This window comes from Pituophis catenifer, unplaced genomic scaffold, assembly GCF_029215685.1.
Source record: "Pituophis catenifer annectens isolate HBS135680 unplaced genomic scaffold, rPitCat1.0.hap2 SCAF_6, whole genome shotgun sequence".
NCBI lineage: Eukaryota > Metazoa > Chordata > Lepidosauria > Squamata > Colubridae > Pituophis > Pituophis catenifer.
Window position 1 is genome coordinate 98,891,295 of NW_027256886.1, and position 144,179 is coordinate 99,035,473.

General features: G+C 40.0%; 1 non-coding gene across 1 annotated transcript; it reads left to right on the forward strand.

Moving 5' to 3' along the window:
* Positions 1-64,640: 64,640 nt before the first annotated feature.
* LOC139318962 (U6 spliceosomal RNA) lies at positions 64,641-64,747 on the forward strand. The gene has a single exon (XR_011600603.1). It is a non-coding gene; the product is annotated as a U6 spliceosomal RNA (small nuclear RNA).
* The last annotated feature ends 79,432 nt before the right edge of the window (positions 64,748-144,179 follow it).

Genomic DNA, 144,179 nt, shown 5'->3' on the forward strand with positions numbered 1-144,179 from the left:
TTATAAAATGCAGGCATAGATAATAACATGCAACTGGCATATAGTATTAATTATTATTCTAAAAAATTAAGATATGGACCATGGGTATTGTAATCACAAGCTACAAGCTACAACTTTCAAACCAATATTAAAAATCAGTGTGGAAAATGGCTATTCACTTTATAATATGGAAGAGTGAAGGGAATAAAATGCCACCAACTTTATTTTAGATGTGAAGGAACATTATGTATATGTATATGTATATGTATATGTATATGTATATGTATATGTATATGTATATGTATATGTATATGTATATGTATGTATATAATCTGGGCCTGTTCTGCCCCAGCTACGGGTCCCAAGAAGTGTAGCACACACACACAAGTTCAAAAACTCCATTTAATACAAACAGACCCCTTTTAAAATGTAGGCTTTAACCACAAATGTCCTTATCAGCCTGCTATGAATTACAGAGATTAAACAAAGTCTAACAAGGGTTGGTAATTAGCCCAGAAACCAAGTTGTAACAAAAAAAACTCATTCTCAAAATGCTCTGCGTAGGACCAAAGTTTCCAGCAACGCTTGCTATCTGTGTGCAAACTTAAATAGGCTAAGAGAGTGGCCAATTAACCCCAAGCCTTACTCACGAGGAGACCTCCTCCTGAGTAGCCACTCCTGCCTTTTGGCAGCCCTGCATGCTTGAGCATTGAGAAGAGGCTCCTCCACTTCACTCTCTTCACTTGAAGGAGCCTCTGGAGGTTCTGAAGGCCCTGGCTGAGTCTCTGCCTCTGGCACCACATCCTCTTCAGCCTCCTCACTGTCCGACTCAAGCGCTGGCTGCACAGGCTGTTGGCATTTTTTTTTTGCTTTAATTTATATGCCGCCCTTCTCCGGAGACTCAGGGCGGCTTACAATGCGTTAAGCAATAGCCCTAATACTTTTGTATATTTATACAAAGTCAGCTTATTGCCCCCACAATCTGGGTCCTCATTTTACCTAACTTTGAAAGGATGGAAGGCTGAGTCAACCTTGAGCCTGGTGAGATTTGAACTTGCAGTAATTGCAAGCAGCCGATGTTAATAACAGTGCTTTAGTCCACTGTACTATAGGCTCTTACAGGCATGACACCACACCAACCTTCTCGTCGTCAGGGTCAGCCACAATCTGCGCAGGCTGCTGGCGGGCCACAACAGGGCCCAATTTGTAAATTCTTCAGGAAATGCAAATTTATTTACTGTGCTAATCATGTACTGCCTACGGAATCCTTTGGGACTCTCCAAATTTGATTGTTTGCTTGTAGACCTTTCATTACTCAACTAGGTAGCATCATCAGTGTGAGTGAATGTAGGGTTTACTCCCTGTTTATATAAAGTAGATTATACTGTCAATGTGCTGGGGGTGTAATTTTATCCTTGGTAGTACCTTGATCCAAAGTTCCTTGCTTTGAAACTTCAGAGTTTGAAAGACTGGGAGCAGCATTGAGGTTAATATTAGAGATACACCTGTGGTAAAACTTTGGAAACATTTGAGGACCTTTTGAAGAATTTATGGGAAGACTGGCAACCTATCCTGAGCTATGGGCCATTAAGAAAAGGTTCCATTAAAGAACTTTTAATAAATTGGAAAAATTAAAACAGGATATAATTTGTTTACAGGAAGTTCACATCAAAAGACAACATAAACTTTTTTTGGAATATCCTAAAATGGGGAAACTATACGCCTCGCTTATCCATCAAAGTAAGACAGGCGTTGTGTTGTATATTAAGGAGGTAATAAAGGCCAAACCAATTTTCATGGATAGGAAGGGAGGATACTAATGGTGGAGGTAACAATGAACTATAAACAAATACTTTTAGTGGTGGCATATGAACCAAATGACAACCAAGAAGACTTCTGTGGTAAATTACACAGGAAAATAATAGAATTGGAATATGAAAACATATGCATAGTAGGTGATTTCAGTGCAATTATGGATGTGGACTTGGATTATAAAACTACAAAGATTAATAAGAAAGCTAGGAAAATACTTCCAAAAACCTTTTTCAAAATGGTTGAAGAATTAGGTATTCAAGATGCTTGGTGAGGAAGATTTCCGGAAAAAAGTCAATATATATTTTACTCAAATAGACATATGTCTTGGTCCAGAATTGATACGATGTGGATGTCAGATGACTTATTATCTAATATACAAGAAATAAACATTGAAACAAGCATATGGGTGGATCATAATCCGATGAAAATTATATGGAAGGGACAAAAAAAGAAATTAAAATGGACATTGAATCAAACAATTTTAAATGAAAAATAATTTTTACAGCATATGGAAAAAGAGTTGGTTTTCTTTTTTTAAAGAGAATAGAAAAGAAAAGAAAAGAATTCATTACAAAATGTATGGAACACAGCCAAAGCATATATCAGAGGACTGGCAATAACATATGTGGGAAAGAGAAATAGAAAGAAAAGACAAGTTCAAAAAAAAAAAAAAAAACTAGAGGAGGAGTATAAGAAGTTAGAAACGGAATTGCAAAAAGATCCACAAAAAAAGAACATAAGAAATCAAATGGATTTGAAAAAACATAAATTGAATCTAATAGAAAAGGAGGACTTAGATAAAAAAATTAAGAGATCTAAACAAAACTTTTTTGAAAATGCAAATAAACCAGGAAGATGATTGGCATATAGATTGAAAAAAGAGAAAGAAAAAAAATCAATCTATCAATTAATAGATGATGAAGGGACTGTACATTACCAAAATGATGAGAAAAAGAAAATGTTTCATTTTTACTATGAAAAATTATACAAACAAGATATAATATTAGAAGAAAAAATAAAACAATACTTAGAAAAAGCTGAATTACCTAATACACTAGAAACATTTAAAAAGGCACCAGACGAAAGGATAACAATGATGGAATTGACAGAAGCAATTAAACAACAAAAGAATGGCAAAACACTGGGCCCAGATGGATTACCAGCAGAGCTATATTAAAAGTTACAAGAAGTTCTAAGTAATACAATGCTGGAAGTATTCAATGAACTATTGTTAGAGGCAAAAATGCCAGCTTCGTGGACAGAGGCATATATTATTCCAATTCCGAAAGAAGACTCAGACTTGCAATGGGTAAGAAATTATAGACTGATTTCTCTATTAAATACGGATTATAAAATATTTACCTCAATAATGGCAGAAAGATTAAAGAGATTTTTAAATGAATTTATACATACAGATCCAAATGGTTTCTTACCTAAGAGACAGATCAGAGACAATATGAGCATAATTTTGAATACATTGGAATATTATGAAGCATATCCAGAGAAACAAATGGCGTTGATATTCCTTGATGCACAGAAGGCGTTTGATAATGTGAACTGCTAATTTATGTTGATGCAATTAAAAGTTATGGATTTTGGGGAGAGATTTACTAATATGATAAAGATGATATATTATAAACAATTGGCAAAGGTGATGGTAAATGGAGATATGACGGAAAAGGTTAATATTATGAAAGGAACAAGACAGGGATGTCCTCTATCTCCACTATTATTTGTACTGATACTGGAAGTATTAAATAGAAATATAACACAGAATAAAGAGTTAAAAGTTATGGAAACTGAAAAGGAGGAAAATAAATTACAGGCATTTGCAGACAATTTGGTGATTATTTTAGAAGATCCACAAGAAACAGGGCCAAAATTATTAGAAAGAATAGAAGAATATGGTGAGGTGCCAGGATTGAAAATTAATAAAGAGAAAACTAAGATATTAGTGAAAAACCTTACAGAGAAACAGAAAAGGGAGTTAATGAAGAAGTTAGATATTCAGATTACAAAGAAAGTAAGATACTTAGGGATTCAACTAACAGCAAGATGTGTTACTGTTAAGGAAGATAATTATTATAAACTAATAAAACAAATTGAGACAGATTTGGAGAGATGGAAAAATTTGCAATTATCGTTAATAAGAAGAACAGCAACAATTAAGATGAACATACTACCAAGGCTATTGTTTTTATTCCAAACAATTCCAATAAAATTGGAGAAAAAATATTTTGAAAATTTGAACAAAATAATAGTGAAATTTATATGGCAGGGGAAGAAGGCAAGAATCAAGTTAAAACTGTTACAAGGTGCGATAACCAGAGGAGAAAACTGGGAACTATACTACCAGGCAGCAGTGTTAACATGGATGAAAGAATGGATTGTATTGAGAAATACAAGAATATTGACATTGGAGGGACATGACTTGCAATTGGGTTTGCACACCTTTTTATAGTATGGGGAAAATAAGATACATGGTTACTTTCAAAGACATTATATAGAAAATGCTTTATTAGTAGTATGGGAGGAAATTAGAGAACAACATTACTTGAAGATACCAGTTTGGCTTTTGACAATGGAAGCGCTTATACATCCAAATATGATTAATATGGGAAATACAGTATTGTTAGATATAAGGACATTTTGTCAGAAAAGGGGGAAGTTAAAATGAAACAAGATTTGGAAAAACAGGGGATCAATATGGTGTAGTATACACAACTGCAAATACAATCTAGTTATGAAAAAGATGCAAAATTATATGGTTTTTATATGGGATTGACAGAATTAGATAAGATATTAACAGGAAAAGATGAGGGAGTGATAAGAAAATTGTAGAATTATTTATTGAGTATCAAATTAGAAAAAGAACAAGTTAAAGAAACAATGATAGCATGGGCAAAAAATATTGGATGCACTATAGAGTTAGATAAATGGCAGCAATTATGGGATAGGAATTATAAATTAACAATGTCAACTGCATACAAGAATCTGTACAAGATGTTTTATAGATGGCATTTGTCACCTGAAAGACTGGCAAAAATGTTTAAAAATAAATCAGTTAAATGTTGGAAATGCCATTAGACACCGGGATCGTATTATCATATGTGGTGGACATGTGTAGAAGCAAAAAAATACTGGGCAAGAATTTGTATGTGGTTGGAGAAGATGACGAAGCAGCATATTGATTTAAAACCTGAGATACTCCTGTTGGGGATTTTACCAGGGAATTATAGTAAAGAAAATGTATACTTGATTATTCATGTAATAACTGCGGCTAGAATTGTATTTGCACAGAATTGGAAAGGTGAAGAGATTCCTGTAGATGAAAACATGATTAAGAAAATATTGGAATGTGCAGAAATGAATAGATTAACACTTGCAATTAAGGGAAAGGAAGAATCTGATTATTACAATATATGGGATTTATTTTATCAATGGTTAGAGAATAAATATGAAAGTAATGTATAGTAAAGTTAAATAAGTTAAGAAGAGAAATGTTATGATAATAGATATGTTAAGTATTAAACATTAATATTAAAATAAGAGTAGATATAAGTAATGAATATGGTGGTAAGCTTTAATTGTTATGACACAAAACATTTGTTCCCAGACAACACACTGTTTAATGAATGATGGAATGTTTTGTATTAAAAGAAAATAAAAATTTAAAAGAAGAAGAAGAAGAAGTGGTGGTTCCATTTATCTCTCATTTGTCATGGAGTGATTTTCCCTAAAGTGAAATGCAAAGGAAGTGTAGACTTCACAATTTCACTGTAGTTTTGCACACCTATAATTTGTGAACCACTCCCAAAATTAGAGAAGAATTTTCTCATTTTCTTTCTCCTTTCTCAAACTACCAGCTCATGGGAGGCATCCTAAAAATATGTACCTGGATGACACACAAGGTTACAATCAAAACCTAACAGCTCATCAGGTAATAAAAAGGAACATTTCAATAATGATCAGCATAAAATAGCTGAAATGCAGATGGCTGATTGATGTCCATAGTCTGCTTAATGATTTCATTGAAACAGCTACCTATAATCATAGGATTTCAAAGATTTTCAATTGCCAAGCTGTGTAACATTTCACACTGTCAGATTTATTATTAGTCAGACTTACAAGGCTTCAAATTATTTCAATGGCTAGGGGGAAGAACCCAGATGATATTTTATCAGGCTTGAAGATAAAAATATTACCTGCAAACAGATCTAACAATTTCATTTCAATGGTACCCATGAGTGGATATTCATTGAAATTGGTATTTAGCAGACAAATGAAGCTTGGAAAAGTCTCACAAAAGTTCAACGGAGACTCAGTTATCTCAGAATCTGTTAAGAAAGGTCCAGATTTTTTTTAAATTTAATTTAATTTATTATTTTATTTTATAAATGTCCTTCATTTGAGATAAGGTGGAACTTTTTTGACCTTATGAACAAGATGGCATCTTCCTAAAAAGAGAATTCAAGAGCCTTAGATGATTTTAAGTAGCTAGTTTCAGCACTTTAGTGTTCACAGAGAATCTAAATGTCACAGTATAAGATTAAGATTAAATTGCCCCAAAACAATACATCTAATTTCTTCTTGACCAATGAATGAACTTCACACATTGGCTTAGTAAAACCACAAGAGATTTTAGGAATACAGATAGGCAAATAAAGAGTCCTTAGAAAAGAACTGTCAAGTCTCATAATCCCAATAAGGACCTTTAAAGACTTAGAAAGTTTAGAAAGTTGCATTTGTGGGTTGGCTAAGATTCACCTTCACTCTCTGACTCAGGCTAATATCCTCTGTAGTTGAATTGCATGGAAATGATAATTCCTGCTCTATGTGGTTAGACAATTCTGCTTTTTACACTATGTCAACTAAGCTAATATGATCCAGCTTTAAAAGTTTTCTTACTTTTGATGTTGTGTTTAAGACCTGCTGATAATGGGAATTCTTGGAAACCTCACAGATATACCCATGAAATTTTATTTTCAATAGATATAGAACTGTTTGCTATTCAATTTTTCAACTTCCCAATGTGGCCTACCATCATGGAATTCATTGGTGATATCATATACTAGAAATAGCTAGACCCAATCCAGTTTAAGCTTTGAGTTTAGGCAAGATCCTCCATGTGCTTCTACCTTCTCAGATACAAGTAAACCATAGGCTATTTAGCAATTACATTGAAATGGTTACCTATAATCATTGAGAAAATATTTAGCTCCCTTTCTGCTTTTTTAGTTCTGGAGATAAATTGGCATGCTCAGCTTTTTAAAAAAAAAAAAATGGTGAAGCAGTAAGAGAAGGACAACAAAGGAGTTCAGCACTAAGATCTATTGAAAGTGCTTAGCATCTTAACCTTTATAAAAGATGGTCATTGTGGGAGGAAACATGGTAGCGCCTTTAAGTACCTAAAAGCAGTACCTATAACGAAGTCAGAACTTATTCTCTCACATTTCAGAGTTCAGGACACAAACTTCCAAAAAGCTGATTCTAACCAAAAGTTAGAGAAACCTCCTAACAATGGGAACAGTTTGACCCTGTCACCAATGACCCAGATGAGTAGCGGGCTTCCTTTTTTCTACTCAAGCAGTAGAGACTAAGTAGCTTGAGTTTCTACTCAAGCAGAAACTAGCCAAGGATGCTTTAAGTGGGACCTCTACTCTTAGCAGTCCTTTCCTTGTTCTTACTGGCTGAACTGGATGCATCTTTCACATACCCTGAATACCTCTGGGCAGAATGAGGAATGCTTAGGATTCATCGGTAACTCTCATAATTTTTTTTTCTGTGAAGCAGAAGTGGTGAAAGGATTTGTGGGTGATTATTATTATTATTATTATTATTATTATTATTATTATTTAGACTTCTATACCGCTTCATAGTGCTTTACAGCTCTCTCTAAGCGGTTTACAAAATCAGCATATAGCATATTGCATATTAGCATATTGCATTAGCATTAGACTATTGCCCTCAACAATCTGGGTCTTCATTTTACCCACCTTGGAAGGATGGAAGGCTGAGTCAACCTTGAGCCAGTGAGATTTGATCTGCTGATCTGCTGAACTAGAAGTCAGCTGAAGTAGCTGCAGTACTGCACTCTAACCACTGCGCCACCTCAGATTATGACTGTCACCCCAGGAATATCCAGCTGGAAGCTCCTTTGATGTCCCTATGAAGTTGCCTACTGAAGTGGTATCTATTCATCTACTTGCAGTTGCCTCTTTTGAACTGCTGGGTTTGCAGGAGCTGGAGCAAGTGCCAGGAGCTCACCCTTCCCTGTGGTAGAAACAGGTCTCAAACACGGGCCTGCCAATGGGCAGCCCAGCGTTCTAATCTCATGAGCCATCGCAATACTCTCTCATCCCTGAAGATATAAAATGATCAGACTTGCATGGGGATATGACATGTTAACATTTTTCTCGATCTTAGTGTCTATCTCGGCTATGGCTGAATACTAGAATTTGTAGCATCTCTGTCTTGCATGCAAATACAATTGGTTACCTCAGGACAAACTCTGGAGCTCTGGTCTGCATGCTAATGCTTAAATTCCTGGGATTTACAAAAAAATTCTATTTTGAGTAAAGGATGTAAGATAAAAAAGAGGGAAATAAAATTAAAATTATTATGGTATTCTCTCTGCTCAAGTTATTTGAAGATTCCCCAAAGTCAAAGGTTTAATAATGTATGTATTAAACATTAATGGACAGTGTTAATGCTTCATGTAGTAGTAAATTGTACGTTTCTTTAAAAATGCATAATTTAAAGAGGCTTTTGTGTTGGATGTTAATGAACAAGATTATCCTCCGAATTGCCAAAGAGAGCCTAATGTCTGCTAAGAGCTCTTGCCTTAATTTACCAAAAATAATTGTTGATTTCTCTATTCTAGATTAATGTGACAATTATTCCCGATCATTTAATTCTTGGCTACCAAAAACTGAGATGACACTTGGCTCTGAGTTCTGTGACAAATTGCATCATTCAGAAAAAAAGAGAAACTGTTTTGTTATAGGGATAGTGAAACAAACATTTCATATCCAATTAAGTTAACAGCCATAAATAGCTTTTTCCCTTTCCTGGTATAATGCTGGCTGAGAGGCTACATATATATTCAGTTGTTGACTGCCTAAAGTAATCCAACAGCAGTTTGTGCTACATTCTCTTTTAATGTGATTTGATGTCTCTGAGAAATTGCTAGGTTATGCCCACTTATGTTTTTCATGTAAAGTTTTATTTCCAACCCCTAAGTGGATATACAGATAATGAAATCCCCATTTTTTTTTTTTAAAAAAAAGTGTCATATGGGGCAGCGGATTGGGATATAAATAATTGTCCTGGGCTATCAGAGGGGATTCCTCTCCATTGGGAATCAAAATGTGGCTTAAAAAATGCTTTGACTTTGCTTTGGACAACTCACATAATTGCAATTAAAAGAACGGTCGGAGAACACTGACAGCTGGTGTGGTAAGACGTTATTTCATGAAACATGTTTATTCTTCAGCATACCCATAGCAACTATAATGCATCCTTTTGACAATGCATGTACGAAGCCTGGTATATTGTATAAACATTGTTATTATTGTTATGGTTGGTCACACACAATTAGCCAGATGTTTAGACTGGATATAGTGTTTTCATCCACCTATCAAGTCCTTCCCAAGGACCTGAGATAGGCAGTTGTTGTTGCTTAATAATATCAAAGGTATTGTTACAGGAAGAAAGTTGTTCCACATAAAGCTGCCTTTTGCAGTTGACTGATGGTGATTTTGTCAATGCCCTTGTTGCTCAAGCAGCGCTCCGGTTGTTTTGGGATTGCATCCAAGGTACCTATCACTATGGGTACTTCATTTTCCTTTGTCACGGTAATTCCACTTCTATTTGCAGGTCTTTGTGTTTTGAGATTTTTCCCCAGTTCTTTCTCTTCTGCTCTTGCCAGGAATTGCAATGTCACCTCTCCAGATCTTCTTCACTGTCCTTCAGATACTCTTCCCTAGAGCAGGAATATGCAAAGCTGATTCTCAGCCATCAGTTGTTGTATGGCAGATCTCAAGATGAACAATGATGTTGCAATGATCCCGTCTTTAGTAAGACTGGATCAGAAGGCTGGAAAATTGTCAGAGTACAATACATGGGCAGGGGCTGACAATTGCTATGTGGTTCACCAATTCTAAGATGGGAAGACACCTGGCCCATAGAATCATCAAGAGTTGGACACAGCTGAATGGATATCATCATCATCATCATCATCATCATCATCATCATCATCATCATCGAGTCTTACCCCAGATAGAACAAATTGAGAGACATAACAAATATCTCTTGAAATAAGCCATTTGATAGAAACCCTCCTGTCCTTTTCACAGGTACCTTGATCAATACAGCATCGAGCAGTATTAAATGATACCTCTGCTGAAGGTACATTTAATATCACATTAATTCTTTGCTTTAGTGATGTTTTCTTTGAGTTGAGTTCAAGTGATTTCATGAAGTTGACCCATACTGTAGCTGTTCAAGGAGGTGTGTTAATAAAAAAGAAGTGGTGTTCCCCAACTCATTTCTTTCTTTCTTTCTTTCTTTCTTTCTTTCTTTCTTTCTTTCTTTCTTTCTTTCTTTCTTTCTTCGAGAAAAGTGTTACCCCACCCTTCCTTTAGCTCCTGAGATTCAATTCTGTAGAGAAAGATTGACTCTAAGGCTCTCCCTTTTTTTGCCCAGATAAAGCAAGCTGAAATGGAATTGACAAACTTAAGTCAATTTCCCTATTTTCCCTTGGCAGTAAAGGAATCAGTGTTGCTTTGCTGTTTTTCTGCTTCTTTCCTTCTCTTGTAGGTAGAGTGAAAATGTAGAGATGTTTAGTACTGGAGGTTCTGCAACAGCTCAAAGGTAGCATTGCTTTTTGTTTCTTCTAAGCCAAGGGTAATTAAGATAACCACAGGCTACCTTCTGGCTGCTTCTGAGCACTATGGGAGTGTAGATCAGGGTTTTATAGAAGTCCCAGTGCTTCCCGCTGCCACCCACCATTTGTATGTCAACTGTATCATCTAAGGTCTCTCGAAGTGAACTCACTATGGATACTCCCTAGGCAGTGCAACAAAAGGGACCAGATTCCAAGGGTGAACAAAAAAAACCTGTCCTCAGAAATTCACCTTTGATTTTTTTTAGTAACTGGATGGGTTCAGGAGTTCCTGATTCAGGTTGCTTATGAAATGTAAGGAGCATTTCAGTCAGACTTCCTGGTCTCTTCTCCTAACAGCCCACTGCATTTTTCCCACTGGAAAAGCCACACGTATAGTTGGCTGTGGACAGGTCATCAACTCCTGTGTTTCTTTGATGCCACTTTCAGTTCTGAGATGAGGAAAATCAATGTGATATCAATGTACATAAATACGATGGGGGAAAATATAACCATGTTGCCTTGTTCTGGCTTGTATCTCGCTTGACCTGTCCCTCCCCTGTGTTGTCTGATTTAAATTATTTTCACTTCTCTCATCATCTTCATCATCATCATTATCATCATAACCTCACAACAAGAAATTTTATTTTCCCCATACTCTGGGGGGTTTTGTGTGTGTGTGTGTTTTTTTTGGGGGGGAGGGATTAACACTTCTTGATGTTTCTTCTCCTGATAAGGGGGAGGACTAAATTCCAGGAATAATTAGAATTATTGTGATGTACAGCATGATAGCCCATGGGACAGCAACCAATATAGCCTTTCAAGCCAGAAAATATGTCTAATCAATATTTCCTTATGTATTAGAACTGTGTAGTGCAGAGAAGTATTAGGAGATATATAATTGTATAGTTCACAATTTCTCAGTAACTTTGCCTCTACAAAAATTCTTTTCTTAAAAGAGAAATCAGCTTATTATTGGAGATGCCTAGAACTCCCATGAGAGATTTTGCAACATTGAACAAAACGCTTTTCCATCTTACAAAAATTCATCAGAGGCTTTATTTTGGGAAGAATCTCCAAATTCATTATACTCACCCTTGCTATAAACCCATCTGAAGAGATTGCTTATCTTATCAAGACTTAGTCCTTCTGAACTAATTTCAGAAAACCTTGGATATTTTATCTAGAGAAGAACCTCTTATTAAGAACCTCTGTCTTGTTCATTATGAATCCTCAGGAGAAGTACCTCCTTTCAAGATTATTTTTTGAAATTATACTCATATCCCTCTACATGATTTTGCAAATGTGCCTTTGTCAAAATTTAAATTACCATATTTTTCAGACTATAAGACACACCTAGGTTTAGAGAAGGAAAACAAGAAAAAAAAGTTTTTGGCCTCCGTGCGTCCCATTTTTGCCCTCCCCAGTGTCCAGAAGCACTTTACAGCCCAAAACTGGGCCTGTTTTTGGCCTCCGAAACCCTCCACGCATCCTGTTTTCAGCCTCCCCATCAGGGAGGGCAAAAACAGGACCTGCAGAGTGCTTCTGGACACCGGGGAGGGTTTGGGAGGCCAAAAATAAGCCCATACTCACCCTATAAGATGCACAGACATTTCCACCCACTATTTTTGGGAGGGAAGTGTGTCTTATAGTCCGAAAAATACAGTATATTTATATAAAGGTAAAGTCATGTCTGACTCTAGAGGGCCGTGTTCATCTCCATTTCTTAGCTGAGGGAGCCATTTTCTGCAGACATGTGATCAGCAAGACTATACATCGAAGGAACGTGGAACACTATTACTTTCCTTCCGAAGTGGTACCTATTTACCTACTTGCATTTTCTTACTTTCAGACTGCTAGGTGGGCAGGAGCTGAGGCGAGGACGGGAGTTCACCCTGTCTTGAGGCACTTGGATCTTGAACCCAAGCTGTTAGCTTTCCAGTGACCAGCTCAGCATATTTCATTTTCATTTCATTTTATTAGATTTCTATACCGCCCTACTCCTGAAGGACTCAGGGCAGTGCACAGCCAAACAATAAAAACACATACAATACAAAATTTAAAAAATAGAATAAAATCAAATTAAATAATTTTGGCCCCGACAAATTTAAAACCCCAAACTTTTAAAACCAATTTAAAATTGAATATATAAAATACTAAAAGATATTTAAAATTTTAAAAATCTTTTATAAAAGAGGGGGAAAATTAGGCAAGGCCGGCCTGGTGAAATAGTAAGGTCTTTAAGGCGCGGCGGAAGGTGCGCAGATCCGGGATCCTCCATATCTCTGGGGGGAGCTCGTTCCAGATAGTAGGTGCCCCCACAGAGAAGGCTCTCCCCCTGGGGGCCGCCAGTCGGCATTGTTTGGCTGACGGCACCCGGAGGAGCCCTCTCTATGGGAGCGTACCGGCTGGTGGGAGGCTATTGGTGGTAGTAGGCGGTCCCGCAAGTACCCGGGTCCTAAGCCATGGAGCGCTTTAAAAGTGGTAACCAGAAAAGACTGGAATATTGAATGCAGAAAGTTTTGATCTTGAATTTGGATGGCATGCTTATTTATTTTACGACAACAAAGTAGATAAAGTATTCAAAAGTCATATACTTAGAGATTCTTTGATGAGAGTTTGGAAGAAGCACCGACTCAAATGGGATTATAAAATACCGTTATGGCTGGATCTTGGTCATACTATGTGGAATACAAATATAATGTCACTCGGGGGGTTTTTATATAAAGAGGTTCTTTTTACAGATGCGGGCAGATGGCAGCTGAAGACATTGCAGACACTGTTGGATGAAGGGATTAATTTAACTTGGTTACAATATAATCAATTACAATTGAGATGGAAAGAGGACCAAAAAACTGGTATTATGTTGCATGAGGAAGAATTGGTTAGACATATAAGAGAGAAAGGTCCAATGCATATCAAAAGGCTTTATAATGTTTTGCTAGAAAGAGATTCAGAAACTGAATTAGTTAAAGACTGTATGATTAAGTGGGCACAGAATTTTGAAGAACCAGTGATGCTGGAAACATGGGAAAAAATTTGGGTTCAGAATGTTAAATTTACACAGTCGCAGAACCTGAGGGAAAACTTTTATAAAATGTTTTATAGATGGCATTTAGATCCTAAAAAGTTGTCATGTATGTACCCTAATGTTCAGCCAAAATGTTGGAGATGCGAATGTTTGGATGCTACGTATTATCATGTTTGGTGGACCTGTAGGAAAGTTAAGGCTTTTTGGATAAAAATATGGTGGGTTATGCAGAATGTTTTGAAGAAAAAAATTCAATTCTCTCCACAATTGTTTTTATTGGGTATAGTTAAGGGTTTTACACGGGGTGAAACAAAACTAATATTGTATATGATAACTGCAGCAAGATTGTTGATAGGTAAATATTGGAAGAATGACGCTTTGCCTACTATCGAGGAATGGACTTTGAAGATGGCTAGTTTTGCAGAGATGGCGAAGATTTTAGCATACTTAAAGGATTGTTCACAAGAGACTTATGAATGGGAATGGAAAAGGTGGATAGAATATGTTCAGAACAAATACCAAACTAGAAAGTATCAAATAGCTTTTATTTGAAAATAATGTACTAGAAATATCTTAATGTAAAGAGAAAAAGAGGAAAAATTATATAGGGGGAAGGATGGGTTCAGGTTTATATATCAGTGTTATTAGTTATGAGTACATAATAGGGAAGTCTGGGGGGGGGAGGATTAGGGAGGGTTAGGGAGGACGGGAAGTTTGGGGAGGGAGGTGGGGGGGTGAAAAAAAAAGGGTTGAAAATGTAATTGTAAAACTTTTGCAATAAAAAAAAAGAATGGCCCCTTAAAAAAAAAAAAAAAAAAAAAGTGGTAACCAGAATATTTAACCACTGAGCCATCATGCTCCTGATATTTTAATAGCCTATTTACTATTATTGTTATTATTTAATCTTCCATTTGATTTACAGTCTGGGACTGGTAAAAACTTAACAGTTCAAGTCCTAACTAAGGACCTAAGAATTATTAAGGTAACATCTGAGTATATAGTCAGGTTTTTTGTTTTTTTTTGTGAAGTCAGGATATTCAGGTCAGATCAGTTCAAAATTTCCAGGTACCTAGGCAGCCCTTTGGGTATCGCTCCAAGGGCTCCTATTACTATTGATACAACCCTTGGTTTATTCCTCCAGAATTGCTCAACTTCAACTTGCAGATCACTGTATTTCATTATTTTTTCTAGCTGTTTCTCTTCAATTCATGCATCAACTGGTATTGCAATATAAATGAACCAGAATATTATTATTATCTCTTTTATTCATTAAACATGAAACTCATTGAACAGTTCATTGAACATTTACCAATGTTATTGACTGGCGCTGATGGTTGATATGGGTTGCTGCCAGCATCCTAGGTATCGAACAAAATGTAAGTATCTTCTTAAAATGTATGATGTTTTGAGTAGCACAGTTTTTTTCAGTTCTGCTGGTGTTATTGCAGGAAGCTGCAATTTGTTGATGTATTTTGCAAAACTCTTGGACATGGTGCCAAGTGCCCCAATGACAATGGGTATCACTCTCACATGTTTCATCCATAATCGCATAGTTTCGATGGCCAGGTTGCAATATTTCATGATTTTTTTCTAGTTCTTTTTCTTTGACTCTGATTAGTTTCCATCCATTGCTTCTAAAATGATCAAAGGCCTGGAGACTAAACCATATGAAAACCCATATAATTTAATAAATAAATAAATATCCCATATGGGTTTGGCTAGTCTAAAGAAAAAAAGAATGAGGGATGACATGATAGCAGTATTTCAGTATTTGAGGGGCTGCCACAACTTATTCTCCAAAGCACCAGAGGGGGCAGGACAAGAAGCAACGGATGGAAACTAACCAAGGAGAGAAATAACTTAGAACTAAGGAGAAGCTTCCTAACAGTGAGGACAATTGATCAGTGGAACAGAAGTTGCCTTCAGAAATCACTGGAGGGTTTTAAGAAGAGACTGGACAGCCTCTTTTCTAAAATGGTATAGGGTCTTGAGCATGGGGCTGGACTAGAAGTTCTCTAAGGTCTATTCTATTCTATTCTATTCTATTCTATTCTATTCTATTCTATTCTATTCTATTCTATTCTATTCTATTCTATTTTTAAAAATAATTTTTATTGAGTTTTTAAGTTTTAAAAACAAAGTAAAGAAAAATACAACAAAAAACAAAAATACATTAAAAACACGTAACAAACATAACGTTACATCATATATTATATTACAGCTTACTGTATCGACATGGATATGTATTCTCTATTCTTATTCAATCTTTCATCTACGTAGTTATATTTACATAGCAGAATGTATGAAATAGCTATCTGAGTCTCCCAGAGAGCAACACAGAGTTGCAGTTTGTCAACAGAAAAAAAGCCCTGAAGCTTGTGAATGAGATTTCACACAACCAGAGCTGCAAAACAACTTAGTTTACGTAGGTAAAACCTGGCTAGAAAGAATATGCACATAAAAGCCTACGAAAAAGAAAAAGACACATTATACCTTTACAGGGGGAATATCTGAGAAGTGGGTGTGGCTCACCGACGAAGCCTTATAAGGCAGAAATAGCTATCTGAGTCTCCCAGAGAGCAACACAGAGTTGCAGTTTGTCAACGGAAAAAAAGCCCTGAAGCTTGTGAATGAGATTTCACACAACCAGAGCTGCAAAACAACTTAGTTTACGTAGGTAAAACCTGGCTAGAAAGAATATGCACATAAAAGCCTACGAAAAAGAAAAAGACATATATATGTATATATATATATGTGTGTGTATATATATATACACACGCACACACACACATTATATATACATTATACACTATTTACAAAACCATCATTATCCGGTTGACACTGTTCAGCAATTTACACTTCCTAGTTTTAACCTGGTTAAATTAACATTCTGAATTGTTATTTTGATTTCTTTTTTCTAACCAATCATATAGTTTATTCCATACTCTATAATATCCCGACTCTTCCCTCTCCTTAATTTTCAGTGTCATCTTATCCATTTCTGCACATTGTAGAATTTTTCGAATTACTGTTTCCTCTCCTGGTACATTATTTTGTTTCCATCCCTGTGCAACAGTAATCCTAGCTGCCATTAATATATGAAGTATTAGATATTGTAAAGATTTGTCTATTTTGGGGTTAATTATTCCTAATAAATAGAGTTCTGGTTTAAATTCCATTTTTAATTTGGTAATTTCCTCCAGCCAATTTTTAATTTTATGCCAAAAATTGTTTATCTTTGGGCACATCCACCACATATGGTAGTATGTGCCTAATTTGTAACCACATCTCCAACAATTAGGTGATAGATTTGGGAATATTTTGGCCAATCTCGCTGGTGCCAAGTGCCATCTATGGAACATTTTATACAAATTTTCTTTATAGGCTACTGCCATTGTTAATTTATAGTTTCTCTCCCACAATTTGTCCCACTTTTCTAATTCTATATTGTGCCCGAGGTTTTTTGCCCAACAGATCATTGTTTCTTTTACTGTTTTGTCTTCCATTTTGTATTTTAATAAGAAATTGTAAATTTTTGTGATCATTTTCCCCCTGATCCTAATAAAATTTTATTTATATCCAATTGTTCTCTGTATATGCCATATTGCTCCTGATCTTTTTTGAATCTCGTTTTTATTTGTAAATATGGCCATCATTTCATATTTAATCCTTGTCGTTTCAAATCTTGAATTGATTTTAATTCCCCTTTCTCATCAAGTAGTTCTGCATATCTTATCATTTTGCTCAAGTCCGTGGTGTTTGGGTGTAATATTGCTTCCATAGTGGAGAGCCAGATTGGGACTTTTGTATAATGATCCTTCTTAACTTTCTCCCAGACTTGTAAAAGGGCATTTCTTAATAAGTGTCTTTGGAAATATGTATGATATTTATTTTTCCCGTCCCAGAGAAAACTGTGCCAGCCAATCTGGAGATCATGACCTTCTATTGTTAGTACTCATTTGTTTTGTAGCTGAATCCATTCTTTAAGCCATGTCAATAGCCTGATAATAGAGCTCCCAATTTGGGAGACTAATTCTACTAGCTTGCAATATTTTAAATTTGATGCAAGGTTTCTTCCCTGACCAGATGAATTTTGATGTAATTTTATTTAATTGTTCGAAGAAATTTTTCTCTACTTTGATTGGTATAGTTTGAAACAAGTATAGCAGTCTGGATAGTATATTCATCTTTATCGTTGAAATTCTACCAATCAACGATATTTGCAATTTGGACCAAATTTCTAGATCCTTTTGGATTTTTTGTAGCAGTATATCATAATTATCTTTTTTTATCGTGGTGCATCTTGCTGATATCTGTATTCCTAGATATTTATTTTTTTTAACTCTTGAAATCCCCAATTTCTCCTCCAATTTCTCATTCTGTTTATTTGTTAAGTTTTTGGTCAACATTTTAGTTTTGTCCTTGTTTATTTTGAACCCTGCCACTTTACCAAATTGGTTTATATCTTCCAATAGTAATTGTCCAGATTCTAAGGGTTCCTCAATAATGAATATCAAGTCATCGGCAAATGCTTGGACTTTACATTCCTGCGATTTAATTTTTAATCCTTTTATGTCTGAATTTTCTCTAATTTTTTTTTTAATTTGATTTATATGCCGCCCTTCTCCGGAGACTCAGGGCGGCTTACAATGCGTTAAGCAATAGCCTTCATACTTTTGTATATTTATACAAAGTCAGTTTATTGCCCCCACAAACCGGGTCCTCATTTAACCTACCTTAGAAAGGATGGAAGGCTGAGTCAACCTTGAGCCTGGTAAGATTCGAACCTGCAGTAATTGCAGGCAGCTGTGTTAATAACAGGGTGCTTTAGACCACTGTACTACCAAGGCTCTCTAATAATTTGTGATATTAGTATTTCTGTAGATAGAATGAATAATGGGGACAGAGGGCCCCCCTGTCATACTCTTTTTTCTACATTGAAACTTTCCGTATATTCACAATTTATAATTATTTTTGCTCTCTGGGTTGAATAAATTGCTCTGATCATTTCTATAAAGTTTTTCCCCCAATTCATTTCTATTAGTTTGTTAATCATAAAGTCCCAATTCAGGTTATCAAAAGCTTTCTGCACGTCTAAGAATATCAGAACTACTTGTTTGTCTCAGTGAGCTTCATAACATTCAAGTGCATTTATTATAGTTCTCATGTTGTTTCTGATGTATCTGTTGGGCAAGAAATCATTTTGGTCTGATTTAATAATTTTGTTTAGTATAATTTTAATCCTCTCTGCTATTATGGCCATAAATATCTTATAATCAGCATTTAACAACGAGATTGGCCTATAGTTCTGAATCTTCTGTTTTTCGGTGTTTCTTTTGGGGATGCGTGTTATTAGGGCTTCTGTCCAGGATTTTGGTATCTTCGCATTTCTAATACTTCATTGTATGTTTGCAATAACAAACATTTATCTAGTAATTATAATTATCTAGTAATTCTTGGAATTCCTTATAAAATTCAGCTGGGATTCCGTCTGGGCCTGGCGTTTTGTTATTTTTTTGTTTTTATATTGCTGTTTTCAACTCAGATGTTGTTATCTTCCCATTTAATATTTCTTTAGTTAAAACTGATATGATTGGATGGCTCCTTTCTCTCCAATATCTCTTAATGTCGCTCTCTTCTATTTTTTCTTGTCTGTACAGGGCTTGGAAGTAGTTTATCGCTATGGTTTTTATTTTGTCTTTCTGGAAATGTACTGTCCCTTCTTCATCTTCTAAATTTTGTATTAATTTCTTTTCCTTTTCTTTTTTCAATTTATGAGCCAGCCATCTACCCAGTTTGTTAGTGTTTTTGAAGTAAATTTGTCTAACTGCTCTAATCTTTTGTGCCACTTCTTCCTTTGTAATTAAATTTAATTTGTGTTTGGTTATTTCTTTCTATTCTATGATTTCCTGATTTAAAGTTTGTTCTTGTAATTTAAGTTCTAATTTTTCCAGTTTTTCCTGCAGGTCTATATATTGTTTCTTTTTGCTTTTATTTCTTCCAGTTGTGTATGCTATGGATAAACCCCTCGCATATGCTTTTAGTGTATCCCATAGGTTTTGCATAGTCGTTTCTTCGTTCCAATTTTCTTTTAAAAATAATTCTAATTCTTTTTTTGCATATTGAATATAGTTTTTTTCTTTTATCACCCTCTGATTTATGGTCCACCTCCCTCTCTTCTTTACTTCTCCTTTCCATTTAATTGTTATCGGACTATGGTCTGCCCAGATATTCTTTGTAATTTCTATTTCTGATATTCCTTTTGCTGTTTCTGGATCCATCCACGCCATATCTATTCTGGACCACGATTGATGGGGATTGGAGAGGAAGGTATACTGAATCTTTTGTGGATTATTTTCGCTCCATGTATCTTTTAAGTTAAGTTCTTGGGCCATGTCAAAAAATACCGTTGGAAGGGTTTTCCTATCATAATTCTTTTTTGTCCCTGTTTCATAGTCTTTTTTGGGGGGGATCTACAACTCCATTAACATCTCCTAATATACAAATGTTATCTAATTGTAGTGTAACTAATTGTTTATATAATTTGCTATAATATTCTTTCTTCCTTATGTTTGGTGCATATCTAATTGCAATGACCACTCTTTTTTGTTTTATATACATTTCTATCAATAGTGTCCTTCCCTCTTTATCTGCAAATAATTGTTTAGGTTTTAGCCATTCCTTTATATATGCTGCTATTCCCTATTTTTTCCTAATGATGTAAATAATTTTCCCAGTTTAGGGGCTTCCAAAATATGACTTTTGATGAAATATACTTCATCAATATTATTTTGAATTTCATGTTTATTCATTTGTAGCAACTCTGCCAGTATTTCTGTCATGAGGTTACAGAGATCTTCTTCTTTGCTTTCTTTTACATTCTGAAATCTTAGGTAGAAAGAAGATCTTTCTAAATGGATTATCATCTCTTCAAGCTCTCTATTTGCTGCTGTTAATTTCTCCTCCATGTCTTCCAACTTCTTTTCGGTTCATTCTGTCCTTGCCTCTATTGTTTTAATTTTTTGCTTGTTTTTTGCTATTGTTTCTTGAATCTTTTCCATTCTGTCATCCAATTTTTTTATATCTCACTTTACGTCACCCACTTCTCCTTTCATTTCTTTGTGATTATTGTTCATGGACTCCTGTGTTTTCATCATTACTTCCTGTATCATGTTTAATGCTGTTTGTTTTTTTTTTTTTTTTAAATATACTTTATTGAGTTTTCCAATATTTAAAAAGACAAAATACAATCTCAATCTTGATCCGGGGTACGATGTTTACACATTTCATAAGTCAAATATTGGATGGATTCCATCCATAACTATCACTATACATTATATTATACAATACTATATAATTCTCTACATTTCTATACAATCAAGTCCATTTCTGGTGTTTAAGCAACTATAGCCTATTATCATACTTTTATCCTATTCTTTAACCAATTATACCAAATTCCCCATACTTCATAGTGCTTAGAATTTTCTTCATTTTTTAGCTCGTTTGTCAGTTTAGCCATCTCTGCGCACTCTAAGATTTTATTTATTAATGTTTCCTCAGAGGGGGTAGATTTAGATTTCCAAAGTTTCGCAAAGGCTATTCTAGCCGCAGTAATAATTTGAATTGCCAAATGGGTTTTATTATTGTTGAGACCATCTTCCGTCATACCTAAGAGAAAGAATTCCGGGGCCAGGACTATCTCCTGTCCCATTATTTCAGAGAGCCAGAGTCGGATCTTTAACCAAAACTTTTTGGTCTCAGGACAAGTCCACCAAAGATGATAAAAGGTGCCGACCGTTTTTCCACATTTCCAGCATAAAGCAGAAGAGTTTGGGAATATTTTAGCCAGCCTGTCCGGGGCTAGATACCACCTATGCAACATTTTGTAGTGGTTTTCCCTGAATGTTACCGATTTTGTTATTTTGAGATTCCTATTCCATGCTGTCTCCCAGTCATTGAAATTAAGGCCATATCCTAAGTTTTTCTCCCAAATACTTAACTGTTTTTTAGCTATCATCTCCGCTCTATCCTCATCTAATATAAAGTTATAAATTTTGGATAGCATTTTCTTATCTGGACCCCAAATAATTTTATCAAAATATCCATATTTCATTTCAATACCCCTTCTATCTCTATCTTCTTGAAATCTAGACTTAATTTGGAGATAGTTCCACCAATCCAGATTGAACCCCTGGTCCCTCAATGCTTCCAAAGGTTTGAGCTTCCCTTCTTCGTCCAAGATATCCTTATATGTGCCCACTTTATAGTTTCCTCTCCTATTTGGGACCACTAGAGCTTCCATAATCAACAACCAGCTAGGAACCTTGGTATATATCTTCTGTCTAATTTCTAGCCACGTACAAATCAATGTCTCTCTTATTTTATGTTTATGAAAATACATTTTCCTCCTATCCTTTATATCCCAGAGGTAAGCATGCCATCCTTCATGGAGGTCATGTCCTTCTAGTGTCAGAGTTCTCCCTTCTTGTAATTTAATCCACTCCTTTATCCAAATTATTTTTGCCGCCTTTTGGTATAATTCCCAATCAGGGAGCCCGAACCCTCCCAAATTTCTTTTTCCTTGAAGTGTCTTAAGAGAGATCCTTGATTTCTTACCCTCCCACAAGAAATTCCTGATATATTTATTCAAATCCAGAAAGAATTTTTTATCCAGTGATACCGGTATGTTTTGAAATAAAAATAAAAATTTCGGTAAAATATTCATTTTGATCGCCGCAATTTTCCCGGTCAGGGACAATTTAAATCTCCTCCACCTATCGAGGTCTTGATTGATTTTCTGCAATAGGGGAATATAATTATCATCTTTTAATGAAGATAGTCTTGCGGTAATCCATATTCCCAAATATTTTATTTTCTTAACTACCTGGAGGCCTAGTAGATCTTTTAATTCTTTCATTTGAAGGTTTGTCATATTTTTCACGATTATTTTAGTTTTGTTCTTATTAAGTTTAAGGCCCGCGACTTCTCCATAGTTCTGGACTTCCTGCATTAATTTTAAGCCGGTGTCTAATGGGTCTTCAATTATAAAGGCGACGTCGTCCGCAAAAGCCTGGGTTTTAAATGATTCCTTCCTAATCTTTAAGCCTTTGATATCTTCATTTGCTCTAATCTTTCTAAGTAGGACCTCTAGTGCTAGAATGTAAAGTAAGGGGGATAGGGGACATCCCTGCCTGACTCCTCTTTGGATCTGAAATGTCCGAGTTCTGTCTCCATTCACTAGTATGTTTGCCCTTTGATTATGATAGATATTCTCTATCATCCTCCTAAAGTTAGTCCCAAATCCCATTAGATCTATTTGATTTATCATGAAGGTCCAATTTAAATTGTCAAATGCCTTTTGGGCATCAACAAACATTAAAGCCATCTGCTTTTCAGAGTGTTGTTCATAGTATTCAATAGTATTTAAGACTGTTCTCAAGTTGTCTCTAATCTGTCTCCCAGGGAGAAAACCATTTTGATCCTTGTGTATCCATCGGTTTAGAATTTTCTTAAATCTCTCCGCAATTATAGTCATAAATAATTTATAATCTGCGTTAAGCAGTGAGATGGGTCTATAGTTGGAAATCTGTTTCGGGTCGGCACCTTCTTTCAGAATGATCGTCAGGTAGGCTTCCCTCCAGGAGTCTGGGATTGTTATACCAGCAATAACATCATTTAAAATTTCTAGCAGTTCCAATTTCAGGGCATCATCAAATTTTTGATATAGTTCCCCAGGGAGACCATCAGGGCCTGGGGTTTTATTCTTCTTTATTTTAGATAAGGCAGATCTTAACTCCTCTATGGTGATCTTTTCATTTAACATTTCCTTTTCTTCTTCCGAAATTTGAGGGAGGTTGGCTTCCAACAAATACTGTTCTACCTTATTTAACTCAATTCCTTCGTTTTTGTAAAGACACTCATAAAATTTTCTTATACTTTCTAATTTATCTTCTTCCTTTGTCAACAAGATGCCCTGCGGGTCTTCTAAAGCTAATATTTGGTTTTTTTCCTTCTCTTTTTTTAATTTATACGCCAACCATCTCCCCGACTTGTTAGCATTCTCGAAACAATAATGCTTAGATCTTCTTATTTTTTGAGCCATCTCCTCCTGGTCCAATAAATTCAATTGGTGTCTCAACATCAACCACTGTTGTTTCGTCGCCTCGTCTCCCGGTCGTTGCTGTAATTCGGCCTCAGTTTGTAATAATTTTTGAGTAAGTTCTTCTCTACTCTTTCTTTTTTCCTTATTTTTAAAGGCAGTATATGAGATAGCTATTCCCCTGACATACGCCTTCATAGTGTCCCACACAATTTCTTTGGCTGTCTCTCGATTCCCATTTTCTAAGAAGAAGCGTTTGATTTCTTCATTCAATTTTAGTGTAAACTCTTTTTCGTTTAAGAGATTGGTCCTTAAACTCCATCTCTGTTGTATTTTCTTCATATCGTGGGACCAACTGATTTCTAGGAGGTTATGATCTGCCCAAGTATTAGAGCCCATATTAACTTTCTTTATTTCTAACGCCAATTTTCTGGTAGCCCAAACCATATCGATTCGGGACCAGGAGTTCTGTGGGATGGAATAAAATGTAAATTGTCTGTCCTGGGGATGTAAGGTACGCCACATGTCAATTAAATTTATCTCATCTACTAAGTCAAAGAAAGTCTTTGGTAGGGGAGATCTTTTATTCTTTTTTGTTATATCGCTCTTATAATCAAGCTTTGGATCCACAATTCCATTAAAGTCCCCTAGCATACAAATTTCAAGATGTGCCCAATTTGCCAACTGTTCCTGCAATTTCCTGTAGAATTTCCCTTGCTTTTTATTCGGTGCATAAACCCCTACCAATAACAGCCTAGCATTGCCTCTCGTTATTTCAACTATAAGTATTCTCCCTTTTTCCATAATTTTTTCCTCCCGGGCTATGTTATACAAGATGTCCCTAACTTTTTTCCTAGCAAAACGCACATGGACCTCCCTGGGGAGTCTGTTCCTTCTTACGTAATTCGTCTGGACTCTGTACACCTCGTCAATCTCACGAATTATTTCCTGCTTATCTTGCTGCAGAGTTTCTGCAATCAATTCCGCCATCTTATCACCTAAGTCCTCCTCTTTTTCCTCCGAGATGTTCTGGAAACGCAAGTAAAACGAGGCCTTATCCATCTCAAGTTGGATCAGCGCGTCTTCTGTTTCTTTGTTTTGTGCCGACAAGGTTTGGTCCACTGTGTCCAGTTTTTTCTCGTTTTTTTCAATTCTTTGTTCTACTTTTAAAATGTTTATTCATTTGTAGCGACTCTGCCAGTATTTCTGTCATGAGGTTACAGAGATCTTCTTCTTTGCTTTCTTTTACATTCTGAAATCTTAGGTAGAAAGAAGATCTTTCTAAATGGATTATCATCTCTTCAAGCTCTCTATTTGCTGCTGTTAATTTCTCCTCCATGTCTTCCAACTTCTTTTCGGTTCATTCTGTCCTTGCCTCTATTGTTTTAATTTTTTGCTTGTTTTTTGCTATTGTTTCTTGAATCTTTTCCATTCTGTCATCCAATTTTTTTATATCTCGCTTTATGTCACCCACTTCTCCTTTCATTTCTTTGTGATTATTGTTCATGGACTCCTGTGTTTTCATCATTACTTCCTGTATCATGTTTAATGCTGTTTGTATGTTTTGTAGTATTGGAATTGATCCTAGTTTCTCAGTATTTGGCATGTCCATTATTAATTTTTGTCCTGCTGGAGAGGCTGTCACTGGGGTTGCCTTCTTTACCATTTTTGTAACTGTGGATGTGTTTGACATTTTAAGTACTTGAAAAAAATTGTTCCACCGAACCATAAAGAATTTAATCCTATGTTGTAAGAAGATCTACCTAGATCACGGCCCCAGTTTTATCTCTCCAAAAGTTATACTAAGTAAAATGCAAATTTAATCTGATCAGCTGTAAATTTTATTTTCTATCCATCATTAATATACCGATCAACTATTATATACAGCAATATTTTTACTTATTAGTGTTAAACATATAATATCTTAAATTAATGTACAATTTCTTCCAATTCAACGTATATAATAGGCAAAGAAGTAAAACCAAATCTATAATCAATATATGAAAGAGTAAATGTTTTATAACTAAGTATAGTTATATAGATAGGAGGAAGGAAAGCAATTAATATGTTAGAATATATTTGATAGAAATATGTAAATGTATAAATATATAAAATATATAGAAGATAGGCAATTAATTATAATTAAGTCCAGTTCCAAAGTTATCACCCAGATAGTTAAAAAAGGAGGTTGCTGCTTTTTGTTTCTCCAAGATGAAAATGGCTGTTATCAATAGATTGCACAGTCACTGTCCCTTCTCCACAGCTTCTTTGTCTCTTTCTTTTTTCCTTTCCAAGTAAAATCTGTTTTCATCTGCTCTCAGCATAAATCTCACAATACTGTCTCTATCGCATCAAATCTTCCAGTCTTTAAACACGGCAGTTTTTCAGATCACCATTCACAATACACAAAACACTTTCACTCTCAGTCCATTCAATACTTTTCTCTTTTTGCTTACTTTTTTCTTTCCAGCTCCCACAGCTTAGGCACCACTTTTCACACTTTGGAGGCTCATTCAGTCACTTCTTGACAGATTTCTTCAATTTAGGGAAGTAGTACGGTGTTCTATTTGCTTAAACTTTTTTTTTTTATTGCAAAAGTTTTACAATTACATTTTCACCCCTTTTTCCCCCCCTCAACCCACCCCAACCTTCCCAACCTCCCTAACCCTCCCTAGCCCTCCCCTCCCATACTTCCACACAGTATGCTCATATCAAGTAAAAAAAAAACCCCTTTGTATAAAACTTATATAAAACTTGAACCCCTCCCTCCCCCTTATAATTTTCTTTTTTATCTTCATTACATTAACATATTGTCAGTGTTCCAAATTAGGCTCTCTTCCAGTGCTGACATAACAAGATGAACTTTTACCTAGTTTTGTATGCACAGATAGTGTTTCCTGGGAGACGAGGGTGGGGGCTACATTCCTGTGAAAAGAACGTGCCGGGAGGTAGAGATGGATCTGCATGATGGCCAATGGGACATTGGGGTTGGAGAGCGGAAGAGGAGGGGGTTGGAAGGAGGGGCCAGTTGGGCTGCAATTAGAATCAGGAATGTCGGCTATTTCTGTTCTTAATAAAAAGTGATTTATTAGAGACTCTGCGCTTGATAATGGAACTTATTTAAGACAGAACCGAAACCTGACAGACAATTAGAATCAGGAATGTCGGCTATTTCTGTTCTTAATAAAAAGTGATTTATTAGAGACTCTGCGCTTGATAATGGAACTTATTTAAGACAGAACCGAAACCTGACAGACAGCCCAACTCTCCTCCAAATCCAGGCTGGCTGAGTTTAAATCATCCCATTCCCTCCCAGACATCTGGGCAGACGGACTATGGCTGAAGAAAAGCTCTCGGAGGAAAGCCTGCTTCAAGAAACGGGAGGAGCAGAAGCGGTCGTGATTCCAGCCAACTTGGAAAATACAAAGGTAAAAGATAAAGAAAAACCCCTAAGTGAATTGGGAAGGGCGAGCTGGGGATGGGAATGGTAGCGAAGCCCAGACAAGGCAGCACCTCCCCACCCCAGGATGAGAGACGAGGCAGAGGACTATCAACACCAAGGCTGGCCCTCCAGAGCTCAGCACAGAGAGGAGAGGGCAGAGAGGGAGGAGCCACCCCAGTTCAGAGGGAAGTTCGATGGTGACCCAGACAACCTCGCCCAATTCCTCGATTCAGCTGAGATATACATAGAGCGGTTCGGACACCTCTACCCTTTCCCCAGAGCCCTAGTGAATGCCATCTCGGAAGGGCTGGAGGGAGAAGCAAAGAGGTGGTCAGCATCACTCTACAAATACAGGGCCCCCCAGCTACAAAATGCGGATGGGTTCTTGCAACTATTGAGAGCCCGTTATGAGGAGGAGGAGGAGGACCCCTATGTGGAAGACGAGCTCAGAAACCTAATGCAGAGGGGGAAGCCTATCAGAGAGCATATCCGTGAATTCAGGAGAGTCATTGGGACACTGCCTCCCCTACCAGAGCGATTGCTGGTGTATTTTTTTAGAACAAGCCTAGATAAAAGAATTTCCCAAGTGACTGCCTATCGTGACATCCCAAACCGACTCGCTGAATGGTTCCGGGTAGCGATAAAAGTCGACAGAGGGCTGCGGGCGAGTGACATGTCAAAACCACCAGAGGAAAAGGAGAGAGGCCAACCAGACCAGGGGCCACTCAACAGACGAGAAACCCCAACATCACAGCCCTCCTACAGACCAACTGCCCCATGGAGCCCACTGAAATGCTACAGATGTGGAGGAAGCGGCCACATAGCAGCAAGATGTGGAACGCCTAGACCGGGACCAGCTCCACCGCCCAAAGCACGACCGGAACGAGGGCCCAAGCGCATCACCCACGTACCGCGGGAAGCTCCCCAAATCCCTGAGTTTTTCGCTCATCTGACCGAAACCAGAGGAATCCCAGAGGAGGGAGATCAGTCCCCCGAACCCTATGACACAGAAGACGAAGGCGAGGATGACCCGATGGTGAGTGGACCCGTCCATCCTTTTCTTTTCCCCATACGCCTAACAGCCCCCAAAACAGGGGCCCAAGAGACTTTCCAAGCCCTAATAGACTTGGGTAGCACACGGTGCCTAATCAACCTACCCACAGTTCTAAAATTGGGAATCCGAGCTAAACAGCTCAAACAACCAATTCGCTTTGAGCAAGTTGATGGGTCCCTAGTGGGAGGAACGTACGCCACACACTTGACTGAACCCGTGAGACTAGAACTCGCAGATCACTGGGAGACGATCCGCTTCATAATAGCCCCCAAGATGACAGAACCAGTCATATTGGGACTCTCTTTTTTTTTTATATATAAAAAAGTTTTTATTTTCTGATCAAACAAGTATACAATATAAACAATCATTCAAACTATCATCAGAAAAAAAGAAAAAAAATCAATTTGGTAAACTCAATCTTCAACCCCTCCTCACCACCCCCCACCCCCGACTTCCCAGAACAAAAACAGGGCATAGATTTCACCAAACATTCGCTAAAATAAACTAGCTAACTGCAAGATTTAATAACTCCCAAGACCCCTTAACTCCCCTTTTACAATTTCATCAACCTCCCTTTATATAAACACAAAGTAACATGTAATCCAATAACTCTAAGAATTTTAAAACCATTAACAAATCTTAAACATTCAAACCTAAAAACATTTTTCCCCCTCCTACTTTTCTCAAAGTTCAGATATTTTGAAATCTCATAACAAAAAATAAACCTTAGATATTCACTAATTAAATTTCTACATTTTTATAATTAACCATTAGTACATTAACTAGAAAACCAAAAAAGATTAATCAACCATTAATACATCATATTTAAAAATCAATATTCAACTTTATACTTTTTCCCCCTCAGTAGTTATAACACCTAAAACATAATCAATTTAAACCATGAGTAGAACAACTGCAAAGCCAAAAAAAAAAATTAATCTTCCATTCTTGCTTTCTTATTTTGAAATCTCATAACAAAAAATAAACCTTAGATATTCACTAATTAAATTTCTACATTTTTTAAGTTTCTAAATTTCCCCCCTTCATTATTCCTCCCTCCAACTTTTAAAATTTGAAAGATAATCAACAACATAATTAACCATTAATACATAAACTAAAAAACCAAAAATGATTAATCAACCATTAGTACATCATATTTAAAAATCAGTATTTAACTTTATACTTTTTCCCCCCTCAGTAGTTATAATACCTACAACATAATCATTTTTAACCATGAGTAGAACAACTACAAAGCCAAAAGAAAAGGTTAATCTTCCATTCTTGCTTTCTTTTTATATTTTTTCCAATCTTTCTGCATCCCTCCTACTTCTATTTTGAGGAGGTTTTTCATTTTAATTTGAGGTTGATATAACTGCAAAGATTGTCCCCTTTTTAAGAAAGTTTCCTCTGATTTAGAGCCCCCAAATCGCCTCTTCATGCTTATATAAATCAGTTCATTCCTTCGTCTGTAAAACCAAAGTTTGTCAAAAGTTTGTGAAGAAAAGTTCAATTGTTTCTTTTCTATTAAATGTATAGATGCCACTGACAAGTCTCCTTCATCTTCTGAAACTTCGAAAGTCTGGTCATTTACTACTTTTTTCCAAACCAAGTCATAATTTTGAAAGTTTCTATCAATTTTTCCGAAAAGAGCAGAGAGTAAGCTCGAAAATTCTTGAGAAAATTCTTCCACCCTCTCTGCTGCAATATCTCCTGAGTTGTCATCATGCTCCATAGTTGTTTTGGTTTCCTCAGTCATTTCTGTTGTTATCCCTTTAAGAATTGCTATTTGGTTACTTATAGCTGCAGTATGATTATTCATGGCTTCTTTTATAAATTCTGTAAGTTCTGCATCAAAACCCTTACAACTCTGTAAATCAGACAACTGTTTCGTTTCTGACACCTCCAAATAGCATCCAGCGCTTTCAAGATCTCCTTTCTTAGAAGCCATTTTATTTTAAAGAAATTTTCTTTCTTCCCACAACCATAAAATCATAAAGTCAGAGCCATCCTTTTGAGCAGCATTCAGCAATTTCTTTATAAACAATCTTTTCCCAAACAGCTCTTCAAAATCTATTCCAGCAACTTAAAGCCAGTCTCTGAGCACGAGTCTATTAGCAAAAACTTTTTCTAACTTTCCCTTTTAAAATCGCAACAAAGAAACGCCATCTTAACTTCCAGCTCAGAAAATCCAATTAGAAACATTGTATCCCCGGAGTTAAGTGTTATACTTGCAAAAAGCTTGTCCTCCTGCTTCTGTTCCGCCTGCTTTTTTGAAATCATTTAATCTTCTGTTTGACAGCAGAAATTGGACGCAACGCCTAGCTCTGTAAAAAAAAAACAGAGTCCCCCCGGATCCGGAGCTTCAGTGGGCTGAACGGGGAGCTCTCACCCTCCTAACCCCTGGAATTAATCCAGGAGTTTTCAGGGAGCTCTACCCTCACCCACCTGCTCTCCTCCCCTTCTTTTCCCGAAGGGGAGATTTTCAAGCCGTTTGACAGCTGATTAACGCTGTCAGAACGGCTCAACGGAATCACGGGGGCAGCGGTCTAAAAAGACCGTCAATGGCGCTGCGGAGCCAACCCGGAAGTCCTCATATTGGGACTCTCATGGCTCGACAAATGGGGCCCAATCATTTGGTGGCAAGAGGGAACCCGCAGGCTGAGAATAGCAAAGGGGCCCCAACTCCTGCCGCCCCGACCAGAAGAATTCCCTCCCACGCTGAAACCCCAAAGCAGCCCTCCACTACAGAAGAAAACACCACCAACACAAGGGTCCCTCCCAGAAGGTGCAGCAAAGCAATTGGCAGCCACACCCACCACCGCTTGTAACGCAAACCAGATCCCAAGGGAGTACCAAGACCTTGCAGGGGTATTCAGCGAGGCCGAGTGTGACATTCTGCCCCCCCACCGCGAGACCGATTGTGCCATCAAGATTATCCCAGGAGCGAAACTACCCAAACCAAAAATGTATGCCATGACACCCCGAGAAATGCAGGAAATGCGGGACTACATAGACAAAAACTTACAAAGGGGATTTATTGAGCCAGTGAAACCAAGGGTAGCGGCGCCGGTCATGTTTAAAGAGAAAAAAGACGGCTCCATGAGACTGGTGGTCGACTTTCAAAGTATCAATGCTGTTTGCGTACACAACTTGTACCCCCTCCCCCTCATGAAAGACATGTTAGCCCACCTAGCTAAAGGGAAGGTTTTCACCAAACTAGACCTTCGAGAAGCTTATTACCGAGTACGCATAAAGGCAGGAGATGAATGGAAAACAGCATTCAACTCCCCCCTGGGTAGTTTCCAGTTTAAAGTAATGCCTTTTGGATTGCAAGGAGCCCCGGCAGTATTCATGCAGTTAATAAACGAAGTCTTACATGAACACCTTTACAAAGGGGTCCTCGTCTACCTGGATGATATTCTTATCTACACGGAGACCATAGACGAACACATACCCCTCGTCCGCCAAGTACTGAAAAAACTGCTACGGGCAAACCTATATGTCAAACTGCCAAAATGCGATTTCCACCAATCACGGCTAGACTACCTGGGCTACCGAGTATCAAATGAGGGGATAGAGATGGACCCAGCCAAGGTCCAATCAGTTCTACAATGGCAGCCCCCTCGCACCCGCAGACAACTGCAAAGTTTTCTAGGCTTTGCGAATTTCTACAGACAATTCATCCCCTCGTTCGCGAAGATTGCCAAACCTTTGATGGACCTCCTAAAGACAGGAAGCCCAGCGATGAAACCTCACCCGGGACAACCCCTACAGTGGGACCTGACCTGCCAACAGGCATTTGAGATGCTAAAAGGACTGTTAGCGAAAGAACCTGTCTTAAAACACCCGGATCCGGAACAGCCTTTTGTCATCCAAGCAGACGCAAGTGATGTGGCAGTAGGAGCCGTGTTACTCCAAAAGAACAACCAAGGTGATCTACAACCCTGCGCCTACACCTCCCGCAAACTCACCGATACGGAGAGGCGATGGGCGGCATGGGAGAAGGAAGCGTTTGCAGTAAGGTGGGCCTTGTTGACCTGGCGGCACCTTCTAGAGGGAGGCCAGAAACCATTTGAAGTCTGGACTGATCATAAAAACCTAGAGGCTCTAAAAACCCCACGAAAACTGTCGCCCAGGCAAGTGCGGTGGGCACAATACTTCAATCGTTTCAATTTCGAGCTTAAGCACATCCCAGGAGGGAGAAATTTCCTGGCTGATGCCCTCTCCCAGATGCCCCAATACAACAGTGAGCGGGAGCAGGTAGTGAATGCCATCATCCCCTCCACCCAAGCTGCGGCCCAAGTGATCACCAGACGGCAACGACGTGACCAGCAAGGCCAACTTGCAAGTGACTTAACTGCAAAATTAAAAAATGAAACGCTGACCGACCCCTGGTATCGGGACAATCAACATCTCTTGACAAAAAGAGATGAACTAGCATGGAGGGGGACAAAGCTCTATGTCCCACAGAGTTTACGCATCCTGATTCTCAAGAGGAGCCACGACGTTAAACCAGCAGGACACTTCGGGTTCCTAAAGACTCTGCACCTAGTACGAAGGCAGTTCTGGTGGCCACACATGAGAAAGGACATAGACAGTTATGTAAAAAGCTGCACCATTTGTGCCACGATGAAGACAAGGCCAGGGTGCCCGCCTGGATTGTTGCAACCAGTAGCTGAGCCAACAAGACCATGGGAGGAGATTGCAATGGACTTTATAGTAGACCTACCGAGGAGCAGTGGAAATACAGTGATCTGGACTGTAATAGACTTATTCTCCAAACAGGCACACTTCATTCCTTGTAGTGGACTGCCTTCAGCCCATCAGTTATCCAAACTGTTCCTGAAACACATTTACCGCCTACATGGAGTCCCCAGGAGAATCATTTCCGACAGAGGGGTCCAGTTCACAGCAAAGTTCTGGAGGGAGTTTCTACGATCCATAGGTTCATCCCAAGGGCTCAGCTCAGCATTTCACCCGAGCACCAATGGGGGGACAGAAAGACTGAACGCTATGATAGAACAGTATTTAAGATGCTACGTCGACTACCAGCAGTCCAATTGGGGAGACCTCCTATCTTTTGCGGAGGTTGCATATAATAATGCTGTCCACAGCAGCACGGGGCTAACCCCGTTCAAAATAGTGAGTGGCATGGATTTTGTTCCCATGCCAGAATACCCGAGGGAGCCCCCTTCCTCAGTCAGCTTGACCGACTGGATGGCAATGTTGAGACAAACTTGGGAAAATGTTAAGAGGGCGCTGGCAAAGGCGGCTCAATCTTATAAGGACCAAGCAGACAAGCACCGAACTCCCCAAAGACCATTTCAGCTGGGAGAGAAAGTTTACCTCTCCACCAAGTACTTGAGACTTAGACTCCCGAGCAGGAAATTGGGCCCAAAATTCATAGGACCATTTCCTATAATAAAAATAATCAACCCCGTTACAGTGCAATTGCAGTTGCCACGGCTTTTGGGGAAAATTCACCCCGTTTTTCACAGTAGCCTTCTAAAACCTGTAGTGGGGTCTACTTTAAGGCCAACTCCACGTGAACCCCCTGGGCCCCTGGTTGTTGGGGGCCAAACGCACTACGAGGTGCAGCAGATTCTTGATTCAAGATGGCACAGGGGGCGCCTCCAATACTTAATTAAATGGAAGGGTTACCCATTGTCAGAGGCTTCCTGGGTGAAGAGCGCAAACATCCAAGCTGATCGCCTTATAGCAAAATTCCATGCAGACCACCCGGGAAAGCCGGGAGGGGGGGTGCACAGCTGGGGAGGGGCTGATGAGACTAATCTTGTTGTGTTTTTCCTATGGGATAGGTGATGTCGCAGAAGTGAAGGGAGAGGGGCCGGATGTCAGCGTTCCAAATTAGGCTCTCTTCCAGTGCTGACATAACAAGATGAACTTTTACCTAGTTTTGTATGCACAGATAGTGTTTCCTGGGAGACGAGGGTGGGGGCTACATTCCTGTGAAAAGAACGTGCCGGGAGGTAGAGATGGATCTGCATGATGGCCAATGGGACATTGGGGTTGGAGAGCGGAAGAGGAGGGGGTTGGAAGGAGGGGCCAGTTGGGCTGCAATTAGAATCAGGAATGTCAGCTATTTCTGTTCTTAATAAAAAGTGATTTATTAGAGACTCTGCGCTTGATAATGGAACTTATTTAAGACAGAACCGAAACCTGACACATATTTCTATCTTGATATATCATTTTCAAATGAAAGCTATTTGATACTTCCTAGTTTGGTATTTGTTCTGAACATAATCTATCCACTTTTTCCATTCCCGTTCATAAGTCTCTTGTGAACAATCTTTTAGATATGCTGAAATCTTCGCCATCTCTGCAAAACTGGCCATCTTCATAGTCCATTCCTCGATGGTGGGCAAAGCTTCATTTTTCCAGTATTTACCTATCAATAATCTTGCTGCTGTTATCATATACAATATCAACTTTGTTTCACCCAATGTGAAACCCTTAACTATACCCAATAAAAACAGTTGTGGAGAGAATTGAATTTTTTTCTTTAAAACATTCTGCATGACCCACCAAATTTTTATCCAAAAAGCCTTAACTTTCCTACAAGTCCACCAAACATGATAATATGTAGCATCTAAACAGTCACATCTCCAACATTTTGGCTGAACATTAGGGTACATACACGACAATTTTTTGGGGTCTAAGTGCCATCTATAAAACATTTTATAAAAGTTTTCCCTCAGATTCTGCGACTGTGTAAATTTTACATTCTGAACCCAAATTTTTTCCCATGTTTCCAACATCACTGGTTCTTCAAAATTTTGTGCCCACTTAATCATACAATCTTTAACTAATTCAGTTTCTGAATCCCTTTCTAACAAAACATTATAAAGCCTTTTAATATGCATTGGACCTTTCTCTTTTATATGTCTAACCAATTCTTCCTCATGCAACATAATACCAGTTTTTTGGTCCTCTTTCCATCTCAATTGTAATTGATTATATTGTAGCCAAGTTAAATTAATCCCTTCAGCCAACAGTGTCTGTAGTGTTTTCAGCTGCCATCTGCCCGCATCTGTAAAAAGAACCTCTTTGTATAAAAACCCCCCGAGTGACATTATATTTGTATTCCACAAAGTATGACCAAGATCCAGCCATAGCGGTAATTTATAATCCCATTTGAGTCGGTGCTTCTTCCAAACTCTCATCAAAGAGTCTCTTAGTATATGGCTTTTAAATACTTTATCCACTTTGTTATCATAAAATAAGTAAGCATGCCATCCAAATTCAAGATCAAAACTTTCTATATTCAATATTCCAGTCTTTTTCCTTCCAAACCAATCACTTGTTAAAGTTAAAGCTGCTGCATCATAATATAACTGTAGGTTTGGAAGTTTAAGACCTCCCCTTTCTGGAACATCTTGCATAATTTTCAATTTCACTCTCGGTTTTTTCTCGTTCCAGACAAACTTATTCACTCCAGTTTGCCAGACTTTCAGTTGTTTATCACTTTTAAGCACCGGAATCATTTGAAACAAAAAAAGAAATCTTGGCAAAATGTTCATCTTAACTGCTGCTATTCTTCCAAGTAGGGACAGCTGCAGTTTTTTCCAAGTCTCCATATCTTTCTGCAACTCTCGCCACAACACCTCATAATTATTTTGAAACAATTTTGTGTTTGATTCTGCAACCTGAACTCCTAGATATTTTACCTTTGGTACAATCTCAAAACCTGCCCTCCTCTCAAGCTCGTGTTTACGATCTTGTGTCATATTTTTAACTATCATCTTAGTTTTTTTTTTTATTCAATCTAAAACCTGAAACTTTACCATAGTCTTGTATAATGTCCTTCATCAGGATTATTGATTCCATTGGCTGTGTTAGGGTGACAACCAGATCATCTGCAAATGCTTTTATTCTGTAATCCTCTTGCCTTATCATTATACCTTTCAAGATATTAGAGTCCCGTATCGTATTTAACAAAACTTCTAGTGTTAAAATAAATAAAAGTGGGGACAACGGACATCCCTGTCTTGTTCCTTTTTCAATTTTAAACTCTGTTGTCAAACTTCCATTAATAATAACCTGTGCCTTTTGCTCTTGATAAATTGCTGAGATCGCCTGTATAAATTGATCCCCAAAGTCCATCTTTTTTAAAGTTTTTAGTAGAAAATTCCAGTCCACCCTATCAAAGGCCTTCTCTGCATCCAAGAAAACCAGCACTGCAGGAATCTGTTTATTCTTCTCAAGGTATTCCAATAAATCTATTACTTGCCTTACGTTATCCTTCATGTATCTACCCTCGATAAATCCCGCTTGATCATCATGAATCACCTTTTGGATTACTGGCATCAACCTGTTGGCTAATACTTTTGCATAAATTTTATAATCAGTATTCAGAAGAGATATTGGTCTGTAATTCTCCAGTCTTTTAGGACCTGCTTGCTCTTTTGGTATCAAAGATATATAAGCTGTTGTCCATGATGGGGGTATTTTACCCCCTTGTTGAATATTACAAAATAGATCTCTAAGTTGTTCCAGCATTTCTGCTTGCAGAGTTTTATAATACACTGCAGTCAAACCATCCGTTCCAGGAGCTTTGGCTGTTTTTAATTGTTTAATTGCTACTATTATCTCCTCCTCTGTTATAGGATAATTCATTCTTTCCTTTTGTTGGTCAGTAATTTTTGTAACTCTTTTATTATCTAAGTATTTTTCTATAAGTCCATTCTGCACATCCTCTTTAGCATATAGTTTAGTGTAATAATCCACAAAAGCTTCTTTGATTAATTTTTGTTGAAAAAGTTCTTTCCCTCCAATATCAATACTATCAATAGTCCGTATACTCTGTTTTTTCCTCAATGTATAGGCCAACCATCTGCCCGGTTTATTGGCATTACAAAATGTATTATGCACAGTCACAAGACCTTAAAGAATTTATAATGGGTGCCCTGAATAATCAGACAGAAATGATGAAAGGATTCTCAGAGGAGTTAAAGAAACTTACAAGTGTGGTGGAGGAAAAACATGATGAAATAAGAGATGACATTGTTTATGCAGTTTCAGGATTGGCTACTCACATGTTAAAAATTGAGGAGAGAGTGCGGGAAATTGATGATGCTAATTTGGAGATTGCAACTAAACTGGGAGAGGTTATGATACAGACAGAGAAAGTGGATGACGAGATGGTTATGTTACAGTACAGGTCAATGGAATTTGCCCTGAGGCTGAGAGGTTTGAAAGAAAAGAGTGGTGAAAATTTAAAAGATGTTTGCTCCAATGCTTTAGCAGAGCTGATTCCAGAGAGGCCAGAAGATGTGGCAATTCAAATGGACAAAATTTACAGGGTCAATTCCTGGCTGGCAAAACAAAAGCAGCTACCAAGAGATGTGGTGATCTACTTTACAACAAGGAGAGTTAGAAATGACATTTTGCAAGCGTCTTATAGAAATAAGATTAAAGTGGAAGGACAAGAGCTGGTGGTCCTGAAAGAGCTTCCTCCTAAAATGTTAAGAGATAGAAAGCAGTTTGGCTTTTTGGTGAATGAACTAAGAAACCAGCAAATTCAGTACAGATGGGATGTCCCATTTGGGATAATAGTGCCATACGCTGGGCAAAGACATCGTTTAAACACAGTTGGAAAAGCAAAAGATTTTTATGCCAATGTTTTAAAGGCTGGAAGGCCACCCTCACCAGGGGGTGCTAGAAAGCAATTGGAAATTACTCAACAAGAGAAAGATGGAGGGCAACCACAAACCTATGCTCAAGTGTTAGCTGGAGGAGCTATTCTGGAAGAAGATCCATTACTGACTGGGGGTCCACCACCAACCTTGGAGTCATTAACGATGATTCAGCTGCCAAAAGATCAACGATTGACAAGGGCTACTTATAAACAACATATGGCACAACAGCCTCAAGATTCAACTCAACAAGCCCAAAAAACGCAAGCAGTGGGAGGAGCTAGGCCGAAGTCTAAAATGGCGGAGGAGGTTCAGCTGATGCTCTCGAAGCTTGGAACACCCAGAGATGGCAAATAAATTTCTATCTTGGAATGTTAACGGTTTAAATTCTCCACAAAAAAGAAAGAAAATATTTCATTATTTGAAGCAATTTCAGAACGATGTTATTTGTTTGCAAGAAACGCATATTAAATCTTCAGATCAAAAGTACTTGATAAATTCGAAATTAGGTACACACTTTGTGGCATCAGCACCAGAAAAGAAAAACGGCCTAGTAATATATGTTAAAAGAGGCTTAGTGGCCAATTTAATTGAGGCTGATACTCAAGGTAGATATATTGCAGTTGAATTAACAACACAGAGTGGGAAGCTGCTTGTAATTGGGGTATATGCACCTAATCAACAACAAGATAAATTTTACAAACTTTTACATACTAAAATACTACAATGGGATTATAGATCCTTATTTTTAATGGGTGATTGGAATGGGGTATTAGATACCCAGAAAGATAAGAAAAGTCTTTCCAAGATCTCAATGCGTGCTAAGTTGCCTAAATCTTTTTTTGATATTTTGGAGGATATGGAGCTTAGAGACATTTGGAGAGAAAGGAACGTATTGGAGAGCGATTTTACTTTTTTCTCAGATAGGCACCAATCTTTTTCAAGGATTGATTTTATATTAACTACAAACGATCTTTTTTCTAGGGTGAAGAGTACGAAGATATGTCCAAGAACTTTAACTGATCATAGCCCGGTTTGGGTGGAACTAGAGCAGGAGAGAGGGGAAAGGAGGTCTTGGAGGCTAAATGAGAATTTATTCAGATATGAAGACAATTTGTGTGAGCTTAAAAAACAAATGAAAGAATTTTTTATTAATAATATGAACAAAGGAACTTCGATGGAGATGGTATGGGATGCGTGTAAGGCTTATATGAGAGGAACATTAATTTTTTTGAATAATAAATATAGATTAAAACAACAAAATAGACGGAAAGAGATAGAGGAGGAAATTAAAAAGAAGGAACAATTGCTTATAATTAATCCGGGAGATAAAAAGGCAAAAGATATGATTAATATTTTAAGAGAGCAATTTAATATGTTAATGGCGGGGCAAGTCGCAACTAGCATACAATATGCCAGACATAATACGTTTTGTAATGCTAATAAACCTGGGAGATGGTTGGCTTACACGATGAGGAAAAAACAGAAATCACGTATTATAGACAAAATAGAATTTAGAGGTAAAGAGATTTATCAACAGAATTTAATAAAAAAGGCTTTTTTGGAGTTTTATACAAAATTATATGCTAAAGAAGCAATTCAAGATGTTGATATTGATAGATATCTAAAGATGGAGATTCCTGAATTAACGTTGGAACAGAGAGATAGATTGAATCAACCTATAACTTCTGAGGAAATTGTTGGAGCAATTAAACAATTAAAAATAGGTAAGGCTCCGGGAACAGATGGACTAACAGCTGTTTATTATAAACATTTACAATCCGAAATGTTAGAACCATTAAAAATTTTATTTAATAAAATACAAGTAGGAGGAGGAGTACCACCTTCTTGGAAAACAGCCTTTGTTTCACTAATTCCAAAGGAGGACCGAAATTCCATTAAGCCGGAGAATTATAGGCCAATTTCACTTCTGAATACTGACTATAAGATTTTTGCTAAAATATTAGCTAATAGACTAATGCCAGTTATGCAACAAATAATTCACAATGATCAATCTGGGTTTATAAAAGGTAGACAAATGAGATATAATGTTAGACAAATTGTAAACTTATTGGAATATTTGGAAAAACATAATCAAGTCCCTGCAGCGTTTATATTCTTGGATGCAGAGAAGGCATTTGATCGTTTGAACTGGCAATTTTTGTTTAAAATAATAGAGAAAATGCACTTTGGGGAATATTTTACACAATCAATTAGAGCGATATACCAACAGCAATCAGCACAAATCATAGTTAATGGAGGTTTAACAGAGGCTTTTAAAATTGAGAAAGGAACAAGACAGGGGTGTCCTCTGTCCCCACTATTATTTATTTTGACTTTGGAGGTATTACTGAATAAGATACGTGATTCACAAAAATTGAAGGGTATTGTAATTAGACAACAAGATTACAGATTAAGAGCCTTTGCAGATGATTTGGTTATTACCTTATCTCAACCTATAGAGTCGGCTCCATATATATTGGATATAATTAATCAATATGGGAAAGTATCAGGATTTAAAGTTAATTCACATAAGACAAAGATGATAGTTAAAAATATGACTACATTTGAAAGAGACAAATTAGCAAGATTAACAGATTTTGAAATAGTTAAAAAGGTTAAATATCTAGGGGTATACATAGCAGCTTCAAATACAAAATTATACAAAAACAATTATGAGGTACTTTGGCAGAAGGTACAGAAGGAGGAAAATTGGAAAAAATTACAGTTGTCTTTATTGGGAAGAATTGCAGCAATTAAAATGAATGTTTTACCTAGATTTTTATTTCTGTTCCAAATGATACCTGTGCTTAAGAAAGATGAAAATTTGAGAGAATGGCAGAAAGGTGTTAATACTTTTATTTGGGCTGGGAAAAAACCCAGAATAAAAATGAAAATTATACAAGATACACGTGAAAGAGGGGGTCTTAAAATGCCTAATTTAAGATTATATTATGAAGCAGCGGTTTTATCACAAATCAGTGATTGGTTTAATTTAACTGAGGGGAGAATTTTGAATTTAGAAGGTTATGATTTGTTATATGGATGGCATGCCTATTTGTTATATGACAAAAAAGTGGATAAAGTATTTAAGGTTCATATATTAAGAAATGCTTTGTTAAGGGTTTGGAAAAAATATCAATATAAGTTAAATTATAAGATACCTTTATGGGCAAATCCTAAACATGCAATAGAAAATATAAGTATAGAACAAAAACAGGAGGTGATTACCTATAAAGAGCTTCTTATTATGGAAAGGGGGGTAATGTACTTGAAATCTTTAGATATACTGAGAGAAGAAGGTATAACTTATACATGGTTTCAGTATGGTCAACTTCAAGCTAGATGGAAGGAAGATCAAAAAATTGGCTTTGTGCAAAATGAGGAGAATCTGGTAAAACAAATTAGAGATCAAAAACAAATGCATATTAAAAGGTTGTATAATGCTTTATTGGAAATAGATTCTGAGACGGAATTGGTTAAAGACTGTATGATTAAATGGGCACAAAATTTTCAAGAGCCAGTAATGATGGAAACTTGGGAAAAGATTTGGATTAGAAATGTGAAATTTACACAAGCACAAAATTTAAGAGAAAATTTTTATAAAATGTTTTATAGATGGCATTTAGATCCTAAAAAATTATCATGTATGTATTCTAATGTGCAAGCTAAATGTTGGAGATGTGACTGTGATGATGCAACTTATTATCATATATGGTGGACTTGTAGAAAAATCAAAGCATTTTGGATAAAGATTTGGTGGGTGATGCAGAATATTCTCAAAAAGAGACTGAAATTTACTCCACAGTTGTTTTTACTGGGTATAACTACGGACTGTACAGTTGCAGAGACTAAATTGATTTTGAACTTGATAACAGCAGCAAGATTGTTGGTAGCACAATACTGGAAGAAGGACTTTTTGCCTACTATTGATGACTGGATATTGAAAGTAACTAATTTAGCTGAAATGGCTAAAATTTCAGCATATCTGAAGGATCACACACAAGAAAGGTACATACAGGACTGGAGAAGATGGATAGATTATATACAAAATAAGTATCAGACCAAAAAATATCAAATAGCTTATGAATGATTTCTTTTATTTGTATAAGCATTATATAAGTGACATTAGAAGTATTATGTTTAAGAAATAGGATTTTATATATGGGGGGTTAAGAATTTTTTTTATAGGGATGTTAGTTTAATGATTGGTTATGCAATTTAGATTATTGTTAAAGATCAATAGAAATACCTTGTGTTCTGCTCTGGGAAGTCGGGGAGGGGGAGGGGGGTTGGGGGGGTTGTGGGGAAAATATGTTTGTTTTTAAAACTTTTTCAATAAAAAAAAAATGTATTATGCTTCGCATATTGTAAGTTTGTTGCAACTTGTTCCGCCATAAGCATTTGAAATTGGTCTTTCAAAAGTTTTATAGCACCACGTATTCTTTCATCTGTTGGATTTTTAATAAGTAGCTGTTCTTTATTCTTTATTTCTGCTTCCAATTCAGATCTTTTCTTTTGTCGAATCAGTCTATGTTTAGAGTTCATATAAATAAGCACCCCTCTCATGTAAGCTTTGCTTGCATCCCACACAATTTCAATTGGGGTACCTTTATTCAAATTTATTTCAAAAAATTCTTTCAAGTGCTTTTTAAGTTCTATTATATTTTTTTCATATCTGAACAGGTTTTCATTTAATCTCCAAGAGCGTCTCTCAGTCTTGCCTATCTCAATTTCTATCCATACTGGGCTATGGTCAGTCAAAGTTCTTGGAAAAATCTTTGTTCTTTTTGTCTTGACAAGTAAATCATCTGACAACAAAATAAAGTCAATCCTAGAGAAGGATCTGTGTCTGTCAGAAAAAAAAGTGTAGTCCAGTTCTTTTGGATTATGTATTCTCCAAATATCTTTTAGTTCCAAGTCTTCTTTCATATCAAAAAAAGTCTGTGGTAATCTGATCCTAGACTTCGCCAAGCTCTTTTTATCTAATTTAGAATCAATTATTCCATTCCAATCTCCCATAATTAAGATAGATCTGTAGTCCCATTGTAGTATTTTAGTATGTAACATTTTATAGAAATGGTCCTGTTGTTGATTGGGAACATAAATTCCAATCAGAAGAATTTGGCCATTTGCTGTAAGCAATTCAATTGCTATAAACCTACCGTCGTCATCTGCTTCTATAACTTTAGCTGTTAATTTTTTATTTACATAAATAACCACACCATTCTTTTTTTGCAAAGTTGAAGATATAAAATGTGTTCCTAATTTGGAATTTATCAAATATTTTTGGTCTTGAGTTGTGATATGCGTTTCTTGTAAACAAATTATATCATTATTAAATTGTTTCAAATATGCAAATAGTTTCTTCCTTTTCTGTGCTGAATTCAACCCATTCACATTCCAGGATAAACACTTAATCATCATCTTTATCTTTCTGGAGCAAAGAGCAGAATAACCGAATATCTTCCGGAATCTTCGGTCTTGCTCCCCCCATGGCTCCAGTCTCTTGTGTAGTAGTCTTAGCTCCCTTTTTATCTTGTCTTTCCTGTTGTTGCTTTTCTTTAAGTTGCTTAGATTTTGCTCAAGTTATACGCTGATCCTTAACTTCAACCATCCGAACCGGGTCCAAGATTGGAGAAGATTCCAACAAAGGCTCATCCAGAAAACCTCCTTCGGCGCCCTGCGTTTCCTCTGGTTCCTGCTTAGACTGTTCTTGCGGTTCTTGTTGAAGTTGCTTCTTATCACTCTCCTTAATCTCCAAAACTGTGGATGTACGTGGAGATGGTGTTCTTTCTTTAAAAATAACAGTGTAAAAATGCTCTGCCTTCTCCACAGTGTTCAAACGATGTCTTTCTCCCTTGTATCTCAAAATTATACCAGTTGGGGCATCGCACCGAAATGGTATCTGTTGATTTTGCAATTCTTTAACAAGAAAGCCAAAATCTTTTCTGGTTTTCAGCATTTTAGGTGGTAGTTCTTTGTAAATTCCAATTTGTGAGCCCCCCACTTGCACAGAAGTATGAAAAGATTTTTGCAGGATATCATTTCTTATTGCTCTATCCGTAAAATATATGACCACATCTCTAGGCAGTTGTCTTTGTCTGGCCACCCAAGAATTCACTCTGTAAATTTTATCTATTTTGTAAAAAACCACATCAGGATTAATTTTTAAAATCACAGCCAGAGCTTCAGCGCAAACCTGTCTCAAATCCTGTCTGTCATCTTCTCTGATTCCTCGAAGCCTTATTGCAAATTCCATTGCCCTGAATTGCATCATAACAATTTCATTTTCGACTCTCTGCATTTTGTCATCAACATCAGAAATTTTATAATCATTGTCTTTCATCTTAACATTGACTTCTGATTTAAATTCTTCCACTTTAGAATCAACTTTAATAATAAATTCTGCAAGGCCAGACGCCACCTCTGATATTTTTTTAGTCACCTTGTTTTGATTCTGTTTCACCATATCTTTAACTTCATTAATTTCCTGCATAATTTCCTGTTGAGACTTTTGAAGTTTATCATCTGTTTCCTGTTGGGATTTTTGAAATTTATCATCCAAAGCTTTAGAAATAAATTCTTTTAAATCTCCCACATCAAAATCTTTTTTCTGAGTCTGTAACTGTTGAGCAGAGGGAAGCTGCGTTTCATGTTTGTGTGTGGGGGATTCCCCCCCCTACTGCCTTCCCTTCCTGCTTCTTTGAGGCCATCCTGCCACGTAAGCTAGTTTTTCTGAAGAGGGAAGTCCGTTTTCCTTTCCCACCTCCACAGAGACTTCTAAAAAAGTCCCCCAGATTTAATCAAATAGGAACTGGAGTAAAACAAAGTCAAGTATTAAAAAGGGAGAAATTTTTCTCTTGTTTCTCTTGTTACAAGCGAAGCAACTTTGTAGCAACTTGGTAACTTTGTAACAAAGCAAGATGACTTCACCAATCCACATTCGCTGACTCGTTAACTCTAATGCTGAGCGCCATATTTTTTCAAGTCACTTTCACTCATTCGCATTTTTTCTTAAATTAAAGAATCAACAAAGTGCTAATACTTGCGATTCCGAGTTTCAGGGTTCAAGTATATTCGCTGCTTGTACAGGTTGGTTCCTTTCACTTTAAATGTTTACTGCTGCCGGCTTGTTCTGCAAAGGCAGAATCGTCCCACGCCGCCCGGAGTCTCAGCAGGTTAGGAGGGAGCCGCGCCTGTTTCCTCCCCAGAATCAATTCCCTGGGGGGTTACAGGGGCTCAACCTGTGCCCTGCTATCTCTCCTCCAACAATCCTTAGGATTTTGAAGTTTTCGAGCCGCTTCTCGATCGCGAAGCGGCTCTACAGGCGGCGGGGCTGGCGGTCCTTCAAAAGGCACCGTCGTCGCCGAAGGCAATCAAACCGGAAGTCTATTTGCTTAAACTTTTACCACCGATACTTCCTGCTGTTTTTCACCCTTTCACTTTCTTGCCATTTACTCAGGCCATCACACCTCTGGACCTAGCCAAAGAAGCGGCTGGTCTCTTCTGCCCCAGATTTCAAGGAATCCACCTTCCATGATGGGGGATCACCCTTCACCCCATCGCCTCTGAGTGTTCCCTTTTCTTTTGCTGTCCTCTACAAGGTCCACCTTTACCGTTGCCGGTCTCCAGATGCAAAAAACCGGGTAAAAAGAGCAGAGTCCTGTCTTCCTACACTGCACCACCGTGACACCACCCCAGAAGCCTCTATTCTATTCTATTCTATTCTATTCTATTCTATTCTATTCTATTCTATTCTATTCTATTCTATTCTATTCTATTCTATTCCATTCCATTCCATTCCATTCCATTCCATTCCATTGTATTCTTGTCCTGCCTTCTGGTGCTTTGGAGAATAGATTTGAAAATGAGATTTTCTTTTATAAATGGTGGAGAAAAAATCTGGAGCAAAAGAAAATGTGAAAGATCTCTATCCTCAACTCTACTCATAACAGCAATTTTTATAGGCTAGGCATGATACAGTGTTATGATCTCACACCTTAATCCAGGGTGTTTACTACATTCAGAGCAAGATGCAGGCCACGAGTTGAAAGCTTTACGTAGTTTCATAAGCATAATCAGCTAAATATTTATTTCATTGATCAAGGAGAGCCAATTGTAAGATAGATAAGAGAGGGAGGTAAGGACAGCTGTGTTTGTTTTCCAAGAAGTTTGGAACTTGTCCTTTTTCAACAAAGGTACTGTAAAAATGGAACTAAATGATCTCCTTTCTTCCTCGCGATGAGAATCAGCTTTAGTTTATTCAGTGTTAATGTTCTACACTTCCTTCAATATCTCACCTCCATGAAAACTGTGGTAAATATGGAAATATATTTAAATACAACAGTAAATCAGAAAGGAATTGAGCGTCTAAATTATTTCTCAAGGTTCCCATCCCTCTAACAGGAACACAGCTTTGGATGTAATTATTTTGTAACGTGGAGTAAGGGGAAAAGATATAAAAAATGTCACTGCTCATGAGAGATTTAAGAACCACACCATATGGTCACATATGTGCATTCCAGGGAAAAGTGGAAAAAAGAGGAAGGTATAAAATGTTGGCAGCAAGAGGGGAAAAATGGATTATGCTTTGCAGATGGCTGCAAAAGTGAAACTTTTAGACTCTGAACATATTGCTTGGAATCTTTCTAATAGTAGCATGCTAGAAATGTTTTGCATGAGTTTTTAAATGCTTTCCCCCCTTCTATTCTTTCCCCCTTTTCCCAAGAGAGAAAAAAAATCTACGAAATGTTTGTGAATGGAGTTCCTTTACAAAGTAGCTAAGGGAGTAGGTGACATTTCTTTTTTTGCAAGAATATTTTCTCTGCACTTTGATCAAATTCCTAGGAGGTGTGTGTATGTGGGGGGAGTTGGATTAGGAAGTCTGGGTTTGCAATGGGAGAAGAGGAGGAGGAGGGGAGGGAGGGAGGAAGGAAGGAAGGAAGGAAAGAAAAGAGGAGGAGGAGGAGGAGAGAGGGAGGGAGAGAGGGAGGAAGGAAGGAAGAAGGAAGGAAGGAAGGAAGGAAGGGAGGGAGGGAGGGAGGGAGGAAGGAAGGGAGGAAGGAGGGAGGGAGGAAGGGAAGGAAGGAAGACAGGAAGGAAGGAAGGAAGGAAGGAAGGATGGAAGGAAGGAAAGAAAGAAAGAAAGGAGGAGGAGGTTATTTGTCTCTCCTGTCCTCCAGATTTTTCCTTCACCATTGTTAAAAAAGTTTCAAATCTCATTTTCAAATCTATTTTCCAAAGCACTAGAAGGCAGAAGAAGAAGCAATGGATAGAAACTAATCAAGGAGAAAACTAAGGAGAAACTTCCTGACAGTGAGGACAATCAAGCATTGGAACAGAAGTTGCCTCCAGAAGTTCTGGGTGCTCCATCACTGGAAGCTTTTAAGAAGAGACTGGGCAGCCATTTGTCTGAAATGGTATAGGGTCTCCTGCTTGGGTAGTAGGTTGGACTAGAAGACCTCCAATCTGTTCTTTCTGTTGTGATGCAATAAGAGTAAAAGAATGACTAAACACAACTTTATTAGAGCTAGAAAATCAGAACTCTTTAGCACAGTTGTTACCTCAGCAAGCCCAAGTAATTAGAGGGAGAGATTTATGGGAAGGAAATGAAAGGAGAATCATTAGAGATGATGTAAGTGGTTTGCTGCAGCTGATAGTTCCAGACAAGAGATTTGGAAAATTCTAAGCAAAATAAAAACATGAAATGCACTTATAAAGGTAATTAGGGCCCTAACAATGCCTTTAACAAGAAATCTAAGGTAAATTGAATTCCAATCATTTATACAGTCAATGTAACCAGAAGCTAAATAAAAAATAAATTAAGTGGGTATTGCACACAAATTAAAGCAAATCAAATTATTGCACAAATAGAATTGTTGGTTTGCAGCTAGCTTGGGTCACAGATTGAGGGTCAATCTAGAAATCAGTTCTAGCCCTGTCCAAAACGATTGCAGTCTAACCCTGGTTTCAGAAGAAAATAAAATCGTATCTGTGAATGCTAATAATCAGTGAACTGATAGATTAGATCCAGATCAACATGTTTAGAAATTTTATTCATTCGCCCTGGCCTGAACAATTAAAAGGGATTTTAGAGGCAATTTTGCATGATGAAATATTAGCAAAGCAATTCTGGGTTTTATACTATTGGAATCTAGTTTGACACAGAGCCTAGAAACTATTAATGCAGATTCATGATTAAAGATGTAAAATTTTATTTGAATCAAGCTATTCTGAAGAATATTGCGAAGATGAGCACTTAGTTTTCATGACATCAGTACAGAATTAATCTGCTGCTGTATTTTTCTCAGGGGAAGAAGGTTTTCCCCCCTCCTCAGTCCAGGACTTCCTTCTGAATAAAATGGAAATGTTTCTTTCCATCTTATATTACTTGGGTAAGGCTACACATGGATACTGCATCCAGTTTTGGTTGTCACACTATAAAAAGATGTTGAGACTCTAGAAAGAGTGCAGAAAAGAGCAACCAAGATGACTGTGAAGAATGGTTGCATGAGTTGAGTCTGTCTAGTTTAATGAAGAGAAGGACTAGGGGTGACATGAGACCAGTCTTCCAATATCTGCAGGGCTGCCACAAAGAAAAGGTAGTCAAGCTATTCTCCAAAGCACCTGGAGGCAGGACAAGAAGCAATGGATGGAAATTTGTGAAAGAGGGAACCAACCTAGAACTAAGGAGAAATTTCCTGACAGTGACAACAATTAATCTGTGGAACAATTTTCCTCCAGAAGTTATGGGTGCTCCAAAACTGGAAGTTTTTAAAAAGAGATTGGACAACCATTCATCTGAAATGGTATAGGATCTCCTGCCTGAGCAGAGGGTTGGACTAGAAGATCTCCAAGGTCTCTTCCAACTGTATTGTGATCTGGTCCTATCCTATCCTATTCTATATTCCATTCCATTCTATTCTAAACCCATGATGAATTTCTTTGGCTTAAAGATTTGGTGAATCTGGTGACTTGGAAACAGAGGATCTTCTACTGCAGTAGAAAGAAAGAGTCGAGTAATAATGAATAAATTTATGCCTCTGAAGACATAAATGCCTCTGGATAGAAGGTGATTCCATCAATTTCGGCTTCTGTAATTTCAAATTTCAAAATTTATTCTCTTTCTCTTTGATGTCTGCTTGTCCTATTGTGCATGAATTTATTACAAAAAGGATATTTGTGCATTGCATTTAACTGGGCATTAGGAATGTACAGGTACACTTGATGTGCCTAATAAATTGGCATTTTAATATATTCAATTAATAAAATATAGACCTATATGTGTACATGTATAGATAGATAGTGATAGGTAATTAGATAGATAGACAGACAGACAGACAGACAGATGATAGATAGATGATAGATGCTGGAATAGATGCTGGATGGAATGAGAGAGGAGAGAGAGGAGAGTGGGGGAGGGAGGGAGGGAGAATCCAATCCTATTATGAAGGAAATAATACACTACAGAGAGTTGCAAGGATCCACTGCTGTTTTAAGGGTATTATCTGGATCATTGGCTCCTACAGAACATCTCCATGAAGGGTTTTAAAAAAGATTAATATTGCCATCTTCTGTGAGATGTACATCACTACAGCTTAGTTAGACCAGAGGGCTGAAGATGGGGCAGCATCCAATATTCTCCTAGTTTAATTATTTTCAAAGAAAGGAAGATGTTTCATTGGTAAAAGGGTCACTGACGTAACTGAATAAAGATTAATGGATCAAAGATGCTTCATCATTCATAATAAAGTTTTCCCAGATGTGGAAATGCAACATTTAAAAATATTGGCTAAAAAGAAAACAACAAGTAATGATGAACAGGCTGAAGAAACTGTTCCAATACCTGAACAAACTGACCAATCAGAGGAAGAAACCAAGAATACAAGATGAAAATCCTCCTGTGCAACAACTCGAAAGAGCTAAGTGATCTAGCAAAAATGCTGAAAGAAAAGATTGAAAACCACATCAAAGAAAACATAGAAATTAAAAGACTACCTACCATTTGCGAAGTGCATAACAAACAAGTGAAAGTTCTACTAACTGCTGTGAACAGCATTTTAATGTCCATCCCATCCAGCACACCATATGAAACCAACCAGCTAATGTATAGCACAGCCGCCATTATAACTGCACAACTGGGTTATAAAATGCCAAAAAAGAAACCCACTGGAACACCAAAGTGAAAAATTCGACTTGAAAATAAAATAAAAAAACTACAATGGGATCTGAGCAATCTAAAGTACTTGAAAGAAGGAAAACTAAATAACAAAAAGCTGAAAAATAGTTTACACAATAAATACAACCTGGAGGAAAAAACAATAATGGAAATCATGGAAGATCTAAAACAACGTGTAATAGCAACAGCAAAGAAAATTGAAAGATAGGAAGGACAAATTAAACAATATCATGAAAATGTCCAGTTCAGAAAAAACCAACACCTCTTCTACTAGTCTCTTGATGAAAATCGAGTCCAAACTAATGTTCACCCATGTAGAAAAAACATTAAACTTTTGGAAAGAACTGTGGGGAAACCCAGTGGAACACAATAAAACTGCCTCCTGGATCAAAGATTTTCAACAACAAACAACACAAAACAAAATGGAAAATATTGTAATAACAACTGACATGGTTGCAAAAAAAGCAAAGAAGGTCAAGAACTGGAGTGCACCTGGCCTGGACGAACTGGATGGATACTGGCTAAAACACCTGACCAGCCTCCATCATCGCATGGCCACTCAATTTGATCAAATGCTTCAAAATGCAACAGGTGAAGAATGGTTAACAGCTGGTCAAACATACTTGATAATGAAAGATCCAGAAAAGGGCACAGAACCAAGCAACAATCGCCCAATTACTTGTCTGCCAACAACGTTCAAACTTTTTATAAGAATACTGGCAAATTCAGCATTCAATCATCTGATAGAAAACAGTTTATATCCAGTAGAACAAAAAGGAATTATAAAAAATCAAGAGGAACAAAAGGTCAGCTGCTCATTGACAAAATGGTACTAAAAATGCAAATGAAGAAAAACAAATTTAAATATGGCATGGATTGATTACAAGAAGGCATTTGACTCATTGCCCCACAGCTGGATTAACACCTGTCTGGAAAACTTTTGAATCAGCAAAAATATTTGTACATTTTTGAAAGCAAATATGCAAAAATGGAAAACAGTTGTAACATCAATTGGGGAGAACATTGGTGAGGTCAACATCAGACGAGGAAACTTCCAGGAGGACTCACTTTCACCACTACTGTTCAAGATCGCATTAATTCCACTGACAATAATCTTATGAAACACAAAACTGGGATACCAAATCTCAAGCCAACATGGCAAGATAAACCATCTACTATACATGGATGACTTAAAATGTATGTGAAAAGCCCCACTGAACTTGGGGCATCAAAATGAACTTTGGACTTGAAAAATGTGCTATATTATCCATGCAGCAAGGAAAAATGGAAAAAATAGAAGGAATAGAACTATGTTTACTATGGCAAGGAAAATAGGGGACAGAGGACTATTGCAAATCCATCAAACTGTAAAAGAAGAAAAATGAAGTTTGAATGATTACGTGATTATTAGTACAGAAAGTACAGAAAAATTGCTGCAGGCTGTGAAAACGGAGAACATTATAAAAACAACAGAAACAAAGGCAGAATATAAGAATATATAATTTTTATACTGCCCTTTTCCCGAAGGACTCAGGTCGGTGAACAGCCAAGATTAAAATACATACAATATGAAAATTAAAATAATTTAAAACATAATTAAATCAATTTGGCTTCCCCAATTTAAAACCCCTTACCCATAAAATTAACCAGTTAAAAATTTTAAACCAGCCCGGCTTGCTGAAATAGAAAAGTCTTCACAAATGCTTTGTGATGCATTTTTGAATGTTCAGTTGACTGAGTTTCATGTTTAATGAATAAAGTAAATAATAATAATAATAAAAGAAAACCTGATATAATCAAACACTTTTTTTCTTTTTCTTCACTAATCAATATCTTAACAAAAAATAAATAACTTGATATATTGCTATCTTACAAAAGAGCATTACTAATAAAACTGTATACCAAGCTGAAACACAAAGTGACTGGGTCTCCCCCACCCCCCAGAAGTTGTTAATATTTAATTAGTCTTTGGGAATTATTTCATTGGGATCCACTTCAGTGAACTAAAATTCTGCCTCCTGCCTCCTTTGTTAATTATGAATCACTTCCAGCAACTATGAGGATATTAGGTTATCCTTTCTTTCCTTTTACTTTTTACTTCCAAACCTGAGAGAGGGAGAGGGAGAGAGAGAGGGGAGAGGGCGAGGGAGAGGGGGAGGGAGAGGGAGAGGGGGAGGGAAAGAAACACCAAGCAAATACCTGGGCACCACAAACAGAGGTCATCAACAGGTCATTGAATGCTCCTAAGGGCATGCCAATTCTATCTGAGTAATATTTCAATAGAAGCCAGAAAATTTAATGAGAAGTGCAAGGTTACTGTAAGACATGACTGTGCTTGTTTTTAATCATTACTGGATACATTGGCAATATAACAGGCAGCCTGTGATACTGTCACGGTTCTGCCTTGGCATTCTCATAGAAATGAGACGTTGCCTTCCCAGAAGTGTTGTGTAGAGACACACTTAAGAATTGAAGCTATAAAAAGAAGGAAATCAGCTATCCTCACTTTATGTTCCTTAGTTATCTCACTTTCTGACTATAGAGGTGGGGGTCAAAGCTGGTTCCACAATGGCTACATGCCTAAATCGGTCAATCTGCCACCTCTTGACCCACATTCTTTTATCTTAATACCTGCTTGTTGTACAGACAGGGCGTGTAGAATGAATTGCCTGGAGGGAGGGAGGGAGGGAGGGAGGGAGGGAGGGAGAAATAGCAAGAGGCTCACTATCCCAAACCAGGCCAACCTCTTTCCAACTACCATTCAGAATATCAGTTACTTTCAACACTTTCAAACATTTTTATGATGTTTGTGTATCTATATTTTTCTTGACTGTACACCGCCTTGAGTCCTACGGGAGAAAGGCGGTATAGAAATATAATAAATAAATAAATAAAAACACACCATATCATCACCCTAATGTTCAATCTGTAGGCAAATTATATCACAAAAAGACAAGATACAAAATTAATTCAGATTTTCTATGTCCAGGGCAGGTATTTATTTATTTAAAAAGCAATTCTACCCTTTTAATGAACTGGGTTTTCTACATTCTACTCTGGAGTTCCACGTTTTAAAATTACTTGGACTTGATCCTGAATAGCTTCCTTCTTTCTCATAGGATCCTTCTTAAGTATTCTGAGTTCAGGATGTTCTACAAAATGAACCAAGGAAAAATTTCCTGACAGTGGAACGGCTTGCCACCAGAGGTTATGGGTGCTCCATCACTGGAGACATTTAACAAGGGATTGGACTGCCATTTGTTCTGCTTGAATAGAGGGTTGGACTAGAAGACTTCCAAAGTCCCTCCCAACCTTATTATTCTATGTTTTGAGTGTAATATCTTTTGAAGGGATCAATGTTGCCAGCAGAACTCAATGTGAATTGGATAGAATTTTTTTTAAAAAGTTTAAAAAATAGTCAGAATTTGAAGTTCTGCCTGGAGCTGCAATCTCCCCATGGCAACCATCATTTGGAGACATTTGCATATGCTCAGAAGCATTCTCCCTCTTGTCATTCAAATACACATCCCAGGTTTCAGGTGAACTGCAGAAGTCATTCTCTGCCATTATTATGTGCAAGAGGGAACTCAACAGAGTTGGAAGAGGTCTTGGAGGTCTTCTAGTCCAGCCCCATGCTCAAGCAGAAAACCCTGTACCATTTCAGACAAATGGTTATCCAATCTCTTCTTAAAACCCTCCAGTGTTTGAGAACTCAATGAGCATATCGATGGTACTAATAAATATGCACCACCTAGTCCACTTTTTCACCTCTTCTCTCCAAAAATGTCCAAGTGGAGAATGGAAACAGCATCTCCCATCTTAGAATTCATGATTTTAATGAGGTCACAGGTGAGTTAGAAATACTAAACAGTTTGAATCCAGACATTTATTCCACTGTAACTTTCATTTTTCTAACAAAGCGATGGACGCTTCCTTTGGCCCAAGGGAACTCCGTTGAATCCTTCTCACCAGAGCTGTTTCTCGTGCCCTTAGGCAAATTCCTCATCATCTCTTTCCTTTATTAAATTTCAGCAATTTAAATGTAGAAGTGGGCTGCCCAAGAATGTATGAAAATGCAAGCTTGCTCCCTGAAACCAGTGACATCAATAAATCCTTTCATAGAGAGGGTCATAGCATTGACCAAGGCATCTCACTGGAACATGATGAGAATGCAAAGAATTTTCCCTGAGACTTTCAAACAGATACTGGGACTTTGATTTCCTAGCATGTCCTGAGTACAAATTTCGGAAGAGGAAGATATTAGTAATCAATCAGTTTGTGAAAAGGCTAGGAATTACTTGTTCCAAAATTGATGCTCATGTAATTAATTGTTTGTCTCAGTTAAAATGCCAGAATATGGTTCTTGATCCCAAAGAGTTTACAATCCAACAGGAGAAATGAAGGGAGAAGAAAAGGTGCTTCCAAACTCACAACCAGCACTGTTAGTTTATCTGAAAATCTCAAAGCTGTAATTTGATAGGTTGCTGTGGTCAATTTACGGTAGCTATCTTCCCGTGGCCAATTTGCCATAGTCATTTTGCCACAGCCAACCTGGTGCAATCATCTCACTGCAGCCAACTCATCACAGCCAACTCACCATGGGACAATTCTCAATGGCCAACTCGCTATAGGACAATTTCCCATGGACAATTCCAGGTGGGATAACTCAATTTTTGTCAATGGAAATAATGTCAAAGCAACAGTGGCAGATAACATTTATTGCATTGACTTATCCTGGTGGAATTGTCCATGGTGAGTTGTCCCATGGCAAGCAATCCTGTGATGAGTTGACCAAGACAAGATAGCCACAGTGAGATGGCTATGGTGGGTTGAGAGGGCCACACGAGTTGGCCATGGCAAGTTGTCCTAGACTCTCTTGAAGCATCCTCTTTGTGCTTTGTCCATCAGAGGGATAATTTTTTTTATTTTTTTTTTTATTTTTTTTTATTTTTATTTTTTTTTATTTATTTTTATTTATTTTTATTTATTTTTATATGCCGCCCTTCTCCGGAGACTCAGGGTAGCTTACAATGCCTTAAGCAATAGCCTTCATACTTTTGTATATTTTATACAAAGTCAGCTTATTGCCCCCACAAACCGGGTCCTCATTTTACCCACCTTAGAAAGGATGGAAGGCTGAGTCGACCTTGAGCCTGGTGAGAATTGAACTTGCAGTAATTGCAGGCAGCTGGATGTTAAATGCTACCTTAGTAGGAGGCATTAGCCTCCTATGCCACTCAGGCTCCTGAGTGGAATATGCATTTATGACTTGTCAACCCTGACAAAAGGCAAAGTCTGTTTCTGATGGAGGTGGACTCTTGGTGTCTATATGGAGTGGTCCAATAATTTTTTGACAACCACACATAAATGACTTATCATGACCTTCCTCCAAGATATTCTTGATTTCCAGACCATCCTAAAAACTTGAGATATTATGCTGGACAATGATCTTCTGTGTCCAAACAAGATCAGGGTTTTGTTTTGTTTTGTTTTTTGACCTGGACCCCTTCTATTATTTTAAGATATTTCATGCAATACTTGCTGACTTCATAAGAAAAATAACACAAAGCTGCCACCCATCACCAGCTATTGGTAGACTTCTCTATGCAATCAATTTTCTGGCCAACAATACAGAAATGTTTTGTCCTTATTTTCTTTCAGTTTTTCTCCCCTATTCTTTATAAATCTAGATCACTTTATAATCCCTAATGGTGTCCCATAAAATACAAACCAGGTCCCGATGTTTTTAGCATTCTCAACATCTGCAAAGGTCTGCCCAGTGCTGCCAATTTTTGTGCCAACGATGGAAGTTCACTCTATTTGAGAAACTATGGGACTGTCCTGCATGAGTTTAATTTCTTATGATCACCTTTGCGAGATACATTTGGTGGACATGCAAAGGTAGATTTTGTAGAGAAGTTATTTAAAAAAAAACTTTTTTGGAACTTAACCATGGAATCAAGCTAGGACTGCCAATAAAACCTATTGCCCATGGAGAGATATTGAGTGTTCCAGCCCTTCAGAATTACGATAATATCTGCTGCAGAAAGCAAATTGTGGCAGTAACAAGGACGTAAGAGAGTTCAACGAAGTCCACTCTTATTCTCAGGTTCCAAAGGTGACCATCTGTTTCTCTCTCTCATTTACCAGCTAAAACTATCAAACATTATACAATAATTGGAGTCTCCCTGTTTAGCGTATATTTAAAAACTTCCACTATACTCAATGCTTTAGAGAATGGTGCAGCTTCCAATTCATTCCTTGAAGCTGCAAAGTAACATGTATTTATAGCTGTGGCTTAATGCAACAGTTCAGAAACTTTGCTTCTTATTCCCACTGTGCTATTTTTATCTAAAGTTTGGTTGTTTAATTGTTTCAGTAGCTCATTGTCAACCTTCTCCCTTATTATGTCTCTGTTATATCATTGGCTGTATACATTTGGATTACTTTTTCCAGTTCGATTTGTCTTAGGCATTCTCTTTCAAGATAGCTCTATAAGGCACAGAAACAAAGCAATCCTATTAAAAAGGAATACTCCTTTAAAAAAAAAATTGATATATTTACTACCCATTGTAACTTTTTAATCTCCAATCCTGTAAGTCCAGTAATATATGGGTGCATGTCTATATTATTTTATTTGGATAATTTATACGGCTGCTCATATTAACCCTATAACTCTGCTTAGCTAACAAACAATACATTGACAAGCATATAAAAATCAATCTCTATAAAAGCGAAAACCACTCATGCATTAATCACGAAATCTCCAGAACCGTGGGGCCAGCCTGAGGGAGAGAAGGAGAGAGGAGAGGATCTATGGGGCCAGCTTGAGGGAGAGAAGGAGAGAGGAGAGGCTTCTGTGGGGCTAGCCTGAGGGAGAGAAGGGGAGAGGAGAGGCCAATCGTAACTACTCATTAATTTTCAAACTCTAAATGTTGATTTATCAAGCCCGATCACATAGTTTCGTAGCAGAGCATGGGTATTCAGCTAGTATCAGTATAAAATAAAAGTTAAAAATGATGAGAATAATCAACCAATTATAGCCAAGGCAAAATATCTCTCACAGTCCCAGGCATATCAGGTTCCACTAATATCCTGGCCCTTCATGCATGTGAATCTCTCTGTGTGTGGGCAGATGAAAAAAAAATGCACTACAAAAAACCAAAAGGAGGGATTACTCTGTACACAACTTTGTGGTCCTAAATTTTAGGTGAGATACAAGATAGAGAGGTGGACCGTTATCTCCTCTTCATCTGGTGGGGGTGGCTTGGAACCTAATTTCAAGGTTTGATAGATCCATATGATTCATAAATTGGTATCTGTGATTAAGCCAGCATTCACAGAATAACAGTGCTGGAAAAGACTTTGGAGGTTTTCTAGTCCATCTCCCTGCTGAAGCAGGAAACTATACTATTCCAGATGTCGTCTCCAAATGGATGTCGTCTCTTCTTAAAACGCTCCAGTGATGGAGCATCCACAGTTTCTAAAGGCAAGATGTTCTCACTGTCAGGAAATTTCTCCTTAATTCTAGGTTGCTTCTCTCTTTGTTCAGTTTCCATCCATTGCTTCTTGTCTTGCCTTCAGGTGCTTTGGAAAATAAATCAACCCACTCTTCCTTGTGGCAGCCCATCAGATATTGAAACACTGCTATCAGGTCTCCCCTAGTCCTTCTTTTCATTAGACTAGACATACCTAATTCCTGCAATCATTCTTCACATGTTTTAGCCTCCAACCCTCTAATCACCTTTGTTGCTCTTCTCTGCACTCTTTCTAGATTCTCAACATCTTTTTTATATCATGGCAACCAAAACTGGATGCAATAGTTCACACACATTCACATCTCACTGAGGGCTGATAGTGACAAATAGCTTCCCGATCATGTGAACATTCAAATACTTAACCCATAAAACAATTATTATTTTAGAGAGAAGAGCATAAAACAGCAACAAAGATGATTAAAGGCCTGGAGAATGATTGCAGAATTGGGTATGGCCAGTCTAGAGAAATGAAGGACTAGGAGTGACATGATAGCAGTATTCCAGTATTTGAGTGGCTGCCACAAGGAAGAGGAAGTCAACCTATTCTCCAAAGAACTGAAAGCAGGACAAGAAGCAACAGATGGAAACTAATCAAGGAAAGAAAAACCTAGAACTAAGGAGACAAAGGAGGTTTCCTGACAGTGAGAACAATTAATCAGTGCAACAACTTGCCTTCAGAAGTTATGAATACTCCAACGCTGGACATTTTAAAGAAGAGATTAGATAACCATTTATCTGAAATGGTATAAAGTCTTCTGCTTGAGCAAGGGGTTGGACTAGAAGATCTCCAAGGTGCCTTCCAGCTCTGTTATTCTGTTATTATTGCTTTCCATTTCTGTGTTTCCTTCACAGCTTCACAGTAACGCACACACACACACACACAAACACACACACAATCATAGACATAGTTTAGATTTAAATCTAAATATACCGTAGATGTAGACATAGAAAATAGATGATATAGATATACTGTACATATAGATGTAGCTATGTGACTTATTTTTATTAGTTAAACTTTGAAGTGAATGCGGGAGCTCTATCTTTAGCTGGTACACCTGCAGAATAGGATAAAAACCATGCATTTCAATAAGTTCAGAAAAAAAATTCCAGATTTCGTACATCCACAGGAAACAGTGTATGTTGCCTTGAGCAAAAGTGAACATGAATGGAACGGTTCTTCCTAGGGCAAAAATATGAGATGGTTTCAAAGGAAGCCAGGCATAACTTTGAAAGGTTTCCAACACACCTCAGTGCAAATTATTCAATGTGTTCAGGACTTCTTTCTTTCCCATTGGTGTCAGCAGCTTCTGAATTTCCACAAGTTTCATGATCTGCTTATTCTTTTACAATTTTTTTCCCCAGAAATGTATCTTGGCAGCTTGTCTATGTTAAAACTTCCCATGTGTTCCTTGGTTCTTGCCACACATATTTCAGAGTTCTTCTGCTTTACTCTGTTATTCCATCCAGAGATGGCTCAGATGGGGAGAGCCAGAATGAAAAGCTGTGACAACCTTTAAAATATTCAATAGTTTTAGATTTATCGGTTAACATTTTGGATGTGAGAGACAGGACCATGGAGAGTGAACCAGGCCCCCAATGAATGGGTCTTTTTCTGAAGGGTCTGCAAAACCAGTTTTACACTCACAGATGAAATGTTAAATTTCAAACAGCAACAATTTCATGAAACAGGGAAGAAAAGAAAGAATTACCTCTCTCTCTCTCTCTCTCTCATCTATTTATCTATTTTATATGGCTTCTTTTTATGAAAAAGTGACTCTGGGTAGTGTATACTCCCCCCCACACACAAATAATTGTGGTTAAAAGGCAATGTGAGGGCAGCACATATTAACATTAATGGACCAACCTCAACAACTCACCTGTCCCTTGGGTCCTCCAGGTCTGATGGCCTAACCACCTTCAGAGGGATTTCTAGAATGTTAGCATGGAGACAACCTCACTTTTTCGGAAATGATGCTCCCTAAGGCAGATGCCATGACAGAAAAGGGCATTCTCCTAGGTGAGACCAGGTCTTCTTAGCATATGGGAGTACATAACATACCTCTTCTACCAAATCCGATGGGATAAACAGGTGTAATTGCTCCCCCAAGTAACCTGGCCCCATGCCAGTAAGGGCTTTGAAGGTCAAAATCAGCACCTTGAATTGGACCTGGAAGCAAACTAGCAACCAATGCAGCTCAAGGAACAGAGGAACAATAGATGCTATTCTAGAAATGCTACTGCATTTTTTTAAACCAAGAGAAGCTTCCAGATACTCTTCAGCCCCATTTAGAGTGTGACAGAAATCAAGATCATACCAAGCAGAATAGAACATGAATGCAAATCTGAAATACCATAATAAATGCTGAAAAGCTGTTTTGATAAATTGTTACATTACTAAAATATTATAATTTTAATATGAAAATACTAAGTTAGTAATATTGACTAATATTAATATAGTAAATCACTAATATTCTGTTCTAAGATAATAAGCTATTGAATTCTAAAATGCCATTGATCCTATTTCTCAATTTTTGCTTTCCTTCTGCATGATAATGTCTTATCTTATCATGTAATATTGGGATTACTATCTTCAAGAGAGGGAACCAGTTTGGTGTAGTGGATAAGGCACCAGGCTAGCAGCCAGGAGACCATGAGTTCTAGTCCCACTTTAGGAACAAAGCCATATGGGTGATCTTGGACCAATTACTTTCTCTCAACCCTAGAAAGGAGGCAATGGCGAACCACTTCTGGAAAAGGAAAAAAATAAATATTTCAGGGATATGGCTGGTATAACAAAAAGAGTAGGAAAGAATGAAAGCACTTCAGCAGGACTGTGACTGGTATTCCAAGTGGCAATTTCTGAGCAAAACATAAAAAGGAAATCCAATTTTGGTTGACACAACTGAGCAAGATTTTATTAAGATTCTACGCCTGAGGCAAAGAGGCCTTATGCAAATAAATCAGCTTATCCATGCAAGAATGCCTATTACACCCAACAATTGTTTTCTGAAGGGTCATAATCAATATAAAATTTTCACTGTCCACAAATCTTGCATTTCATTTTGCTTTGATATTATTGCTTCTCTATTACCATGACAGCAATCACCTTCAACAGAAGGGCTGGGAACTATGTTCTGGTTTCCATTCTATTAGGAAACAGAAATCATCTCAATAATGTGTGGCTACACCAAATGTCACTGAATGTCTACTTGGATCTGATTCAATGCTCTATAAGTAGTTCAGGATTCCTAGTGATTTTTAAAAATCCACATTTAGCAATCTTAACTTTGCTTTTATTTCCCTCAACATCCAAAGTGGTAAAGGAAGAGGAGGAGGAGGAGGTTATTCATTTCTTCTGTCCTCCTTTCCTATTGGTATCTTATGATTTATCACTTTGTTGCTTGTATGTACACTGAGAGCTTCTGCTCCTGAGACAAATTCCTTGTGTGTCCAATCACACTTGGCCAATAAAGAATATTTTATAGTCTATAAAAGCAGGAAAGGTGGCAGTCAAACTCAGGTCCCAAAAGAAATATAATCTACAATTTAAGAGCAACACAGCAGAACAGCAGAAGCTTTGCTTTTCTTGTGGCCAGCCACTCCAAGTATTATGGAGTCATGAGACCCCTAAATCACATAAATATGTAAATGTGCACTTTTTCTAGGCAAAAAGTCTGCTATCAACAATAAATGACTACCTTTTACTTCATTGGAGGCAAATTTAAGATGTAACTGTGAGACAATTGTCCAATCGATGAACATCCTGGCATCTTCCACTCAATAGGGAGGGAAATAATGTGTGGTGTTGAATTTAGAGGCTTTCCAGTCTGGGAGGGTGAAAAACTGGGTGAGATGTCTCTTTCTGGCTACTCTGTGAAAGACAGTTCTCAAGCAGTCACCAGCAAACAGGGAAGTATCATGTCAGTCTGACACCAAAATGAGAGTCAGTTTCCAGTGGTCTCCTCTGCCCCCAAAAGGTAAATTCTAGCCACAATCAGGTCCCTCAAATGAGCAAAAATTAATCTATTATACTGCAAAAGCAAGAGAAAGCTGTATAAGAATGTCAAGCCATTCATTACCAAGAAGTCATGAACTCAATTGAAAACAGTGATAAAGGTTTCATGTAGTTTTTTCTGCAATTTTTTTTCTGAGCGTTTGTGTCCTTGGACACCAATTCTCACAGTTCCTTACCTAGCTGGCTAAAAGATGGGTGACATCATCATTCATCAAAAACTGGCTCTGCTCTCAACGTTTTATCACTAAGCCATCTGTTCCTTTAATTGAGTTGGAGATAAGAGGAATTCATGAAACCAGCTAACCCCCTTTTTAATAGCTGCTTTTCTCAACCTTGGGTCTTCCAGTTTGCGACTGCAACTGAAATGTCTTCTTAGCATTTTGTCTAAATAATTGATAAATTGATGTCCATATAACTAATTTATTCCCACACATGGCCCTATAATAAGAAAATGCTAAGACACTGTTACATCACATTCCCTTGTGCTACATTATTCTATGAAAGGTCTTGGATAACCATCTCTTTCAAAATAAAATCATCCATTCATCCATCTATTTATGTTTCCATCCTTCTATTCTTCCATTTAGCCTTCCAACCTTCCATCTCTCTATTTATTCTGCCTTCTTCCATCCATTCCATCTTTCTATTCTTCCATCTTTCTAGTTATCCATCCATCTTCATCCATTGATCCTTCCATCCTTCTATTTATACAAGAGCTGAGGTGGCGCAGTGGTCAGAGTGCACTACTGCAGGCTACTTCAGCTGACTGCTAGCTGCAGTTCAGCAGATCGAATCTCACCAGGCTCAAGGTTGACTGAGCCTTCCATCCTTCCGAGGTGGGTAAAATGAGGACCCAGATTGACTCCGGGGGGGGGGGGGGGGGGGCTGAGTCTGCAAACCGCTTAGAGAGGGCTGTAAAAGCACTATGAAGCGGTATATAAGTCTAAGTGCTATTGCTATTAGTATACTTCCATTCCTCAATCCATTGATCCTTCTATCCCATTTACCTTTTCTATTTATTCTAGACTGCTAGAGACAAAATGTCAGGACTAGAACAGTATTAAACAGAGATTCATGTATGGCAATTTTGCAACATTAAAGAATAAATTCATTCAAGTTCCTTATGTTCCCTATGATTTCCAAACAAATAAACTGTATTACTAGGAGTGAACAATTATTATGAACTATCTAAACTAATGAGCTGACAAATACATATGAAACTAGTCATGTATTTTTCTTTTACAAAAAAAGATTTTTAAAAAGTCTATGTAAATATTTAACACAATGTTTTTACATTTCGAGTTGGTGCATGCTGCCTTATCATGATTGCATTTTAAGAGCATTTTAATAATATTTCAAAAGGTTAAAAAGGTAGTTATTCAAACCTTTCAATTTTAGACACTTTTCTCAAGATAATTAAATCATTCATGACAAATTACTTATCTAACAGAACCACAACATAAATCTCCAAATATTCTAATTCCTTTAGGGTTCGTGAAATTGAAATTATTTATTGTACACTCTTGGAATACTTAATTCAAAAGCAGACAGACACACATTCCATTTTCCGAAGATGAGATTTCATGCAAACTTATTGGCATATAACAGAAACAAGTAGTTTGCAACAGCAAATAAGTTCCATGTTCATAAACTGTGAGAAGCACAACTCCTCTTCTATCCAAAGGGCTTCTAAAGGTGGGCATGGAATCCAATTTAATTCTACATTTGCAAATAAATTGCACTGTGCTTAAAGACGTTTACTTACTAGTAAATATATTTAGAAGTCTAAACATAATATATTCTCTAGGAAAGAAATTCATTTCCATATTGTCCTACTCCTAAGTGGAGACACACCTGGTCAAGATAAATCCAGCTTCAGCATCAAATCCAGTTTAAATGCTTTCATTTAACAATGTGAAATAAAGTCAGCCCCTAAATTCATTTACACAGAAATACATTTCTTGAATTTGATGCTCTTACACCTAAGTAAATACAATTAAACTTTCCACAATATACAGTACATTAATGTTGAACCAAAGACTCGAGGTATTGTTTCTAAATAGGGAAAATGTGAAGGTTACAAATTCATGACAAAATTAAGTGTATTTTTGAGACATCAATTCTTGGTAAACATACTTGAACAAAATGGTAGTTATTCAAGAGTAAAGATTACAAATTATGTACCTATTAATTCAAATCAGTGCTTGTCTGTTTGGATCCAATGATCCAGACAAATTTAGCTTCTTCTGTTTTCTATTATTCTGTCTATTCTGTCTGTCTGATTATCTACCTATTTATCCATCCATCCATCCATCCATCCATCCATCCATCCATCCATCTATCATTTGCCACTCATTTCGTGATTCAAGGTGACTCTTTTGTGGTCCACCTGTCTTGCTTGCAGGCAAATTGTATTTCTTGCAGATTAGTCCAGCACAACATTGTTGCTGTATGCCCTAGCTGTTGTTTGCAGATAGTTCTTGCAGCAACTAACTAGGTGTTCTACTGTTTCATTAACTTCTTTGCAGTGTGTGTTCCATCACTGGAGGTTTTTAAGAAGAGATTAGACAGTCCCAAGGTCTCCTGCTTGAGCAGGGGGTTGGACTAGAAGACCTCCAAGGTCCCTTCCAGCTCTTGACTGATTGATTGAGGTAGCATTTGATGTCTGTTGCTCTCTTTTCAGTTATGGCTTTATATATATTTGTTCTTAAGGCTTGGTCTTGTGTATTATTATTATTATTATTATTATTATTATTATTATTATTATTATTATTATTATTAATAATAATATTATATTATTATTAATTAATAATAATAATTAATAATAATAATAATAATAATAATAATAATAATAATAATAATAATAATAATAATAATTTTATTTCCCGAAGGACTCAGGGCGGTGTACAGCCTAATTAAAAATACAAAGACAGAATTTTAGTATATGTGCTCGCTTCGGCAGCACATATACTAAAATTGGAACGATACAGAGAAGATTAGCATGACCCCTGCGCAAGGATGACACGCAAATTCGTGAAGCGTTCCATATTTTTTCTTGGAATGTTAATGGGTTGAATTCAGCACAGAAAAGGAAGAAATTATTTACATATTTGAAACAATTTAATAATGATATAATATGTTTACAAGAAACGCATATCACAACTCAAGATCAAAAATATTTGATAAATCCAAAACTAGGAGCACATTATATATCTTCAACTTCGCAGAAAAAGAATGGTGTGGTTATTTATGTAAATAAAAAATTAACAGCGAAAGTTATAGAAGCAGATCAAGATGGTAGGTTTGTAGCAATTGAATTGCTTACAGCAAATGGACAAATTCTTTTGATTGGAATTTATGCTCCCAACCAACAACAGGACTATTTTTATAAGATGTTACATACTAAAATATTGCAATGGGACTATAGATCTATTTTAATTATGGGAGACTGGAATGGAGTAATTGATTCTAAACTAGATAAAAAGAGCTTGGCAAAGTCTAGAATTAGACTACCACAGACTTTTTTTGATATGAAAGAAGATATGGAATTAAAAGATGTTTGGAGAATACATAATCCAAATGAATTGGACTACACTTTCTTTTCTGATAGACATAGATCCTTTTCTAGGATTGATTTTATTCTGTTGTCAAATGATCTACTTGTTAAGACAAAAAGAACAAAGATTTTTCCAAGAACTTTGACTGACCATAGCCCTGTATGGATAGAAATTGAGATGGATAAGGTTGAGAGACGTTCTTGGAGATTAAATGAGAACTTGTTTAGATATGAAAAAAATACAATAGAACTTAAAAAGCATTTGAAAGAATTTTTTGAAATAAATTTGAATAAAGGTACCCCAATTGAAATTGTTTGGGATGCAAGTAAAGCTTATATGAGAGGGGTACTTATCTATATGAATTCTAAACATAGACTGCTCCGACAAAAGAAAAGATCTGAGTTGGAAATGGAAATAAAGAATAAAGAACAGTTACTTATTAAAAATCCATCAGATGAAAGAATACGAAGTGCTATAAAACTTTTGAAAGATCAATTTCAAATGCTTATGGCGGAACAAGTTGCAACAAGCCTACAATACGCGAAGCATAACACATTTTGCAACGCTAATAAACCGGGCAGATGGTTGGCTTACACATTGAGGAAAAAACAAAGTGCATGGATTATCGATTGTATTGATATTGGAGGGAAAGAAATCTTTCAACAAAAATTAATTAAAGAAGCTTTTGTGGACTATTATACTAAATTATATGCCAAAGAAGAGGTGCAGAATGGACTTATAGAAAAATATTTAAATGATAAGAGAGTTACAAAAATTACCGATCAACAAAAGGAAAGAATGAATTATCCTATAACAGAGGAGGAGATAACAGCAGCAATTAAACAGCTAAAAACAGCCAAAGCTCCTGGCACGGATGGTTTGACTGCAGTGTATTATAAAACTTTACAAGCTGAAATGGTGGGACAACTTAGAGATTTATTTTGCAATATTCAACAAGGGGGTAAAATACCCCCATCTTGGACAACTGCTTATATATCTTTGATACCAAAAGAACAAGTTGGTCCTAAAAAACCAGAGAATTATAGACCAATATCTCTTTTGAATACAGACTATAAAATTTATGCGAAGGTATTAGCCAACAGGTTGATGCCAGTAATCCAAAAGGTGATTCATGAGGACCAAGCGGGATTTATTGAGGGTAGATATATGAAGGACAATGTAAGGCAAGTAATAGACTTATTGGAATATCTTGATAAGAATAAACAGATTCCTGCAGTGCTGGTTTTTTTGGATGCAGAGAAGGCCTTTGATAGAGTGGATTGGAATTTTCTACTAAAGACTTTAAAAAAGATGGGCTTTGGGGACCAATTTATACAGGCGATCTCAGCAATTTATCAAGAGCAAAAAGCACAGATTATTATTAATGGAAGTTTGACGACAGAGTTTAAAATTGAAAAAGGAACAAGACAGGGATGTCCATTGTCCCCACTTTTATTTATTTTAACATTGGAAGTTTTGTTAAATACGATACGGGACTCTAATATCTTGAAAGGTATAATGATAAGGCAAGAGGATTATAGAATAAAGGCATTTGCAGATGATCTGGTTGTTACCCTATCACAACCAATGGAATCAACAATCCTGATGAACGACATTATACAAGACTATGGTAGAGTTTCAGGTTTTAGACTGAATTCAAAAAAGACTAAAATGATAGTTAAAAATATGACACAAGATCGTAAACATGAGCTTGAAAGGAGGGCAGGTTTTGAAATTGTACCTAAGGTAAAATATCTTGGAGTTCAGGTTGCAGAATCAAACATGAAATTGTTTCAAAATAATTATGAGGTGTTGTGGCGAGAGGTTCAGAAGGATATGGAGACTTGGAAAAAGCTGCAACTGTCTCTACTTGGAAGAATAGCAGCAGTTAAGATGAACATTTTGCCAAGATTTCTGTTTTTGTTTCAAATGATTCCGGTGCTTAAAAGTGATAAACAATTGAAAGTCTGGCAGTCTGGTGTGAACAAGTTTGTCTGGAACGAGAAGAAGCCGAGAGTGAAATTGAAAATTATGCAAGATGTTCCAGAAAGAGGAGGTCTTAAACTCCCAAACCTACAGTTATATTATGATGCAGCAGCTTTAACTTTAACAAGTGATTGGTTTGGAAGTAAAAAGACTGGAATATTGAAAGCAGAAAGTTTTGACCTTGAATTTGGATGGCATGCCTACTTATTCTACGATGACAAAGTTGATAAAGTATTTAAAAGTCATATACTTAGAGACTCTTTGATGAGAGTTTGGAAGAAGCACCGACTCAAATGGGATTACAAAATACCGCTATGGCTGGATCTTGGTCATACTTTGTGGAATACAAATATAATGTCACTCGGGGGGTTTTTATACAAAGAGGTTCTTTTTACAGATGCGGGCAGATGGCAGCTGAAGACATTACAGACACTGTTGGATGAAGGGCTTAATCTAACTTGGTTACAATATAATCAATTACAACTGAGATGGAAAGAGGACCAAAAAACTGGTATTATGTTGCATGAGGAAGAATTGGTTAGACATATAAGAGAGAAAGGTCCAATGCATATTAAAAGGCTTTATAATGTTTTGCTAGAAAGAGATTCAGAAACTGAATTAGTTAAAGACTGTATGATTAAGTGGGCACAGAATTTTGAAGAACCAGTGATGCTGGAAACATGGGAAAAAATTTGGGTTCAGAATGTTAAATTTACACAGTCGCAAAACCTGAGAGAAAATTTTTATAAAATGTTTTATAGATGGCATTTAGATCCCAAAAAGTTGTCATGTATGTACCCTAATGTTCAGCCAAAATGTTGGAGATGTGAATGTTTAGATGCCACGTATTATCATGTTTGGTGGACCTGTAGGAAAGTTAAGACTTTTTGGATAAAAATTTGGTGGGTCATGCAGAATGTTTTGAGGAAAAAAATTCAATTTTCTCCACAGTTGTTTTTATTGGGTATAGTTAAGGGTTTTACACGGGGTGAGATAAAACTGATATTGTATATGATAACAGCAGCAAGATTGTTGATAGGTAAATATTGGAAGAATGAAGCTTTACCCACTATCGAGGAATGGACTTTGAAGATGGCCAGTTTTGCTGAGATGGCGAAGATTTCAGCATATTTAAAAGATCGTTCACAAGAGACTTATGAATGGGAATGGAAAAGGTGGATAGAATATGTTCAGAACAAATACCAAACTAGAAAGTATCAAATAGCTTTTATTTGAAAATAATGTATTAGAAATATTTTAATGTATTAGAAATATTTTAATGTAAAGAGATAAAGAGGAAAAATTATACAGGGGGAGGGATGGGTTTAAGCTTGTTTATTAGTGTTATTAGTTATGAGTATATAATAGGGAAGTCTGGGGGGGGAGGGTTAGGGAGGGTTAGGGAGGGTTTGGGGAGGGAGGTGGGGGGGTGAAAAAAGGGGTGAAAATCTAATTGTAAAACTTTTGCAATAAAAAAAAAATACAAAGACAGACAATTTAAAAATAATTAAAATTATTAAATAATAGGCCCAATTTATAAAACCCCAAATTTAAAATCCCATTTAAAACCAATTAAAATCTTTACATTGATAGCTCAGCCTGGCGGAACAACATGGTTTTGAGGGCACAGTGAAACACACGGAGATCAGAGATTTTAAGTATTTCCGGGGGCAGTTCATTCCAAAGTGCAGGGGCTCCCACAGAGAAGGCCCTCCCCCTGGGTGTCGCCAGCTGACATAATTTGGCCGATGGCACCCTGAGGAGACCCTCTCTGTGGGAGCGAACTGGCCGGTGGGAGGCTACTGGTGGCAGAAGACGGTCTCGAAGGTATCCAGGTCCAATGCCATGGAGCCAGAATTGAAGAAGAAAATTGAAAACAGAGATATATTTTAAACCAAATACAGCTAGTTCTCAATTTCAAAGTTACAACAACACTGAAAAAGTGACTTATGACCACTTTTCACACTTACAACCATTGTAGCATCCCTGTGGTCACATGATCAAAATTCAGATGCTTGGCAACTGATGCCTATTTATGATGGTTGTGGTATCCCAGGGTCACATATCCCTTTTGCAGCCTTCTGACAAGCAAAGTCAATTGGGGAAGCCAGGTTCACTTAACAACAGTTTGACTATTTAACAATTTTAACAATTGCAGTGATTCACTTAACAACTGTGCCAAGAAAGGTTGTAAAATGTCGTCCTGTCTCCAACCTTCGCTTTGTTGCAAAGGTTGTTGAGAGTGTGGTTGCACGACAACTGCCTCAGTACCTGGATGAATCGAATTATCTAGATCCATTCTAGTCGGGATTCAGGCCCGGGTACAGCACAGAGACAGCATTGGTCGCATTGGTTGATGATCTCTGGAGGGCTCGGGACAGGGGTTGCTCCTCTCTCCTGGTCCTACTAGACCTCTCAGCGGCTTTTGATACCATCAATCATGATATCATGCTGCACCGGTTGGAAGGGGTGGGGGTGGGGGGCACTGTTCTACAGTGGTTCTCCTCCTTTCTCTCTGACCGGTCGCAGTCTGTGTTGACAGGGGGGCAGAGGTCGACCCCGAGGCCCCTTATATGTGGGGTGCCACAAGGATCGGTCCTCTCGCCCCTTCTATTCAACATTTATGTGAAGCCGCTGGGTGAGATCATCCGTGGTTTTGGGGTGAAGTACCATCAGTACGCTGATGACACCCAGCTGTACATCTCCACCCCAGACCACCCCAATGATGCCCTCAAGGTGATGTCCCGGTGCCTGGAGGCCGTACGGATCTGGATGGGGAGGAACAAACTCAGACTCAACCCATCCAAGACCGAGTGGCTGTGGTTTCCGTCGTCCCGATATAGTCAGTTGGCGCCATCTCTGACTATTGGGGGCGAGTCGTTGGCCCCCACAGATGGGGTTCACAACTTGGGCATCCTCCTGGACTCACGGCTGTCTTTTGAAGAGCATATGACGGCCGTAGCCAGGAGGACTTTTTATCAGGTTCGCCTGATTCACCAGTTGCATCCCTTTCTGGATCGGGACTCGTTACGCACGGTCACTCACACCCTTGTCACCTCACGCCTGGATTATTGTAATGCTCTCTACATGGGGCTCCCCTTGAGAAGCACCCGAAGGCTCCAACTGGTCCAGAATGCGGCCGCGCGGGTGGTAATGGGAGCAATGTGGCGCTCTCATGTAACCCCCTCCTGCGCGAGCTGCACTGGCTCCCAGTGGTCTTCCGGGTGCGCTTCAAGGTTTTGGTTACTATCTTTAGAGCACTCCATGGCTCAGGACCAGGGTACTTACGAGACCGCCTCCTGCCACCAATAGCCTCTCACCGACCAGTTCGCTCCCATAGAGAGGGACTCCTCAGGGTGCCGTTGGCCAAACAATGTCGACTGACGGCCCCCAGGGGGAGAGCCTTTTCTGTGGGGGCACCTACCATCTGGAACGGGCTTCCCCCGGAGTTACGAAACATCCAAGACTTACGCATATTCCGCCGTGCCCTGAAAACATTTCTATTCCAACAAGCTGGTCTGGCCTAACTCTCCCTTTTTAATTGGCTTTTAAACTGGCTTTTAAATTGGGTTTTAAACCTCTTTAGATAAATTTGGATGTTTTTAATCTTTGAGCCTAAATTACTTAATCTGTTTCTTAATAGTTTTTAACTTCTATATGTATTTGTATTTATTATGGCTGTTCACCGCCCTGAGTCCTTCGGGAGTAGGGCGGTATACAAATATGAAAAATAAATAAATAAATAAATAAATAAATAAATAAATAAAATGGGACAAACTCACTTAACAAATGTTTCACTTAGTGACAGAAAATTTGGGCTCAATTTTTGTCATAAGTTGAGGACTATCTGTAAAACTTTCTAAGGCATTCAACATTTTTCAAGGTACATGACAAAGGTGATAGACCAGGGGTGTCAAACTCACATCATCATGGTGGCATCATATGATGTATGAGACATTTTTCCCTTCACTAAACCGAGCGTGGGCGTGGCCAGCATGTGACGCATCCGGCCTGCAGGCCATGAGTTTGACAGCCCTGTGATAGACCATTTGAAAGAGCTGCTGCAACAAGAGAGAGAAAGTTTATGTCCAAAGGATCAGAGATAAAATGTCTCTTTCGGTGACAGTTGCTGAATAAAATGAAAAGAGGCTCCTGGAACTAAAAAAATGAGTAAACATAGAATTGTTTACATGTATAGGTAACATGGTTGAGTTCAGGTTTAGATTGTCAAGTTTCCGAAAGATGCCCTAATTAATTCATGAGCCATGATCCAAACTTCAAAGGAAATATATTCATTTATTAGGAGCACCATTCCGGCAATACTCGGATGCAGTTAGGACTGATCCTACGTAGATTTACGTTCCCCTATGACCCTGTCTCTCCCCTCCTCTCTGGCCATGTCATAAATCACATTCTCCAATTAACCACTTTGGCTGGCTGTGAAACCTAACACCCTCTTCTGATTGCGGTAAGAAAGAATGTATGGAATTCACTTCAGTTCTCCCTCCCTCCTGCTCATGGCAACTTGAAAGCTTTGCAAGTTGACATAGATATGAAATGGAATATAATATGAATTTCATATCATGAATACGATATGAAAGAGAACTTCAATGTTCAAAGACCCATGTCGAATGCAAATTTAAATGTCCAGGTTAAAGACAAGAAAGGTATAGATTTGATCTGGATTGGTGTTTGTCAATGTCCCTGACCTGATTAAAAATTGTCTGGCAAATATGCTCCATGCATTATACATATTTTGGGAGGCATATTGTTCTGAAAAGGTTGTAGGATTCCAACTCTTAATTGCCTGAACTTGTGAAACAAATGGCCAGGGATGGTGAGAATTGTATACCAACATCTGGAAGGTAGTATGTTTTCCATTGCTGTAGTATTTTATGTCTGTTACCAAATGCTGCCAAATTCCAAATATCAATTAAACAAGATACCCAGCTATAAAACCTCAACTGTCAAAACCAAGTATCCACAGATGTCAACTGCAAATATAATCACTCATGTGTGAGAAAACATTGATGCATTTCAAACTTTTAATCTTTAAAATGTATCCATGGCAATTACTCTGTGAATGCCTCTGTTGATTTAGATAGATTTGACCTCTGTACAGAACAGCGCCAACAGTTCAGAAAAGAGGCAGAAGGAGAAAGATTTCCACCAACGAGCAAGCCTTCCCTAATGTCGACAGTTTTCTATTCACAAATGACAAGAATGGACCATAATTAGATATGTATGTCTTTTGAATTAAGGATTTTAATTGTGATAGTAAAATATAATACCAACTGAACCTAAAGAAAGAAAACAGGAAGAAGTAAAAAGTGCAAAGAAAAAGAAATAAAAAAGAATAAGAAGAAAGTGCAAAGTATGAATATGATAAAGGAAGAGAAGGGACTTCCAATCTTCATCACAATAAGTATAAATACATTTAGTGATTGTTTACCCCTCTAGGATAACAAATAATCATTTCTTTATCCCAAATTTCATCTCTTATCTACAGGCAAACCCATAAAGCATCATCTTTTCAGTCCTGGTGCCAATAAAAAATTGTGCTATATTGGGTTTAGTGGTCAGGCAATTTTTGATGAAGTTACATGGATATCCATTTTGGTGGAAGATGTATAGATGATCTGTTTCCTTTTTCTGATGTTTAGGGTTCCTGCAGTATGCTTGTCTAAATAATGTTTTTACACGTAGAACATACAATAATAAAGGAAAGGACTTGGAAGTCTTCTGGTCCAATGTCCTGCTTAAGCAGGAGACCCTATGCCATTTCAGTCAAATGGTTGTCCAGTCTCTTTTTGAAAGCCTCCAGTGATGGAGCACCCACAACTTCTGAAGGCAAGCTATTCCATTGGTTGATAGCTTTCATGGTTAAGAAATTTCTCGGAAGTTCTACATTGCTTCTCTCCTTGATTAGTTTCCACTGATTGTTTCTTTTCACACCTTTTGGTGCTTTGGAAAATAGTTTGACCCTCTTTTCTTTATAGGAGCTCTTCAAATATTGGAACGCTGCTATTGTGTCTCCCCTAGTCCTTCTTTTCATTAGATTAGAGCTACCCGATTCCTCTAACCGTAACATGGTTTCTCTTGTGAGAATTTTGATTGTTACTTTGGTAGCGGAACACTTGGTTGGTGTGTTTTTTTATATGAACTTGTGTTTCTAGTTTACAATTTATCTCTGCTGATGAGGATATTCAAGAAGGATAATGTGTTGCACTTTTTTTTCTTCCCTTCTGAATGTTATACCATTGTAGATGTTGTTGATGGTTTGTTGTGCATTTTCTGCTTGGTGATCTTAGTTTTGTCCCTAGCTGAGGTTATTTGGAGTATTAATTCTACCAATTCAAAAATGGTCATTGCTTTTAGTTAATAAATGGCTAAAATCTAATAGACTGTAAGATCCTTCACATTTCACTTATCCAAACATCCATGGGATTAAACTTCCCAACAAGTAAGAAAATTGTCTGCATTTAAAGACAGAACATTGCTATCTCTTCAAGATGACCAAAACAAATCTAGTTTGAGAATTAATTTCCCAAATTATTTTGTGTATCTCTGCCTCTCCTCTCATTGAACTGTTCCTACCCCAAATAAGTTCTGTTCGTTAAAATTGTCTTTTATTCTAAAAGCAATAGAATGGATGTCAAAAGCACTTTAGAAAATCATCAGCCATCAGGCAGGTTTAGCTATGATCAATGCCGTGATCTATCTAAATATATCACAAGTTAAGGGTATTGCTATTTGGCTTAGAAGATCATTCATCTGGAGGAGAAAGGGTTTATCTCAACATTTTATTGAATAAAGAATTATGCATACTTTTAGATAAAAGCTTCCACGTTCATGTTGATTGCACAGACCAATAATAGTGAACAGGGAGAAATGGTTTAGGATGAAAGATACATCCTGGCTTGTTAGAAAAAGATGACTGTTCTGTTTTTCCAGTCTCATAAGTGTATCATGAACTTGCCAATGTCTAAGGACCTTTTTGCCCTTTTTTGTTGTTGTTTCACAACATACAAGACAATAAAATTCTTGTTTGTAAATCTCCAGTTCTGTTTCATGGGGATTTATGACAACTTGCTGTGGCCAACTCGCCTGTTGTGGTCCGCCAGCAGCCTGCAGCAGAGTCAGCCAGTGAGGAGACTGAGGAGGACCATGGGCCAGTCCTGGAGTCTGGGGCAGGCCCGGATGAGGGCTCTGCGTCGCAGGCAGAGATGGGGCCAGGGCCATCTGGGAGTGATGCATGGACTCCAGAGCCCCCAGAGTTGGACAGCAGAGAGGCAGAGGAGCAGGAGGAGCCTGTTCCTAGTGCACGCATGTACAGAACTGCCAGAAGGCAAGAGCAGCTAAAGCAAAAGGGATGACTCGGGAGTAAGGCCAGGAGATGATTGGCCCCTCCCATAAGGCTTAACAGAGAAACAGAGGCACTTGGGCCTTTTTGCAGGAAAGCAACATTGCTAACTCTGTTTCCAGTCGGCGTCTCTTGTTTGTTTCTGAACTTCGTGGGGCTTTGCCAAGCAAGGCCTTTGGCAGGGTGTCAAAGAAGATAAAGGTTGGTGATTATCCTGAAGGACTTCTTCCGAAGGACTTGTTTTACAACTAATTGGGACTCAGCTGGGAATAAATGTAATTCTCAGCTGTTACAATAAAATAGGTTTATATGGGACTAATTGTGTCTTGTAATGACTCAGTAAGCCTAGATCACAACATCACCACAGGACAACTTGCCATGTGTCATGCCCCCATCAGAGCCTGAATCTGTGGAGGAGGATGAGCAGGAGCTGGAGCTGATGGAGATCGAGGGGGTGGCTTCGCTGGCTTTGGATAAATGTGGGAAGGAGCAGGCTGAGGCAGCCGAGGGCCCTTCAGGATTGGGATAGCTTGTTAGCAGGGAGGAACAGGGGAAGGCTGACCAAGAGAGGGCAAGCAGTGGACATGAGGAGTGACGTAACTCAGGCGATGAGCAAAGACTGCCCCCTCCTGATCCCCAAGCCCGGAGAGTGGAGAGAAGGCAGAAACAGTGCACCCCAACCCAACGACTCGGGAGGAGAGCGCTGTTATAGTCCGTCAGCAGCCTGTGGAGCTGGCAGCAGAGTCGGGCAGCAATGAGGCTGAGGAAGAACATGGGCCAGTCCTGGAGGCTGGGGAAGGCCCGGATGAGGGCTCTGCATCAGAGGCAGAGATGGGGCCAGGGCCATTGGGGAGTGATGTGCGGACTTCGGAGCCTCCAGAGGCTGACAGTAGAGAGGCAGAGGAACAGGAGGAGCCTCTTCCTAGTGCGCATATGAGAAGAGCTGCCAGAAGGCAGGAGCAGCTAAAGCAGAGAGGACAACTCGGGAGTAGTTATTTCTTCTGTTCCTGAACTGTTGCCAAGAAAGCCTTTGGCAGTTTGCCTAATTATCCCAAGGTCAGAGATAAACTAAAGACTGGTGTTTTAAGGACTTTGTTTACATTTCATTTAGAATACACTGAGAATGAGTTAATTCTCAGCTGTTTTAATAAAATCTGTTCGTTTTTTTGGAACTGTTTTGCATTTAATATCAACTACGTGGGCCTGGGTCACAACAAGCAACCGCCCCTCTTCACAAAGCACACCTGGGGATTGAGACTTAAGGAGACGCTATGGGGAGGGGCATTTGTCAGGAACAAACATTGTATTGGTAGAGTTTGGTGTGCTGGTAGAAATATTTGGAGTTTGCAGGACTGCTTGCTTCTTCCTGACTTTGTGGACTCCTTGTTTGTTCCTTGGTTCGTGGACTCATTTCCCTGTTCCCTTGTTTTGCTGGACTGGGTGCAGCCAGAGGCTGACATGTGTGTGTGTGTGTGTGTGTGTGTGTGTGTGTGTGTGTGTGTGTGTGTGAGAGAGAGAGAGAGAGAGAGAGAGAGAGAGAGAGAGAGAGAGAGAGAGAGAATGAATGAGAGAGAGAATGAATGAGAGAGAGCGGGGGGGGAGAGAGAGAGCTTTGCTCTGGGACTTGCCAAGAATGTTGGAGCATTTGGGGAGAAATTTGGAGCATTAAAGGGAAGTTTGAACACTCAGCTGGCTGTGGGACCTTCATTCTTGTCCCGGGTCATCACACCGTGGGACAAGAGTTACATTAATCTCAAAGAAATAGTCAAAGAGAATCATTAAAGAAAGGATGCCAAAGGACAGACAAAATAAAATGTGAATGACAAAGATTAAAATATTTTTTTGAATTGTTTCAAATAATTAAACTGGACTGTTGAATTGCCCTGTGACAAGTTGTCCTATGGGAAGTCGGCCATGGTGAGTTGTCCATGGCAAGTTGAGCATGGTGAGTTGGCTGCAGCAAGTTGTCCCATTCCGGTCTCATGGTCCATCTAATGAAGAGGTTTATGAGAGTGAAGGTTCATTCTCCAACCTTGTGGGTTGGTTTCCGAATGTTTCGTTACCAGCTAGGTAACATCTTCAGCAGAGTTTAGGGGATGTCAGTGTCAGTGACCATTTAGGGTTTATGCAAGTTTAGCAAAGTTTTGTTTAGCTTGATGGCCACAAGTGCACAGTTGCTTCAAAAGAAAATCCTTGGCCCATTTATTACAATTATGCATATCCCAGCTTGCAAATAGCATTCTATTCTATCCGTACAATTTGCAGTGTGCAAACAGTGTACAGACATTCCTTTTGGGCATCTGTTATATTGTTAAATGTAACTATGATGTGTTATATTTAGCAGGACAATCCCCGGTGAGAGAATTATTTCATAAGATTGACTCTGAATCCAGCCAAGTTTCATCTCCGGTCCTTGGCAGTCGTTGGTAATAATGGTCCTCTACGATTCCCTCTAACGCTTTTTGTTAAATGTGAAATGACCCTTAAATATTCATCATGGAGGAACCGATGGTGAAGATGAGAGTATTTGCAGAGACCATCAGATCAACTTGTTCGAACAGGGGAAAAAAACAATACAGGCAGCCCTCGACTTACAACAGTTCATTTAGCGACCATTCAAAATTACAATAACACTGGAAAAAGTGACTTATGACCGTTTTTCACATTTATGACCCTTGCAGCATCCCCCTGGTTATGCGATCAAAATCCAGATGCTTGGAACTGACTCGTATTTATGACATTTGCAATGTCCCGGGGTTATGTGATCCCCTTTTGTGACCTTCTGACCAGCAAAGTAAGGGGGAAGCTAGATTTGCTTAATGACCTTATTACTAACTGCAGTGATTCACTTAACAACTGTGGCAGGAAAGGTTGTAAGTTGAGACAATTAACAAATGACTCACTTAGCAACAGAAATTTGGGGCTCAGTTGTGGTGTAAGTCGAGGACAACCTAAAACTACATTTGTTAGGGACTGGAAACCGTTTATGGACTTTTTACTGAAAACAAAAATCAATAAATTTGAGATTTATGGGTATCATGACAAGAAAGTATAGAATATGAAAAGAAGGAAGCCATGATATAATCTCAGAGAGAGAGAGAGAAATATATTTTAAATATAAAATATGAAATATAAATCTAGTTATAACTGGATGTAAAAAAAATTAGAAGCTACTCAGAGATGGTATTCAACCGGTTCTGACCAGTTCTGGAGAACTGGTAATGGAAATTTTGAGTAGTTGGGAGAACCGGCAAATGCTACCTCTGACTTGTCCCACCCCATCTATTCTCTGCCTCCTGAGTCCCAGCTGATCAAATCCCAGCTGATCAGCTGGGTTTTCTTTTGTTGCCCTGCAACAAAACATGGAACTGGAAAGTAGGTTAGTGGGGTGGGGAGAGAATGGAGATTTTACAGTATCCTTCCCCAGTGGTGAAATCCAATTTTTTTTACTACTGGTTCTGTGGGCATCGCTCGGTGGGCGTGGCAGGGGAAGGATACTGCAAAATCCCCATTCCCACCCCACTCTGGGGTCAGCCAGAGATGGTATTTGCTGGTTCTCTGAACTACTCAAAATTCCCGCTACTGGTTCTCCAGGACCTGTCAGAACCTGCTGGATTTCATCCTTGTCCTTTCACTGGAGTGGGGTGGAAATGGAGATTTCACAGTATCCTTCCCATGGAGTGGGGTGGAAATGGAGATGTCAGCCCTGACATGTTTTTTCATTCCCTTCGGAATCTGACAGTTTGTCAGAGCTCTACATCATGGCTGAAGGTACAGTGTTGGGGTTAGAGAAGAATCTGCAGTGGCAACTGATATAACTGTACTGGAAGTGATACCTGGCCTGGCAGGAGAGTCATCTGGGGATGTCAGACCAAAGGACCACTCAACTGCATGAAGGCCTCCAGTGGATTAGGAGGATCCAGAGGGCAGACAAGGACCTCCAGAGGCCACAGGGGGATGGGGTTTGGACCTGCCGAGGGTTGTGGGCCATAGGGCTCCCCCGCTCATGCCTTCTGGCACCCATTTCGCTCAGTGGCAGGAGCAATGGATTCCGGACAATGATTGGAGCTCCACTGCTGTAGGCAGCCAGACTATTGAAGTGCTGCAGGAGATGTTTGGGGCAGTGGGCTTCTGGGCCCCGGGGCATGCCAGTGGCTGGAGAGACATGGCTGCAGCAGGCCACCTATCCCATGGACCTCAACAAACTAGAGGCGTGACAGGTCTGTTTCGGGAGCCAGTCTGGACTGCCCGTATGACAACCAGGGGAGGCCTGCAGTGGGAACCCAATGACCAAAACAAGGTGTACACCAGGCTGCTCAGTTCCCTGCCAGCTCACGCATGGTGGGAGAGAGCTCTCCAGGCTATGGGCCCTACTCCCCATTCGACCAAAGAGGGCTTCTTGCCAGCCATGACCCTGGAGCATTAGGGCAATGGGACCCACCGGCAGTGCGGGTGATATTTGATGGCAGTCCTGAGAAGGTAGCCCTCTTCTTGGGCCAGGTGTTAAACCACATGGACTGATATGGGCATTTGTACACATCACAGTGGTACATGGTGATGGCAGTGGTGGCAGTAATGCACAGAGAAGCTGCTGACTGGTTAGTGGACCTATATGGGGACAATACTGCCAAGCTAGGGGACATTGGCCTGTTCCTAGCAGCACTTCAGGAAAGGTTCAAGGATACCATCAGAATCCAGCAAGTGGAAGGGGAGTTATTAGCCATTAAGCAACAGCCTGTGACTGAATACATCAAGGAGTTCTGCAGACTAGCTGGCAAGGTTGGCCGGAGCGGTTAATGGTGCACCATTTTAAGGCTGGAATTGACCACATTCTAAGGCAAGCTTGTATGTTCAGAGAACTGCCATCTAAACTGACTGCATGGTTCCAGGCCACGACGGAGTTGGATATAGAATTCAGAGATGACAAACCAAGAAGAGAGTGGGGTACATGGGGACAAAAGCCATTACCTGCTCGTCCTACCAGTTTCTTCTCAAGGGCCCCACTGCCAATGGTGAAGCTCCCTCCCCCCATGGCAACCAGAAAGACCATGCCTGTCTGACCACTTTTGACATGCTTCCAGTGTGGGAAGCTGGGGCACAGGACAATCAAATGCCCAGATATGGGCCCTAAGGTATCCATGGGTCCACAAAGAGGGAAATGGCCAGGAAAAGCATTAAAGATGATCCAGAGATGTCATAGGGGGTGAGCCAGGCAAACCGCACAACCACTGAGTCCACTGGCCTGGGCGACATGCCTGACATCAGTGGAAGTAATGAGGAAGGGGGACTCAGACCCAATGGTATGTACACCCATCAAACCATTCATGATCCCAGCAGTGGTGAAGGCAACCAAGCAATGAAACTGTTCAGCCCTGATATATTTAAGGTGCACTCACTGCTTGATGAGTGCAACTGTCGCTGCCAGCTTGGGGGTACAACTCAGAAGACTGTCAAGCCCGATTCGGTTTGAACAAATGGATGGTTCCTTGTTAGGGGGCCAATTGGCCATGCATGTCACAGATAGGGTGGTATTGGAGATAGGTCCACATCAGGAGGTGCTAAGGTTTGTGGTGGTTCCGAGGATTACAGAAGAGATCATACTGGGGTTGGCATGGCTGGATAAATGGGGCCCAACGATATGGTGGGCAGGTGGTTGCCAGCATCTGCAGATAGGACTTGGGCCTAACCTGCCACCCCATGAGGAGCAACCCCAGAACCCGAGACCAGTTAAGCAAGGGGGGGAATACTGTACCACACATAAAATGAACAGGTGAGGGGGCATTCCCTAGTGTATATGTGGACCTAGTGGAAGTATTTAGTGAACAGGAGTGTGATATCTTACCATCTCACCCTTCCATGGACTGTGTCATGGAAATCCTCCCTGGGGCTAAATTGCCAAAGCCCAAATTTTTCTTTGGGGTATTCTATGACCCCACAGTAAATGACAGGATGAGGGCATATATAGAAAATAACCTAAAAAGGGGTTTTATTCAACCAGCGAGGTCCAGGGTGGTGGCACCCATTTTTTTCTGGGAAAAGAAGGATGGAGGTCTACATCTCTGTGTCAATTTTCGGGGGATCAATGTGGTTTGTGTGGAACATCTGTATCCCCTCCCATTAATGAAGGACATGTTGGCCCGTTTAGCAGAGGGCTTCATGTTCACTAAGTTATATCTCAGGGAGGCATATTACAGAGTACAAATATAAATAATAATTAAATAATTAACTTTATTGTCATTGTACGTATATACACAGTATACCCATACAACGAAATTCACTTAACACCCAAAGACCAGGCCCAACACATATAACAATCCCCAAACACACTCCCACCCACCACAATTCTCCACCCCTAAACCACCCAAACATCCACACAACAGACGAAATAGTACTGTCCAACAGCTCACTGATGGTGGCCTTTTAGTTCATTGTTGAGTGCAATTATAGCTCTGGGATAAAAACTATTCAGAAAACGTGTGGTCTGAGTTTTAATTAATCTTCTGCCAGAAGGCAACAGTCCAAAATATGGGCTGGACCTTTAATTGTCCTTTAGGCAGTTACCAGTTCCGTGTTATGCCCTTTGGGCTTCAGGGAGCGCCGGCTGTGTTCATGCAGCTCATCAATGAGGTGTTGCATGAGCATTTGTACCAAAGGGTACTCGTCTATTTAGATGATATCCTCATATATACCATATATATATACCATATATACCAAGACCATGGAGGAACATATCACACTTAATTAACATATTAACAGATTTGGAAAGGACCTTACAGGTCATCTAGTCCAACCCCCCCGCTCAAGCAGGAGACCCTATATCATTTCTGACAAATGGCAGTCCAATCTTTTCTTGAAAGTCTCAAGTGATGAAGCTCTCACAACTTCCGAAGGCAACTTCTGTTCCATTGGTTAATTGTTCTCACTGTCAAAAAGTTCTTCCTCATTTCTAGGTTGAATCTCTCCTTGGTCAGTTTCCATCCATTATTCCTTGTCTGGCCTTCAGGTGCTTTGGAAAACAGCTTGACCCCCTCCTCTCTGTGGCAGCCCCTCAAGTATTGGAAGATGGCTATCATGTCTCCCCTGGTACTTCTCTTTACTAGACTAGCCATGCCCAGTTCATGTAACCATTCTTCATATGTTTTAGTCTCCAGTCCCCTAATCATCCTGGTTGCTCTCCTCTGCACTTTTTCTAGAGTCTCAACATCTTTTTTATAGTGTGGTGAGCAAAACTGGATGCAGTATCTAGGTGTGGTCTTAACAGGGCTTTATAGAGTGGTATTAGTACCTCACTTGATCTTGATTGTATCCCTCTGTTAATGCAATTTAGGATTGCATTGGCTTTTTTGGCTGCTGCTGCACTCTGATGGCTCATATTTAGCTGGTTGTCCACTAAGACTCCAAGATCCCTCTCACAGTCACTGCTATTAAGCCTGGTTTCCCCCACTGGTGCATCAAGTCCTTAAAAAACTGCTAGCGGCACACCTATATGTTAAATTACTAAGTGTGAGTTTCGCAGGTCACAGTTGGATTACCTCAGCTTCTGCATCTCACCAAAGGGGGTAGAGATGGACCCACTAAAGTGAAGGTAGTGTTGGACTGGCAGGCCCCTAAAACTTGCAAACAGCTACAGAGTTTTTTGGGATTTGCTAATTTTTACCACCAGTTCATCTCATCCTTTGCCCAAGTGGCGCTCCCATTGACTGATTTTCTAAAAACAAAGCAACTCACAAAGAACCCACATCCAGGTTATCCAGTGTTATGGATGATTGCATTTGAGCACTTGAAATCCCTATTTGCTAAAGAGCCAGTGCTCAAACATCCAGAACCAACTAAACCATTTGTGGTCCAAGCAGACACCAGTGACATGGCAGTGGCTGCTGTTCTCCTGCAGAAGAATGAGGAAGAGACCTTACAACAGTGTGTGTATATGTCACAAAAGTTGACTGAGATAGAATGCAATTGGCCCATATGGGAGAAAGAAGCGTTCATGGGCCCTGTTAATGTGGCAGCACTTATTAGAAGGGGGAGAGTTGCCCTTTGAGGTCTGGACGGACCACAAGGATTTGGAGGCTCTCCAAACTCCATGGTGACTGTTGCCAAAACAAGTGAGATGGGCGTTGCATTTCAGATACTTTAACTTTATATTGAATTACAATCCGGGTGGGAAGAACTTTCTGGCGGATGCCCTCTTCTGTAAACTGCAGTACGACAGTAGGCAGGAGGAAGTTGTACAGGCTATACTGCCACCAGTGCAGCCTAAAGCACTAACCATGCAACAGAATCCACCCACACCATGGTTAGACACCCAGATGGATAATATACCCAAGACTATACAAACCGCCCTCCCGACAGATCAGTGGTTCCAGGAGAATAGGCCTCTGTTAACACAGAGAGATGGCTTTACTTGGAAAGGGTCCAAGTTATACGTACCCAGTGCTGTACGGTTGCATGTGCTGCGTCATTGTCATGTCATTCACTCGGCTGGGCATTTTGGGTTCCTTAACCAATTTAACCATTTCCTTAACCATTTAACCAATTGCCAATTTTGGTGGCCTCATATGAGAAAGGACATAGAGGATTACGTGAGGAGTTGTGTCGCATGCACAACCATGAAAACCCGACCAGGGAGACCTCCCAGCCTATTACAACCAGTGGCAGACCCTGTCTGTCCATGGGAACAGATAGCTATGGACTTCATTGTAGATCTACCTGAAAGTAAGGGCAATAAGTTTATGTGGACTATCATAGACCTGTTTTCTAAACAGGCTCATTTTGTAGCATGTACAGGCCTTCCATCTGCTAGGAAGTTAGCCAAACTGTTTAGTATGCATATATATCGACTCCATGGCATACCTAGAAGAATAATTTCTGACTGAGAGGTCCAATTTACTGCCCGGTTCTGGCATCAGTTTGTAGCAATGATAGGTTCATCCCAGGGCCTCAGTTCAGCGTTTCATCCTGCAACCAACAGAGCTGTAGAAAGGACAAACGTGATGGTGGAGCCTACTTACGGTGCTACATTAAATACCAGCAGACCGATTGGGCTGATTTAATCCCATTCATTGAAGTAGCATATAATAATGCCCTGCACAGCAATACAGGGTTTACCCCTTTCCATGTAGCTATGGGGGATGCTCACCGAATGTCCGCAGGTGGCCAACAAGACATGAGTGGATAGCCCTGATGCAGAAAGTATGGACAGTGGTGAAAACCATGCTAAGTCATGCAACCACACAATACCTAACCCAGGCCGACAAAAAACAGTAAACAGTAAAAAACAGTAAAACAGTAAACAGTAAACAATAAAAAACATGTAAAAAACTGGGGCCTAAATACATTGGACCTTTTCCCATTGTGAGGGTTATTAATCCCATCACAGTGCAACTGAAACTTCCCCAGTTACTAGGGAAAATGCATCCGGTCTTCCACTGCAGCTTACACTGGCCGGTCCGACCATCTCGATTAGAGAAGACTCCACACATCCACTTCCACCTGTCACTGTGGGCGGGGAATGGTACTATGAAACAGAAGTTATCCTAGACATCCAATGGCATAGGGGATGGTTACAGTACGTTATCCTCTGGAAGGGATATCCACTGTCGGAAGCCTCGTGGGTTCCCAGTACTGATGTCAGGGCACCTCAGCTAGTTAACAAATCCCACCACAAGCATCCTGCTAAACTGGGGGGGAGGGGGCAAAGCCTCTCCACACCCCACTGACAAAATCTCCATGGTAGAGGGGCCGCATGTCAGCTCCAGCATGCCTGACGGCCCGGAGCTGCCATTCTGGGTGGTGCGGGGGAGAGATTGCATGAACGTGGCGCTCCCATGTGACCCCCCCCCCTCCTGCGCGAGCTGCACTGGCTCCCGGTGGTCTTCCAGGTGCGCTTCAAGGTTTTGATTACTACCTTTAGAGCGCTCCATGGCATCGGACCGGGGTATTTATGAGACCCCCTTCTGCTACCAATAGCCTCCCACCAGCCAGTATGCTCTCACAGAGAGGGGCTCCTCAGGGTGCCGTCGGCCAAACAGTGTCGACTGGCGGCCCCCAGGGGGAGAGCCTTCTCTGTGGGGGCACCTACCATCTGGAACGAGCTCCCCCCAGAGATACGGAGGATCCCAGACCTGCGCACGTTTCGCCGTGCTCTCAAAACTTTTCTATTTCAGCAGGCTGGCCTGGCCTAACTCTCCTCTTTTAAATTTTTTAATTCGTGATTTTATAAATTGGGTGTTTTAATCTGTGTTTCAGCCAAAATATTTAATAATTTTAAGGGATTTTTAATATTTGTATTATCTGTATTTTATCTTGGCTGTTCACCACCCTGAGTCCTTCGGGAGTAGGGCAGTATAGAAATTTGATTAATAAATAAATAAATAAATAAATAAATAAATAAATAAATAAATAAATAAATAAATAAACAAACAAACAAACATGTGCGGAAGCCTGGGAGTGCGCTCATAAACTGAATGTCGGTGGTGGCAGCCAGGGCATTTAAACAAACAGGATCACGCTGCTGTCATTGCCGGACTACCAAACGCAACCACAGATGGGACCGGAGCAGCTGCCCACATTGCAGAGCACCACAGAGAAGCAGGAAAGCCCCCTAACTGTGTGGTGAACCTGGAGCAGCTGACAGCTCTGTGCTGTGTCATGGAGCTCCCCAGCTGAGAAACGGATTCTTTAATCTCCAGGAATCACGTGGTGCTGGACATGTGCGCGGAAGAGCAGGTGGGGTGGCGGGAAAGGTTAAAAAGTGGTGGGAAGCACCAAATGTTAGCTCTGACATCATTGCATAATGTTGGATAGTTCATGCCAGAGGAGATAAACCTGCTTTGCAAACTCACTTTGTGTTTGGCTGTTTTTTCATCCCCTTCAGAACCTGACAGGAGATTATAGTATTCTTCCCCTGGAATGGGGTGGGAATGGAGATTTTGCAGTATCCTTCCCCTGCCACACCCACCAAGCCATGCCAAAAGAACCGGTAGTAAAAAAATTTGAATCCCACCACTGAAGCTACTCCTTTTTTTTCACTTTTTTTCTTTTTCTTTTTTCTCTTTCTTCCCTATTTGGTTGTCACTTTTGTTTGATATTTCTTTACATTCTTTTTTCTTTAAATTTGTATTATACTTACTTTCTAAAACACTTAAATAAAAAAAAAACACTTCCTGTTAAATGAATTATACTACTTTGAAACCCCCCTTCATGATTTACTGCCTTGTCGTGGTGAAGGGGCTTGTGTAGCTCAATGAAGCTATGAGCTATGCCGTCCAGGGACACCCAAGACAGGCAGGTTATAGCAGAGAGCTCTGACAAAACGTGATCCACTGGAGAAGGAAATGGCAATCCACTCCAGTATCTTTGCCATGAAAACCTCATAGACAGTGCCAAAAGGCAAAAAGATATGACGCCAGAAGATGAGCCTCTCAGGTTGGAAGGTGTCCAATATGCTACTGGGGAAGAGCAGAGGGCTAGTGCTACTAGCGCCAGAAAGAGTGAAGCTACTGGGCCAAAGCCAAAAGGATGCTCAGCTGTGGATGCATCTGGTGGTGAAAAGAAAGTCCGATGCTGTAAAGATTTTTTTTCTCTATAGGTACCTGGAATGTAAGATCCATGAATCAAGGCAAGCTGGACATGGTCAAACAAGAGATGACAAGTCTGAACATCGACATCTTAGAAATCAATGAACTAAAATGGACAGGAATGGGTGAATTTAATTCAGATGCCAATCAGGTATACTACTGCGGGCAAGAATCCCTCAAAAGAAATGGAGTAGCCTTCATAGTCAATAAAAGAGTGGGAAAAGCAATACTGGGATACAATTCCCAAAATGATAGAATGATTTCCGTTCGAATCTAAGGCAAACCATTCCATATCATAGTAATCCGAGACTATGCTCCAACCACTGGTGCTGAAGAGGATGAAATTGACCGGTTCTATGAAGCCCTACAGCACCTTATAGAATTAAGACCAAAAAAATAATGTCCTTATCATCATGGGGGATTGGAATGCTAAAGTAGGAAGCCAAAAGATAACCAGAATAACAGGCAAGTTTGGCCTTGGAGTACAAAATGAAGCAGAACACAGGTTGATAGAATTTTGTCAAGAGAATATGATGGTCATAGCAAGCACTCTTTTCCAACAACCCAAGAGATGACTACACATGGACATCACCAGACGGTCAACACAGAAATCAGATTGACTATGTGTTCTGCAGTCAAAGATGGAGAAGCTCTATACAGTTAGTAAAAACAAGACCAGGAGCTGACTGTAGCTCAGATCATGAGCTTCTCATTGCAAAATTTAGGCTTAAATTGAAGAAAGTAGGGAAAAGCACTAGGCCACTCAGGTATGAACTAAATCATATCCCTGATGAATATACAGTAGAGGTGACAAATAGATTTAAAGAATTAGATCTGATAGAAAGAGTGCCTGAAGAACTATGGATGGAGGTTCACAACATTGTACAAGACATAGCAACTAAAACCATCCTAAAGAAAAAGAAAAGCAAGAAAGCAAAATGGTTGTCTGAGGAAGCTTTGCAAATAGCTGGGGAAAGAAGGGAAGCCAAAGGCAAGAGAGAAAGAGAAAGATACACCCAGTTGAATGCAGAATTCCAGAGAATAGCTAGAAGAGATAAGAATGCATTCTTAAATGAACAGTGCAAAGAAATAGAAGAAAACCATAGAATAGGGAGGACCAGAGATCTCTTCAAGAAAATTGGAGATTTGAAGGGAACGTTTCATGCAAAGATGGGAATGATAAAGGACCAAAATGGTGGGGACATAACAGAGGCAGAAAAGATTAAGAAGAGGTGACAAAATTACACATAAGAACTATACAAGAATGAGTTTAACATCCCTGATAACCACGATGGGGTGGTCACTGATCTCGAGCCAGACATCCTAGAATGTGAAGTGAAATGGACCTTAGGAAATCTGAGCAACAACAAAGCTAATAGAGGTGACAGTATTCCAGCTGAGCTATTAAAAATCTTAAAAGACGATGCATTAAAAGTGCTACACTCAATTTGCCAACAAATTTGGAAAACTCAACAGTGGCCACAGGATTGGAAAAGGTCAATTTACATTCCACTTCCAAAGAACAGCAATGCCAAAGAATGTTCAAACTATTGCATCATTGCACTTATTTCATATGCTAGTAAGGTTATGCTTAAAATCCTACAAGCTAGGCTCCAGCAGTATGTTGATCAAGAACTACCAGAAATACAGGCAGGATTTCAAAGAGGCAGAGGATCTAGAGATCAAATTGCCAATATACGCTGGATTATGGAGAAAGCTAGGGAGTTCCAGAAAAACATCTACTTCTGCTTCATTGACTATGCTAAAACCTTTGATTGTGTAGATCACAACAAATTGTGGCAAGTTCTTAAAGGGATGGGAATACCAGACCATCTTATTTGTCTCTTGAGAAACCTATATGTGGGTCAAGAAGCAACAGTGCTTGGTGGTGCAGCAGACTAAAGTGCTGTTAAATAGCACCAGCTGCCTGCAATTACTGCAAGTTCAAATCTCATCAGGCTCAAGGTTGACTCAGCCTTCCATCCTTTCGAGATAGGTAAAATGAGGACCCGGTTTGTGGGGGCAATAAGCTGACTTTGAATAAAAAAGAACACCGCTTAGGGGGGCCGAAAGCCCTACTAAGCAGGTATATACAAAAGTATGAAGGCTATTGCTTAACGCATTGTAAGCCGCCCTGAGTCTCCGGAGAAGGGCGGCATATAAATCAAACCAATAATTAAATAAATAAATAAACAGTGAGAACTGGACACGGAACCACTGATTGGTTCAAAATTGGGAAAGGAGTCAGGCAAAGCTATTACTGTCATCCTGCCTATTTAACTTATATGCAGAGCACAACATGAGAAAGGCGGGGCTAGATGAATCACAAGTTGGAATTAAGATTGCCGGGAGAAATATCAACAACCTCAGATATGCAGATGATACCACTTTAATGGCAGAAAGTGAAGAGGAACTAAAGAGCCTCTTGATGCAGCTGAAGAAGGAGAGTGCAAAAGTTGGCTTGAAACTCAACATTAAGAAAACTAAGATCATGGAATCCAGCCTCTCAATTCCTGGCAAATAGATGGAGAAGAAATGGAGGTAGTGACAGATTTTTTTTTTTTCTGGGCTCCAAGTTCACCGCAGATGGGGACTGCAGCCAAGAAATTAAAAGATGCTTGCTCCTGGAGGGAAGGCTATGGCAAATCTAGACAGCATTCTAAAAAGCAGAGACATCACCCTGCCAACAAAAGTGTGTATAGTCAAGGCAATGGTTTTCCCAGTTGCAATGTATAGCTGTGAAACTTTGACCATAAGAAAGGCTGAGAGCCAAAGAATTGAGGCCTTTGAACTCTGGTGCTGGAGAAGACTCCTGCGAGTGAGTCCCTTGGACTGCAAGGCGATCCAACCTGTCAGTCCTAGAGGAGATCAACCCTGACTGCTCTTTAGAAGGCCAGATCCTGAAGATGAAACTCAAATACTTTGGCCACCTAATGAGAAGGAAGGACTCACTGGAGAAGATGAGCATTTCCCTAATGCTGGGAAAGATAGAGGGCAAAACAAGAATGGGGCGGCAGAGAACGAGGTGGCTGGATGGAGTCACTGAAGCAGTCAGCTTGAGCTTAAATGGACTCCAGAGGATGGTAGAGGACAGGAAGGCCTGGTCTATGGGGTCGCAATGGGTCAGACATGACTTTGCAATTAACAACAACTTTGAAACCTATTCATGTAGGAAAATTTTATATATCTTTTATCAAAATAATCTTAGCATGGAAGTGCTTTAAGATTATGCTTGTTGGAGACTTCCGGTTGGCTCTGGACAATTCAGTCGGGAAAATGACGGGGCTCTTATGAGCCCTGTGAAAACCCCGACTGGCGAACCGCTGCTGGCAGATCTGCGGACCTACCCTGTCCTGTTGGGACAGGGGAAGAGAGAGGGACCCCTTGGATGGCCGAGAGGAACAGGCAAGTTCCTCGGGGCCGGAGGAAGCCCTCTGAGCTGATGGTGGGGGAGCGGCAGTCATGGCGACTGCCTTGAAGCCCAGGCCAACCGGAGAAAGCACTGTGCTGGAGGAAGAATGGAAAGTGAGAGTGAGGTGTTCGGAAGCCGGGTAAGCAAGATCAAACCCAGGCGGGAACAGCGCTTAAACTGTAGATATTGATAAGTGTGCCCCAGCCTTAATCAGCAGCTATGATGTATTGGGGCAAGAAGATTTGCAAAATACTTTTTTAAAAGGGAAAGACCCACCAAAGGATTTTGGACTCTATTGCTAATTTGGAATGATTGCTTTTTTGGAAAGTTATACATTTTGAAAACTTTTCTTTTTTTAAACGAGAATGGATTATTCTTGAAGGAGAGAAAAAGGAAAGAAGCGATAAACAGGACTTTTTAAAACAAAGGGAAAAGACAAGCGGATAGCTTTGCAATACACAAAATGGAGACTGTGAAGAAGTGTAATTGCTTGCTAGCAGCTCAGAAGAGAAACTAAGTGTCTTGTTATTTTAACTGGATTACTCTGGCAACAAATAAGGAGCTTTGATTTTGGGGGATATTCAATCTGTCTATTGGAAGCTTTATTGACGGAAAGAAAAAAGAAACAAAATGAAATAATTATAACTGAATTAACAAGCGCAGCAAGAAAAAGGAAAAAAAGGCGTGGCACTAAAAGAAGAGATGATGATGATATTATATATGGAATGATATAAAAGAATTGAACTCTATAAAATTTTCAACATTGACAATATTGAAATTGAAAAAGAATAATTTTGGACAGATTGGAAAAAGATTTATAGTAGGTTGCAAGATAAGAAAAATAATATAGCTTGACTAAAATGGAAATGTAAAGCTTAATGTATATTTGAAGTCGGAATATTGATATGAGGTATTATATCTTTTTTGTTTGTTTCCCTTTGCTATATTTCTGATTTTCTTTCTCTTTTTAATTCTTTCTTTTTTACTTCTCTATTTCTGCCTCCCCTCTTTTCTCCTTCTTAGTTTTTGTTTTCTTTTCCTTTTCTTTTCCACCTCTTACTTCCATTCCTTTTAAATTGGATTACATTAACATATATATTTGGTTATGAAATAAGACTATAAATGATTGAATGAGAATATGATTTTTCTAAATGCTCTAAAAGCTTAAATGAATTTTTGAGATGTAAAATAAATATGAAGTAGATGACAACTTAAAGGGAATTTATAACCCAGGAGAAAATATATGAGAAGATATCTGTTAAAATTTATACTGAGTCAAATTGTGGTATTGAAAAAGCAATTTATGTAATATGTGAATTAGTTAAAATGAAATAGCTAAAACAACAGATGTAGGCATGGAGGAAAATATGCTGGTAACACCAGCCAAATAAGAGAAGGAGACTCGGAGGAGAATATGTTGGAAATCAGCCAAAACAAAACATGCTGGAAATCAGCGAAATAATAGTGGGAGGTTTGGAGGTGACTATGCTGGAAATCAGCCAAAATAAAGTATGCTGGAAATCAGCCAAACAAAAGCTGGATGTATGGAGGAGGATATGCTGTTAATCAGCCAAACAATAATATGCTGGAAACCAGCCAATAATAGGAGGAGATAAGGAGGAGGATATGGATTTTGAGATAAATCTGAGAATATGAAATATGTAAAACTAAAGGTAAATTGGTAAAACTTTAAAGTTTAAAGATCTGATGAAGGGGTCAAGAGATCAAGAAATATGGATTGAATTTCGATTTATTAATTGGAATAAAAAATAGAGCTGTATCTAAGTTGAAATTAAGATGTGTGGTTAAAAATTGTAAGGTAAATAATTAGACTAAGAGATTAGAATATTTTTTTCTTTTTTTTTAATGTTTTAACATTGATGTTAAAAGATGTAATGAAGAGAGCTTAGAAAAGAACCAGAGATAATTGAATTTATAAATGAGCATAATAATGAATTAAATAGGTACCTGGAAATTAAATTGGTGATGATATAGTAGAATGGTTCTGATTAAAATATTAGAGTTTTATGACTAATTTTTTTTCTATGTTTATAGATATAATGGAAAATTGTGAATGGAACTTTTTCAAAATGTAAGCGATTGTACCTATTCATGACCGGATCGAGACTTCACTCTCAAAAGAGATGTATTTTATGTGTTATGTTGGAAAAAAATAAAAAATATTTTGCAAAAAAAAAAAAAAAGATTATGCTTGTTCTGGTTCCAATAAAAAAACTAGTTTCTTCGCAATATATCATTAAAATCTGTAATATAGAAAAGGTGTAACTGTAAAATTTCTGTTTCCCCCCCCCTCTCTCCCAGTTTAAATCTGGACAAATTTCTCATACGTTTCCTCCTCCCTATAGAAGTTTGTTTGTTTTGTTTTTAAAAATAATCTTAGGCTACTTTGTTTTCATCTGTTTTGTACCATAATAACCTTATACGATTAAAATGCTAATGTGTTCAAATAACAGATTTGTTAATGCTGGATGGATCTAACCCAATAACTCACAGGAGACAATGGAATCTCTTCATTGATTCTTTATTCTAGGCCTGGAGTCCTCCTAGGCCCAATTCAGGGTAAAGGTCACTGACCTCTGTCTTGTCTTTGCAGGCACACATCTGGAACTGCTGAATGCCCACGTGTAGGACCCTTTTATATACCAGGGGAGGAGTCTGAGGTAAGGGGGTATGATGGGATATGGGGAGGTGCCAGCCCCTGCCTGGGAGAATTAGACATTTACCCTGACAAATCCCCCTCTAAATGTCTAATTAACAGCGGACATATGATATCTGTGAACATACATGTTAGGTACATAAAACACATCATCTACATATATACACATATTTTTGATGTGAGGTATGCGTGTTGCTTTTGAGGTAGTGGCTTTGTAAGTATGTCTGCTGTTTGTTGTTCAGTGTCACAGTGTATGGCTTTAATGAACCCCATTTCTGAGAATTGTGTTTATATTTTATGTCTATGTGCCTTGATCTCTGACCCACGGCATCTGCTTTTGATATTTCTATAGCTGCCTTGTTGTCTTCATGTATGACTATGGGGTATGTTGGTTCGGCCCAGATGTCAGTAAGTAAATCATCAAACCACACTAGGTTATTTGCAGCTTTTGATAAGCAGACGAATTCGGCTTCAGTGGTAGAAGTGGCCACCAGCTTCTGTTTTCCCGTATACCAATGTATAGGGCAATTGTTTAAGAAGACTACGTATCCGGAAGTGCTTTTTCTGCATTTGGCATCCCCGGCCCAGTCAGCGTCTGCATAGCAGGTTAACTTGGGTTTCTCAGACAGGTCTGGTTCGAGGCACAGCTGGGCGTTGACACTGTGTTTCAGGTACCTGAGGAGTCTTTTTATGGCATCCCAGTGCAGGACAGTGGGCTTGCTCACGTGTCTGGACAGTAGATTGACGGCCAGAGCGATGTCAGGCCTCGTCCAGTTGGCGATGTAGAGTAGCGAGCCTATTGTTGACCTGTACAGCTTGTTGTCAATGAAGGGTTCAGCTTCATTGTACATGCTCCTTATGAAGTCCAGTTGCATGGGTGTCTCGCAGGGTTTTGCCCCTGACATGTTGCATTTGGATAACAGTTCCATGATTTTCTCTCTTTGTGAGATCCGGAAGCCCTTGTCAGTTTTAATCACTTGCACCCCTAGGTACTTGTCTATCTTCCCTAGTGACTTCAGAGAGAAATGATTTCCTAACTCGGTGGCAAATTTATCGCATTTGGCCCTTTGCTTCCCTATGTACAATATATCATCCACATACACAAGAACACCTCTGAATGCTCCTCCCTCTCTCTTTGTGAAAAAACATTTGTCTGCAGAGGTGGCTTTGAAGCCCATGGTGTTGAGAGCTTTGGCTAGACAGTCGTACCACCTCTTGCCAGACTGTTTGAGTCCATATAAACTTTTGTTCAGGAGCCATGTGTTGTCCTTTCCATCGTTGTATCCTGGTGGGGCTTTAACATAGATCTCCTTATCCAATTCTGCGTGTAGATATGCGGTTTGCACGTCGAATTGGAATACTTCCAGCCCTAGGATGGTGGCAATTACTAGGGCGCTCTTGACACTCTCAGCCCTGATTGTGGGGGAGTAGGTGTCCGTGTAGTCTTCCGGGTACCTTTGGGCGAAGCCTTGTGCGACCAACCTCGCTTTGTAGAGCGTTTTGTTGTCTTCGAGTGTTTTGACTTTGAACACCCACTTCGTCCCAATTGGCTTTTTGTTCTCAGGTGCTTGAGCTGGCGAGTATACCTGTAGTTCTCGGAGGCTCTCCATCTCCTTTTCCATGGCTTGCTTCCACCTTTTCCTTTCTTCCTGGGGGAGGCCGAGTATCTCTTCGTAGGAACTGGGTGTGAAATGCTCTGTGTGTATGGACATGACGTAGTCCTCTAGTCTCTTTGGTAACTTGTTCCTACTGGATCTAGTTGGTCTGTCTGGAGGCGTATCTGCTTCATGCAGGCATTCGGCTTCTTTTTCGGTGAGGCTATCTAGGTTCAGTGTGGGGTGTCCTTCTTTCCATTCCTTGGCTTTCAGTTCTTGGTGTTTGGGTCTGTCTGTTTCAGTTTCCTCTGGCACCCTGGTGGTCAGTTCTTTGTCGCTTTGGTTATGTGGTTGCATGTCTCTGCCAAGGAAAATGTCATTGCAGTGGAGCTTTGACCAATTCGAGTGCTCATGGAACACAATGAATTTGTTATTGCAGTCCACAAATCTGAATCCCTTTGTTCCAGGCTCATAGCCCACGAACCTTAGTCTTTTTGACACCTTTTCTCCCTTCTTCCTTAGCTGTCGGGGAATGTGGATGTCAGCTGGGGCACCAAATACGTGTAAGTGGGCTAGGTTGGGTTTTCTATTGTACATTAGTTCGTATGGGGTTTTATTGATTGAGCTTGACCACAACCTGTTTAGTGTGTAATTTGAATAGTGTAGTGCCTCTGACCAGAATGATTGGCTCATTCCAGCGTCCTCCAAAACACACCTCATCATTGTTTGGAGCAATCCATTTTTTCATTCTGAGACCCCATTCTGGAATGGGGAAAAAGGGGTGGAGCTAAAATGCAATATGCCCCTCTCCCTTAACCATTTTGCAAAGTCCTTGGCCATGAATTCTGTGCCCCGGTCAGTCATTATCTGTTTGATTTTCATCCCATGTTGTAGTTCCACCCTTTTATAAAAGTCTTTGAACCTTTGGAATGTCTCATTTTTATGCTTGAGAGAGTACACATAGCCATACCTGCTGTAGTCATCTACTATGGTTAAGAAAAACCTTTTCCTGTGTCCAATGGAAGGTCTCAGTGGTCCCACTAAATCCATGTGTACTAGCTGAAATGGGTGGTCAGTTGTGCGCTCTGACCTTTTGGGCCTCGCTTTGACCTTAATTTTTGAAGATTTACACACTGAACACTCCAAATAATTTTTGCAGTCCTTTACTTTCAAACCCTCTGTACATCCTAGCATTTTTTCTACAACTGGGAAACTGATATGTCCTAGCCTTCTGTGAAGGAGGTGGGCACAATTATCATGGATGGGTTTTCCCACGGATACCTTGTTTTTGCCTGGTGACACAGTGTTTGTTTCCTCCTGGGGTCCCCCTCTAGTTTCAGTGTCTTCCCCCTGGTCATGGGTGATGCTTGTGTTTATACTTCCCTCGCTGTTCTCACTGGGTGTAAAGTACGGTAATCCATCATGTGTGGTTACCTTGCCAACCCTTTTTCCTTGGTTGAGTATCTGTACCCTGCCTTCCTTGAATGTTACCTCTGTGTCTGTGTCTGTTGTGAGCTTTGAGATAGCTAAGACATTGTGGGGTATTTCTGGCACGTACAGTACCCCCTCTATTTCCCCAACCCCTGGTATATGTACATTCCCTCTCCCTATGACCTTGGCTGTGCTCTGGTTAGCCATTCTGATCTTGAAGTCTGTCTCTACGAGGGAGGTGAATAGATTGGGGTTGTGTGTTGTATGATTAGTGGCTCCTGAATCCAGAAGCCACATGTTCTCATCTGTCCCCTGCTTGGGGCCTGCTTTACCATGCCTGAAGCCATACATGGTCCCTGGGTTGCTATCTCTGGAAGCATCCCTGCGTTCACTGCTTTTTCTAGGGTTGGGTGACCACCCACGTCCCCATTCCTGAAATGTCTGTGGTCTGGTGACCGTCTCTCTCTATATCTCCTTTCCCTATCACCTCTGGGGCAATCCCTCCGTAAATGATTCCTGAACCCACAGGAAAAACACTCTGGGGCAACCTTTCCCCTGTCCTGGAACTCAACCCTTTTGGTGGGTCTGGGGTCCCTTCTTGACATGTGGCGGTCCCTCCTTAAATTATCCTCTGCAATAAGGCAGTTAGTGAGTGTGTCTAATGTTAAGCGTTCTAGACTGAGGCTGTCCAATTGCATCACAAAGTTGTCCCAGCTACTGTCTAGAGAGTTTATGACTATACTCATCATACTCTCCTCAGTGATTGCTTCACCCCTATGCATTAATTCAGTCCTGGTTGCATTAAGTTTTAACAGGTGTTCACTCATGGGGACCCCTGGTCTAAGTCTGGCAGAATGGAATTCTCTGGAAATCCTAGTTGTGGTTGCTCTACTTCTGCTGTAAAAAAGGTTATAAAGTTTTTGTATCACTTCATGCACTGTCATGTGATTCCCTATGCTTGGGTACAAAGTTGGAGAAATACTGGTTAACCAAATACAAAAAGCCCTGTGGTGGTTACAGTCAATTTCAAAAGTCCAGGGTTTCTGGGGTGGATCTGATATTAGGAAAAGTAGGTTTTCTTTCATAAAAACTATCTGCAGCCGTTGACTCCACTCTAAAAGATTTTTTTCCATCTATTTGTAGTTTGGGAAAGTTGACAGGTAAAGCCCCAGAATTGTTAGAATGGTTACTTACAGAGGGTAGCTGTCCATGGTTTTGTGAGTGAGGGAACTCACAATATGGCATGGGAATGGCTAGTCTGTGCTGACTTGTCTCTATGTTCTGACTTATCTCTATGTTCCTCCCTTCTCTTCCTGCAGGTGGCGTCTGAGCATGTGCGAGGCCCATTTCATGCTGGAGGCCGTCTGGAGGGGAGCTCATGGCTGCAGTTCTCAGGCCTAGGCCTAGGCCTGCTGGTGGAGCCCTTGACTCACTCCTGGTGGGTCTGGGTGCATCGTGGGACCCTGGAAGTCGCTGCTGGGCTGTGTAGTCCCCGGCGAAGAATGGCTGGAGGCTCGGGATTGAAACGGTCGTAAGTCGAGGACTTTCGAGGATCGGTGGCGCAGCGGCAGCGGCGGTGGCGATGGCTGGTCCTGATCCGGATGTGCTGGCCCCTGGTCGGTTGGAGAAGCCTGGCAGAGGTCGCAGAGCAGGTAGGTAGCTGGCACGTCTCTCTTCTCTTGGATCCCTCGTAGTTAGTGAGGCGGGTGGTGAGTTCGAGTCCTGCCTTTGTTCTGCTCCATAGGTGGTCGGGGTTTCTTGTTCGTCGTGGAAGCACGTTGCCCCCTTTGGTAGTGATAGGGTTGGTGTCTCGAAGCTGGTGGTCACTCTGGTGCCTTCTTGGCCCTCGAGGTTTTCCTTGCAGCATGTGGTTGGTGCAGGAGGCTTGAATGTGGAGCCAAAGGCTGCTGCTAGAGTCTCCATTGCTTTTTCTATCTCGAGCACGCTAGGCAAGTTCTGATTTACTTGGACTTGTCTATTGCAGTTGTTTTCTAGATGCCCCCCATTTGTTTTGGGGCCTTGGCTGTTTCCCGCCATTGGATTCAAATCCCGGCCTCCCATTGGTTGCTGGCCATTCCAAGATGGCCGCCGGGAAATTGGCGCGAAACTGAGCCCCTCTATGTCCAGGGCCTCTGCGAGGGAATCCCCTTCCCTTTCCCTTACCGGGCTGGCGTCTTCTTGGGTGCTCATCGCTGCTCCATGGTTTCTAGGAGGCCTTGGAGTTTCGTGATGAGCTCTCCATTGCTGATGGGCGCTTCCATCATTTTCAGCAGGGCCATTCTCAGTTCGTCTTCCTCTTGTGGCCCTTCTCTTTCATGGTCATCTGCTTCCTCCCGTGGTCTCTCTTTGCAGGGGAGTGGGTCCGGCTCGATGTCCTGTCCACTTTTAGCTGGGGTGGCTCTTGGTATGGCACCTTTGGGTGTCAGTTGAGCAGCCATCCTCTTGGTGAATGCCCTGGTGTTTACTCTGCTCTTCTTATCAGAGTGAACGGCTTGTTCGGTCATTCTTTAGAGTTATGGGCAACCATCCTCTGCTGCCAATTTGTTAATGCTGGATGGATCTAACCCAATAACTCACAAGAGACAATGGAATCTCTTCATCAATTCTTTATTCTAGGCCTGGAGTCCTCCTAGGCCCAATTCAGGGTAAAGGTCACTGACCTCTGTCTTGTCTTTGCAGGCACACATCTGGAACTGCTGGATGCCCACGTGTAGGACCCTTTTATATACCAGGGGAGGAGTCTGAGGTAAGGGGGTATGATGGGATATGGGGAGGTGCCAGCCCCTGCCTGGGAGGATTAGACATTTACCCTGACAAGATTTTTTTTCTTTTAAAAAAAGCAATATGCTAATAAAAATAAACAGACTCATAGACTGAGGTTGCAAATTGAATGGAGCTCAAGAAATTGAAATACAGTGAAATCTTCTCAAAGCCTACCATACAGAGGTGAGCAATTCATGTGATTCATTAAATCATATTTAATAATGGTAAACCTATGTGGTAAACTAAATTATGGCCTTCAAAAAGTCAACCACATGATTGTTGAAATGATCTCCATAAAAATGCTTATCTGGGCTTTCTTTTTCTTTGTTCATTTATTTTCCTAAATGACAAAAGGTTCACCATTGTTCAAAGTAGCAGCAACTTACTTGACCATGGTTGCTCCAGGAAAGTTAAGCAGAGTTGGTCAAGTTTAGCAACTAGATGGGTCACCCTCTGGGAAGTTTGAGAAACCCTACTAGAAAACAATGGTCAACTATTTCTACAAGGTTTAATCCATTCTTTGGGTCAAAGTTTTAAATATAATGCTTGAAGACACAACATGCTTGCCTTGATACCTTCCAGAGGTTTGGTGGCATAACCAGGAAATTATTTGCACAGGTTTCAGGAAGTGATCTCTGAAAACAGCTTATCATCCTGCCCATCAAATCTAAACACAACGTTTCTTATGCAAATGCCATTTAACAATTCCCATTTCCCTGCAACCCTGTGGGAGAACAAGGAAACCAAGCATCAATATGAACATGCATTCTAAACCGCCATGTTTATTTTCCCTTCAGGGATCTGGGGGACTTGTCCATCAGAGTGACAAAGCTACCAGTGACCTTTAAGAAAGCAATTTTTATCACGTGGAGAGCTGTTGAAAAGAAATGATGGAGAAAAACTAAGTTGTCAAAGAACCTCAGCCATGCTGGGAAATGGAATCAAAGAAAGTTTCAGCCAGACTGATCTTATAGCAAAGATACTCAACTGGCTGGCTCTATTAATTTGGTCTGTCATAAACTTGCCAAAATATCATCTGCACTTTTCATGTCAGTTTAGTGACAGAGGTGGAGACCATTTTGAGCAAGATGGTTGCAAAGACAAAAAAAAAAAAAATCAGACTGATACTGTATATAGTTTCCCTATCTATGGATGAAGCTTTGTACTAGTCATATTTGATGTAGAGGAAAAAGGAAACATTAGGAAATCAAGAGAGACATGAAATCTAGAGGAAGGTCCATGAAACTGAATTCTTAATTGTATCTCTCTCCCCCCCCATCATCTATCTATCTATCTATCTATCTATCTATCTATCTATCTATCTATCTATCTATCTATCATCTCTCTCCATCCATCATCTATCATGTATCTATCATCTCTCTCTCTTTCTCTCTCCATCCGTCTTTCTGTCTGTCTGTCTGTCTGTCTGTCTGTCTGTCTGTCTGTCTGTCTATCTATCTATCTATCTATCTATCTATGTATCTATCTATCTCAATCTCTCTTCTTCTATCATCTACTGTATCATTTATCGATCTACAATGATTCTTTCGTGCAACTTGCCTAGCTGGGGAGTGCTAAGGAGGAGGAAGCTCTGAGAATTTTCCAACCAGGTAGATGAATTTAGGTACCTCCAACAGATTCCATTTTTATAGGGTTGAATTCATGCTTCTCAACAAATCCACACTGCAATTTGTAGACTATTGAATTGATAGTTTCCCCATCCCTTCCAGTATTCATGATCCAGATGTAAATGAGGTCCTGTCTAATCTTTCATCAAGTCACTAATCACTCATTGTGGTTTTCCAGGCACTGCCAGTAACCAAATGGGTGAAGAGCAGCAAGATCTCAAGATAAATGGCAGCACATAAAGACAAAGACAGGCACAGAAGCAGCACCAGAGCCAGCAAATGTGTAGCCATTCATAGCTGAGCAGCAGGGAAATCTGAGAGCCAAGCAAGAAAAGACTGTCAGGAGGCTTGAGCCTCTTTATGACAAACAGAGCAGGACAGAAGACACAGAAGAGCCCTTAGAATCAATATGGAAGGAAGCCAGAACAGATTATTTTTTCCTGCCTGATTAATTAGCCAAGAGTTCTATGCAACCCATTTCTGTGGGTTGCCATAGAATTCTTGCGTTATTTTATACTAAATTATTTTCAGACACTTGGGCTGGCATGGGAATGGAGACTGGAAAGTCAGTTAAAATCATAGGGCTGGAAAGAACCTCGGAGGTTCTCTACTCCAAACCCCTGTTCAAGGCAGGAGAGAACTTTTGGAAACCTCCAGAGATGGAGCACCCACAACTCCTGGAGGTAAGTTGTCCTACTGATTCATTGTTCTCACTGTCAGGAAATTTCTCCTTAATTCTAAGTTGGATCTCTCATTAATGATCCTCCACCTGTTACTTCTTGTCCTGCCCTCAGGTGCTTTGGAGAGTAAGTTGACTCCCTCATCTCTGTGAGAGCTCCTCAAGTACTGGAAAACTGCTATCTTTTCACCCCTAGTTCTTTTCTTTGATAGCCTAGACATGCCCGACTCCCTCAACTGTTCATCATATAATTTAGCCTGCAGACTCCTTATCAGCTTTGTTGCTCTTCTCTGCATTCTTTCTAGGACCTCAGAATCTTTATTTATATTATAGTGACCAGAACTGGTGCACTATATCACATGTGGCCTCACTAGTGTGGTATAAAGTGGTACTATCCCTTCTCTTGATGTTGATGCAGCCTGGAACTGCATTGGCTTTTTGGCAGCTGCACAAACTCTTGGCTAATTTCACTAAGGAACCCTACAGTTCCCCCACCTTAGATAATCTGAATATTGCCTTCTATCTTCCTGGTTAGCTTTGAAAATAGCTGGGCAGGAGTCATCAATGTTTCTCTCCTCCCTTTGTCTCTCTGTTCCTTTTTTTCATTTTTGAAACAGCAGTAGCTTCCCTTAATATATTAATAGAGTGTTTCCCATTTCCAGTACAAATACTGAGAGAAAATCTTGGAACTTTAGCAATGGTATCTTGTTCAGAAAGAGCTCTTTTTTGCCTGTCTAGAAAATACATTAGAGTCAATGAAAATAGAGACTGGGATTAGACCATTTGGAAGGTTAAACTGTCAAGGCATAAGGAGGAATCACACAGGGGTTCAAATGGGTGAAGCAGGCTGTCACAAGATTACAATAAATAGCATGCAATTTAGAGCATCAGGCTGGTGAATGATAAGAACAGGCCCAGGACTGGTGATCCTAGTGACAATGACAAAGCACTTTTGTATCTCATTGAATATAATATCCTTAGCTTGAAGTTGAAAGCATCTTTAACACCACTTTCATTGCAGCCCACCTGCTGTTAAGGCAGTGCTAGAAAACTGTTTGAGTTGAAAGAGACATAAGTCCTTCTTGCTAATCTGTAAGGCTTTTATCTTCCTGGGCTCACCAAAAAAAAAAAAAAAAAATCCACCAGGATGGTGACAGAAATAAAGAAATGTGAGCTGCTTGAAAGGAAGACCATGACAGATCTAGATAAAATATTAAAATGCAGAGACATCATTCAGATAATAAGCCATGTATGGCTATGCTGCTGGTTTCCCAAGCTGTAACATATGTCTATGAATGCTGGATCAAAGGGGGAGGGGATGCCATTGAATTGTACTGCTGAAACAACAGTCAAATATGAGATGAAGCAAAACTAGATTGCTGCCTGGAACCACTGAAGCTGAAGCTTGAATCTTTTGGGCATACAATACAAAAGTATGAGCAATTGGAGAAGACAACTCTACCATCTGAGAGATAAAGTCAATGGGAGCACAGTTTAATTTGTTGTGTGGATTTGACACACATTTCAGCTCATTTTCACCCCCCACCCCCAGCCAGCCCTTCTTCTCCTTTTACTTCCAATCCTCTCAGCCTCTTATTTTGAAATAACCCAGGCCATCTCCTCAAACAAACAATTCCTGTCATGTAACACATTATTTTACTATCACCATCCTGAGTTGCATAAATACTCTTATATGACGCTATTTATGCCCAAGGTTCTCAGTCACTATGTGACTTTGAATCCTGCTTGGTAAATTTCTCCAGGTCTCTTATCAAAATAAAGCAGTGAATCCAAACATCTTCATAAATCACTACACACACACAACCACAAACACACACAAGCAAGGAAAACTCTTTGGACCAGCCAAGGGAGTTTTCCACTTGAAGAAGGAGATGCTGGAAACATCTAAAATGAAGAAGAGAAGGATCTCCTGTGACAAAGACTGATCAGTTTAAATCTGATGAGCTCCACATTTAGTCTACAGAGAGGATTAATATGTGGGGAGCTCCCCGAAGGAACACACAAACCTACCTTAACCACACGCCACAAAGTAGGCTTTCCACATTTTCAAGCTGCTAAACTGAGGCAAAGATCGGGATTGCCAAGCTTGCATAGGCAAATCTGATTTAGTGTTGAATTTATCACTTTCTCGAAGCCGCCTTTGCTAGCAAAATTAAATGGTTTCTCTACAGAAGATACTCTGTGTGAATGTGGTGAAGAAGAAACCATCTCAAACATGTTTTGGTGTCCTTCAACATGTATGGAGGAAAACCTCATGCTGCTCAATGTAGCCCACTTCTGGGCAAAACTCATTTAGTTTTAATCCTAGATAGGAATTTGCTATGATGGGCCAGGAAAAAAAATATATAACTCAATGTTTGCAGTGCACTGCATATCAGTGTGCATTGTGTACAAGAAAGATAAATTCCATCATTAGAAAAGAGAATGAAAACTATCAATGTGCAATAATAATAAAGCAGTTGAATCTGTGTGTCATCATGTTTAGAATACTGTGATTCTTTCTTGACAACAAAGAGGATATTGTAAATGGGATCTACACAAATCAAAGAGGTGGGTTAGATCCTGACATTACTTAGTTTAGTTTAGGGAAGGAACACAAGGGAAGCAGGATGTAATAGAATAACAGAATTGGAGAGGACTTTGGCGGTCTTTTGGTCCAGTGGTCATTAACCACTGGTGGTCCACAAGAAAATTTTGGTGGTCTGCAGAAAAATTATTTGCATTTTTTATATTGCACTGAATACTATTTATCTTTTTTTAAAAAAATTCATATTAGTGGTCCATGGGATTTAAAATGATGAATGTAGTGGTCCCTGCGGTCTGAAAGGTTGGTTCTAGTCCAACCCGCTGCTCACGGAGGAGATTCTATGTCATTCCAGACAAATGGCTGTCCAGTCTCTTCTTAAAAGCCTCCAGTGATGGAGCCCCCACAACTTCTGGAGGCAACTTCTGTTCCACTGGTTGATTGTCCTCACTGTCAGAAAATTTCTCCTTAGTTCTAGATTGCTTCTCTTGTAGTCAGTGATGAAAATGAATAAAATAATGTTCAATATGAAGAAACCAGATAGACATTCTTCCCAATCCCATAATATTAAAGTGTTGCTAAAGGTGGGAGATTCAAATCAAGCAAAATGACTCATTTCTTTCCATGGCATTTAACAGAACTGCCTTGGTTTGAATGCAGATTCAAGAGACACATGGTAGATTAAGCAATTGCTAGCTACAAAATCATAGCTAAAAGTGCCTTTATTAAGCCTGTTCTGCAAGCATTGTGTTCGATTATAACAAGACTCCAGTTCCTGAATTTAGTGACTGGGAATGGCTCCCCCCACCCGCAAAGCCTATCTGGAAAGCGTACTGTATGCTATCAGCTCAGAAGAACTTTTAATCCAGTAATGGATGTGTTTTTTCTGGCAAGGACTGGTGGAAAGAGTAAATGTCCTTGATGTCACCTCTGGCTTGATAGGGCTTAGAGGTATTTGAAGAAGAAAGGAAATTATCTACTGTTTTTCTAATGAGGATGGAAAGAGAATCCAAGCAAGCTGGCTTGAAATAACCTGAGATTGCAAACAGAGTTAGTTTTGGAATCATGGAACAATATGCTGCTCCAAAGAAATGGAAGCATGTGTCCTTCTGACATGAAGCTTGTCTTCTCTAATTAGCATGTGGAATACTTTGCTAGTAATGGAAACTATATTTGGGCTTCAGTATTCTAATTAACAAGATTCTTTTTTTTCTTTGTCATTCATAAAACTACAGTAATCTTTGAGTCTTTTTATCTATGTTGGGCTGTATACAACTCTTATCGAGAAACCAAAGGAGAAATGAAAGTTGTAGCAAAGGAGCTGATATTCCCAGGTTTCCTCACTGATTATGCATTTATTGTTGTGTAAAGATATAAAGATCCTTTTCCAGGGTGCTTGGGCAGGGGGTTGGACTAGAAGACCTCCAAGGGCCCTTTCAACCCAATGATTCTATGATATAGTCCAATCTCTTTTCTTGGAGGGCAGAAGAGGTAGAACAACATGGATCTGAGCAAAAATGAGGCTCTCCTAGGATAAAATGAGCCCACTCTATGTCTTTATGCGTTCCTAGGACACTGTAATCCTGTTCATGACCAAGGTAAGCAGAGGTAAACAGATCTGGACTGCAAAAAAAAAAAAAAAAATCAACAAATATCAGATTTTATGTCAAATAACATAAAAATATAGAAAACAATAAACTTTTGTCGTCGTTTATAAGGGAATAATCAATGTACAGGATGGGAGTAGAATAGGAGTGGATTCAATGGAAACTTTTGTGGCTTGCACTCATCAATGGAAATTTATACATGCAGGGGTGTAAGGAGTACTTCAATGTAAGATGGGTGGCCTATAAATTTTATGAATGAACAAACGAATGAATGAATGTCCACAGTCAAAAATATCAAGTTGACAATCACAGTTCTGTGACCTTGCTGCTTTTTTCATGCTTTTGAGTTTTCTTGATTGTAAACAGCCCCAACAACACAAGATCATGAATCTAAACTATTATATAACACACATGGGGTGGCATGGTGGCTCACCGGTTAAGACGCTGGGCTGGTCGGCTGGAAAGCCAACAGCCAAGGTTTGCGACCTGAGCATTGTGCAACAGGGTGAGCTCCCATTCCTTCCTTGACTGCAGAAGTCTTTGGACAGAGTTAGATCAAAGAGCCTTGAAATGAAGATGAGTACCATGCCATAGAGTTGACAATGACAAACAGCATAGAATCCGCATAGACTCCTTTACCTTTTTATATGTCACACCCGTCTTCTTCCTTCCTTCCTTCCTTCCTTCCTTCCTTCCTTCCTTCCTTCCTTCCTTCCTTCCTTCCTTCCTTTCTTTCTTTCTTTCTCACTTTCCTTCTTTCTTTCCTTCCTTCCTATCATCCACCTACCTACCTACCTACCTACCTACCTACCTATCCATCCATCCATCCATCCATCCATCCATCCATCCATCCATCTTTCTTGGTTCTCTTTCCGAATTTGGGTATTTTTTTTACAATGTCTTTTAAAACCAATATAATGAAATAATAGGTGGAATTACGATAGCATCAAGGAAATGAGAAGAATTAAGGGATATTCACACTGTGCCCCAAACACTTGGTTTTTATTGTTTGTCTGAGCTACCCAAAATAAACAAGGTGGTTAAAAATTTTTTGTTGTTTATTAATCCTTATGAAATCCTTTTTCAAACAACAGCAAGGAGAAAAAATCCATTTGGCAGAAATGCAAAGTACTCCATCGAACAGTGACTGTGCAATTTAACATGCACAGTTTTTTCTCTTAGTCTTAAACAGAAGGTACGTGAAATTTCTAAGTTGGGACTTCTACTGCCTTCTTTCAAAACATTGGAGAAAAAGTAGAAAAGGAAACTGATGCTGACTACTAGACTAGACTAGACTAGAATGCAGAATGGAATGGACAGAATAAAATATTTATTTGGCCAAGTGTGACTAGACATTTAAGGAATATTAGTGCATTGTACCTATCTATGGGAATTCTAAGATCATGTTTTATAACTTTCATTGGTCCTGGGAAGTGATGATGATGATCACAATACTTTTTGAAGGCATCACATTGCCAGAAGCATTGCTAACAAACAGCGATGATGCTGAAAGGATTAGAGCAGGGGTCCCCAAACTTTTGGACCTCAGGGACCACCAAGTTCATAATTTTAAATCCTGCGGATCACTAATACAAATCCAGTGCGCCACTTGCTGAAGCGCTGGACTCCCAGTGATGGGATGGGGTCCTTCAGGCACTCTCCCTCCTTTCTCTTTCTCTTCCCTCTCTCTTTCCCTCTCTCTCCCACTTATTCTCTATCATTCTCTCTCTCTCTCTCTCTCATCTCTCTCTCTCTCTCTCTCATTCTGATTCTTTCTCTCTGATTCTCTCTCTTTCATTTTCTGTCTCTTTCTCTCTCATTCTCTCACTCTCTCTCATTCTCTCTCATACTTTCTCTGTCTCTTTCTCTCTCTCTTTCATTCTGTCTCTTTCTCTCTTTCTCTCTTTCATTCTCTGTCTCTTTCTGATTCTCTCTGATTCTCTCTCTCTCTTTCTCTTTCTCTCTCTTTCTCTCCCACCCTCTCTTTTATCTCTCTCCCCTTTTCTCTCTCTCATCTCTCTCCTCCTTTCTCTCTCTCATCTCTCTCCTCCTTTCTCTCTCTCTCTTTCTCTCTGTCTTTTTTTCTCTCTCTCCCACTCATTCTCTCTCATTCTCTCTGATTCTCTTTCAATCTCTGTCTCTTTCTCTCTCTCATTCTCTCTCATTTTGATTCTCACTCTCTCTCTCACTCTCTGATTCTCTCTGTCTTTTTCTTTCTCCCTTTCTCTCTCTTTCTCTCTCTTTCATTCTGTCTCTCTCTTTCATTCTCTGTCTCTTTCTCTTTCTCTCTGTCTCATTCTGATTCTCCCTCATTCTCTCTGATTCGCTCTTTCATTCTCTCTCTCTCTCTCTTTCATTCTCTCTCTCATTTTCTCTCTGTCTCTCTCTCTGATTCTCTCTCTCTCTCTCTCTGATTCTCTCTCTCTTCTCATCTCATGGGCCAGCCAGTGTCTTGGGGATGAGAGGAAGCCAAGCATCTCCCTGAGAGACCGAGGTGCACGGAGCACCAACAAGGGCCAGAAGAAATGCCAACAAGAGACAAAGCTTTGCTCCCGCTCTGGAATATGGAGTGAATCTCCATCTCCTGCCCTTCCCTTCTCAGGCCAGGTGAGGAGTGACTGGGAAGGGAGGGTGAGGGGCAGGGACAGCCACTGGTGGGTTCAGCCAACAGGATGCTACAGCAGGGGGAAGAAATAGCCCAGGGTTGCCTCCACCTGTTGCTTCGGTTCGCCTACACTGCCACCACCACCCCCTTGCACCATTACCTTTGCAAAGTTGCAAGTTGCTCTACAGTAGAGATTTACAGCCCCACCACGAACTTGCAGTAATTGCAGGCAGTGGCAGCTAAGTGCTACAGCACTTTAGTCCACTGCGCCACCAAGGCTCTAGGTGTTCAGCAGAGGGATGGAATGAGGGGGGGAAAACTGCTCTTGTGTCTAGTTTTTTGGCATGCAATGTTCTATAGCAGCATCCTGTGTGTTATATATAATACATATTATAATAAGGTGCATTATACATAAGATTAACATATTCTGACAACTGTAGTTTTGGTGTGAAATGGCAAGTCTTTTGTCACCTCTCCTCTTTCCTCTATTTGAAGCAAAGGGTAAGTCTTGGAGAACATGCAATTTGGATTTGAAGGCTCAACAAAGAAATTTGTTCAATTTATTTAGCCATAGCAAGAGAGCTAAAGCTACCTATGAGGCTGTCATTTCTGAATTGCACTCTTTCATTTTCCTCACCAGTACAGGGAAAATGACTTATTTTAAGACAATTGTTCTGAAGCATTTCCATTTTGCTTTTTGCTCTTTTTTGGGGGTTGGAGAAGTCTGTAGTCTCTATATGTCTCAGTCCCCATCCCCCTCAATGTGTGTACATGGGTGTGTGTGTGTGTGTGTTTGGGATTTATATCTATGGGTCGTGTGTTCCCAGCAAAAAAGCAGGATATAAAAGCAATAAATGAATGAATGTTACCTGATACTTTGATGAAAGAATTGAAAAAGCAAATAGGAGAGGGAGGGAGGGAGGAAGGAACTAAAATTTTGTTACACCCACTATACTAATGAACAAATGATTTGGGAAACCACATTTCTTGTGGTTTCCTAATTAAAATTTAGGAATTTTTGTTTGGGTTTTTAATGTTATTTTAGCATTTGGTTTATTCTATGCCACACACCTTATAAATTTAACATAATAATAGGAATCAGTCAATAAATGTCTTAAGACTATGCAACATTTTGGGACCACATTGTCTACACAACTCCCATCTACAACTGCAGAGGAGAAAGTGGTGATTTTGAGGCAAAGACACAGCTGCTTTAAAGAGCTGCAAACAGGGATTACATTACATTAGGGTGGAACAATGTTTATTTATGTTATATATTTGATTATGTATATCCTGCCCTTATTATTTTTTACAATTAACTCAAGAAGGAAAACTTCCTTTGGGAACTGAAGTGTTGCACAGCCCTTATAATTATAAAGAGAGTCTGGGCTTAATCCCAGCCTAAATAGAGATGACTAAACGGAGGAGTCATGAATTAGGCTCTTAAATTTGGAATAATTTTGACCTGAACCCTGAGAGTTAATGTTATTCAGGAATATGACCTCTTGTGGTCTGCAAGGAACATAAAACAACTTTTTCTTTTTCTTTTTGGCCCAGCCAAGTAAAAATGCAGAAGCTTGATCTTATGTTATTGCCTGACAAGCAGCTCAGTACATCCAGCATTGATTGTCTGTCTGACTGATTGATTAATTAGGTACCATCAAGTCATTGTCAAGTCTTATTGACCACATAGACAGATTTGTCCAGATCGGTCCCTAATGTGGTCTTTTAGGTTTCCCATCACCACTGTAACTGCTGGTTGTCGTCTTCTTTTTCCTCCCACCTTTCTAATATAAGTGTAGAAGAAGAGCCAGGAGGTGGAGTCAAGAGAGCAATCAATCTGGAAACCTTACATTGCCACAAGCAATCCAAGTCCAGTCCCCCTCCCCCACCCTGAATTCTGTTAACCGATTACCACTGATTACCACCGATTTAGTGCTGACCACTAGTTAATTAGAATCTTGGGGAAGTGGGGCTTGAGTAATGAATCTTCTGAACTGGGTGTTAACATTTGATCCTGATTCTTAACACCTGACAATTGAGATCCCCCCTCACCCCCACCCCCCCAGAGTTAGATCTTCCCATAAGGTGTTCAGAATAGGATAATTAGAAAGCTGGTCATTTGTGGCTTGAGTGAGAATTCTGAGTTGATTTGATGATTCCGCCTGAAACAATAGATCATTCAGTAAGAATCATCAGCCCACAGTATGATAAGCCTGGATAGGAATAAAACGTGTTACCAATAAAGGAGAATAGTTGTAGCTCAGGGTTGAAAGGAGAAGTCTTTGGGGCTCTCTGAGCTTGGTTGTCTTCTTGCAGAGGTTTCATTAATAATGAAATGTGTGCAAGAAAACAACCAAGCTCAGAGAGCACCAAGGACCCCTCAATAAAATGTGTTTTTCCTCAAGTTTTCTCCTTCAGTCCTATGATCTACCTCATAGAGTTGTTGCTGTGGAAAAAATATTTAGGAGGGAATGCAATGCACTTTGAGGTCGTGGAATAAAATAGGGTGCAACTCTGTCATGTAGATAAATAAATCCTTTAGACAACAGATTGGGATATAGAAAACAGAAAGAGGTAAGAAGAGAATGGCCATTCATAAATCTTAGCTTGCTTTATTAAGTATTCACCAGCTTTATTTAAAGGTATTTGAGATGATTTTAAGGAAGTTTTATTATGCCATTTTCAGATTCTGGTGTTATAATGTTCGATCTGGATTTATTCCTGTCTCTTCCCTACTGTTTTTAGAGCACTATACTGGAACATGACAGGTGCCTTATATAATAAAAAGAATAATATATAAAAAAAGTTAAATGTTCATGTTTGCTGTGGGCATAGCATAATCTATGACGGAGTTTTTATGGCTTTTAAAATTTTATTTGTTTGTGCATAATGAAGCAATATAATGCAAATTTAATTTATCCTCTTTGGGTTTTCTCCCTTTGTTTTATTCGGATGTGAATATGCATTATGGATTTCATTCTACTATTGGTCTCTCTCTCTCTCTCTCTCTCCCTCGCCCCCTCCCTCCCTCCCTCCCTCCCTCCCTCTCTCTCTCTCTTTCTCTTTGCTAATAATAAAAGGATTAGTTAAAATTTCCTTCCAGGTTTTTTATTATTTTCTTCCTGTGCATTTCAGTCCTAAGAAAAATTATAGCATATTTGCATCTACATAGTGTATTTATTTTGCAGTTGCTGCATTACTGGCACCAAAGGTCACTTCAAAATATTGTCTCATTGCCCCAAACAGATCAATCAAGAAAATATCTACCTTTCCATCTACCAAATAAACGGAAAACCTGAAAAATTAGGAAAACCTAATAAAATTCATTTATTAATTACAGCTTTCTGCAACTCAATATTAGCTGATATTTGCTTGCCTTTCTATAGATATCTTGCTTAAATGGCCTCTGCTTATTTTAAGCAATACTAGTGAGATGAGGAAACCCATAACACTAGCTTATCACAACAGTCTCAGAAGGCAATTCAGAAAAAAATGAAGACATGCTTAAAATGTAGACATTTGCTTCTTCATTGGATTGGAACAGTAGAATAGAAACTCTTGAGTGTATCCAGATGTATTTTTAAGTTCATAAGGTACCTCAGAAGGTGTCAAAATGTGATGATATAAGATGTGTTTTGTGTGTGTGTGTATGCAGCGGAGCCTACAGAGGGATGGAGTTGTGTTACAAAGATCCAACTGATGTCAGTTTTGACATAAGGACACACAAATGATGTCATCAAATCATGAAATTAAGCAAGGAGAGAAGCAATCTAGAACTAAGGAGAAATTTCCTAACGGTGAGAGCAATCAACCAATGGTACAGCTTGCCTTCAGAAGTTGTGGGTGTGTCAGATCATGTCAGATCAGGGGAAGAGGGGTCTTTAATTACTTTCTTTACTTATTACTTTCTTTCCTATGTATCCTGTATCCTGTAATTTATTGATTTATAACCTTTAGCCTGATGCCTAAGCGCCCTGGCATTTTCTCACCTTTTGGGGAATGTAAGGAGAGGGAGGGCCATGTGGGTTGCTCGAAAGCTGGCAGAGAATGACCCTTTTTATCATTTTCTCAGAGCGGCCGGTACAATAACATCTTCGCACCTGCGGATTGGCTGAATCCACACGGGACTGTTGGGAGGGGTTCCTAGTTCCCTTTATTCTAACTGTATGACCTGAGTGCCCCGCAGAGACCGCTTTCTTTTCACCCTGCTATCACCCCTGTTCAATAAAAGGCTAAGCATTTGAAATGCTAAGTTTCGAGAGTCTTTACTTTCTTGTATAAAGGGGAGAGGCCGGGCCTTACAGGGGGCTCCGTCCCTGGAGGCTTTCAAAGAGAGACGGGACCACCATTTGTCTGAAATGGTATTGGGTCTCCTGTTCAAGCAGGAAGTTGGACTAGAAGATCTCTGAAGTAACTTCCTACTCTATTGTTATATGTTCTTTGGACGTATATCTAAATTGTATGATGATATTATTTATACAACAGTGATAAGGAAAGTGTGAGTGTGGATGTTTGTGTGTAAATAATTTTTCCCTGATTTGCTCTGTTTTGAGTTCCACAGCCATTAGGTTAGTGGAATAGCTATTTCTTTTTCTGACAGATAGGATAGTTTTCAAAACTATTTTCTTTTTCACAGTCTGTATTACCAGTGAATATTTGAACACTGAAAGGACAGTGCAATTTTAATGGGATTGTAAGAGTGGGGTTTTTTCCTGCAAAGTTTTATTGATTTAAAACTTGATTTATTGTAAAGAGATCTTGCACATAAAACACAGGGAGGGAGAAGGAAGGAAGGGAGGGAGGGAGGGAGGGAGGGAAGGAGGGAGGAAGGAAGGAAATTACACACTCATTTCAATAAGCACATGTGCATTAATGAATTAGACTCAAGGGAGAAATTTCTATACAAGAACAATAGAAAATCTTTAATAAAAGAAATGCATTGTAGAAACTATATCAGGTAAAACCAGAAAGTAATCCCACAAGGTGAATGTTTTAAATTCATATTAGTAACAATTCTTAAAGGACCAAAAATGAAAAATGACCCCGGATAAATTAGTTAGCTGATAAATAAATAGATTAATACTTGAGTTCCTTATCAGGCATTTTATAAAACCCACCGGAGCCTTATTGTTAGTTGCGCTGGGGTGATTTAATTTCATATTTCTTTGAGTCAGAGATCACAAAGCATTGCAGCACAAATAAAGAGGCAGCAGGAATATATTCCTGATATAATGCAATGACCAGAACTGAAGACTCCAAAGGCTGTGCAGGAAATCTGCAAATCCCTAAGGTCTTAGCCCCAATATATAAAAAAAATGTGCATGTGACACATGAATAATATATATGTGTATGCATGCATATGTGTGTGTGTATATGGTGTATCCCAGGCAGAAGATACAATCTATAAAAGGCAGGGAGAGGGCAAAAACACACTACTGTATTAATTAAATTAATAGGTACTGTTTAAAATTAGTTTAATTAATAGGTACTGTTTAAAAGCCATATTTCTACCTTTGTGCCTTCAGGCTTCAGACCTGCCACAAATCCTACTGTGGGAAATTGGGAGGGGAGATTGCATAGAGAGAAGAAAATACGTAGTCACAATAAAATTCTTTATAGAAAGTCAAGGCCAAGGTGCCTTGCAGCTGTGTGGAGAAGAAGGAGGAGGTATCGTCTGTTCTGGACAGTAATTGATTGGATGTGTGGTGGATATGTCGATGAGGGGCAAGGTCTTGAGCTTTCTTTTGGGTGTGGAAAACCCGGAAGCTCTCAGATTTGGGTTTTCACAGATGTGCCAATATGACATCTCTAATAAAAGTTAGCTTTGAGGAAATTCAAGCCTCGGAGTTTGATTTTGTTGGGGGTATTACTCGGAACCCTGACATTAATCCGAATCTCCTTTTAATCTAAAGCAGCTCCCTCAAACTATAACGGGCTGTCCGGGGTCCTGAGCCCCAAGTGCCAACCCGTTACCAGGCAGCACGAAGACTCAGGGAAAATGGGCAAAGAAAAGAAGTCCATGGAGAGAGCAGCAGGCACAGGCTCAGCAACTTCTTCTGAAACCCTCTGCTCTCCTTCCCTGGCTATGAAGGAAGCCATGAAAGCCGCAGAAGCCGAATGGCAGCTGGGCACCTGGCGTAAGGAGCCAATGCCAGAGCGGAGGTCGCAGCCAGACCCGGCCCTGCAGGATGAAGCTGTGGGTGTTGCCCTGATCCAGGAATTGTTGTGGGAACCATGAGTGGATGCAGGGCAAACCTCAACCTTCAGCTGGGAAGTGCCACAGCAGTAGCGCTGCAGGTGCTCCGGAGAATGGGGATTCCCACCGCCATCCCACAGCCAGTCGCTAGCTAGTCTTCTGAAGCAGTTGAGCCAACTCAGCATGAGTGGGACCACCCTGCCCTTCGGCACCAACCAAATTAGGTGGACATTGGTACAGCCAACATTCACCTTCCCGAGCCAGGGGATTACAGCGCAATGGACTGGAGCGTCAACCTTTTTCCACTCGGTCCCAAGCAGCTCAACTCCCAGCCTAATGCTCCAGCCCAGCTCGGCTTTGGGTCCCCTCCATGCCAGGACACAAGCGATTCAGCAACCAACCCTACTTAGCCAGCCCAGCCACGGGATGCCAGACCTGCCACAGGGATCCTGGAGTCTGCCTGCCCCACAACCTCAACCTAGGTTCGGTTTGCCATCCACAAGCCAAATCCCTCCCAGGTGGGCTTTCTACCTGGGACAAGGGTGGGTGCAATGCCAGTGGACACCAGCCCTGATCCAGCAACCAATGCAGTTCCAACAGCCTGGTTCTTTTCAGCAGCCAGCTGTTGCACCACAGCTAGTGCCAGCCCTGCCGCAACTGCCACTGCAACCTCAAGCTGCAATCCCTCAACGGGTCCAGGCTCAACAACAGGTGCCAGCAGCTCTGCAGCAGGTCCCAATCCAGCAGCCAGCAGCTGACCAACCACCTATGCAAGCCCATCCACCAGTTCCGCCAGCTGCACCTCCCCCATGGTTTCAGGTGACTTTCAATGGGACCTCTGGGAAGTTGGTGTACTTCCTCAACCACATCTGGGTCCACATCGACCAATATGGAAATCAATATCCATCTGACTGGGAGTTGATTTCAGCCATTGCGGATGGCATGAATGAAGGAGAAGCGGCGGAATGGATAGCTGAGCTTCATGACGAGGAGGCTCCTGAGCTAGAGGATGCTGATGAGTTCATCCAACTGATGCGGGTCAGATTCAACAATGTGGCCCAGCAAGTAGAAACTGAAACCCAAATTAAAACACTGAAGCAATCTAGGAGACCCTCATAATTAGTATGGGAGTTTCAGAGGCTGGCTGGAAAGTTGAGAGGCTGGCCAGAGTGCTGAAAGTGGATTAAGAAAAAGAAGACAATCTATGCAAAAGATGGTTTATGAGATTCTGTAAAGAGAGTCAGGGATGATTACTTTAAAAACAGCAAGGAAGAAAAACCTAATCCCCAGAAAGATGCTAAAGATTGTAAATTTGACAACTTTGGGGGAAGACATCCACCCAAAAATATCCCAAAGATTAGAAGGGTCTTTTATTGGGGTGGGAGGGTGGGGAGTGTGACTTAATAAAAAAAAAATTAGATGAGATATTTTCTTAGCGTTTCCCAGAAGGAAAAAAGAGAAATATAACTTAGAAAGAAATTTCCCAGGAGTGAAGGCACACATTCCGAACAAAATTGAGCACGGCATCGAACAGAACAGTTCTGAAGAAACGAAAACAGTTGTTGGCTGGCAAAATGCCCAAGGCTGAAATAATAGATCACAGCAAGAATTGATGTTGCTTATATCAAACAAAATTGGGCCTCTATCTAAGAGGATGACAATTCTTCTTAATGAAATGAACAGGCTCCAAGCTCTCGGCTCCACTGATTTTTGTGGGTGTGTTTATGTGAATGCAATAGGCAAATCCTTTCCAAAGAAATCAGTGGATCTAGCACCATTCAGGTATCTGGTGTTGCCACCAAAGTTTTCAGCTTTTCTGCCTCTCTTGGTTGTCATCTAGCTTCTGTCCAATTTCTGTATCTACCTGTTATTTAACTGAATAAAATATGGTGTGAGTCAAAAGAAGAGACAGAAATGGAATTCAGCCCTGCAGTAGCCTCCAGCAAGAATAGAGAATTGTCAAGAGGCTTACCATTTAATTAAAGGAAGAGCATGATTTCTCTAAATAGAAGATTGTGTGTAATAAATATTACTGAATTCTTTTTAACACTTTAAATCATTGGGCACAAATAAAACCCTGTGTAAAGCCTTTTCCTCTATGCAACTATAGTTAGTTTAATTATGATACATGGTCATAATTACCTTATCATTGTAGGCAAGTCTTTATTGTTTGCATTTTCTAAATCACAGAGAGATTATAAAGGAATTATTTCAGATCTATTAGGTCACAGCTTAGAGAAACTGTTCCAATGATTGCAAATCAACTGAGGGTGGTGCAGTAAGAGAATGAGTGACAATGCAATAATGATTCAGTTGTGTTAATGAGTAAAACAATTACGTATCATAGCAAATTAGCTATCACAAAGTTCAGTGTCTATGGAGATTCTCAATCCTCCAGGTCATGGTTGTCCCCAGGGCCGGATTTTCCTATAGTCTAACTAGGCTTCAGCCTAGGGCCTCAAGATCAAGAGGGGCCTACACAGTGATGGGATTCTGGGGGTTCTAGGGGGTTCAGCCGAACCCTTTGTTAAATTGCTGGCTCGCCCCGCCCCTCGTCTCCCACCCGTGCGGCGCCAGCCTACCATAGCCAGGGGTAGGCAATTGTGGCTGTTTTACAACCTATGGACTTCAACTTCCAGAATTCCTGAGACAGCTTGGCTGGGAGTTGAAGGCCACAGGTTGTAAAAGAGCCACAATTGCCCACCCCTTCCCTAGCCTGAGTTCCGCTGCCTGGGAGCCACGTGGGCTGCCACATGGTTCCCCACCGGCTCCGGACGCAAGAGAGCAGGATGGAGAAGCTTCCACACCTTCACTCACCCTCCCTCTCTGCTCTGTTGGATCGCTGGCCGTTCGCTTACCCCGCCCACTCCCAATCTATTGCTGCCTCCAGAGTCCCAGCTGATGGCTAGAGGAAAAAAAACTTCAAATTCTTGCCGCGGGCCTTCAAAGGGCCGCCCTAGAGCCAGTGGTGCAGCCGAACCCTTTGTTAAATTGCTGCCTTGCCCCGTCCCTCCGCACCACTATTTATTGCCAATCAATAGTGGTGGGCGAGGGGCAGGGGAGCCAGCAATTTAACAAAGGGTTCGGTGTTTTTTTTGTAATTTTATTGGCCCGCGGAGCTTCAGCATAGGCTAATTGGCCTCCCGGCTCTCAGCTGATTTGTCTCAGCTGTTTTGCTCAGGGCTCTTCTGCTTCCTTGCAAAGAGTGCTGATTTTTTTCCCCCTAGCTATGCTGAGAAACGAAACTGAAACTGCTTTGTTGTTGCTGCAAGGTTGGAAAATTAGGCAGGCAGAATTCTTTTCTTTTTCCTCACCAAAAAAGGTAGGTGCAAACAATGGGAAATTTAGGGAAAAAGAGGAGAGTTCAGGATTTTAAAACACAAAAGAAAAAAAGCTCTATTTAACTAGGGAATTGTAATAATTGAGATACTATTAATTGTATACTGTGTTGAAAGCAGAAATGGCTAAGTTGTGGTTTGGAGGAATATATGGGGGAAATTATTTGGTTTATTATTATTGGTAAATATAATTAATTGATTTGTAAGAAATTGGATTGCATGGAAATAATTGGAATATTCATGTTCATATTGATTAATATACAAAAAAGATAGTTTTATAACTAATTGATTTATATTAAAATGTTGAATTTGTATTAAACAACTAATATTACATAATTAACCAATGTGAGGATGGATATAAAAATAGATGACAATGGGAAGGGGTATAATATAGAATAGAAGGGAAAAAATGAATTTGATTAAGATTAGAGATGAGGATGAAGGGTAATATTGGTTTTTTACAAAAATAGATGAGGAATAAATATGGCAAAAAGGAAATATAGAAATTGTAAATTTAATTGAAATGACTAAACACTGTTTAAATTTGTGAACCAGCCAAATACTCTGTTCAAAGAAAATACATTGTATGTTTGTATGTGTGTTTCTAATTATTGCTATTTATTGCTATTTGTTCTCTTTTATTCTTTAAAGTTTAACAATTCATTCTTTATCTTAATATCTTTATATTTGTTTGGGGTTGGCTTTCTTCCCTTTCATCTTTTTTAGTGTACAGCAATCTTTCTCCTCAAACCTACCACCTCTCTCTTTTCTTTCCTTCTTACTTTCTCTTCCTCCCCCTCTTCTCCTCCTCCCTACTTCCTCTTCCTTTCTCCTTCTCCTCCTCTCTTCCTCCTTCTCTCTCCTGCTCTAATTTCCCTTCCCTTCCTTCATTCCTCTCTATTGCTGTATCCTTTTATGCATATGGACTACTCAGAGGGCTGAACTGGTTATTTTTGACTGGTTATTTTTGACTGGTCCTCGCACTTTTGACCAGTCCTCGAACTTACGACTGTCCTCACATTTTACGTTTTTGCCCTATCTTGTCACCATGGTGAAGAGAAGCAGTTGTGAAATGAGTGACATGGTTGTTAAGAATGCTACAATGGGCATAAATGATGACCAGTCATAAGTGCGAAGACCGGTCAAAAGTGCGAGGACCTGTCAGAAATCACTTTTTTCAGCCCTCTGGGTAGTCCTTTTGTGCATATGGACTACTCAGAGGGCTGAAAAAGTTATTTTTGACTGGTCCTCGCATTTTTGACCAGTCCTCGAACTTACGACTGTCCTCACATTTTACGTTTTTGCCCTATTTTATCACCATGGTGAAGAGAAGCAGTTGTGAAATGAGTGACATGGTTGTTAAGAAAGCTGCACGGGCATAAATGTGAGGATGGTCATAAGTGTGAGGACCGGTCAAAAGTGCGAGGCCCAGTCAGAAATGACTTTTTTCAGCCCTTTGAGTAGTCCCTATGCACATAGCCACGCCCACCCAGTCACATGACGAGCTACCCACGCCTACACAGTCACGTGACCAGCTAGCCACGCCCACCCAGTCACATGATTGCCAAGCCACACCCCCAACTAAGCCACGCCCACAGAACCTGTTGTTAAAAAAATTGAATCCCACCACTGGTGAAAGGGCCTCATAAGTGGAATAGCCTAGGGCCTCTTTTCATCTAAATCCGGCCCTGGTTGTCCCAAAGGTGCTTTTTCAAAACTGGACTTTCTTTGTTTTTCCTTGAAGATGTTTCACTTCTCCTCCAAGAAGCTGAACTGAAGAAGCTTCTTAGATGAGAAGTGAAACATTTTCAAGAAAAAGAAATGAAGTTCATTTGCCTTTTGAAAAAGCACCTTTGGGTATCACCAAGTTCTGAAACACCAATCAGGGCACCATTTTTAAATAATAATACTTATGATGCTCCAGTTATGATACTGGACAGCTCATAGATTCTTCCTACTTCAGCAGGTACATCATCCATGTGACTTGAGTAGGTAGATGTGGGCCCTATCTACAGCATATTAGATCCTTTCTGGTACCAGTCTTAAATTGAAAATGTTTGTACAAATATATGTATGTATGTATGTATGTATGTATGTATGTATGTATGTATGTATGTATTTATTGGTTCAATTTATATGCCGCCCTTCTCTGGAGACTCAGGGTGGCTTACAATGCGTTAAGCAATAGCCTTCATAGTTTTGTATATAACTGCTTAGTAGGGCTTTCGCCCACCCACCCCCCAAACGGTGTTCTTATTTATACAAAGTCAGCTTATTGCCCCCACAAACTGGGTCCTCATTTTACCTACCTCGAAATTCTGCAAAAGGTTTGGGATTTATAAAGTTCATAAGAAACACTCAATATGAAATTTCAGCCAATGCAAAGGTAGAATCTTCAGTCAGAGTGGTGAATATCTTGAGTGATAATTCAGCTCATGGGCCTCCAACTGGTAGCACACATATATTGTCCTCGACTTATCAAACACAACCGAGACCAAAATTTATGTTGCTAAGTGAAACAGTGAATTTTGCCCCATTTCATGACCTTTCTTGCCACAGTTGTTAAGTGAATCACTGCAGCTGTTAAGTTAGTAACACTGTTGTTAAGTGAATCTGGCTTCTACATTGACTTTGCTTGTCAGAAGGTCACAAGAGATGATCACATGACCCTGGGATGCTGCAACCATCACAAGTATCAGTCAGTTGCTAAACACCTGAATTTTGATCATGTGACCATAGGGATGCTGCAACAATCGTAAGTGTGAAAAATGGTCATAAGTCACTTTTTTCAGTGCTGTTGTAACTTTGAACAGTCACAAAATGAACTGATGTAAGTCGACTACCTGCAGTAATTTGTCCAGAGAAACATAGAATAATAGATTGGAAGGTTATCTCAGAAGTCTTCTAATCCAGCCCCCTGCTTGAGCAAGAGACCTTATACCATTTCAGACAAGTGGTTGTCCAGTCTCTTCTTAAAAACTTCCAGTAATGAAGCACCTACAACTTCTGAAGGCCAGCTGTTCCATTGGTTGATTGTTCTCACTGTTGGGAAGTTTCTGCTCAATTCTAGGATGCTTCTCTCCTTGGTTAGTTTCAATCCATTGTTTCTTGTCCTGCCTTCAGATGCTTTGGAACATAGTTTGACCTCCTCGTCTTTGTAGGAGCCCTTCAAATATTGCAACAGTGCTATCATGTCACAGTGAGGAAAAGGAAGTCAACAGTGGTATGAGAATCTTTTTTAAAAAAAGTGGTAAGGCTATAAATGTTGCAGCTAGGGAAAAATTAAATGTGAATGCAGTTTGTTTATGGAGAGCTTGCTTAATGCATTACAAAGATTGCCTTTGACTGGATGACTAGAAAAATGTCTTTATTGCTTCATTACACATAGAAAGGGATATAACACATTTCACGGCTAAAAGGACAGAGAGTTCTCTAAGTATGCCTGAGAGACATAAGACCACTGATTAAGAGGGTACATAGGTGACAACGAGCAATTACTGGAAAGTAAATATAACAGTATTCTAATGTTCAGGGGGGGTCAATCTATTTTTTGTCATTCACAGAAAGATATGTGGAAAATAAAGTTGTTTTTTTAAAAACCTTTTGCTGATTCACAGAAAGTCAAAAGACTGGAATCATGGAATGCTTTGTGGGAATAAGGAGTCAAAGGTTTGCTCCTAAATAAGATAAATAAAATAAAGGCCTGGAGACTATAACATATGAGGAACGGTTGCAGGATTTGGGTTTGGCTAGTCTAGAGAAACAAAGGACTGGGGTGACGTGACAACAGTCTTCCAATATCTGAGGAGCAATATCTTTCTTTTCATTAGACTAGACTACAATTCCTGCAACCATTCTTAATACATTTTAGTCTTCAGTCCCCCAATCTTTGTCCCTCTTCTCTGTGAGAAACTTTAAAAAGAAGTATGTATGAATGTATTTATTTATTTATTTTTATTTATTTGTTTAAATTTCTATACCGCCCTTCTCCAATATAGGACTCAGGGCGGTGAACAGCCAAAGTAAAAAACAAGACATACATACAAAACATACAAAATCTAAAAAACTGGTTAAAATAATTAAATATCTTGGCCATAATTAAAACTGTTTCAATTTAAAATCAATTTAAAATTTGACTCAAGCCAGCCCAGCTAGTTGAAATAAATGGGTTTTCAGGGCCCGACGAAAAATCCGGAGGTCTGTTATTGTACGTAACTCTGGGGGGAGGTTGTTCCAGAGGGTGGGCGCCACCACAGAGAAGGCTCTCCCCCTGGGGGTCGCCAGCCGACATTGTCTGGTGGACGGCACCCTGAGGAGGCCTACTCTGTGTGAGCGTACTGGCCGGTGGGAGGCTATTGGTGGCAGAAGGCGGTCTCGTAAGTACCCCGGCCCTGAGCCATGGAGCGCTTTAAAGGTGGTCACCAACACCTTGAAGCGCACCCGGAAGACCACCGGGAGCCAGTGCAGCTCGCGCAGGAGAGGTGTCACATGGGAGCGCCTCGTCGCCCCCATAATCCCCCGCACGGCCGCGTTCTGGACCAGCTGGAGCCTCTGGGTGCACCCCAGGGGGAGCCCCATGTAGAGAGCGTTGCAGTAGTCCAGGCGGGAAGTGACGAGTGCCTGAGTGACTGTGCGTAAGGAGTCCCGATCTAGAAAGGGGCGCAACTGGCGTATCAGGCGAACCTGATAGAAAGCCCCCCTGGCCACGTCCGCCAAATGATCTTCTAAAGACAGCCGTGCATCCAGGAGGATGCCCAAGTTACGAGCCCTCTCCGTGGGGGCGAGTGATTCACCCCCAATAGCCAGCGATGGCATCAGCTGGCTATATCGGGACGCCGGAAGCCACAGCCACTCGGTCTTGGAGGGGTTGAGTCGGAGCCTGTTTCTCCCCATCCAGGCCCGCACGGCCTCCAGGTACTGGGACATCACTTCAAGGGCATCATTGGGGTGGCCTGGGGTGGAGATGTACAGCTGGGTGTCATCAGCGTACTGATGGAACTCCACCCCGAAGCCACGGATGATCTCACCCAGCGGCTTTACATAAATGTTGAACAGAAGGGGCGAGAGGACCGACCCTTGTGGCACCCCACAAGCAAGGTGCCTCGGGGTCGACCGCTGCCCCCCTGTCAACACAGATTGCGACCGGTCAGAGAGGTAGGAGGAGAACCACCGCAGAACGGTGCCTCCCACCCCCAACCCCGCCAACCGGTGCAACATGATACCATGGTCGATGGTATCAAAAGCCGCTGAGAGGTCTAACAGGACCAGGATAGAGGAGCAACCCCTATCCCGGGCCCTCCAGAGATCATCCACCAATGCGACCAATGCCGTTTCCATGCTGTGCCCAGGCCGGAAGCCGGACTGGAGCGGGTCTAGATAGACAGCTTCATCCAGGTACCGGGGAAGCTGTTGTGCCACCACACTCTCAACAACCTTCGCAACGAAGCGAAGGTTGGAGACTGGACGATAGTTAGCCAAAACAGCCGGATCCAGAGAAGGCTTCTTGAGGAGGGGCCTCACAACCGCTTCTTTCAAAGCAGCCGGCAGGACCCCCTCACTCAAAGAAGCTTTAACAATCTTCTGGAGCCAGCCTCGTGTCACCTCCCGGGAAGCCAGTACCAACCAGGAGGGACACGGGTCCAATAAACATGTGGTCGCGTTCAGCCATCCCAGGACCCTGTCCATGTCCTCGGGAGCCACAGGATCGAACTCCCCCCAGATAACGCTCTCAAGACCTGCCTCAGTCATCCCGTCCGGACATACCCAGTCAGAGGCCAGCCCTTCCCGAATCTGAGCGATTTTGTCAGATGTAACAGAAGCAAGGGTCAAAAGACATGGACAAATATAGAAAATGGAGTTGGTGTAAACCAGAGTGTTAGATTTCCCTTCCTTTTTTCCACTGATTTCCTGCTTTTCATTCCTCTTAATGACTACTTTTTCATTTTCTGCACTGTGCATGATGCCGCTTACCCTGAGAGGGAATAGGGAGGTGAGAATCTGAGTTATGGCATAACTGTGGCAGACTTTATGGTGCCCCAATTCCCACAAAGCTTTTATCAGGATTTATAAGCCCACAAAGCTTCTATAAAAGTTCATTCCAGAAGTGTGGGGTGAAAGATGTTCTTTGAACCCGGTTTTCCTCTGAGTGATGAGTTTTCCATCGATCGTGGGTCCACTAGTGAGAATGTAGTCCTAACCAACTTGCTAACCACAAATGCAGCTGAGTGAAGAAGTAATTGGAATGTGTTTGTCTAGAGCAGAGTTGTCCAAGGTTGGCAACTTTAAGACTTGTGGACTTCAACTCAGAGAATTCCTCAGCCACCCATGGTGGCAGGGCCGGATTTAGATGAAAAGAGGCCCTAGGCTATTCCACTTATGAGGCCCTTTCATCAGGGGTGGGATTCAATTTTTTTTAACAACAGGTTCTGTGGGCATGGCTTAGTTGGGAGTGTGGCTTGGCAATCATGTGACTGGGTGGCGTGGCTAGCTGGTCACATGACTGTATAGGCGTGGGTAGCTCGTGGCTATGTGCATAGGGACTACTGTATAGGCGTGGGTTGCTCGTGGCTATGTGCATAGGGACTACTCAGAGGGGTGAAAAAAGTCATTTCTGACTGGGCCTCGCACTTTTGACTGGTCCTCACACTTATGACCATCCTCACATTTATGCCCGTGCAGCTTTCTTAACAACCATGTCACTCATTTCACAACTGCTTCTCTTCACCATGGTGACAAGATAGGGCAAAAACGTAAAATGTGAGGACAGTCGTAAGTTCGAGGACTGGTCAAAAGTGCGAGGACCAGTCAGAAATAACTTTTTCAGCCCTCTGAGTAGTCCATATGCATAAAAGGATACAGCAATAGAGAGGGATGAAGGAAGGAGAAGAGAGATGGATGAAGGAAGGAGAGAGAGGGAAGGAAGAGAAGGGAGGAAGGAAGGGAAGGGAAATTAGAGTAGGAGTGAGGGTAAGAGAGGGAGGAAGAGAGGAGGAGAAGGAGAAAGGAAGAGGAAGTAGGGAGGAGAAGAAGAGGGGGAGGAAGAGAAAGTAAGAAGGAAAGAAAAGAGAGAGGTGGTAGGTTTGAGGAGAAAGATTGCTGTACAATAAAAAAGATGAAAGGGAAGAAAGCCAACCCCAAACAAATATAAAGATATTAAGATAAAGAATGAATTGTTAAACTTTAAAGAATAAAAGAGAACAAATAGCAATAAATAGCAATAATTAGAAACACACATACAAACATACAATGTATTTTCTTTGAACAGAGTATTTGGCCGGTTCACAAATTTAAACAGTGTTTAGTCATTTCAATTAAATTTACAATTTCTATATTTCCTTTTTGCCATATTTATTCCTCATCTATTTTTGTAAAAAACCAATATTACCCTTCATCCTCATCTCTAATCTTAATCAAATTCATTTTTTCCCTTCTATTCTATATTATACCCCTTCCCATTGTCATCTATTTTTATATCCATCCTCACATTGGTTAATTATGTAATATTAGTTGTTTAATACAAATTCAACATTTTAATATAAATCAATTAGTTATAAAACTATCTTTTTTGTATATTAATCAATATGAACATGAATATTCCAATTATTTCCATGCAATCCAATTTCTTACAAATCAATTAATTATATTTACCAATAATAATAAACCAAATAATTTCCCCCATATATTCCTCCAAACCACAACTTAGCCATTTCTGCTTTCAACACAGTATACAATTAATAGTATCTCAATTATTACAATTCCCTAGTTAAATAGAGCTTTTTTTCTTTTGTGTTTTAAAATCCTGAACTCTCCTCTTTTTCCCTAAATTTCCCATTGTTTGCACCTACCTTTTTTGGTGAGGAAAAAGAAAAGAATTCTGCCTGCCTAATTTTCCAACCTTGCAGCAACAACAAAGCAGTTTCACTTTCGTTTCTCAGCATAGCTAGGGGAAAAAAAATCAGCACTCCTTGCAAGGAAGCAGAAGAGCCCTGAGCAAAACAGCTGAGACAAATCAGCTGAGAGCCGGGAGGCCAATTAGCCTATGCTGAAGCTCCGTGGGCCATAAAATTACAAAAAAAACACAGAACCCTTTGTTAAATTGCTGGCTCCCCCGCCCCTCGCCCACCACTATTTATTGGCAATAAATAGTGGTACAGAGGGGCGGGGCAAGACAGCAATTTAACAAAGGGTTCGGCTGCACCACTGGCTCTAGGGCGGCCCTTTGAAGCCCCGCGGCAAGAATTTGAAGTTTTTTTTTCCTCTAGCCATCGGAGGCAGCAATAGATGGGGAGTGGGCGGGGTAAGCGAACGGCCGGAGATCCAACAGAGCAGAGAGTGAGGGTGAGTGAAGGCATGGAAGCGGCTTTCTCCATCCTGCTCTCTTTGTCCGGAGCCGGTGGGGAACCACGTGGCAGCCCATGTGGATCCCAGGCAGTGGAACTCAGGCTAGGGAAGGGGTGGGCAATTGTGGCTCTTTTACAACCTGTGGCCTGAGACAGCCAAGCTGTCTCAGGAATTCTGGAAGTTGAAGTCCACAGGTTGCAAAAGAGCCACAATTGCCCACCCCTAACTACGGTAGGCTGGCGCCGCGCGGGTGGGAGGTGAGGGGCGGGCGAGCCAGCAATTTAACCAAGGGTTCGGCCGAACCCCCTAGAACCCCCAGAATCCCACCACTGTGTAGGCCCCTCTTGATCTTGAGGCCCTAGGCTGAAGCCTAGTTAGCCTATAGGAAAATCCGGCCCTGCATGGTGGCTACTAAATTTTGGGAGTTGAAGTTCACAGGTCTTAAAGCTGCCAAGGTTGGATCCCCTGGTCTACAGACTTACTGCTTGCTGTGCACTTATTAAATGTTCAGAAGTCTTGCCAGGAAAAAAATGTTGGTAGTCTTCTTTCTGGAGAACTTTGATCCCTTTTTAATGGAGATCTCTAAGTATAAATGTTATGTTACGATATTTTCAGGATCAGACTCAATAAATAATTTGAGAATCAGATATTCAAATATATCTCTGTTTATTTACATAAGGCATTCTATATTCACTGAATATTCACAGATAGAAGCACAGAATGGAAGTATGCAGCTCCTTATATATACAATGGGTGGAGCTAAGTATGGGAGTGGTAAAGTATGAATACATTAAGAAGTGAAGAATAAGTTAACCCCTGACACACACTGTCCATGTACTATTTACATAATGGAGAATAAGGCATTTACTTGTGACAAATCCCCCTCTAAATGCCGATTCGATATATTATAACAATTACATTCAGATTCAGAACAATATAAGACATGTAACTTAGAAGTCAAGTATTTATGTTGCTTAGACGGCAAAGGCTTTGTTAATATGTCAGCTATTTGCTCTGATGTTTCGCAATGAACTGCTTTGATAAATCCATCCTGAGATAACTGTCTCACATGTTTAAATTTTATATCTATATGTCTGGACCTTTGTCCAATGGCATCAGATCTAGATATTTCGATAGCAGCTTTGTTATCTTCATACATAATAAAAGGCAAAATGGGTTTTTTCCAAATGTCTGAAAGTAAATCATTGAACCATACAAGATTATTTGCTGCTTTAGATAGACAAACATATTCTGCCTCTGTTGTCGAGGTGGCTACTAAATCTTGTTTGCCAGTATACCAGTAAACTGGACAACCGTTAAGAAAGAATGTATAACCAGATGTGCTTTTTCTACATGAGGTATCTCCAGCCCAATCCGCATCGGCGTAACATGTGAGGATTGGTTCCTTGATATTATTAGGTTCCAACAATAAACAGAAATCTAAACTATTCTTTAAATATCTTAATATTCTTTTGACAGCTTCCCAATGGTATAGTGATGGTTTGCTGACATGTCTGGACAATAAGTTGAGAGGTAAAGCAATATCAGGCCTAGTCCAATTAGAGATATAAAGAAGTGAACCTATGACTGACCTGTAAAATGTATTATCTTTAAATTCAGGAGATGATTCTTCTGTATTTTTCAAAAAATCAGTTTGCATGGGAGTGTCACAGGGCTTAGCGTTACTTAAATTACATTTATTCAAGAGCTCTATGATTTTGTCTCTTTGAGAAAGTTTAAATCCCCTTCTGGTTTTGCTTATTTGAACACCAAGATACTTATTTACCTTACCCAAAGATTTCAATGAAAAATGTTCATTCAGTTTTGCTACAAATGCCTCTTTCCTTTCTTTATGTTTACCTATGTACAAAATGTCATCCACATAGATCAATACAAATTCTAGGGAATCATTCTCTTTTTTAACAAAGAAGCAATTGTCAGCAGTAGTGGCATTGAAGTTCATGGTTTTAAGAACTTTTACCAAACAATCATACCATTGTTTACCAGATTGTTTTAACCCGTATAAACTTTTATTTAATAACCAAGTCTCATTTTTGTTTGTGTATTGACTGTGAGGTGCTCTTACATATATTTCCTTATCTAATTTTGCGTGTAGATACGCAGTCTGTATGTCGTATTGAAACACATCGAGGTTGAGTGCTGATGCTATAACCAGAGCTGTTTTGACACTCTCTGTTCTCACTGTGGGGGAGTATGTGTCTGTATAATCCTCGGGATATTTCTGTGCATAACCTTGTGCAACTAATCTAGCTTTGTATAGGGTATTGCCTCCCTCTAAATTTTTAATTTTATATATCCATCTAGTGCCAATGATGGTTTTGTCCTTTGGTGCAACTGTAGGTGTGAACACATTTAGCCCTCGTAAACTATCCATCTCTTTAGTCATGGCTGCTTCCCATTTTTTCTTTTCTTCAGGAGGAAGTTTTAACACTTCCTCATATGTGTTAGGTATTGATGATTCTCCATCCATATACATTACATAATCTTTATATTTGTTTGGCATTTGATTTCTGCTACTTCTGATTGCTTTTTCTGGTTTACTATCATTGTCATGTAAATACCTTGCTTCTTTTTTAGTTAATGAATCTGTCTTTATTTTATGTTGACTGTTTGTCCATGTTTTGATTTTATTTTTATGTATGTTGTTACTGTGTTCTTCTCTAATCCTTTTTTCTTGGAGTTTGGTGTCTGGGTTGGTGTTTGGGAATATTTCATTAAGATGTATTTTAGACCAGTTGGCCTGTTCATGGAACACAGCTGTTCTGGAAACTATAAATTTATTGTTATTATCGATAAATCTGTATCCTTTTGTACCTGTCTCGTATCCCATGAATCTAAGTCTTCTGGATACATTCTCACCTTTGCGCCTTAGTTGTTTAGGTATGTGTACGTCTGCAGTGACTCCAAATATGTGCATGTGTGCTAATTTTGGTTTCCTATTATACATTACTTCATATGGTGTCTTATTTACAATGCTGGACCAAGTTCTATTTTGTGTGTAATTAGAATATTGTAGGGCTTCTGACCAGAATTGTTTACTTAAGCCAGCATCTTCTAATGTGCATCTAATCATGGTTTGTAATGTTGAGTTCTTTCTCTCTACCACTCCGTTCTGGAATGCAGAAAAAGGGCTAGATGTGTAATGTAACATTCCTTTATCTTTTAGCCATTGGGAGAACTCTTTAGACATGAATTCACATCCCCTATCTGTCATGATTTGTTTTATTTTAATGTTGTGTTGTGTCTCTATGCGTTTGTAAAATTCTTTAAATTTCTGAAAAGTTTCATCTTTATGTTTTAATGTGTAAACAAATCCATAACGACTATAATCATCCACAATGGTCAGAAAATAGCATTTTTTATAAGTAATTGATGGTGTTAGAGGACCAACTAGATCCATATGTACCAAATCAAAAATTTTGTTGATTGATCTCGTTGATTTTCTAGGTCTGGGACTAGTTTTGAGCTTTGTAGATTTACATACTGAGCATTCCAAATAGTTTTCACAATTTTTTATTTTAACACCTTCTGCATGTTCAGTCATCTTTTGCACTACAGGAAAACTGGCATGTCCTAATTTCCTATGTAAGACATGGGCACACTCATCATGAATTGGTTTACCTATCTTAGGTTTTTTTTTATTGTGTGTATCTTTGTGATTATGGGTTATTTCACGTTCCTCATTGTCACTGTTACTATTGTCTCCATTATCTATCTCATTGTCATTTTCCATACTTGAATCAATGTTGTGTAACCATTCCTCCTTTGTCATTAAGTAAGGTAGACCTCCTTTGATTATTACTGTGCCTATATTTATTTTGTTTCTCTCTAATGTTGCTTTTCCTTTCGAGAACACGATGTTAATGTCAGAGTCTCTGCTTAGTTTTATGGCACTAAGTATGTTATGAGGAATTTCAGGTATTAGTAATACCCCCTCTATTTTTCCTAGGCCAGGTAAGGTTACATTCCCTCTACCTATCACTTGAACCTTTTCTTGATTAGCTACTTTGATTACAAATTTATCTTCTACAAATGAAGATAATATATTTTTATTATTTGTAGTGTGATTAGTTGCTCCAGAATCAATAAGCCAATTATTGTTCTCTGGTTGTTGTATGTTAATGTTGTCATGTTTATTTAGCCCATTCAGTGAACCAAATTTTCTATCCTTTGAATTATCTCTGCCCCCTCTATGTTCTCTATAGTTGGGTGGACTTCTATACCTATATCTATCAATGGAAGACTGTCTGTTGTTGTACCTATTTCTATATTCTGATCTATGTCTTTCTCTTAGAATTTTAGGACAATCCCTCCTATTATGCTCTTTGGACCCACAATTGTGGCATCTAAATGTTTCATGATGTCTTTCTTGAAATGCTACCTTTTTATATTGTTTGTGCTCTATGTGGTTGTTATAACGACTTCTCCTTGAATTGTCTTCAGCTATTAACTTATTGGATAGACTTTCTATGGATAAGTATCCTAGATTGATTGTGTCTAAGTGTGACATATAATTATCCCATGATGGGTCAAGTGAGTTGATGATAACACTTTTCATCATTTGATCTGAAATCACCTCCCCCCTTAAGTGCAGTTCTGCTCTAATCTTGTTTAAAGATATTAAATGTTCACTTATGGTAACCCCTGGCTTTATCCTAGAAGAGAAGAAATCTTTAGACATTCTTGTGGTAGTGGCTACGCTTTCACTGTGAAACAAATTAAACATGCATTGAATAATTTCTGAGACAGTCAGATTTTGCTTAATACTGTGATACATGGCAGAAGACACGCTAGAAATTAATAAGAAAAATGCTCTGTGGTGTAGGCAATCTAACTTTAGAGTCCAAGGTCTTTTTGGGGGGTTAGTAATAAAAAACAGTAAGTTTTCTTTCATAAAGACAACCTGGAGCTGCTGATACCATTCTTGCAAATTAATGCCATCTACTCTCAGCTTTGGGAAGTCACTGGGTAAATTCCCAACGTTGTTGGGTCCATTACTTACAACCGGGGGTAGTCCGTGGTCTTGTAAATGTTTAAAGTTGCAAAACGGCGTGGGGATGCTCGCTACAAGTCTGCATGATTCTCTCCGCATTCCATGTCTTCCTGGGTTGTCTGCGTAGTCCTGCGCATGCGCGTTGTTCATTTCGTTCTTGGAGTCACCGAGAGAGGTTCTCGCTGCTGCAGCTCCCTCGCTTTGTTCTTCTTCCGATGAATCAGTCTCCGGCTCGATCTTGGGAGTCCTGGTGATAGCGGGCGCTCGTTTTCTTTTGCTGAAGGCGCTGGTCCTTGGATTAGTCTGTGGCGTGGGGTGGTATCTGCAAGGCTCTCTGGGTTCAGGTGTCGATTCTCTCGCCGTCTGGGTAGAAGCGGGTAGATTTTGAGGCGTTGGTTCGCTTGCTTGCTTTTTTGTTGATTTTTTAGCAATCTTCAGTTTCGGTCCAAATGCAGCAAAAAGCGTTTTCATTGCTGACTTTACTTGCATGTCTACTGAATCTTCTTCGTTCTCTGTTTCTGATTCTTCTGAGGTATATATTTTTTCTCTTTCATTTTTTGTATCGAGTAAGGCTTTTCGCGCCAGACATTTTGAATCCTGCATTCTGATTGGCTCTGCTTCGCTCATTTTAGGGGTCTGTTGGAACCAAGATGGCTGCCATTCGAAATTTTGCGCGGGATTGTTGGTTTTCTTCTTCGCTGCATTTTTATCTGTAGGCATATCACTTACTATTTTTGAGTCTTTTGATTTTTCAGTAGCGATGTGCTTCTCTCTCGCTGCTCCGTTGTTTTTTAGTATATCTTGGAGGTTCGCGACAAGACTTTCATCGCTCTTTTGGCTTTTTAAAAGTTTTAGTATCTCTGACCTGAGTTCGTTGTTTTCTATTTCGTTTTCTTCTTGGTCATCATCTTCATTTATTATTTCTTCGTCTTCTGTGGTATATTCTTCAGATTCTCTCGAAATTGCATTCGTGGACTCATCTATTATTTCTTGATCTGCTTCCATTTCTTTGCTGTATGCCCTGGTGTTGGGCCTATCTCTTTTAGACATGTTTAAGTTTTTATTGAGTCTATTCAACCATCCTCTGCTACCAGATTGTTACGATATTTTCAGGATCAGACTCAATAAATAATTTGAGAATCAGATATTCAAATATATCTCTGTTTATTTACATAAGGCATTCTATATTCACTGAATATTCACAGATAGAAGCACAGAATGGAAGTATGCAGCTCCTTATATATACAATGGGTGGAGCTAAGTATGGGAGTGGTAAATTATGAATACATTAAGAAGTGAAGAATAAGTTAACCCCTGACACACACTGTCCATGTACTATTTACATAATGGAGAATAAGGCATTTACTTGTGACATGTTATTTGTTCTTGAAAGAACAGAAGAAAAAGATGTGTCTGGCCTGGTCATCCAAGGTCCTGTACACCACTCAGCAAGCCACAGAAATAAAGCCCAAAGGTGTCACATGCCACATTTTTTAGAATATAAAAGTGTACAATATTTTTGCCTTTTTTCCCTCCTCTCCTCTCCCCTCCCCTCCCCTAAATTGAGACTATACAGTATGTATGGTTCCCGTTCAGAAGCTGTGAAAGGGTTACAAACTGCAGCTACAATATTTTATTTTTTAAAAAAGGAAATCAACAAAAGAAAATCAACAATTGGTCCTTTCTAGGGCATATACAAAAAGAGGAGAAGGTCAAAGAACATGAGGCAGACCCAGAAGGAGAGGGAGACATTGAAAGCACACTACAACAACATAAATTATCAATGGTTGAGGCCGCCAGATGAGCAAAAGCCAGAATTTTGTATCTCCCTTGACACCCAAAGTGGTAAAAAAGGAAGGGAAGAAGAAGAAAAAGATTCTTTCTAGAGAAAACCCTATTTCAATTAAAGTACAAAAACAATCAAACAAAACCACAAAGCTTATTTTCTCTCCTGTCATAATAAAATGTGAACGAATAAGCAAGCATAAACTTGCCATCTGTGGATCAGAATGACAATAAGAAAATGAACTAAAGTTATTTATGTGTCTGTGGACACACTTGTGTTTCAATAATATCCTGATTGCTAATTTTATTTCACAAGTAGATTTTTTTTCCTCCAAAAAGAATCTTACTCTCTCTTGCCACCAAAAGCCACCAAAGTTGGTTTCAAAGCAGCTTTAGCCAATAGAAGAGCAGTGCATAAATATTCACCCCTTTCTTTCTGAAAAGAAAAAATCAAAATCTCTTTCTAACCCATTGTCAGGTATGCCTCCTTTCAGTACTCAAGAAAGAAAAACCCCGACTCCATTTTCATAGAGAAAGGTACTTTTACTGAATGCAACCAAAGAAAAGCAAGGTCTGAGGCAATAGGTGCGAAAATTACATATAGAAAACATCCTTAAAACCCTCCCCCCAATCGTCCAGTCAGGATTATCCAATCCACATCCCCCCAAGGAATCATGTGGGGTGCAGCTTCCAATGGCTCCATCCTTCTTGTATGCCATGACATTTGACCTTGACAGTTGATCATTGCGCCTCCCAGCTGCAGAGAAACGCTGAGGAAAACTTTCTCCCATTTACTCCACCAGCTCACTTCCCCCCCCCCCCCAGACATCCAGACAGCTCCCCCCATTACAATGGCAGCCGAGCAAGCAAGCAATATAAAGGCGGAGGCTGACACCCGTTATATTTCTGAAAGGCTTGAAGTACACAGGTATAACAATGGTGAAGGGTTCACTGCTATCTCTCCATCTCATTCATCCATGTATCCATGCTTTCTCTTTCTTTGAAAGACACACACACACACACACACACACACACACACACACACACACACACTGTTTGGCCAGGGATCTGAATGCAATCCCTCCCCAACACTCATTGCCAAATGTCTCTCTCTCTCTTTCTCTCTCTCTCCCTCCCTCCCTCCCTCCCTCCCTCCCTCCCTCCCTCCCTCTCTCTCTCTCCCTCCCTCCCTCCCTCCATCTCCCTCCCTCCCTCCCTCTCTCTCTCTCTCATGCAATTCCAGTCTGGATCCTTCCGTTTCTCCATAAATCATTTTTTTGCTGCACTGCATCTTTTTCTGAAGCTGCTGAAAAAGATATTTGTAGAGTTGAAGCAAAAGAGCAGGATTTATACCTCATGGCAGCTGCAACCTTAATCATCATTGACTCCTAAATCTGTCACATTCACACACTAAGATAAACTGACGAAAAGGGTGCATGGTGCTACTTTGAACTATTTTCAGCTCAACTGAACAAAAGCCACATTAAAACAAATGTATTACATTCAGGAGCTGTATGTAAAAAAAAATTGCAAGAAATATTTGGTACAACTGGAGTGATTTTGTGCTATTTTACCAAAGGCAAAATAAATTCTGTGGACTCACCACAGGTTTAACTTGATCCTGCTGTTTGACATTTGGCAAAAAAAAATCATTTGTACAAATATAAGTCATGAGTTTTATATTTTAAATGTTAGGATTTCTTTTACAAAAAAATCTGTTAAGAAGTTTGTTTAACTATATGTAATTTAATCTGCCCATTTTCATTCTCATGCACAAGTACACACAATGTCAGGGTTTCAAGTAACCCCCCCCTCCCCCCACAAAATCAAACTCTGAGGCTTGAATTTCCTCAATTTTCCCCAGGTAGCTTCAGACAAAGGGTACCCTTTCAAGCAGGTGTGAAATGCTCCCGGTTCGGACCGGATCGCCCAATCCAGTAGCGATGGAGGCGGGTGGTTCGGAGAACCGGTAGCAAAAATCCCCGCCCCCCCCCATGCCCAGCTGAGCCACACAATCATCAGAGGCTTTTTTTTTTACTTTTAAAAGCATTTTTTCTACAACTTCCGCCGAAAAAATCCTTTTAAAATTAAAAAAAAAAGCCTCTGATGATCGAGTGGCTCATCAAAGGCATTTAAAAGAAAAACCCCCTTTTTTTAAAAAAAAATGCTCTGATGATCCAAGCTGAGTTCCCTGGCCGATCAGGGAACTCAGCGTGCCTTTTGAAAGCATTTTTTTACAACCTCTTCACAGAGGTTGTAGAAAAAATGGTTTTAAAAGTAAAAAAAAAAAATTGGCCATGCCCACCCAGTCACATTACCCCACCACCACCAAGCCATGCCCACAGAACCAGTAGTAACAAATTTTAGATTTCACCCCTGCTTTCCAGTGTACTAAGTCTTGTAATTGGTCCCTATATAGCCTAGAATCTAATATTTTCTTGACCTCATAATGGGTCTCTCCTTGAACTACTATAGGAGGAGGAGGAGGAGGAGGTGGTTGGGTTTGCGGTCTTAGGTTGGACCCAACTAAGGGTTTCAGCAAGCTACAATGAATAACAGGGTGTATTTTCCCTAGCATGTGAGGGTGACTAAGCTGAACTGTCACTGGGTTGATTATTTTTACTATTGGGAAAAGACCTAGGAACTTGGATCCCAATTTCTTACTAGGCAACTTTAACTGTATATATTTAGTGGATAGGAAAACCTTATCCCCCACTTGGAAGGGGGGTTGGAGCGAACGGTGCTTGTTTGCCTGTTTTTTATACTCCTCTGCTGCTTCTGACAGTGCTTTTTTTGTATTCTCCCACCCCTTCTTTAATGAATCCATCCATTCTGTTAAAAACAGAAGGGGGCTCTCTCAGCAGCTCAGGCATGGGGACAAACTCCATGCCACTGGTGACCTGAAAAGTGGTCAGTCCAATGCTACTGTGCACTGCGTTGTTGTAAGCCACTTCTGCAAACGGTAAAAGATCTGCTCAGTTCTCTTGTTGGTAGTCTATGTAGCATCACATTTGCACATTTCACAGTTCCGTTCATGCTTGGATGGAAAGCCGAGCTAAGTCCTTGTGTGGATCCAATGGACCTCAAGAACTCTCTCCAGAATTTTGCTGTAAACTGGACTCCCTGGTCTGAGATGATGCAGTGGGGTATTCCATGCAGGTGATAGATGTGTTTGATGAACAGTTTTGCAAGTTTCTTTGCAGACGGTAGTCCGGAGCAAGCAGTGAAATGGGCTTGCTTTGAAAACAGATCAATGATTGTCCAAATTACTGTGCTCCACCCACTTTCTGGGAGTTCACCAATAAAATCCATCACAATTTCTTCCCAAGGTCTGCTTGGGCTTGCCACTTGCTGAAGAAGTCCTGGGGGGGGGGGTTCCAATTCTCTGCTTCATTGTTGCACATATGGCACAGCTCCTTATGTAGTCTTCCGCCTCTGCTTTCATCTTTAGCCACCAGAATTGTCTCCTAACGAGGTGTAGGGTTTTCAGGAATCCAAAGTGACTGGCCAATTTGGAGTTGTGGCTGCACTGGAGCACTTCGAGTCTCAGGCTTGTGGGGACTTACAATTTGGATCCCTTCCATGCCAGTCCCTCCCTCATCATCAAGATGTCTTTATTGTCTGTGAGCCAAGGGTCCACTGGTAGTGCTGCTTTCAACGTAGCCATCAATCCATCCCAGGTTGGGTCGGGTGGCCACCTGGCTTGGCTCCTGGTGGTGACTTGGGTGTCTGATTGTGAGGGGGGGGAATGATAGCATGGATCACTTCCTCCCGGTGGCTGTCAAATTGAGGTTTCCTTGATAGGGCATCTGCTAACAGGTTTTTCCCTGCTGATATGTACTTCAGTCCAAATTTGAAGCGCTTGAAGTATTGAGCCCAGCAGACCTGTTTGGGAGACCCAGACCTCCTGGGGAGTCTTTAGGGCCTTGAGATTTTTGTGATCAGTCCAGGCCTCGAAAGCCACTTTACTACCCTCTAGAAAATGCCTCCAAGAGAATAAAGCCCATCAAACTGCATATGCCTCTTTCTCTCAGATGGCCCATCGTCTCTCTGTGTCGTTGAGCTTTTTGGATACGTAGGCACAGGGCAATAATTCTCCTCTGGTATTCTTTTGTAGGAGTACTGCGGCCACTGCCACATCGCAGGCATCAGCTTGTATGATGAATTGCTGCTCTGGATCTGGGTGCTGCAGGATCGGTTCTTGGGCAAACAGTCTCTTTAGGTTCTCAAAGGCTTTTTGGCAATCCATTCTCCATGCGAGTGGCTGGTTTGGCTTTTTCCAAAACGGCGGGGACCCTGTTTTTAAAAGTTTGGTTAGCCACCTCTGCAAAAGCCAGGATGAATTGCCTATAGAAATTAGCGAACCCCAGGAAGCTTTGAAGTTGCCTGCGGGTGCGTGGGGGTTGCCAATCAAGAACTGCTTTCACTTTCCCTGGATCCATCTGTATGCCTTCGCTGGAAATTCAGTAACCCAAGTAGTCTAGGGAGGTTTTGTGAAACTCGCACTTTGACAGCTTCATGTAAAGTTTAGTGGCAAGGAGTTTTTTCAGCACTTGCCGGATAAGTTTCACATGCTCATCAAGGGTCTCACTGAATATAAGAATGTCATCTAAGTAAATAAGGACCCCCTTATAAAGCTGCTCATATAGCACTTCGTTAATTAATTGCATGAACACCGTGGGGGCTCCTTGCAGTCTGAATGGCATTACTTTAAATTGGAAACTGCCAAGCGGGCAGTTGAAAGCAGTCTTTCACTCATCCCCCTCCCTGATGCAGTAGTAGGCTTCCCTTAAGTCCAGTTTGGTAAACACCTTGCCCTTCGACAGGTGGTTCAGCATGTCTTTCATGAGGGGGAGGGGGAGGTGTCCACGCATACAGAGTTGATTCTGCAAAAATCAATTCAAAGCCTCATCCCCCCATCTTTTTTCTCTTTGAATAGCACCGGGGCCACCACTTTAGATTTTGTGAGTTGGATGAATCCTCGCTTCAGGTTGGTATCTATGTACTCCCTCAATTCCTCCATCTCCATCTCTTTTGGAGTCATGGAGTACATTTTCAGCTTGGGTAATTTAGCCCCTGGCACAAACTCTACTGTGCAGTCAGTTGAGCAATGAGGGGGGAAGGAAATTGCAGTTCTTTTTGCTAAAACCCCCCCTTAAGTCTCTCCTTTGGCACTTGTTGGCTGTCAGGTAGGGCATCTCGGGCCGGGACTGCAGGTTCCGGTGTGATGGTCTCCTTTGGGGTGGTGACTTCTAGGGGATGGTCTTGCCTAAACAGGTGGCAATGCCAATGACTAGCTTCCTATAGCTTCCATCCCAGGAGATTGTGGGACCCCACTTATCGAGCCATGAGAGTCCCAGTATGTCTGAGTTGGTCATCTTTGGGGTGACCATGAACTGGAGGAGTTCCCAATGGTACCCCATCTCTAGTCTGACAAGCTCAGTAACCAAGGTGGCAGGGGCCCCGCCAATTAGTGTCCTGTCAATTTGCTCAAAGCTGATGGGATGCACCAGGGGCCTCATGTGTATGCCCAACTGTTCAACTATGGGGAGACTGAGTAGGCATCGCATGCACCCGGTATCTATGATGGCTTCTACTTCCCTTTGGACCCCTGGCTCTGGGACTGCTAATGTAATTTTGAGGGCAAAGGGGCAGATGGCTCCACTTACCATCAGGTCGTCATCAACACTGCTGTCCCCCGGGGAGATAAGAGGGGTAACTCTGGGTTACCTCTGCTTCGATGGGCAGGAGTGGGACCTCTGCAGCCTGCTTGATGTTCTGTCCATTGTCTGGAGGTTTCTGCAGTGTTTTCTTTGCTCTGGTTCGAGCAGATGACCTTGTTTGAGGGATGGGGGTTGGAGCCAGGCATTCTGAGTTCCAGTGCCCTTGCTGACCACACTGGTAGCATTTGATAAGACTTGGAGGGTGTGGGAGGGGGCTCCTCAGCCTTCTTTGCCTGTTCCTGGTGCCCTAATGGTCTCTTGGTTGGTTTATCTACTGCTGGTTTTCTGTGGGGCTCTAGGTCCAGAACAATGGCAGTAGTGTACCACGACTGTATCTGGTCCAGTATTCCCCTTATGCCGCAGGCTTGCCTGAGATCTGGGTCCAGGGCTTCTCAGGCGCTCTGGCCAGCCTCGCAATTTTCCGGCCAGCCTCCGAAACTTCCATACTAATTCTTTTGCAGGTCTCCCAGCTTGCTTCAGTGTTTTAATTTGGGTTTCAGCTTCTACTTTCTGGGCAATGTTGTTGAATCTGACCTGCATCAGTTGGATGAACTCATAGGTGTCCTCTAGCTGAGGAGCCTCCTTCATCATGAAGCTCAGCTATCCATTCTGCCACTTCTCCTTCATTCATGCCATCCGTAATGGTGGAAATCAACTCCCGGTCAGATGGGTATTGAATTCCATATTGGTCGATGTGGGCCCAGATGTGGTTGAGAAAGTACGCCAACTTCCCAGGGGTCCTATCTAAAGTCGCCTGAAACCGTGGGGGAGGAGCAGCTGGTGAAACTGGCAAATGGGCTTGCACAGGTGGTTGGCCAGGTGCTTGCTGCTGGATTGGGACCTGTTGTTGAGCTTGGACCTGTTGAGGGATCACGGCTTGAGGTTGCAGGGGTGGTTGCAGTGGCGCCAGCACTGGCTGCGGTGCAACAGCTGGATACTGAAAGGGACCAGGCTGTTGGAACTGCATTGTCTGTTGGATCGGAATATGATGAGTTGAATGAAAGTGTCCTTCATTCTCCAAAGAGAAAAAAGGCTGGAGAAGACAAAACAAGTACTAAGAGCTGGACAGAAAGAATCTTCAAGGTCACCAAATAAATAAATAAATAAATAAATAAATAAATAAATAAATAAATAAATAAATAAATAAATAAATAAATAAATAAATTTATTGTCATTGTATGTATATACACAGTTTACCTATACAACGAAATTCACTTAACACCCAAAGACCAGGCCCAACACACATAACATTCCCCAAACACACTCCCACCCACCACAATTCTCCACCCCTAAACCACCCAAACATCCACACAACAGACCAAATAGTACTGTCCAACAGCTCACTGATGGTGGTGCTTTAGTTCATTGTTGAGTGCAATTATAGCTCTGGGATAAAAACTATTGAGAAAACGTGTGGTCCGAGTTTTAATTGTTCTGTATCTTCTGCCAGAAGGCAACAGTCCAAAAAGATTGTAAGCAGGATGGGAAGAGTCTCTGAGAATGTTATGCAACTTTCTCAATCAGCGAGATTCGAAGATGTCATCCAGGACTGGTAGCTGGAGTCCGATGATATTCTGGACACTTTTAATGATTCTCTGTAGAGCTTTTTTGTCTGCTACACAGCTGCTCCCATACCATGCAAGAATGCCGTATGTCAGGACACTCTCAATGGTGCTGCGATAGTAGGACAGAAGTAGATGCTGAGATAGATTTATCTTCCTGAGCATTCTCAGGAAGTACAGCCTCTTCTGTGCCTTCTTCACAAGCATGTTAGCATTCATAGTCCATGAGAGGTCCTCCGAGATATAAATGCCCAGAAATTTAAAACTACCCATCTCTCCACCTCTTCACCATTTATGTACAATGGTAGATTTACATCTCCCTTCCTCCTGAAGTCAATTATAGTTATATCAGACACTCAATCACAGCAATGAGGAAGGAGTTGCAGAAGACTTTTTTTCTAAATTATACCCTGACAGTATGGAACAAAACGACACCTTCAACGTTTTGAGCACTGACAACTTGGACATAATTCCAGCAAAAGTAAAAGATGTATGACACAGTTTTAAATATGGCACAGCTGTTAGCCAGGAGAGAATCACTGGAGAAATTCTAAATTATGTTGTAGGTAAAGGCATGAAACATTGGCAAAATTATTTATCTGCCCTTACAATGATGGAGATGGTAGAGTGTGGTGTTTTCTTGCAGATGTTTCATTACCCAACTAGGTAACATCATTATCAACAATACTATCACTAAGGACCTCTCAAATAAGATGTGTTCACACAAGCTTTACCATTTCAGAACTACATTAAGGGCAAAAGAAGCATATTCCACCAATGAGATTTCACTGAAATAATAATAATAATAATTATTATTATTATTATTATTATTATTATTATTATTATTATTATTATTATTATTATTATTATTATTATTATTATACCGGGACTTACAAATTGAAGTTGAGCGACTGTGGAAAAAGAAATCGTGTGTTGTCCCGATTGTAATTGGAGCCCTCGGAGCAATACCCAAAGGACTACCCCGCTATTTAGAAATTCTAAATTTGCCGGACTTGAACATTTTGACTCTACAAAAAACCACCTTACTCGGAACAGCTTACATCCTCCGACGATACCTTAACAGTTCCTAGGTCCTTGGTTAGGACTCGAGCTGCTGAGCTATTAACCAGCCTCAAAGGTTGTGAATCTCACTAAAGATTAACCAATAAATAATAATAATAAATCATACATCATACATACATCATACATACATACATACAACATACATCAGCAAATTGCAGCTCTCTGCAATAACACCAGCAGAACTGCAAAAAACTGTGTTACTTGGAACATCATCATACATCTTAAGAAGGTACTTGGTTGATACCTAGGACACTGGCAGCAACCCGTATCAACCATTAGCACCAGTCAATGGTATTTGTGATCCATTTTTGAATGTTCAGTTGACTGAGTTTCATATTTAATGAATCATCATCATCATCATCATCATCATCATCATCCTAAACAAAACAAGAGAAATGTTCTTTCATATTGAATGGGAATTGGTAGGGAAAAAAGAAGCAGATATTTTTCTGCACTGCATTACCAGATTTTGACATTGATCAATGGGTCATTTTTAAATTACTCATATCTACACCTTTGCACATGTGCAAAGAAAAGCAATGGATGTCTGTTTCACTTATTTTCTAGATTTAGCAGCAGTGCTGTTTCAAGTGAAAAATGTGGAAGAAAGCTATTTTTCCTGTAGTTGTTTTCTATGGGTGCATAATTGCAGCATACTCCGAATGATCACCAGGATAAATCAAGCCAACACCCCTTACTCATCTCTTCTCTAACAGAAGTTCCTCAATCTGTTGGTATCAAATGCATCTTATCAAATGTTCTGGTGAAACCTTTTAAGCATGAGTCTAATTCTCAATTAGCCAGGGTTAAAAATAGAGAGTGTTGATCTGAAGAAGAGTGTAAGCAAATTCTAGAGTGGGTTTTTGTTTTTTTGTTCCTAAAACAAATGAAAACATTTGGTTTTTTTGGTCAGTGGCATCTGCTGTCATAAGGTGACTCACCTCCATAAAACATTAAAACAATACTGTAAACATTATATCAGCCAGTTTGGACAAACCGTTATGCCATTCTTTCCCTTTGTGTGGCATTCTTGGATCTGAAGGCTTTGAAGAAGAAGAAGAAAAGAAGGAGGAGGTGGTGGAGGGGAGGAGAAGTCATCCTTATGTTTTTCAATAGTAATAAAAAATAGACTGTGGATTGGGACCTGTTTTGCATCACAAAAACTGTAAGCAAGGACAACTTTCCATGAGATCCTGAAGAAGAGTGGCCATTCAAGGTGGCTACTTGACCTGTGCATGTTGGATAAACAGATCCTTCATAGTGTAGACCTGTGATGGTGAACCTATGGCACGTGTGCCAGAGGTGGCACACAGAGCCCTCTCTGTGGGCACACGAGCAGTTGCCCCAGTTCAGCTCCGCCGCTCATGTGCACACGCCTCCCACCAGCCAGCTGGTCTTTGGGTCTCTGCCACACATGCAGGGGGGTCAAGGGGCATGCGGGTGTGTGTGCACATGTGCAGGGGGAGGGGTGCATGCAGGAGGCACGGGCATGTGGGGGCAGGGTGCATGCAGGGACACACACACATGCGTGGGGGTGGGGCACATGCACAGGGGTGCACGCGCATTGCATTTTGAAGGTTCAGGTGCATGTACGCGTGCTTTGGGCATTTGGTCCAGAAAAGGTTAGCCATCACTGGTGTAGACTGTCCTGGTTGTAGGGAGATCCCAAGCCATCAAATACTTCATTATCATCACCTATAATAATAGGGAATAATATATAATAATATTCATTCTGCAGCTTGTCTATGGGGCCAAGCTACCTACATATCTGCCTTCCTTCTGTTATATCAGATCATCCCACCTGATCAGGCAGGGAAAGTATGTTGTGGATTGTAGGAAAAAAGCAGGCAGAGATGGGTGGTAGAGTTAAGTGTCTCGGTAGCTTAGAGTTGTTACGTTGCCACAAATGGTCCAAGCCCAACCCTTCTTGAATTCTGTTTACCCTTATCTGGTGCCAATTTATTCTTATGGATAGGCTTGAGCAATAAATCTCCTTAACTGCAACTTAATGGATGGTCCTGGTCATTTGCACCTGACATGGACCCTCTCAGCCAAGGCATTGCAACTGGTGGGCCGCAGGAAGTCGCATGGGCCTAGCTTGTGCCCTGAAAGCCCTCTCTCCTCCTTTTAATTCATTTTTGGCAACTCTTTTTAATCATCCTTCTTTCCTTTTAAATCTTAACTTTTATACACTGTTTTTATGTCTGAATGTTTTATTGTACAGTGCTCAGAGTCTCTCTGTAAGGGAGAGGGCAGTTCCAAAGTAGGAAACATGAAATAAAATACATAAAATGAAATAAAATGAAGCAAAGCAAAGCAAAGCAAAATAAATAAAATAATAAAATAATTTTGCATTACTATGGTAGCAGCTTTAAACTCAGCTTCAAGGCAATACCCAAACTGAAGTCAGGAAAAAAAAAATTATTAGAACCAGTAAATGTCTGACAACTTTTCCTTCCTTCCTTCCTTCCTTCCTTCCTTCCTTCCTTCCTTCCTTCCTTCCTTCCTTCCTTCCTTCCTTCCTCCCTCCCTCCCTCCCTCCCTCCCTCCCTCCCGCTCTCCCTCCCTCCCTCCCTCCCTCTCCTTCTTTCCTTCTTTCCACATCCTGTCAATTTTGGGGGAATTCAAGGATAACTTTATCCTCTAGCCTGGATAACTCTAATTTTTCCCATCTACAATGAACTAGAAGATTGCAACAAAGGTATGTTTTTTTTTTTTCCACAAGGCAACTGAATTTTCTTTGTTTTTTCACTGAAGACATTTCACTTCCCACCCAAGCCTCTTGAAAAATCACCTTTGGGACAGCCATGACCTGGATGACTGAAAATCTCCATAGACATGTAGAAGATTGCAATTACCCCCAAATCCACCAGTAAGCTCCTGTAGCTAAAAACTAAGATTGGGATCTCCCAGCCTAATATGTAGGTTCTACGCCAGTGATGGCTAACCTTTTTGCCATCATATACCAAAAGTGAGAGGAGCGCGTGTGCCCACACCCATAATTATATGCACCCCACCCCCCATGCATGTGCGCGTAAACCCTTCTGCACTCCCACCGCTTTTGGCACATGATGGCCCAGTGGGCCTGTTTTTGCTCTCCCCAGGCTCCTAGAGAGGCTCTGGAGCCTGGGGAGGGTGAAAATGGCCTTCCCCACCCCCCCAGAAACAGCCCATTTGCCAACTTCTGGTCCCACAGGAAGTTGGCAAATGGGCCATTTCCAGCCTCTGGAGGGCCTCTGGGGGAGAGGGGAGGCTGTTTTCACCCTTCCTCGGCTCCTAGAAAGGCTCTGGAGCCTGGGGTGAGCAAAAAACAAGCCTTCCCCACCCCCCTAGGCCCTCCAGAGGCAGGAGACAGCCTGTTTCCCTACTTCTGGTGGGCCCAGAAGGCCTGAAAATCAGTTTTCACATGCCCACTTATATGGCTCCGTGTGCCATATCACCAGTCACAATACTTGATTCATGCATTGTATTCAGTACCATCAGGTCACAAGTTGTGTTAAGCTGAATGAAGTGTGAACAGCAAGTCTAGTTTCTATTATGACACTAAAAAGATGTATTTTTAAAAAGGGAAGATGCCTCTTTCTATGGCACAAACATTGCCCCCAACTGTTAGAGGTTGAGAACAATTTTTCAAGACCATAATTCTACATGTTTAAAATATGATGACACTAAATAGAATACCGTAGGTGTTTTAAATACTCTGAAGCAATTAATTGGGTACTTACAAACTCCTCTCATTTTTTGCTGGCTTGTTTGTTTGTTTATGAGAATGTCTTTTCAGATTTGCTTTTGGACAGTTGCTTTCCCCAAAAAAACAACAGTTCTTCAAAAGAAAAGAGTCTCTTTAATGTATTAGACAAATTGTACCTCCTTGCATATATAGATATATATTATCTCCATCCTTGGCTGACAAAATTATAGAGTCTGTATAATTCTACCACTTCTAAGATCAAAGTCTTAACTATTATATTTAAATCAAAAATAGATTCAATTTGGATTAAAACAACAATGTTG